This window comes from Setaria viridis, chromosome 3 (genome assembly GCF_005286985.2).
Source record: "Setaria viridis chromosome 3, Setaria_viridis_v4.0, whole genome shotgun sequence".
Classification (NCBI taxonomy): Eukaryota; Viridiplantae; Streptophyta; class Magnoliopsida; order Poales; family Poaceae; genus Setaria; species Setaria viridis.
Genome location: NC_048265.2, coordinates 49,513,597 through 49,654,671, shown reverse-complemented (window position 1 = coordinate 49,654,671; position 141,075 = coordinate 49,513,597). Strand labels below are relative to the sequence as shown.

Genomic DNA, 141,075 nt, shown 5'->3' with positions numbered 1-141,075 from the left:
AAAATTATCATCGGACTTCCGAATGCTATCAGTACCCTAACTTCTCCGAGAACTGAAGTTGTACACCACTGTTCCTTCACTCGTAGTACAAACTTGCTACTCTAGGTTTACCTGCTCCCTAAGCTCGAACGGAGGCCCGTCTAGAAACTGAGAGCAAGTAAAATGGTCAAAGTCAACGGCGTGTTGATGAGTTGGCGCAAATCTATTTGAAGGCAGGGTTCTCTTTGGAAATGTGCCATCTGCCACCAACTGATCCGACACGCCGACACGGTCATCGCAAAGACCTAATTTTTCTTCATTTCTCTGAGAAGGCATGTTCAACTTTTGCACACCGGCCCTGCCATTTGTGCCTCTCATTCATCAGAGTCGAGAGAAGGTGGTGGCAGCTGGTCAATCTGTTTGTCAGGAGTAGCTCGTTCTAGAATGCTCTCTGCTTTGTCAGCCAATTTGTTTAATCCATCTAGCTCTGACAATCTTGCCCTGCTGGCTCGGACTAACAAACATTTTTATGTGATCATCGTCAAAGTACAGGTACATACTACGTATTTGGAGATTGCTTAAGAGTTACTCCCGATAAGCCAACCAATTTTAAATTTAACAAAATTTATACAAATAGTACTAAATATATCATATAATATATTTTCATACTAAATCTATTTGGAAACGTGAATAGTGTTTGACTCATCGAGAAGCGAGGGTTGCATTTTTTTTTGTACGGAGGGGGTACTACCTTTATTATTTCTTTCTTATAATCTTTCAGAAACCCAGTTTGAGAGGGTTGCGAAAAAAAAAGAAGCATAAACATCCTCCTCACAACTCGTAGTAATGAACAAACATCCGGATAGAAAACTATTTTGGTCCAGTAAGGCCTACGGACATAGTAGAGGATAATCAGAATCCAGTAACAATCTGCTGGGAATTAATACGGGAGGTGGGCCGTGTTGCGTCCTGGGCCGCTCCGGAGCGCTTCTCGTCTTGCTGGGCCGCTGGCCTTTTTTCGCTTCTGGCGGAGAATCCCGGCGGGGAAGGAAAGGACTCGGGGTCTGTTTCATCTTTTATACCCGCGATCGAGAGGGAGGGAGAGAGGGACGGCCGCCTTCTGATATCCGCCTCGAGGGAAGGGAGAACATCCTATGGCGCTCCGCAGCCTGGCGAGGGGGACGTGGGGCCCTGCTGCTTGTGCCCTCCGCTGCCGTTCGGGCGCCGCCGGCATGCCGGCGGCAGCGCCCCCTCGGTTTCTCGCCACCATCCGCAATCGGGTTCGTCCCTCCCGTCTCCGGCCGGAATAAGAGGTTTGATGGGTCAGTTTTCCGTATGAGGTATCAAATCCGTGGAATGGGCTTGCTACTTTTGTGTTTCGGTTACTGCTGCAACTGCCGTGATGGTTGGCAAGCCATGAAGCACAGTTTGTTTAAGTTTATGGGTCACGAGGACACGAGCAACTGTATCTGTTTATGTATTGTGAGATCGATCTGCTTGTGTCTTGTGTGAGCACTCCGTGGTTATGGGGACAGAAGTTGTACCAATCTGTTTGTTCCATGCAACTCTTTGGTACCAGTAACAAGTACTCCCTTTGTTTTAAAATACAGATCGTTTTAACTTTTTCAGGTACATAGATTTTGCTATGTGCGTAGATATAACTCTATATTTAGATAAAAAATTCAAAGCGACCTACATTTTGGAACGGAGGGAGTACTGATTTAAGCGCACTTCACTTGAAACATTGCATCGCCAGGGTGTCCGTGTACACGCGTGTGGTTGAAGCATAGAACCCTTTAATGTCATCGTGTCACTAAAATAGTGGAAGCTTGGTTTGGTCAATAAAATATATGGATTCATCTTCAGCGGTACTCCTTCCATCCAAAATTACTATTCGTTTTTACTATGAATATGTCTAGATACGTAGCAAAAGATATGTATTTAGAAAAGCTAAAACGAATAGTAATTTAGGACGGATAGAGTACATATTGATTAAATATTTACGTTTAACCAAGCAAGCTCACCGCGTAATCAGAAGATGTTGCTATCTTTCCAACCTCCAACGGACACCAAAAATGGTAAATTCAAATTGAAACATGAGGAATGGATTGTCAGCAAAGTTTTCTCACAAAAGTCATCACGTTTATCTATCTTTTATCTATCTACAACTACTAAAACTGAAGTGGTGAAAAAACTTCATCCACACGTCCTTCGTCCACCTACTGGGAAACATGCGCCGTTCGATCATGCTCCCACTACTAGATAAATCACCTCTACTACAATACCGATACTAGCAATTCCGTAGAAGAGGGGGTATTAAAAAATTAAAAAAAAATCGAAATCACTCGCCGGGCCCGCACCCCCGCCGCCCCCTCCCGCCGCACTAAGTCCACTTCGGTGGTCCGTTCCGGCGGAAAGCCAACACCGGTCGCACTTAAGCCGACTCCGGTCGCGCTAAGTCCACTCCAGTAACCCGCTCCGGCGCGGCGGAAAGCCGACTCAGGTCGCAGTTGAGTCTACTCCGGCAGGTCGCTAAACCTGCATGGTTTAAACTGCTTAACGGGCTAACTAATCGGGACATTACGTGGGGTTCGTGGGTGGACAGGCCCATTTTGCCATGAGAAGTGCCCCGGTCTTTCGGTTTCTAGGCTAAAGGTTAAGCTTGTCCTGCGCCTTCACGGTGTCAGGGTCGCCTAGGTCTCGGGGACGTTGGTGCTCGATCGGCCTCTAGTCCCAGAACTCCGAGTCCTCGAGAGTTCCGGGCGGCGCATTAGCATAGACGCATAGTCGATCAGGAAAACCCAGCGCTACGGGGAAGGAAAGGAAACGGTCGTCTGTTTTATACCCGCGACCGAGAGGGAGAGACGGGCAGGAAGACGAGGGAAGGGAGAATCTAGGTCTCCGCCTATGGCGCTCCGCAGCCTGGCGAGGGGGACGTCTGTTTGTGCCCTCCGCTGCTGTTCGGGCGCCGGTATGCCCAATCTGCAATCTGCAGGTTCGATAAGATGCCTGCCGTGTGTATATCTGAAATTGACCAATCCATCAACCATATTATTGTGACCAACCTGCGCTGTTATCCCAAGTGCAGTCGAAAGAGAGATTCATTACATGTTTAGATGCTCCCTCCCTCCAGATTATTGGCTTGTCTCTTTGGCTAATTCGGGCTTTTTTGGTTGAGCCTGGAGAGGGAGCAGATAATTACTTGAGTTGAAATATCTGCTAACTTGTCGTTTGCTGTATTCATTACTTGGATTGAACTCTCTGCTGTATTGTGTTGCCTGTACTCTACATACCAGCGGTCACGTTTTTTTTGTTGGTAGAGCACATAGACAGAGGCAACAGAGCTTCATCACTGCAAACTTGCACATAGAGCCCTATTTTCCACTATGTACATGGTTATAAGATAACATTCGCATATGCTTGCATCCTAGGGTAGTAGTCTATAATCGTTGTGCCAGTGACTTCAGCCTGCATTTTGTGGTGGTGTCTCGTACACGCAGGGAACATTTTGTCCTGTGCGCACACTATCAGAGATCTCATCTTCCGGCAGAAATAGATCCACAAATTTGGTATATTTAGAAATATAGGCCTTTTTCAGCCTGTTAATGTCTGTGCAAGTTGTGCTGTTACATTTATCGCTACGATCTCAGGAATACCCTGATTGTTTACTAGCTTCCTAGAAACGTCCAAGCACCGACTCACAGTGCTCCACTTTAAATGTCCTCGAGTTGTTCTTGTCTTTGCTACATTTAATGGAAAGCATGGGTGGCATTTTGATTTATACTAACTAATATCAGTAGATACTTGATAGCAGTAGTTTCAATAAGCATGGTAGCTTCTATTAGCTTCGTTGTTATTTAAATTGTAGGTCAGACAGCACAGCAATGGAACTTGAAAGAAAGCCGAAGACGAAAGGGCCGTTCTAAGAAAAGAGCTGGACAAAGTGCTGGAGACTCTTAGGTGCATTGGCGTGCGATTCATTATTTACCTGATTTATTTGACTCTCGTGATTCCAGACAATTGATTCTTCTTCTCCTTTTTTCCTTTTTCCGTTTCCCTCTGAAAGCCAGCATAGCAAGGATTTTTTAAAGCTTTGAAGCCAGGGCAAGAGGGTTGCCAAGAGTTATGTAGTATCGTTGTTTGGGATATGTACTTACTTGAAATGGAGCAACGGAGACTTTACACAACCTGCTGTACAGGGCACTTCCCATCAATAACCTATATTACCCCTTAGCACTTTGTGTAACATACCCTGTGATGTTGTGCGACATCTTGTATCAGTCAGCTGTACTTTTGTGCCCTGGATAATGTTGGATCAGTGTAATATCTATGCATGTGCCGGATAACGATGCCTTGCTATGGGCTATTTGTGTGGTTGCAATTATATATTGTCGCTGTCATTTGCAAAGCTTAGTGTGTGATAATCCTGCATTTGCATGGCAGGAGCAGATTTGGATGGCTTTCTTGTACTCATGTAGTACAAGTATATGCTCAACTAGTTTTTGTTATGTACTTTTCTGGTTCTGTTTGTCTTATCAGCGCTGTGCTATGTTGCATATAAAGATTTTCTTGAGGCCTGAAAGGTGCTCAATGCCAACAGGTGCACCACCATGCCTGCTCCATTCCAGGGCCTCGAAGGACAGCTGTGGTATCCTGCCACTGACAAGAGTAAAATACTTGAGAACAGGGAAACCACTTCCACGGACAATGGTGCTATCTTTAGGATTTCCGCAAGTTGAGGGAAGGCAGCCCTGCAAGCATTCCAACATCATCCTCCAAGACCTCCTTAACAGATAGAAACAGGTCATCGAGGTTGCTGAGTTCGCCTAACCACTCGGGAAACCCTTGAAAACCATGAGCAGCAATATGAGTGGAATATCTGGAGATGGCAGAAAGAAACAGGTACTGAACCCAACACATCCAAGCAGGTTGATGTTTGAGGTTGCAAAGTTTCTCAAGGCAATTGCGTAAAACTCCTCTGAATTTAGCCACCACCTCATCACTAGATACCAAGTCATCATTATTGAAGTACCATCCGACTTGAAGATCTGTCAAATTGGTTTGTTCTGAAAGAACTTTGATATCATCTTCTGGGTTCTGGGCCAAATCCCATTAGGCACTCTTACCCACCACGGAACAATCAGATGCAATAAGTTTCTCAAATGAACAATATCTGATGGAAGCGCACAAAATGGTTGGCCTTGGCGTGGTAGTACTTGAGTTTCCGGTTGCTTCGGACCCACAATTTTACTAGGTAACACTATATTTTTTTTCATGAATACGCAGCGAAAGCTGCGCATCTTTGTATTAAGAAGAAAAAATTCATACAAAGCGGGCCTACCGGACATACGCACACGGTTTTGATGTTGCAAGTATTGATATTACATAAAAACGTTTATAATGAAAAAACCATCACTATAATGTGGCAGAACCACCCAAATTAACCTGACTAAAGTGTGCTCAACTTCACCTCATATGCGAACCAACACTTTAATCAAGTCAATCTGGTAGTCTGTTGGGTTATACCCGATAAACCACTTGTCTCGGATCGAAACGAAAAGTATGCTCACACGAAGGCGGGTCCAGAGATTACAACATTCCACTAGATTAATACATAGGTCCCACTTTAATTAGTACATCACAATTGTTCAAAAGTATATAAGGTAAATTGTTCAGAGTTTAAGCAGCAGAAAAAGTATGGCAACTAAACATCGAAGCAGACACATCATGGTGAAGCCGACCATGACGTCAGTTACCACGGTCCTCACCGATCGAGGAAGGGTCCCACTGGACCGTCCAACTCGGAGGGAGCTGGGTTGGCCAAGTCAAACTCGCAGCACACTCATTGACATCTACCTCGTTACTTGAAAATAAAGCCACAAGGAAGGCTAAGTATACTAATACTCAGCAAGACTTAACCGTCAGGTGGTAACTACTCCACCAACCTCTAGACCCACAAGACTTTTTGGCTGAGGGGTTTGTTTTGCCAAAAGCATCTAAAATAGATCCTTACTTTCAAGTTTTAGCAACAGGTTCTAGTAGATTAACCATTCTAGGTAAGCACCTGTTCTAAGCAAGCAAGTTGAGCAAATATTTTATTCCAAGCATCATCATTAAGTAATCATTCTCCGTTCCCCTTGTTACTCAGTGCAAAAGTGGGTCAAGCAGTCTCAAACTGTGAGAGGCAGACGATTCGTATTGAGTTTTTTAACTTTGCAAGGTAAACCTAACCCCACGACATTGCGTACCACGACGGGTTCTACACATGCTAGCCGTCCCCATCAATCCCGATGGACATGTTAGGCCCACTTCCCTTGGATACAATGCCCCACGGTCCCGAACGATGCCGTACCATGACTGCACTTGTACCCACATGATGCACCAGGGGAACTTCGTTCCAGAGACAGTGGGGCAGTCTGCTCACGTCCCGGTTCAATCAAGTAATAGGCTTCCCTATCCCATACTAGGTATGAGATTAGTACTTTCAAACACTTGAACACAGCTCTAAACACATTTCGACCTTAGCATCTTTTCCTAGACAGAAAGGGCAAATTCCACCGAATCAGAACTAAGCCCAACCCTGTCCGTCATCCTTATGGTTGTAGTATTAGTAAGCAAGCAACTCCTATAACTCACGAGTGACAGAAAATCACTCGACTTTTACCGAGTTCCTATCTAGCATAGAAACTACTCGGCCTATCATGCTAGTATTCAATCATAAGTACTTGAGATCATGCAACTAAGTTTTCAATCAACTCCTATAAACTTAAATGCACAAATATAAGTAGCATAGATATTGCATGAATCTTTAAAATAGGATTATGCTCCAGAGCTTGCCTTCATGTGCTACGTTAGTAAGGAGCTCGTTGGACGCTTCATTAGGTTCTTGCTCAGCATCGGTGTGGTGCAGTTCGGCAGATCCTTCTTTGGCAGTCGGCAGTAGCTCGTAAGTTCCATCTGTGAGGTTCGCTTCTACATGAGATGCATATGCAATATTCAAGTTTCATGATTTTTGCGAGCAAGATGCATTCATAATTTATTGCAACAGTAAGTAAAGTTGTAACGGCCATGTTCACCTAGATAAGGCATCAACCTAACTTTCTTCACAAGGTAAGTGTTTTCATGTTTTAAACCCTAGGTTGACTTGATGGTGACTGTGTACACTTATATTATTATTTCACTTACTTAACTATAAAAAAAAGGAGGGTGGGTTCAAAAGTGTGTTCGCAATTTAGCTTCTCGGGCTAGACTAATGGTGATTGTACACACCTATATTAAGTTTATCCTTTTTAAACTTCTAAAAAGAAAGATGGAGTCACTCTAGGGTTGATCAAGTTTATTTTGGAAAGTTATCCTGCTTCTCAATTCTTTAATGATCTAGATGTGTTTTTCCCATTTTACCCTTCTTATTAGATATTTATTTTTATTCCATTTTTCCTAGCCATAACTTCAATAATTTATTCTGGTTGCATTTACAAGATATGGTAATGAAAATTTTACAGAGGCTTCTTCACATCATGATTGAGCTACAGTAAAAGTTGTGGCCACATTTGATTTCCACAAAAATAACTAAAAATAAAACAACACCCTAAGGATGATTTCATTTAACTATTTTTAACTCAAGTTCCATTGAGATTTTGGCTCTGAAATGTTTACAGTGGGTTTTATAAGTTCCACCTAGGTTTCTTTAATTTTTTCCATGATTTAATATGAAGGACATCTATTTTCCATATTTTTCTTTTATTTAACTATGCACAAAAGTTTAAGCAAGTTTCACCATGTTTCAAACAGAGACCATTATTTTTCCTAGTGAGACATTTATATCAGGAACTCAACAAAAGTATTTTCACATTTTTCTATGTTTTCTTTCATTTATAATGCAAAAAGAAAGATCTAGCCTAACATTTCAATGTTTGACCTAAACCAGTGAGTTTTATATCTAAACTAGTGCCATAAAATTCATATCTAGAACAAACTCACCACAAGTAAAATAAAATATGTGGATTTATATTTTTATAATTTGTTTGTGATTTATGGGACATTTATTGGCTTAAACACAAAATAAATCCTAGAGAAAAATCTACAACAGTAATATGATCAAAACTATTTTTCAGTGAAACTAGTCATCAACCATAGTCTAACAAAGTTGGTTTTTAATTTTTATCATTTTTTCTACAAATTACTATGCATTTCCAAAATTTCAGCCTTTTTAAACAAAAGAAAAACAGAAAAAGGAAAAACGTTTCGCGCTTAGGCCCCTGGAACTTTTAAACTATCGCAGATCAGTCCTGGATATTTACGTGAGGTACCTTAGAAAGATTTGGGGCCACGCAATTGGGTCCGTGGGCCGGCCGGCGGCTTGCCGGTGAAATCCCCGGCGAGCGATGGCGCTAGAGGGGAAGGGAAAGGCACGGGCGCGATGTTCTGCTTACCTTGATGAGGTGCGCTGAAGGTGTCGGGGGCGGAGATGGCCAGACAGTGGCTGTCCGCAGCGGCCGTCCAAGCGCGGCGGCGGTGAAGCTTCTCCGGCGCCGGCAGGGATACGGGTGGACGAGGGGTGGCGCAGTGAGCTGTGATGGTGCATGAGTGGGGCTTATGTGGGCTCTGGAGGCGGCGGGGAGGCTCGGAGGGGTGTGCTCGACGGTGAGGGAGTGCGGCAACGCTCTGGCGGCGGTGAGGGTCGCGCGTGCGCGCCGGCAAGCTAGAGTTATGGCTTTGATAGCTGGGGGAGCGCTGTGGGGGTGTGAGGAGGGGGTCCTGGTGCTCAACGCTGACTGGAGGAGGAAAGGAGGGCGGCGCTTCACTGGCGCAAAGCTGCGCGAGAGCGGATAGGCGACGGTGGCGTGAGACGAGCACGGGCGATCTCCGGCGATTGGCCGTGGAGGATTGTGATGCCGGGAGGATTCCTTTTGTCTCCTTCAGCGAATGGCCGAGCGGAGGAGCTGAGTTGTCGCATCGCGGTGGCGAGTGGCCGGGCGGCGAGCGCCGGTGGAACGCGGCGACGTGGTGAGCGCGGGCTGCCGCGGCGCGTGGGCGTGGCGCGGCTACTGGGCGAAGAAGATGCGGCGCAGAGGGGTGACATGGCACTGGCGGGCGATTGGGCGAAGGCGCGCGCCGTGCTGTCCCGTCACCGGCCGTCATTGGCGTCCGTGCCTGCGCGATGTGGAGCGTTGCGATGTGGGCACGCGGTGACCGCGCGCTGGCCGTCGCGTGGGAACGCCGTGGCGTGCGAGGCAGCGAGGTTCAAACGGATTTTGCGCAAAATTTTTAAACCAAAGTTGAAAATTTTCAAATATGAAAGTTTCTGTAAATAGTTCAAAATTTATCTTATAGAAAGGCTTCAGTTTCAAATATGGTTTATAAAAGAAGATACGAGCAGGCAAAAATTGGAGGAACGCCGGTTTTAAGGACTTGGGGAATTCTGAAACTAAGTTTTGAAATTCCACTGAACTTAAATCTGATTTTTAAACCCTTTCCACTTCAAATCAGGAAAAACTCAAATAATAAAAGTTGTTTTTTGTGAAACTTTATACAACTTTTATATTGTAAAAAATCTAAGTTGTTATATAAAATTTGAAATTATTAACTGCCCCCCAATTAGTGCCTTTTAGGGTATTTTGGCAATTTAAGTGTTTGAGTTCAAATTCAAATTTACCCTTTGGGACTTTTGGTATGTTTGCTACAATTCCAACCTGGTTTGAGTGTTTTCCATACTTAGCCCTTTGTTTGACTTGGTTTGATTCAAATTAGCCCCTTTTGGCAACATTCCAAGTGTTCAAGTCAATTTGCAATTCAATCTAGGCAAGTTTAAACTTAGGTGCGAAAATTATACCCTTAAACACTCTAATTAGCCTTTTCAAAAGTCTACCAAAACTAGGGATGTTACATATAAGTCTCTAAAGGTGCATTGAGAGCAGCTGCGCCGTGCCTGGCGTCGCTAGTGTCCCAGGCCAACCGATAGCTGCTAGGTGCTTGGCACCTGTAGCACACCAGAGCTCCCCCTCTGTTGAAATCTCCTGAACCAGCGTAGCAACATTCTTGGCAGACGATCGGTTAAAAACGTCATTCCGCTCCTTCCAAAGCTTCCAGGAGATCAGCATAAAAGCTGAATCGAGACCTTTGCGTTTAGTGGCATTGAATCCAACTCGTTTTGGCATCCACCAGTCAAGCAGGGATTGATGCTGTGCCGGGGCAGCATTCTGAATGTTCATCGAAGCACTGATTTCGTGCCAGACTTGCAGCGTGTAGGAGCAACTGGAGAACAGGTGGTTGGCCGTCTGAAGTTCTTGATCACATAGAGCGCAGTTGGCCTGATCATGCAGACCGTGTCTTTGCCTCCTTGCTGCCATCCACAGCCTGTTCTTGATAGCAAGCCACATAAATAACAGACTAGAATCTTTATGTATCTCGACTGAAATAGATGACATATTCCAGTGATGTCAATTAACGCCGCTGATGACCAAGAGCCTCCTGAAATTTCAATTGTTAAAACTCGGAGATGCTTGAGCAGCAGAAAAGGGGATAATATTTGAGATAGCTGGATCGATCCCACCCCTTTGTCATCTTTTGCACCATCCAAGTGGAGGGAGAGTCGACCGATCTTGTCGCAGTGTCCAGCCATGCCCTGTATGTCATCTTCATCTATTACAGTGATAAAATTCTCTTTCCTTGACTTATGTAGGATGAGGTCAAGCATCATATCATGTACCTTGCAAGATCTCACCTCACCATTTTGGTCTATATCTGTGGGTTGAATCATACTCCTGTTGATGAGCTCATTGAAATAGCACTTTGCAACATGCTCTGGATCTGCCCCATGATCTTTACATATAAAGCCTTCAGCCACCCATTGTCTAGCCAAATCATTCTTGTGGATTGTATAGTCCTCTGGATAAACGCATAGATACAGCATGCAAGTCTTCAAATAATAAGGAAGGTTTATGTAGCTGAGGTTCAGTATTTGTCTCATGCCCTTCCAAGCTCGGCCTCACTTCAAAGTTAGAGCCAAAAGAGTTCCGTACATATTTCTATTGCTCCTTCAGTTTGTTCGGCTGACTGGCAAGAAGGCTAGACATTGTGATGATTGCAAGCGGTAAACCACCACATTTTTTCAAAATTTCAGCTGAAACTTGTTTCAAATTTGGAGGACAAGCATCCTCTGAACCAAATACTCTTTTAAAAAAATAACCTTCTTGAGTCCAGGTTACTAAGTGGCTTCATCTTATACACATATTTGTCATGATTTGCACAGCACACTCTGGCCACACTCTCAATTCGTGTAGTTGTTATTACTCTGCAACCCTTTTTATTCTCTGGAAGAGCACATCTAATAATATCCCAAGCAGAGTCTTGCCAAATGTCATCGATTACAATAAAGTACCTGTCAAACATACGCATATGGAAAATAATAACCATCATGACAAAGTACAGAGTACATGAAAGTATCCTAGCTGAAGGTAAAAAATATTCTGAAAACTAAATCAGTGAAACTTTAAAAGTGATTATGTTACCTGGCTAAATCTATAAAGATTGATTATTTATCTCAGTGGAGTTTACAGTGCTAAATTTAGCATAGCTCATACGCCTCGCTGTTTTTTTTAACTTATGAAGATACTATTGCAGCATTGTTCCTTTAGTGCTGCTGAGAACCAGTATGCTAAATTCAGGAACATTATGTGCAGAACGGAAATTCAGGAACATTATTTTTTTCATAGTTTGGTTCACATTGTTAATATGTCCGTACATAGTTTATCTGGTCTGTGTGATATAGAAAAGTATGAAATGATAAAATAAACGCATGTTACATAATTACACATGTTGTTTGTGTGTTAATTAGTTGTATCTACAGAAACAACAGGGATGCTGAAATCTAGTTGACCACAAGTAAACAAGGTCGAAAGAAGAAGCACAGACACATCAGAATGTTGCCTACAGAATATCTTCAAAAGAGAATGTACCTCTTATCCAAAAGGAAGCTTCGCAGTGCACTGATCAGTTCAGCCTCTTCCCATATTTCCATGTTGGCGTCCTTAGAAGCTACAAAGCCAGCTTGAGATAGTATAGTTCTCATGATCTTCCCTATGTTTGGTTTCTGGGACACAGAAACAAAAGCTCGACACTTAAACCGCCTGTCTTTCTTGCGATAAATCTCATTTGCAAGTGTAGTTTTTCCAAGGCCCCCAAATCCAACAATAGAGAGCACTTTCAGCTGATGCGCAGGCAGCCAGGTACAACCTCTTCATCCATCAACTGAATCAGTTCGTCCCTCGGGCCCTCAATACCCACAAGGCCCGCCGTCTCTGCATAGAGTCCCAACAAGCCAAGGTCGACAGTTGTGTTGTTGTTTGGTTTAGAGACAGCATCGTCAACCTTGTACCTCGTGCGACGCTCGCTCACCTCCATGACACGCCTTTTGAGGCCCTGGAACTCTATGGTGATCTTATGCCGAGCATTCATGGTTGTGACCAACTTCATGCTCCTTTCGATGAACCCCTGCTTGATGAGTCCGTGTGCCTTATTGGTACCGGACTCGCGATGAGGTTCAGTCTGTCAGAGATAAGGAATGACTAAATCAACGACCATTCATCTTTTCTCTTGGATTAAGCTGCATCGCCAATCTGAGTGAATTCATATTTACAGCTTACCCTCCAACAAAAAAAATGATGGCTGCTCTCTAAGTTGATGGTGTGTGGTTTTTCTTTTACTCCTAAATTAAACAAAAAAATTGATTCAGATGCTTTAAAAAAGATGGAATCGTCGATCTGGGGTAATACTACTTAGAGTTTGGGATGCAAACAGGAAAAACAGAGAGAGCGTTCGCTGAGGTCACTCACCACCGCAGAACCCATCGGGTCTCCTAGCTTGTGCTCGATCTGAGTTTGACGTGAGCAGTTTCCTTAGGAATGCTTTCGGAAGAGGTCAGTGATGAAACGATTGCAATTGTCAGTCAAACTGAGAGATCTATACGAACTCCGATCCAACAAAAGGACGGGGAAACCAACCTGGTTTTTTCTGAGAAGACGGAAACAAGGGGTGACGAACGAAGCCCCTTGACCTTGACGTGATCTCCCCACGACGTGCAAGCGAGCGAGACCAGAGCAGGAGGGAAGAGCAGTGCGTGGCCGTGGGGATGGAAGTTGGAAGACTTGGAATCGGGAGGAAGAAGATTGTGAGAGAAAAAGCGCGTGGAAAGATAGGCAAGCTGTCGTGAAGGAGGATTCTTCTCATGGGTTCTTCACTTTTCTTGTACGATGAAGGCCCCGCGCAAAGATTACTCTCCAACAATTATTGATACAGGCAATGTTTTTCCGCATTGACCAAGCAGACAGTTTTTTTTTGAAAAAGACAGGAAGAGGATTGCGGTGTTATATTAAATCACTAAAGTAAGGTTTTTATCTTTTTTTTCCGTCCATCCTGATAAGTGGGTCCCACTTGTCATAGAGTGTGCGTTTGCGCCACGTACGGCGGGTGCGCTGGCGGCAGCTGCGAGCTCCTCGCCGCATCGGGGTTCGGGTCGAGCACCGACATCAACGACGGAGGGGAGGAGTCCGCGTCCGCGAGCCGCGCCGCCATCGTCGGGGGTGTGGGCAAGCTGTGGCGGCGGCGGAGGGGGAGGGTGAGCAAGTACCTCGGTGTGTGGCGGTGGCCGTGGGGCAAGTGGGCGACGGAGATCCGTGACGCACACCTCGCTGTGTGCAAGTGGCTCAGCACCTTCAACACCGCTGAGGATACCGCGCGCCTACGACGTCGCCACCGCGCTAAGCTCAACTTCCCCAATGACGCGGCCCCCGCACCCGCACCTTCCTGGGTGCCAACCTTGATGTACCACCACCACCACCACCTGCCGCAGCCACTGCCTGAGAGCCTGCACAAGACCTGCGGGTCGAACGCGTCCTCGCCGGTGCACGTGGCTCTTGCGGCGGCGGTGCCGGCCGGGCAGCACGATGAGAGGCCGGTGCCGAAGGAGCAGGACATCTGGGATGGGCTGAACGAGATCATGATGATGGATGACAGCAGCTTCTAGTGGTCTATGCCATGATCGTCACATTTCCCTCTTGTTTTCACTTTCATTGCTTAGCGGATAATGGTGGTCAGCTGCCCTCTGGTCTGTCGTCAATCACCAGCCATCCATCGCTTTTGTACGATTTTACACTTGCTTTTGGGCTTTGACCACACCTCCACACCCATACGAAATGACTAGCTAGATGTTGATCTACTGCTGCACGCCCTGGTGGGCAGCTGCTCACTCGGGCTGCACGCCCTACCCGCCACCAGGACCTAAGGGTTGAAGGAGAGAGGAGGAAGGGACTGAGTGCCTCCTTGCAGTCAACCAAGTAGAGTCATGTGCCAACGAGGGCATGGCACCAGGGAGAGGGGGGGTGCAGCAGCAGTCAGCAGGCAACACAAATAGGGACGGAGGCCGGGACCTAACAACCCCTTCTCAATGGTCCATCCCCTTCAGATTCGGAACTAAGATCTCCACATAGCAATTTGGGGCTCGATTTTGCACTTGATTGGAACAATTTGGAGTGGATTATAGAAGGGAGGTGGATGGAAACGAGAAGAAGAGGAGAACACACTCCTGCTCATTGCAGCCAGAGGCGCTGTGGCCTAGCACTCGAAGCGGGAATAAGGCTAGGCACAGGGAGGACGAGCGCTTGCCTGGGCGATAGCGAGGACGGCAAGATGCGCAGTGCCTGGATGACGATGAGGATGGGGCAAGATGCGGGTGGCGGCGATGGACGAAGAGGCAACGATTGGCTGGACGACGATGAGTACGGGGGAAATCGAATGAATGGAAAGAGCGGATGTTAAGTGTTGATTTTTTTATTTCCATGTGTGGGTCCCATATAATAAACGATGACATCAAACCACCCACAAATAACTTCTACTACTATAATGGGATAACGCACCAACATATTGTGAAGCGAAGCCAAGATATTAGGAACAAGTGAATAATAACGTGAGGGTAAGTAAGGATCCGTAACAACGCACGAGCATTTCTGCTAGTCTCCACCTTTGTTAGATATTTTCAAACATTGTGTGCTAACCTAAGGGTTACCTAGGAAAGATATCTCAGATGACTGATGGCAATAGCATGGATTAATTAGGGGATGCAGGGATGTTTTGGGCAGATGGCGTTGATGGTTTGCTGTCATGGTGGTTGGGGTGAGGAAGGGATGGAAGGGTGAGGTATTTGTTTGACTTTGTTTCTTTGTCATGCGTTGGTAGGCCAGCAAAGGGAGAGAAAACAGAGGAGAGGGGAAACGTTTGCTTACATGTACCTGGATGTTAGTTAGAGTTTGTTGAAGGATTGTATGTCCTCAGAGTGGTTTGTTGGGGTATTTGGTGAGGATATAAAGACCAAATGGTCAATCCAGCCTCCTTGTTTATTGCATGATTAGACCTGCATGATTAGCATCCTGGTCTTGCTTTGGATCTTCTTATTGGGGGGTAGCTCTTATGATGATACTCTCATCCTTTTTTTTTTTTGCATAGACGACCCAACTGCCCCATTTGATATGCATACATGCCGAATGGATATGGGCACGCACCATGTGGGGAGGTAGCGATGCTTTGTTTATTGTTGCCATGACCGAGCTCTGTTGTTCTCTTCTGTTATCTTGTTGTCAAACATGTGGTGTCATGACACATGAGATGGATAAACGGATTGGCTGGACCATGGGGGGTGCAGGTGCATGAGCAAGTGGACATGAGCAAGTGGGTTGCTATTTCTACTCCATTGCACGAACAATGATTTCAGCAGGCTTGAAGCAACTGTCAATTTAAATGGAAGAAGAAACAGTAAACTCTTCGGTATGTTGACCAGTAAATCAGACTGTAAATTGTTCGATTGGATGAACGGGATCTGATTGGATAAACTTAAACCAAACAGACATTTCCAAGATAAGCAGGCAGCAGACGAAGGCGACCTGACCTCAGAAAAGGGCAAAGGCTTGGTGGCTTGGAGCCTGGAGCAGGTAGAGGCCTGACAGCGAAAGGGCCTGAATCCGCCTGATCGGTAGGAGGCGAATGCAGATGATAGATGAGATAAAAGAAATGGAAAGCGTCAAGTCTCTGATATCGAGGTAAACAAGTGGACCGATCGTAACAGACATGATCATGCAAAGGTTGACGGACACCCAGAAAGTCTCCCTCAGCTAGTATATATAGGGTTGCTTTTGTTCAGTAATTAAAGCTACAAACAGCGTATTAGAGATCAATGGTAGGGCAATTTACCAAAAGAAACATATGTAACTGTTCTCCAGAAAGAGAGAGGTTTTAAGTAGTAAAGATTAGACCCATGCTTCGAAAGAGCATTTGAAAACAAAATAATTCCAACACACAGTCACAGTTAGCAAAAGTTGTTATGATTTTACATAGATGACTTGTAGAGTTAGGCCACATCGTTTGGACGATATAAACTACTCATGAGATCAACACATAAAAAATACCCTCAACGTCCAGGTATGCAGGGCTTTCCCCAATTATTATTTTTTTGAAATTGTGGATCCGGCAAAGATTGCCGGGCTTGTATTAATTAATAGAGAAAAGAGTTACAATGACCTAAGTCTCGCAAAATACTACTGTTTCGTCCCCAGACTAAATCACACGTCAAAGCATAAACGACCATTCGTATTTACAGCTTACCCTCCAACTGGAGCAAGCCATCTACTGAATGAAAACCACCCACAAGAGGTGCTTCAGAGAAAGAAGATCATCGACTAATAATAACTGGTTCAAATTTTGGTGGGAACAAAAACGATCATAGGTGTTCAAATTTTGGTTCGGCATCCGTTATTATTACAACAAAATTAGCCCACAAGGCAAGATGCAAGAAGCAGGTGGTTCTAACTCAACAAACTCACAAGTACTACTGCTGATTCATAACCAACAGCTTGTACAGATTAAGTCTGAAATCAAGGCGCCAAAACATAACCAGGAGTCTTAAACAAACAGCTCGGCGATGCATAAGCCGGGAAGGTGGAGTCGAGATCATCGGTGGCGGATACATCTAGATGTCATCAGCGGCTGCAAACACAACAGCAGGTGGTGGCATGACTGCAGGCTGTTGATGCTCTTGACGCAGCAGAAATCCTAGCCATAACGACAGCAGCACAAGCAACGCCAGGTGCGCTAAGACTTTGTACCTGGCCTTGATCAGGTGCTGCTCTGCTACCCATCCATGCCATCAAATACCCACCGTGCACCTGTCCCACTTATGTTGGCTACAGGACGACCTGGGTGCATGTCCACCGCGTTCCTCAGCGCGGACTCTGCAGCACTCCTGTCGGAATCCTCGGCACCACCCGTACCAATGTGTACAGAGATTTCCTTGAGGCCTAATAAATGCTCGATGCCAGCAGGCGCAGCGCCATACCTGTCCCATTCCTGCGCATTGAGGCACAACTTGAGCCTTTCAAGCTTGGGCATTGCCCCTGCCTCGAAGCTCAGGTATGATATCCTGCGAACTGTAAAATACTTCAGAACTGAGAATAATCCAGTTCCTCCGCGGATGAGAATCTTATCTTTAGATGCTCCTGTGATGTGCAAGCATAGGCGGACAAGGGACTGCAGCTGTGCAAGAATCCCAACACCATCCTGCAGAACCTCCTGAACACAAAGATCCAGGTCATAGATGCTATGGAGTTTGCCAATCCAACCAGGAACCCTCAAAAAGCTGGATCCATGGAATCTTTGGAGATGGCGGAAAGAAGCAGGTATTGGACTGAATGCATCCATGTGGACTTCGGAGTGCCAAATACACAATTTTAGATATTTGAGGTTGCAAAGTTTTTCAATGCAAATGCGCAGAACTTCCCTACCTCGTTCCACCCACTCATGATCAAAACTGGAACCTCGTTCAGAATTGACGAAGCCGATTTCAAGGTCTGTCAGATTGGTCAATTCTCTCAGACTCTTGATACTGCGCAGTGACTTCTCCAAATTAAATTGGTGTAGAGTATGCAATGATCTCATGTTACCTATCCCATCAGGCAATATTGTCCTCGCTGGAACAATCAAATGCAATAACCGCCTCAAATAAATAATATCTGATGGTAATTTCAGAGATCGGGACCCTATAAATCCAAATTCTCCAAATTCTTTCTTCTCAATTTGTACTTCAAACGTTTCCAGTTGCTGCAAACCTCCAATTTTACTAGGTAACACCACAGCATAATCTTCCGCTACAATCTTTAAGCACCTCAACTGAAACAAATGGCATATTCCATCTAAGTCAAGTGATGATGGTGACCCATTTACTTCAATTATTAAAACTCGTAGATGCTTGAACAGCAGAAACGGCAGTAACTGTGAAGAAGTACCAAATCTTGCAAGGGTTCGTGTTTGGGATAGCTGGACAGATCCCATAAATCTAGAATCTATAACACTGTCCTGGTTGATAGAGAGTCTACGGATCTTGTCTATATGTCCTGTCATGTCTTGTATATCATCTATTACAGTTACAAAATTTTCTTCCCTTGATTTATGTAGGATAAGATCAAGCACCATATCATGTACCTTGCAGGATATCACCTCGCCATTATAATCTGTATCTGCAGGCTGAATCATACTCCTATTGATGAGCTCGTTGAAATAGTTCTTTGCAATATCCTCTGGATCTGTCGCGCTAGCTTTATATATAAAACCTTCAGCTACCCATTGTCTCGCCAAATCATTCTTGTTGATTGTGTAGTCCTCCGGATAAATACCTAAATACAGCATGCATGCCTTCAAATGGTAAGGAAGATTTGTGTAGCTAAGACTCAATATTTGTCTCATGCCTTCCAAGCTTGGTTCAAAGTTGGAGCCTAGAGAGTTCCGTACATAATCCCAATTTTCCTTTAATTTGTTTGATTGATTGGCTAAAAGGCTTGATATTGTGATGATTGCAAGAGGTAAACCACCACATTTTTTCAAAATTTCACCTGACACTTCTTTCAAATATGAAGGGCAAGCATCCTCCGAACCAAATATTCTTTTGAAGAACAACCTTTTTGAGTCTTGGTCACTAAGTGCCTTCATCTTGTAAACACACTCAATGTGATTAGTGCTGCATGCTCTAGCCACAGCCTCAATTCGAGTAGTTGTTATTATTCTACTACCATTCATGCTCTCTGGAAGAGCACATCTAATAACATACCATGCAGAAGCATCCCAAATGTCATCAATTACAATGAGGTACCTGCCGTGTAAATACATAGGGAATGTAGCAAGCATTAGGACAGAGTAAATGAACACAGGAATGTATCCTCATTGCACCCAAAAATAATTTATGCTGGTAATGACATGTTTTTGCGCTGGTGGGCCGCATAAGTAACCGCCAGCACAAATGACAATTCTACTTGCAGTTGCTTATGTGGCGCGCCAACACAAATAAAAGCAACCATTTTAAAGAAAAAAATCACAACTTTTTCATCAAAGTTGGATTAACACAAAATTTATATAAAAAATGTAGAATTGACAAAATCTAAAAACAAAACTTTATAGTTGACGCTTTTTTGTCAAGACTATTTACTAGCCCAAATATTAATTATAATTTCTCACATCTAATTCAAAAAATGATTTTTTGAATTTTGCAAATTACCACAGATGAAGATACAACAGGGACAAGCCATTTAGCCATGAGAAACTAAGATCTAGAGAAGAGATCTAGACACATCGTAATGTTGCCTACCAAATACTAGGATTCTAATTTCTAAACAATAATAGCTTCAAAATAGGAAATCAACTAAATATCATAAATGTTCTTACAGCACAATTATTTTCAGAGTACGTACCTCTTGTCCAATAAGAATTTTTTCACTGAACTAATCAGTTCAGTCTCTTCCCACATTTCAATGTTGGTGTACTTAGGAGGTACAAGGCCAACTTGAGATAGTATTGTTCTCAGAATCTTCCTGATGTTTGGTTTCTGGGACACTGAAACAAAAGCTTGACACTGGAACTTCTCCTCAAGCTTGCGATAAATCTCATTTGCAAGAGTAGTCTTTCCAAGACCTCCAAACCCCACAATAGAGAGCACCTTTAGCTGATGTGCAGGCACACCCTCTGCATCCATCAACTGAATCAGCTGGTCCCTTGGTCCCGTGACGCCAACAAGGCTCGCCGTCTCAGCATGGAGCGCCAGCAAGCGAAGATCGATGGCTGTGTTGTTTGACTTTGGGGCAACATCGATGGCTGTGTTGTTTGACTTTGGGGCAACATCATCCATTTTGTACCTCATACGCCGCTCACTCACCTCCTTGACACGGATCTTAAGGCCTTCAAACTCTTTGGCAATCTCATGCCTAGTGTTCATGGTTGTCAGCAATTTCATGCTCCTATTGATGAACCCTTTGAATCCGTGTGGCTTGCTGGAGTCGCGTTTCACGCGGAGCATGAACTCGCTGACACTGTCATCAATATCATAGGACAGCTCGCGTACCTCCTTGGCCCAGTGCTTGTCTTGCTCATCAGGCTCCTCTGTATCTGAGATCTTCTTCAGAAAGACATACATGGTCTCGAGTTCAGCCTTTAAGAACATGATCTGTCCCTTTGCTTCCTGGAGCAGCTTGTACTCGGCTGTGAGCAGTTCACCAAGCTTCCCTAGCAGGAAGCCCATTGCGCCGTGCGACGCGCTCACCACGGCAGCCTCCATCACCTCTGCTTTTATTTCTTGTGGTTGTTCTCTGAGTTGATGGTGTGTGCTTTTTCTTTTACTCCTAAATCAAACAAAAAAAATTGATTCAGATGCTTTAAAAAAGATGGAATCGTCGATCTGGAGTAATACTAGTTAGTAACTCTTTCTTTTTTAACAAGGTTCTTTAGAGTATGGTGATTCGCTGAGCTCACTCACCACCTCAGACCCCATCGGATCTCCTAGCTTGTGCTCGATCCTTAGGAATGCTTTCTGATGAGGTCACGGATCAGTCAAGCAAACGAGACACCAGGGAAGGAGGGGACCGTGGGAGGCGGCGACGGCGGAGACACAGATCTATACGAACTCCAACAAAAGGACGGGGAAACCAACCTGTTTTTTTTTTTTTGAGAAGATGGAGACAAGGGGTGACGAACGAAGCTACACGCTGTCGCCGATGGTGGAAAGCTTGGAATCGTTTGAACTCCCCACGACGCGCAAGCGAGCGAGACCAGAGCAGGAGGGAAGAGCAGTGCGTGGCCGTGGGGATGGAAGTTGGAAGACTTGGAATCGGCAGGAAGAAGATTGTGGCGACGCGAGAGGGGAGGCGATTATTGTATTTTAGTCGTCATAAAGTCCTACAAATGGAGAATATGATGCCCTTTGCACGATGCCAACCACATCTAAACAAAGTTTGCAGGTACGCGTAGCTGTCTTGTAAAGTTCATTTGCTTGACCTAGAGTGATGTGGGTCTCTCAACTTTCTCTTTATATATCATCTTGCCATTTACTACGTTTTCTTCCTCTCACTCTTTTCTTTATTTTGTTTTTGGGGAAACTCAGTGTTTGGTGGCGGTGGGGGATGCAGGGTCCAAGGAGAATGGTGGGAGGAGGAAGAACGAACTTGGAAGTTGCGAACCAAGGAGGCGAAGAACCTATGAAGATTTTTGCTTGCATGCGCGAGTAGATGCAATAACCCTGTGACCTGGGATTGATGAATGAACCCTAGTGAACTGAATGGAGCTTGGATGAGAGCGAAGCTCAGTTTGGGCATATCAATATAGCAAGGATGGCCTATGCTGGGGACTTTCATACAAGGTCGCTCGAAGCGTTCATTGTTCATAATGCATCCTCGTTGCGGGATGCCGTTGGGGCCTGTTTGGCTCCACCCTGTTAAAGTTTAACACCCGTCACATCGGATGTTTGATGCTAATTAGAAGTATTAAATATAGACTAATTATAAAACTAATTGCACAGTTGGAGTGTAATTCGCGAGACGAATCTATTAAGCCTAATTAGTCCATGATTTGACAATGTGGTGCTACAGTAACCATTTGCTAATGGTGGATTAATTAGGCTTAATAGATTTGTTTTGCGAATTAGCACAGGTTCTGCAATTAATTTTATAATTAGCTCATATTTAGTTTTTTCTAATTAGCATCCGAATATCACCCCCAGTGGCTGCTAAAAGTTTAACATTTGACTTGTGATTAATTCCTTCGACCATTTTCGGCGAGAAATGGATCAGAGATGAAGCTCTCGGGATGTCGGTTGCAGGAGCCATGTTTCTCGTCGATGCAGAGATCTCAGTTCCAATAATTCATTATCCGAGATGAAGCTTGGGATAGTCTCGTTCAAGGAATAAGAAAAAAAAATAAATGAGAAAAAATAGTTCCATTGCCGGGATTTGAACCCGGGTCGCCTGGGTGAAAGCCAGGTATCCTAACCGGGCTGGACGACAATGGATGTTGTGACAATTTTGCACAACTGGTAGTTTTCATATGTCGTCCGTCCGAAGAGTGAGTAGGAACGGCATCTGGAGCTCTGCTTATGGTTTGAAAGCAGAGTAGCAGACCGTTCTCTTTGTAGCTATAGTTTTGTTTTTTTTTCCAATTAAATTTTCCAAATAAGTCTACACTATCAGTTGCCGTTTTTGACTCCCACTGTTTAGCTGCAGTGCAGTTTGTATAGCATAATGGTATTAGGTCATCTTCTATTAAAGTTGAGTTACTGTTATGTTCCTATGGTTGATGGGATGCACTCACTATTGTCAGAGAGGAAGAAATGGAATCGGTGTACATTAATAGATAAATGGTATCGCTTTTTCCCTGTGAGCGCAACCTATGAAATGTAAAAAACTTGATGATTTCTTTGCTAGCCAGCAAAGGGCTGCTCCAGAATGCAGACTTAATCTAACATCTCATTTTCAACTCAAAAAACTTGTCCAGGTTACAAGTCAAAACATTTATATGGTCTTCGAACACACATGGCTACCTGAACTCTGTACAACTGTACACCGGTAAACACGTTTGTTTAGTGATCAATCCATCATTAGCATAACTACACCAGGATGTGACTATTAAGTAGGAGTATTACCTTAAGATGTGAACAGAAACACTGCAGCTTCACAAGCACAGCCAACAGCATCCACACCTATCATCATCAGCTTATAAAAATAGCTTGGACTTGTCTATCATCTTGTGATCCTTTGCTTATTTTATGGCTCCTGGTAGTGATAAGGTAGTGACAAGGCGACACATGCATATGCCAGCTCATTGGCTCGCACGCTGACAACGCAACACTGTTGTTAGTACTGCCATGGGACCTACTAGTGACAAGGCAGCACATGCATGTGGACCCGCTGTTGTTGACGGCTCCCTCAGCAAGGACGCTGGGAGCAATAATGGGCCACATCTGCTTCATCATGATCCTTCGCCGATTATTGTTTCAGTCCACATGACAGTGACTCGTGCAGCTGGTACAGAGAGTGACTGATTCCTGCATTCTATTATTGCCTCTTGAATATTCCGTGGCTGTTCAACTGTGTTGTGACGGTGAACATGAAAATTGCTTTTTATATGCATGTATTTTCGTTTGCAATTTGGGCTTTATTGAAGCTTTTCTATTTGTTATGTCCTCAAACTTAAAATCTTTTTTTTCTAACAGCGCACATGATATATCAATGATCTTACTGTCTTGCTTCGGATTAGCAACCTGATAATATGAATTAATTAGGTTTAATAGATTCGTCTCGCAAATTAGCTGCAATTGATTTTGTAATTAGTCTAAATGTTTAATACTCTTAATTAGTATCTAAACATTTGATGTGACAGGAATTAAAATTTAGCCCGTGAAACCATGCAAATCCTGCCATTTTGAAAGGTGAGGCATTAGTTAAATTTTAACACATTAATAATTTTATAAAATAAATTCAAGAGACCTTGTCGACGAAATAAAAGTGGTAGGTACACCGTACACATCATTATTGTCCAAGTCATCGGGCCTATTTGTTTCGCTAGTTCCGGGTTCGCCTACTGCAGCTTTTCCCATATATACATCACTCCACAGTCCATACTGCAACTCTCTGCATCCACTACTAGCTAGCTAGCCAGTGATACTAGTCACGAGAGACAAACTGAAGAGGGCCACCAAGCAAGAGAAAGCTGCTATCTTGGAAGAAGATCGAGCTGTTGTGACTTGCGAGGGCCCTCGGCTTGTTATGTTGCTCGTCCAGACAAGATCGAGTGCAAACACATTTTGGGAATGGCTGGCATCTGGGAAAATGCTCTCAGATATCCCAGATCAACTGGTGCCATGTCCCACATTCTGAGTGTAGCAAACTAGCAACTGCAGCTAGGTGACTGCTTAAGCAACAAAAGCATCCTCTGGATTATTCATGTACAAGCGTCGCGTCGCGTGATCTCTTTTTCGGACAACGCCGACGGTTATTTGGGTTTCAAATTAATAAGAGCATGGTGGGAAAATTGCGAGAATTTTAGAGGAAATTATGTCTTAATTTAATGTGCATGCTTGGATATGATTAAACTTGTGAATAAAAGCTATGTACCATCCTATTTGAACTAACTTACATGGGGAAATTTCAACAAAATTTACTCCCTTCATAACCACGGTGATCATTGGTCAGTAGAAATGTCCGTACGTGCACCACAGAGCAGCTACACCTTTTTAACTACTGCTAGTAGTAATATCAAACGTATGTCTCGGTGAAATCACACATGCCTATAAATATTCGAGAAATCCCATTCTAAGTAAAGTAGTGTCTTAGCGGCTCAGCCTTTTCTAGCTAGGTTTCCCTTCTCATTTCCCCATCTGCTGATCGAAAACTGATTCAGAAACAATCGGGGAAGAAAAACACACCAGAACCAACAAATGCAGGTCCAAAGTTCTTGCATTGTTGGCGTGCAAATAAGGAATAATGGAAATGGGATGCACCGAGAAAAGAATGGTCGCTGGTTGGTACTCCACTGGATTCACGCTGCTCAAGTCAGCTTCATGCGTGTGGTGTGAGAACTGCCAAGCGAAGCGCAGTGGAACTCTGGAACGCGGTGGCAGAGTTGAGAGTGGAGGCTATCGTACATGTTGCGCCGACCGGAGTACGGTGACGCGCCGAGGACGAGGTCATGGCGCAGGTGAGCAAGGATGGAACAAGATTCGCCGTAGCAACACTCGTCGATCCTGATGATGACACGTAAATCATCGATCGTCAACAGAATCAAGGCTTAGAATCCTTTCTTTGTTTTTTTTGGTCCGTCTTTCTCCAGAAACTTGTAATCTTGTAAACAACCCCGCACAACACATTATTAATTACTACACCAACTGTGTTTGTTTGGTTGTTTCTTGGCCAAAGTTAAAGTACGTATTCTTAACGCAACCCCGCATGCTCTTGGCCTCTGTCAGGCGATGAGGGGAGCATTGGAATAATCTGGTTTTCTTATATAGTATATATATACCACTGCAAACTGCAACTCTCTACATCAGCGCTGTTCAGTTGTTGGCTTGTTGCTCGTCCAGCCAAGATCGATTACAAAATACACTTTGAGAATGGTCCAGCCACACAGTATATAGCACTCCCATAGTCCATACTGCAACTATATATGTGCATCCACTAGCCAGTGATGTTAGTCACGAGACAAAGATGGCACCTCTAGCATGAGAGAGCTGGCTTGTTTTTATTTGCTCGTCCAAACAAGATCGAGTGCAAATGGATTTTGAGAATGGCTGGCATCTGGGAAAATGCTCTCAGATCCTACCGACAACAATGCGCCGATGTGGTTGCGAGTGTGTCCCTTGCAACGATGTTGACTTCGACAAAAATGCGCCGCCCTCCCGCTGTCGATTCTGGAGCAACTGTCAAAGATGCATGCCTATGGAGTTTCAGGTGATGAAGCCATGAACGCATGATCGCTGATGCCTGGTGCCAAGCCTTCCCTTCAATGTAATCACCAACTTTATAACGTTTTACCCCCTTTTGTTTTAAAATTGCTGGAAAACAACCAAAGATGTAAAGCTTTTGGCTTGCTCAAAGCCCTTTGAAATGAAAATCAGATGGGGATGCTCTCCCCCGTTGATCCTAAAAAAAAAGGACAAGATGGGAATTTCACCCCCACCAAATTGAGTGTAGCAACTGCAGCTAGGTGACAGCTTAAGCAGCAAAGGCATTGTTCAGATTCATGTGCATGCAGACCATGCATGCTGACGTTCCATGAATATATGCTGTGTGCTGTCGGTTATACTCCTAGCACAAAGAGCCACCACACCTTCTTTATACTCCTAACCCGTCTCGATGGAATCATTTTCCCGTCTACTGATCGAAAACTGATTCACAAACAATCAGGGAAGAAAAACACAAGAACCAACAAATGCAAATCAGAGTTCCTGTCGACATGATGCAAGGGAGAAGGGAATGGGTGGCACCGAGAAAAGAATGGTCGCATGACGCTCGTGTGGATTCGCACTGGCAAAATCAGCATCAAGCATGAGATTAGATAATTGTCAGGCAGGTCGGCCTGAAGATGACTACACAGTTGAGAGTGGAGGCTAACATACAGCGTTGCACCGACCGAAAGCACGACAACGGCGAGCGGAAGAGGAGGTTAGCAAACATACAAGTAACAAGATTCAATGATTCACATCATGGGCTTCTATTTTTGTAGCATTTTATATATAGTTTTGTGAGCCCTACAATTTTTCTCATCAATAATTAGTTAGTTTGATTTCAAGTAATTCGGCTTTGTTGTTCAGTTTCGCATTTGATCAACCCTTAAAATAGTAGCACACTGCAGTATATTGCAACTATGTGCATCATCAACTAGCGGTTCAGCTGTTGGCTTGTTTTATTTGCTCGTCAAAACAAGATCGAGGACAAATACATAGATTGTGCTATGAGAAATTCCTGACGAACCCGTGTGTTGTTGTGAGGGTGTCCAATAGGAAAATTGCGAGAATTTTACAGGGAATCCTGTATCAATTTAATGTGCCTGCTCAGATTATACAAATACATAAAAAAATTACCATCCTATATATTTGAACTAATCCACACGGGAAATTTCAACAAAGTTTACTCGCTTCATAACCATATGACGGTAAGTAGAAATGCAGCACAGAGCAGCTACACCTCCTTAATTTACTACCTATTAGGAGGAGTTAATATCCAACCTAACATGTCTCGATGAAATCACATGCCTATAAATATTCGAGAAAGGAACCCTATTGACCATCTACTTACCGTCATGCGCCCATCTACTAAACACAACAAAAGCAACAAATGAACTCCAAAGTTCTTATCGAGCATGCAAGGGAATGGGAATGGGTGGCACCGAGGAAAGAATTGTCGCTTGGAGCGAATTTAGTGCCGCAACAGCTTGGTGAACAAGAACATCCTTGACAATCCATCCTGTGAGCTGTGTGGCCAGGTGGAAGACTGCAACCATGTCATCTTTCGCTGCTCCTTTGCATCACAGGTTTGGGCGTCGCTTGGCTCTCACACGGCCAACTCCTCTGTCCAAGTTCTCTGGATTGTTCCCCATCCGACAACAGTCCCTGCACGGCACTACAATGGCTTCCTCCTGATCTCATGGATGCTATGGAAGCACCGCAACGACACCGTCTTCTCAAGAGCCCCACCATCTCACGCACGATTCTGGGCGTCCTGCAGGGATGAAGTGCGTCGAGCGATTGCTGAAGCCTTGTGCACTGTCTTTTGTTCAATGTAATGCCTAGTAACTGACTGAATGAGCCCCCTTCCCCTCTCGCTTGTTTTCCTTGCTGAAACCCAAGTTGTACAGACTTTTGGCCTTCAAAAGGCCCTATAATGAATTCAGGTGCGCAACCCCCCCCCCCCCCCCCCCCCCCCCCCCCCCCCCCCCCCCCCCCCACCCGGGTCCCCTGTTGACCCTAAAAAAAAGAATTGTCGCATGGTACTTCTGTCAATCCACACTGCGCCCACACGATTGTAAGGCAGCGTAGTGAGCATGGAACAAGATCCATCATGGGCGTGATTGATTGCACCTCATGACATGACAGAGCTCGTCATCTCAGGCAGTCAGGCTCTCAGCTGCTCTGTACCAGTAATTCCTTTCGAGCTAGAACACATTGAGAGGCTCCATCTCTTCTAGCGCAACCTCATGAGGGTTGTCAATTATTCTCATGAAAATGATGCTCCTCTCACAACATCTCCGTTTTGTGCTAGTGTATGTCTTTTCTTTGAGTCTACACGTTCTTGGCCAATTGCATACTTTTGTTTTGAAACGAGCCAACAGGAGGGCTACTGCTATATTAAAATAGAGGCCAATTGCATGCTTGACACCGCTTTGAACAGTTATGGTAGATATTCATTACCCAAAATAACTCGTCAGATTAGTTAATCCTTTGCTGTTACTGCTATGTGAAGCATGTTCAAGCTTAGCTCTTGTCTATGCTGCACTGATGCAAGATTTTGTAAACGCATACTGTGGTTGTACTGGTATGCATTCCTGCATGACTCTGATGCTGCTGCTCGTCAAACTTACCAGCTCTGTTGCGTTCCTCTGCTGTTGAACCCGTTCTCTGTTTGAGCAGGAGTTGTCGACTTCGAAAGGACACGAGGCAGCACCACGTTGGTTTGTCAGCATGAGTGATGAGGTTTGGGCACTTGCAAAACCTCATATATGCAAACAGGCCATTTCGTTTAAAATATCACTTTTCACATTTAATAATTACTAAATCATCCATAATCATGAACATTTAGATCTTATATATACTATATATACTAAGTAGTAGTATTATGTACCGTAAAAGGGCTTTGCAAACAGATAGAGCATTCATTCTGACGAATTTTGAGAGAGCGAAGAAAACCGATTCATTACTGCCACTACACTGAATCAGAATGAAGATATACCAGGGATGCAATAAAAGAACATACAGAGCCACAGTTCTTTCTGCTAAAAAAAATTGTAGACACTTAATGCAGACATACTCTCTCTTCATTAGAGGGCTCTGAATTTGACACTACCTTGCGTTGTCATTGACAATTTGACACTGCAGTGAGCAATGGCAGAAGTAAAGGAGATCGCTCCATTGAGTTGACCTGAGCAACATATCATTTCTGAATCGAAGTGGAATTATTCATCGCTTGTCTGGTATGAACAACCAGATTCACCATTTCTTTTGAAAAAGAACACGCAAGAGAGCTGTGTATCTTTGTATTAAGAAGAAAGAAGAGATAGTTTAAGGTTACAACGCGGGCCAACTGGGCGTACGCACACGAAACAACTTTGCATCAATGATTACGTAATGAAATGAACAACTAATCAACAGCAAACAGGAGGCAGGTCGACTAAGGATGTGGTCCTCCTGCTGATACTGGCCAACCCAGCAAGGATAGGTGTGTGGCACCTGCGCTGCACCAAAGCTGAGCCTGCTCGACGATTTCAGAAACCAGCCGGCTGGGCTGTTTAGCTTGTGCTCCGTTGAAAATTCGCCATTCCTAAGCCTGAACGATACTTCCCATAAGACGAAGATGGTTTCAGCCGCCAACGGAATTAGTCAACTCTTGCACAGGACCTGTCAATCAGATGTCTTACTGAAGCATCACATGCTCAATTTTACATCTGAACGACTGCCTCACTGCCTCACTGGTCTGCTGCCTAGCACACTGAAACCCCATGTTTCTGACAAAATTAGCTTCAGCTCAAAGATGAAGATTTCAGGCTATTATATTATACCGGGGACTTTTTTGAGTCGTTAACTAGTGTGCTCGTTGTGTGAAAATGTAGGTATGCATTTTGCAACCAGTGCCTGGGTGCGTAGGTCGTAGAGTCGGCATGTTCTTTTTTTCTTGAGATGGAGCCGCTTCTATTGACTTGCCATTATCTAAAGAAGATTGGTTTTCCAGTTCATTGTCAGCAGACTCCATTTTGCTGATGCCTGAACTCTGAAACACGCAGCATTTTCATCAACGCAACAGACAACTGAAAGCAGGAGAGCATCAACCGAAATTTCTCATCCAACTACTGTGAGCAGAATGAGAGCTCCCCCCTCCCCACCGCCAGCCCCCCTCGTTCCGCCGCCGCCGCGCCGCCCACCGCTGCCGGCGTCAACCCAAGCCCACCTCCGCGGAGCCCCAACGAAACTGAACCTCAACCAGAACCCACGACCCGACCCCCATTATCCCCACCCTCAAAGAGAGCCTGGGAGCAGTTCGCCTATGCCTCCCCACCGCCACCGCCGCGGATCCACCGGCGGCCGCCGCCCGAGGTCGATTGGGTGCCGGACTCGCCGGATCCGCAGGTCACCTCGCCGGATCTGAAGATCCCCCTACAAGATCTGCTACCTGCCGCCTCCAGGCTCTCTCCCATCGCGCGGGGCGGGACACGGTCCTATGCGGAGGTCGTCAGAGGAAGAACCTTCAATACTCCAACTGCCCGAGCACCTCTCCGCCACCACGGGGAAGACAGCTCTCCTACCCATGGGAGATGGAGTAAACCCGGCGACAAGACAACCACGCGGCGCATTCAAGACTCCACGCCAGTGACTCCGCCCCCCGGACCTCCGTACGGCGGAGTAATGGGAACATTGCAGCACAATCCGGATCTCCATGCCTGGCAAACTGTGAAGAGTCGACGGATGCGGCGGCAAGCGCGGCCCGAGAAGCTGCGACGCGACGGCGGACATGACCGGCGCTGCAGAGACAATTCAAGACGGCCATCAAGCCGGGCTTTGCTCGCCTTTAAGCGGGCGACCCAGGGCCGTTGCTTCCGCTGCCTCACCCCCAACCACCTCGCCTCTGCGTGCCGCGACCCGGTGCGCTGCTTCCGGTGCCGGCGCCTCGGGCACAGAGAGCGCGAGTGCAGAGCAGCGCGGCCGCAACCTCACCGGAGATCCGAGCTTCGGGAGCCTCCCCGCACACCCACACCACCTGCAAAGCCAAGCGACGCTACTTCTGGCCACCGCCCGCCGCCTAACAACACCAGCTCTCCCACACATCGCCGCTCCTCCAATCGCCGCCCCCACCACCCACTACAACCAAGTGCCACCACAACCAAAATGGCCATAGGTGATCCGAACACGCGGCCGGAAGTCGAGACTGTGTTCGTCTCCACAACTTTCCACCTTGAGCATGATGCGCGGGACTGGAAGCCTGTGCGCTTGTCCCGTGGGCATTACACTTGCCGCCGGACGCCGGCGCCAGGGACATTGCCGCCCTCCTCACCAGAGAGCTCCACCTGCGGCCTGGCGATGTTGCCGTCACACTCCACCAGCCCGAGCCGTACCTCATCAGGTTCGAGCAGGCTGAGCACGCGGCGGAGGCGCGACGGCGAGGAAGATTCACAGGCGCCGGCATCGACATCTGCCTCCGTACCTGGCGAAGCCTCACCCACGCCCTTGGATTCCGCATCTTCTACAGGGTTCGACTCTGCCTCGACGGAATCCCGTCGCACGCTTGGACACCGGAGATCGTCGAGCGCGTCATCGGCCACAAGTGCGCCCTGTAGCACATCGTCACCGATCTCCTTCAACCGGCGGACTCCAGACACATTGAGCTGTGGGCTTGGACAGTCGATCCGAGCGAAATCCCGAAGAAGGTAGGGCTTGCATTCACTCATAACCCAGCAGCAAGTTCATCCACCTTCGCAGTCTCGGCCGAGCCCTTGCAGCTGCCCTGGCAGCAAGGGACTCGGTATGAAGTCTTCATCCACCTGCCCCTTCTGGAGGATTACTCGGCGGCGGCACGAGATCTTCAGCAGGCCATCGACAATCCGCAGAGCATCGTCCCCATCAGGCGTCGCTATGAATGGCGGTACGGCCTTGTCGACGGTGCGCCCTCTGATGCAAGGTCGCGCTTCCCGACGCGACTTCCTTGACCGCCGCGTGAGCACTCCAGCGCGGACCCAAGCGGGGGACGGCGCGCTCCTGCGGCTGGCTACAGAACAGAGCCTGGTGACCGAGCTGTGGAGGATGCTGGGGAAGGCGGACGGCGGCGCGACACCTCCACCCATCAAGATCAACGCAACAGAGAAGACCGCTCCAGGCGTCGGCCGGCGCGGCAGCGCTGCGATGACCGGCCATTCATCTGGCCGTCCCGTCGTGGCGGCGATGACGACGACCAAGAAGGCGACTACGACCACCCAGGACAGGGGCGGCACGTCGACTCCGACTACTGGGGGTGTGCGGGAGCAATGCGCCATGACCACACACGCTCCCCCCCACGGCGCAACTATGCGCCTCCGCACGGACGGCGCCATGAAGCCGACGCACTGAGGCTAACCAACTTAGCTCCATCACAGCTTCAAGCACTCTTCGCGGCGCAGGCGGCAACCCTGAAGAACTACATCCACCACCAGGTAATCGAGGCACCCCCCTCCACTGACATCTCCACCTTGGATGCCAGGACGCGCTTCTGGCACGCCGGCGCCGACGAGTACATCCGCAAGGCATGCTGGCTCGCCGACCGGCTCGGCATCGAGGAGGCGGCGCCGGGGGAAAAGGCCTGGTCCGACCCAGTCCCACTGCCGCAAGTCTTCAACACGCTTCGCACGGCGCTGCTACAGGAACCGGCGACGGCGGCTTCTCCAACAGTCGAAGAGGTCAACTGTGCCCTTGATGCGCTGTGCGTCGAGGCCGGGCAGGACCAACAGCTTCAGCAGGCCGCGGCCCAACCGGGCAGCTCGCCTGGCAAGGCGGCCCAACAGGCAACGATCGGGATGACTGAAGCCCCAGCCCACTTCGGCGGCCCATCCCCGCCAGAACCAGAGCACACGGGCTCTCGCCTGAGGGATAGAGATAACCTGGCCCATCAAACACTGCAAGCACCAATCCTTTACCACCGCCGATCCAGACCGGCCCATACCATAACACCGGAGCGGCCCACACCAATTCAGCCACCCCCCACTGCGCCACCGATTACGCCAGAGCCACAAATTGACGACTTATTCGCAACACCGCCGCCACCAGCTCTACTGCAACCCCCACCGCAACGCACACGTAGAGGCCGCACCTTTGACATGACCAAAGTTCGGCGGAGTGCACGCCTAGCTAAAAAGCCAGCTATGCCAGCAGTAGAACGCGCGCAGCGAAACCTTTACAAAAAACTAGGTGTCGGCACTGATGAGATAATGCCAATTGAACAGGTTCTGCAGGACTTTCTTAACATGTTTCAGGGGCCACTGCTGGACTACATCATCTCTGCCATGACTGCCCTCTTCGACCTTGACGATGAAGCGGTGGACCAAGCAAATGAAGCACTTCTGCAGATGGCTGGCACTGATGTGGGTGAGCTCCAGCAGATGGAACATGCGGCTGCATGAGCTCCTGCCGCGGCAACTCCGTCAAGCGTCTCTTTACCAGTTTATGTATTGCTACCTTTATGTACCTTATCTTTATGCTCCTCACCCTGCTGGCTGCGACCTTCGGGGAGGAGTTCACCCTAGCCCTGCTGGCTGCGACCTTCGGGCAAAAACTCTGAACTATAAACTATGCCCAGCCCACGACAAACCTAAAATGGCGACGCCTTTCCTCATTACTACAAAATGCGCCGATGAACACGAGTCACCAACGACGGCAACTAAGAACACAGAGAAGCGCACCCACGGGATTACTACTCTACAAGCCGCAATGCCATGGCTGCAGCAACTGCAATTCGGCCACTCCACCTTCGTGCGCTACAAACATACCTTCCATGAGTAACAATTTTCAAATAATGAGCTGGAACGTGAGAGGGCTAAACTCTCCTGCAAGATGTCTCACAGTTCGTGAAACTATTGCGGCCACAACATGCCACATTGTATGCCTGCAGGAAACAAAGTTGCAAAATATCGATGCGGCACTAGCAAATCTACTAGGAGGACCTCGCTTAGCTAATTTCACATACCAAGCGGCTTCAGGCACAAAAGGCGGTATACTTCTACTCTGGGATGACGGAGTTTTTGACATACAGGATATCCAAACAAGTCGGTTTTTCATCTCCGCAACAGCAATAGTTAAGCACAGTAACACTCGGTTCCAATTCACGACGGTATACGGCCAGCACGGCACTCAGCCAAGCCTGCCTTCCTACGCCAACTGCGAGCAATGGCGCCTGACGACACCACTCAATGGTTAATACTGGGCGATTTCAACCTAATATACAGCGCAAGAGACGAGAACAATAACAACTTAAATCGGAGGCTTATGAGGAGATTCAGAGCAACACTGAACTATTGCGGACTTAAAGAAATTCACCTACAGAACAGGCGTTTTACCTGGAGCAACGCAAGACATCAGCCGACGCTAACGCGAATTGACAAAGTTTTCTGCAATGCATCTTGGGATGTACAATTTGATGATCACGTCCTTCACGCCCTATCTTCCTCGCACTCAGACCACTGCCCGTTAATACTTGCGCAACACTCGGGACCTCGTAAACCGACACCATTCAGATTCGAAAACTTTTGGACACGGCTACCAGGATTCTATGAAATTGTAAACAAGGAATGGTCAAAGCCGACTACCCATACTGAGCCGTTCCATAGACTGGGCTGCAAACTACATAACACTGCCCGCGCACTAAGGACATGGAGCCGAATGCACGTTTCCGACGCTCGCTTAAAACTGCATATGGCACAAGAAGTCATCCTACGCCTCGATGTAGCTGAGGAAGCAAGAACGCTCACGGAACCAGAACACAACATACGGAGCAAACTCAAAAAACGACTTTTGGGATGGGCGGCCATAGAGAAAGCGAGAAGGAAACAGTGCTCTAGGATAACCTACCTACGAGAAGGTGATGCGAATACAAAGTTTTTCCACCTCAAGGCAAACGGGAGGAGGCGGAAAAACTTCATCCAGCGACTGAAGAGGGGAAATGACTGGGCCGTGACGCACATACAAAAACAGCAAATAATCCAAAACCACTTCGAAAACGTGATGTCCGCTCCTCCTACCCGCACCAGAACCTTTAACTAGGACCAGCTACATTTCCCAGCGGTGGATTTAACCGGAATTGACAACCCTTTTTCAGATAAGGAAATACAAAATGCAATAATTGCCCTGCCCAAAGATAAAGCGCCAGGCCCAGATGGCTTCACTGGGTTGTTCTTCAAGTCTTGCTGGGGTATCATCAAAGGAGACGTCATTGCGGCAGTAAACGCTTTCCACGCCGGGAGATGCAACGACTTAAATTTACTTAACACAGCAGCCATTGTGTTGGTACCCAAAAAAGACGGAGCTGAAAGCATAAACGACTTTAGGCCGATCAGTCTTATACATGCAATAGCAAAGATCATTACCAAAGTGCTGGCAACTAGGCTTCAGCCCTACATGGACAAATTGATTTCGCCAAGCCAAAGTGCCTTCATCAAAGGACGAAGCATCCACGACAATTTCCTGTATGTTCGGAACATGGCAAGAAGGTTCCACAGGCACGGAATGCCGACACTGCTAATGAAACTGGACATCTCAAAGGCTTTCGATTCTGTCCGCTGGGACTACCTGCTTGAACTATTGCAACATAGAGGTTTTTCTGCAAGATGGCGTAACTGGATCATGGCATTACTAGTCACATCAACCTCCAAAGTCCTAATAAACGGAATTCCATCAGACACAATTGTGCATGGGCGAGGCCTATGGCAAGGAGACCCCCTCTCTCCCTTCCTTTTCATCCTGGCGATAGATCCACTGTACCAACTAATACACACGGCGACAGAATTGGGATTACTTCAAAAACTGGGCGGACGCACGCCGCGCACTAACATCTCTATGTACGCCGATGACGCGGCTATCTTCATAAAACCAACAAAGGAAGATGTCACGAATGTCACAAAACTCCTACATTTATTCGGAGAGGCCACAGGACTCCAAACAAATCTACAAAAGACAACAGTGGCTCCCATTAGCTGCAATAACGTAGACCTCGACGAAATCCTATCCGAATGGCCAATCACTCGCACCGGCTTCCCATTAAAATACCTCGGGCTACCACTTGCGATAAGGCTCCTAAGGAAAGTGGACTTCCAACCCCTAATAGACAAAGCAGCTAAGAAACTATCTGGGTGGCAAAATCGCAACATCACACAAGCAGGCCGAGTTTGCCTCGCCAAAGCTGTGCTTTATGCGCAACCTTTATATCTGCTAACTGTATTAAAACCAACATGCGAAGTCCTGGACGAACTAGACAAAATAAGGAAGAGGTTCATCTGGGCTGGAGACAATCTGCTAACAGGTGGCAAGTGCAAGGTCAACTGGATCAAATCCTGCTTACCAAAGGAAAACGGCGGACTAGGAGTACTGAACCTTCATAATTTTGCTAGAGCATTGCGACTCCGATGGCTTTGGCATGAATGGGAGTCCCCGGGGAAAACATGGATTGGAATGGACATTCCATGCGACGACTCTGATCGACGCTTATTCGCGGCTTGCACAGCTATCACAGTGGGAAATGGATGCAAAACAAGCTTCTGGCACTCAGCTTGGGGAAGGGGTACCCGACCAAAGGACATTGCGCCCAACATATATAAGCTATCTAGGGGGAAGCATAAAACTCTCGCAGAGGCATTACACAACAATAGATGGGTGACGGACATAAACATCCACGCCGGACTAACAACGCGACACTTACAAGAATTCGTCACACTATGGCGGCTAGTAGCGACAGTAAGCCTCCAAGCACAACACGAAGACACAATCCGCTGGAAATTCACGCAAAGTGGACAATACTCAACGGCATCAGCGTACAAGGCACAGTTTTTAGGATCCACTTATGCACCGCACAGTAAAACAATATGGAAATGCTGGGCACCACCGAAATGCAAATTTTTCGCGTTGCTGATACTACAGGACCGGGTTTGGACAGCTGATCGACTTGCGCGAAGGGGGTGGCCGCACTCGCCAAGTTGTCCCCTATGCCGAGTACAACAAGAGACAGCACATCATCTCCTGACACAATGCAGATACACCAAACGAATATGGAGTCTTGTTACCACCTGGGCCTCGCAACCCAGTCTACACCCTTCGGAGTGGCCACCATCTGCCAATGCTCTTGAGTGGTGGATAAATATGACTACAAGGACAGAAGCTCCTCGGAAAGGAACTTGCTCTATGGGCCTGCTGGTAATATGGGAAATTTGGAAGGAACGCAATCGACGAATCTTCGACCATCAAGGGATGGCCGCAACCTCCCTGCTGGCACAAATCAAAGCGGAAGCAGACACATGGATTTTAGCAGGGGCGAGAGCACTAGCGCAGTTCTTATCCAGAGAGTAATCGTGATAGGAAAGGGAAACTTTGTATCTCTCCCGTAAAAATCTGTAATTATCTACTTTCTCAATGAAATAGGCACTATCCCGTGCCCATTCATTCAAAAAAAAAATTTCTCATCCATTGAAGCTTATTATGCGAAATTTGCGGGAGGCCCAATGGCTGTTCTGATTTGGTTGCCGTCGGCAGATTAACCGGAGATTCCTCAGCATAAAAAATCAGTCTCAAGTTCCTGCTGTGATGGCAATTCAGCTTCGAATTCAGACAAGCGCGTTCAGTGTAGCAGAGAATTCAGAGTTGTTTTCCTGATCTTCTCCGAAGAGTCCATCGCTGATGTATGATCCATCCCCACATGTATGATCCATCCCCGAAGGACACGAGGGCAGCACCACGTTGGTTGGTCAGCTCGAGTGATAGGTTTGGGGACACTTGCAAAACCCCAATATGTGCAAACAGAGCATTCATTCTGATGAATTTTGAGAGAGCAAAGGAAATCCATTCATTAGCATCACTGCCACTACACTGAATCAGAATGAAGATATGCCAGGTTGTGTGGACAAAAAACACAAAATGGAAGTGGAATTGTTCATCGCTTTTTTTGGTATGAACAGCCAGATTCCTCATTCCTTAAGCCTGAACAATACTACTTCCCATAAGAAGATTGTTTCAGCAGCCAACGGATTTAGTCAACGCTTGGGAAGATTGCACAGGACTTGTCAATACTTTAAGGTCCAAAGAAAGTAACAGACCAACTGAGTCTATCAATGATACTGAGATGCATGCGTCTTCTCTCAGACTATTCCAAGTTATATTAGCAATAATGTTCTAGGGAAGAGTTTTTTTTATCTAATCTAGGAGACAAGGGGACATTGTTGTTTCTACCGGCAGCGATGTTTTACTGAAATATCAGGTGTTTTTTACACCTGAACGACTGCCTTCAAGGACACTGAAACCCCATGCTCTAAGATGAAGATTTCAGGCTACTGTATTATGCCGGGGGCGTTTTTGACTCTTGCAAGTTGCGGCAGCTTATTGTGGCTTTGTTGTATCCTGATCAAGTGCTCTGTTGTGCTTGTACTTGAGTATGTCATGTTCTCAGTTTCAAGTTTCAACGCAGTATGAACGCCATCACCGTCAAACACGAAAACTGATGGAGTTCAGTAACAAAACACTCTGCTGTGCTCACAGTTTTCTAGTCCCTGTACTGCACAGGCAGCAGCCAACATGGAGTCATGTAGACTTCTGAGAAACGACCTTTTGATTGTGTCTGAATGTTCGGTCGCTTCGGCAAGGTTGGAGATGGAAAAAAAATTTCACTCGACCTACTTTGATCTGGATTTCTTCTGCTAGAGCATGCAGCAGAATATGCTGACTTTGGAGGTGAAGCAGAGGAAGAAGAAGACGAGATCGATCACTTTGGTTAGCATGAGTGATCTTATCAGGTTTCATGACGCATGAAGTTAAACAGCCCTGCTTTCCTTAATTCAATAGTAAATTATCACGATGGATCTACTGCACGCATGCAGTGACATCAACTCTTTTGACAGCACCAAAATGTATCTGATTATATTTGCTCTGACCATCTTGCCTTTTTATCTTTGTTGACAACTTCATGGCATGCATCAGAGCTTCAGAAAGGTAGGACCTACGAGTTACTTATCTCTACAGTCTTCAGAGATGGAATGTGTGTTCAACAGAAAATCTTGGTTCCTTTTGGATCATCATTGTTGCTATTATGTGTCATCATTTGAATAGTTTGATCGAAAAAGACATCAAAGTTTGAATAAATTTGGTAGTTGAGCACTTCAACTACTTCATAAAAAAGAAGATATAGGGACCAAAATTTAGCATTGAATTGAATTTTAAACTCATCATTCTTAGCTGAAAATGGACTCTAGAGGCCATGATAACTTTCGCATCCAGTTATAGGACATGAAAAATGATTTTTCACCAGTTGCCATCAACTGAGAATTCATCTATTACTTGCATTGTAGTTTAGACAGTGCTACAGAAAAATAACAAAACAAAGGAAGTTAAAGAGACTCAACTAATTGGAAGATACCTTGTGAAAGAAACAGTTGCGATAGTCTGATTATAATCAGGATCAGGACGAATGCCTACTATTAAAAAATCTCTAAAAACTAAAGATTGGAAAAAAAAAAGTTCCAGAATTGTATGATTGCAGGATATAGAGCCAGCTTAGTTCAACTCGAATAGCCTAAATAATTGTTTCTAATTGTTTCAAAGAGAGCAGAATATATAAGTAAGATACTTCAAAAAGGAAATCATGTGCACTGCAAGATGTATACCCAAAAATAAGTGGAGATTACATGGCTTCCCATTACAAGAAGGATGAAAAATCAGTAGAATCCAGGACCAAAATAGAAACACCACCAACAAAGAGAACGAGAAAAAGCTTATGTTTGATGAAACTGAGTGACAGACAATAGAGGTGTTAGAACTTGTGGGAGCACATGAGAGTTTTATAAGGATATTTTTCTCGGAAATTCATAGTTTTTATTGCAGAAAATAGACCGGATCTTTTTTAACGGAATTATCTTAAACAAACAGGACAGTGTTACGCCGTAAAACATATGATGTACTCATTGTAAGAAAGTCGCGCCCTGCTATCCATACAAGCAACAATTCAGTCTAGATTCTGGAGAGGTCAATTTGTGGGTCCTAAATGTTTTCTTAACCATTATCAAACAAAAGAGGGACTCAGATTTTTCTTTATGCCAAAATTTCCTGGATAACTACGAGTGCCAAGTGTCAGGTTACAAAAATTGTTTCCCTCTTACAAATCCACAGCTGCTGACTGCATTTTTCATCCAGGCTGAAAATGGTGGACTCAACCATCACACTTTTCCAAACCTGGAAATATTTAGCATCTTTTTTCTTTGCTTGGATGGATATGGAGTTATTTTGAAGCAACATGTGTAGGTGTGTCACTTTCCTCGCAGTGACTAAAAATTTGATGGCCAGAGTTTTGTGTCGTATGAATGCTTTGAGATTCTTCAGCTCTAGCAGTACAAGTAGCAAAGGGGGACTGATTTTCTTACCTAATCCGAAGCTTCTCCAAGTTTTGTGGCTCAAAATGTAAGTTACACTTTAATATGAGACAAATCCGCACATCCCTTTCCACCCAACATAAACGGCATTAAAAATTTAACTGTCGACGAAATTTTGTGATCAACCCTTTTCTCAGTAGAAAAAAATATCTACGCACGGTTTAGCTTTTACACCCGGAGCTTTTCTTCCTGAAACTATTTTTTCCTGTTAATTTGAAGAGACAACCGCGGTCTCAAATCGCGACAACTACCGGACAGAGAGAAATTACAACAGTTAACAAAAATGTAGCAAATGTATTCCAAAATCTGATAGTAGTTACCATTCAGATCCAAAATTTAATTTGCAAACAAGCAAAAGGGTCCAATTTGAGGGGAAAAATACCACTCACCCTCGTTTGTGGTAATAAAAGAAAAAAGGATAGCAGATAATTCACCCTGCAAAATTAAAAGGGCTAGATTAAACAAATCAATCACACTCCTACCGAGTCAAAGGGCATGACGACCTCTGCCTTGACTTGGCACAACACAACATAGTATTGATATGCTTAACCATACTCCCTCCATTCCAAATTATAAGTTATTTTTAGAGAGTCAAAACATCTCAAGTTTGACCAAATTTATACAATAAAGTACTAACATTCATGATACCAAATAAGTACTATTAGTTTCTTCATTAAATATATTTTCATAGTATATATCTATTCGGTGCCATAAAATTTTGTGATCCTCTCTATAATTTTGGTCAAACGTAAAATTGTTTGACACTCCAAGAAAGTTAGAATGACTTATAATTTGGAACGGAAAGATTACAAAAGAAAAATCAAACCATCATCTGAAATAGATTCCTAGCTCAAAAAATCAGAACGAGTCCTCAACCATTAAAAAAGGCATCACTGTATGATGCGTTCTAAGTCAAAAATTTGAGTCTTTAGAAGTTTGTAAAGTAGATTAGGTTAAATAATTGCTTAATTACTTCCTCTAATTTGTGCAGGAAATGAAATGAGAAAGTTCAACGTATAAGGCCAAAGTTCCATTGACTTGGACCTGGGCAAAAATTTCTCACATCTTAATCTTTGGCTGTCTTCAATTCAACGTATGACCACTCATTTTACAATAAGGGCCAGGCCATCCAAACATATTAATACAGCGATTAACCAAGTCCGTACACAGCCTCCATTTGGCCACCATCATCACCATGTATGGCATGTAAAGCAGCTATCTTAGCCCTAGAAGCAAGAACAAGCTCCTGATGAAGCCAGCCATGGAGGAGGAGAAGCCATTGTTGGAAAGGATCAAGAAGACAGGCGGCGGAGCCGAAGAAGTCGAAAACGAAGAGGATGACTTGGTGTTCCCGGGGTTCCGGTTCCACCCGACGGACCAGGAGCTCGTGGGCTTCTACCTCGCGAGGAAGGTGGAGAAGAAGGGGTTCAGTATTGACATCATCAAGGAGATCGACATCTACAAGCATGACCCCTGGGATCTTCCAAGTATGTTCAATTCATGTCACAGTCACAGTGTGTTCTTCTTTGATTGCTCAAGATGGAAGCTAGCATGCATGGAGATCGATCGGAGCTGACTGTGTGGAGGTATGCATGAACATGCATGCAGATGAAGCTCGGCATGGGGTGGTGCAGGGTGCATCAGGAGACAAAGACAGGTACTTCTTCTGCCTGCGTGGACGCAAGTACAGGAACAGTATCCGGCCCAACCGCGTCACCAGCTCCGGCTTCTGGAAGGCCACCGGCATCGACAAGCCCATCCACGGCGGCGGCGGCGAGTGCCTCGGGCTCAAGAAGTCCCTCGTCTACTACCGCGGCAGCGCCGGCAGGGGCACCAAGACCGACTGGATGATGCACGAGTTCCGCCTCCCCTCGACGGCGGCGTCGGCGGCGGCGGCGGCGGCCGAGCTCCAAGATGCAGTCAGTGCTAATAATTCACAGATCAACCCTGTAACTCTCAAACACAATAATTCAGATAAACTGAAACACTATTTAATTCTTTTTGTTCATCTCTAATCACAGGAAATATGGACGATATGCCGGATCTTCAAGAGGAACATGTCGTCGTACAATAGGAGGTGCCAGCAACAGCAGCTGAAACAAGAACACAGCAGCGAACGAAGCCATCAGCAGCAGCAACAGCAGTTGCAATATTACTATGACTACCACTATCTCCATCAGCACAGGATTTCCGTGGCGATGGCGAGCAGCTTCGACTTCGATTCGTCAGAGACGAAGGAGGCTTATGGCGCCACTGACCACAACCAGCCGTTCCTGTTGCATGGTTTCCATGGCGTGTCATCGGCCATAACAACAGCAGCAGCAACATCAGGATTGATGATGGGAGCTCCTTCGTTGCCAGCATCGACGTCAGGGTGGAGCGAGCTGACGACCTTGAGAGAAAGTGGTAGCACCTGGGACGAGCTCGGAAGGATCATGGAGATCTAACAGATAGATGCAACCTACTTGGAATTAAATACGGATCACTATTCACTAGCTTTGCATGGCTTTGGCATTAGTAATAGCACTTAACTTTACCTACCCTCGTTGTAAATACGGCTCCTCGTCCTCAACCATGTGCGTGTGCATGGATGGTCCGTGTTGTAAAAATATTTTATCACTTAATTTCTTCTTAATACAAAGATATGCAGCTCTTCTACGTACCAACCCTATGTCGCTTGTACAGTGGTTTGACGTCTCACCATATTGGGTATATAGTTTGCTCTAGATCAGTCCTCCCTCAACTCCTCATTATGCTTCGAAATGTGTCCGATTCACTTTGGAACCCCAAATAACTGGAGTTAGTTTCTCCCTTGCTGAAATTGGCAATTCGGCATTTAATCCAAAATCACTTCACAAAATGAGGCCATAATTCCACGTGGCGAAATTGAGCATACCTCAGCTAATAAAACTCCTTTTTGATGGAACATTGCAGGTATTGTTTGTTTAATTACGGTCTACAGAAGTTGCCTGTGAATGGAGCCATTGCACGTGAATGTTGTCACAGTTTCAAACTTCTAACTTAAAACTAAACTTGTACAATTTTTTTTAATACATGTTGAACACGTTTTCATTAAGAAGAAGAGAATTACAAAGATGTAATTTTAGGAGAAACCCACCTAAAGTGCAAAGTTACAAGAACCACCACCCTGGCAACAAGCAAAACACAAACACAACAACAAAAAAAGAAAACTACACCACCACCACCACACTAATCACGACCTAAGATGGCTCGTACCTGCAAGAGAGAAAGACACCATGAAAACATGCACATCACGTATTGCCTAACAATAGAGAACCAACTGAGTTAGAGTGTGAATGTCATGCAAGATGATGCCTCCAAGGAGGAAGCAACGCCAATACCAACATCATCCATCTGTAGCAGACCAAGTCTTCACATGGCAAAAATCAAATAGATTTGATGGCCGCAACAACACCCAGTGTGGTAAGCTAGATAATAGATAATGTAAATCCATGCGTATTCGAGTGTAGCCTCGAATCTTCCTGTCCCATTCCCAAATATACATCTAGATATCCATGATATTGTTGTCTAGACAATCCAAATGTTCTTCCATATAAAAAAAATAGATACTTTTTCTCAAAAGCAAAATGAGACATGTGCTAAGCGCCCCACGTCGTCTCCCTGGAGGCGACACGGGTGGCTCCACCGCCACCACCGCCCCTCCTGACCTCCTCCCCACCTCACCACCCTCGGAGCAGTGCACCGGAAGCCCGAGTGCCTGCTAGGAAGGCGGCGACCAGCCGGGGACCCGCACAGACTTTGGGTGCGGCGGCGCGGGCTACAGAGGTGGCGGCGACGCCCTGGGCCGACGGATCTGGCGTTCCAGGGATCGGATCCGGCGCCCCCGGGGATGGATCTGCGCGTCATGACGGTGGGTAGGCGGCCGTCCTGGCCTCAAGTCCGGCATCTCGGTGGGCCCAGGACCTGGCGGCGGTGGCTCCTCTGCGGCGACAGCTGGGGGTGAGCGCGGGGTGTGGTGGCGCTCACACCCCCCTTGGGCAGCGGTGCTGGAACTCCACCACGAGTTGCAAACGTGACCGGTGCAAGTGGCCACCACTCGCTCGTGTCTGGCAGGAGCGATTGTGCGGCCAGCAATGGGCTGCGTGGGAGGGGATTTGTGGCGGGGGCGGCGAGATGCAGGTTGGGGTGACGGGTTGCGTGGGAGGGGATTTGAGGTAGGGGCGGTGAGCTGCGAGACCGAGGGTAGCAGCCACGTGGATGCAGGCGGCCCAGGGGATGGCATCCAATCCGCCGTGTGGTTGAACAGCTCGCGGAGGTCGGCCCCGAGCGCAGAGGCGAGGTGGCGCTGTGCGGGGAAAGGAGTGGATCGGCCAGCGGTGGCAGACGGAGTGCGACCAGTCCGGCGTGAGACTGTGCGAGGGCGGGCAAGTGGGGCGAGCAACAAGCCGGGGCACAACGGCTTCTATGCCTCAACAGTGGCAGCGTGGTGCCGCAGCCGGGGTGTCATGTGCGAGGTGTCCCAGTGATGCCATGGAGGCGTGGCAAGGACACCTGGCACAGGGGTGCGCTGGTGGCACCGAGGTGAGGCTGCAGGCGTCATCGGGCCACCTCTCCTCGGCTAAGGAGTTGCGGAGGTGGCAACTGGAGCGGAAGGCGGCTGAGCATTGATGGGGGCTCGCGCCACGTGGAGGAGGCTGCGAGGAGTGGATGTGGCGGCGAGCAAGCGGAGGTGGAGGCATGGCGGCGTGGTCACGTTGGTGTGCGGTGGCGACACCGCCCCGGTTTGGGCTGCTATGACTGTGGTTTGGGAATGTCAAACTATGAGCTTGTGGTGAGGGTTGGGATGCTCAAGGCGAAAGCCCTCGCTGGCGTTTGCTAGTGGAGTTGACTACGACGCCCTAGGGCGTTGTTCTCCCCGTTGGGGGCGTCACTTCGGAGCTACAACCCTACTGCACAGAGTTCTCTGGTTGGAAACCCTATCCAGACCCTGGACAAGCGCCGGCGGCGCCATTGGCATCATGCTCTCTTTGGAGGCATTGTTTACAGAGACCCATCTTGGTTAATGACATTGTTGGTCCATTGGTCATTGGCGGCCGCAGCTGGTGGCAGCATTTCGGTCGTGTGGAAAGCTAGACAGGTGTTGCTAAGGCCACGTGGAGGCGATCGTAGGTACGGCAGCGGTCAGGGGTTGTTACATGGTTGTCGGCTTTGGCTGCTTGCAGCGGACTGCGGCGGCTGGTATTGCTTGGCAACGGTCAGAGCGGTGTGGGACTACGTCGGAGGATGGCACTTGCGGCAACGACAGCGTGGGACAATTAGGCTTGCAGCGGACCTCAGCGGGTTGATCAGCTTGGCTAGGCTATCCGGTGCGGTACATCGTCAAAAAGTGATGCATGCGACTTCTCGGTTTGCTGTCTTGACCGCGGAGGCTTTTGCACGGGTGAAGCAACGAGGTGAAGTTGACCTGCGGCGGCGGTTTTGGTTGTTTGATGGAGATTTGGTGAAGCGGGGCAGCATTGCTCACCACTCTGACGGCAATAAAAGAAACGGATTCGTGACATGGAGTACCACGGTGGGTGAGGCGAGGCCCTCGCGCATGGTGTTTCTTCGAGACGATGAGAGCGAGGTGGAGTCCAACGATGGTTGTAGCGAGGCCCCCATGCGTCGTGTTATCGTGGTGGTGACTGCGAGGCAACCTGTGATATATTCGGATTCGGTGGTATCACTCCGTCAGTTGGAGTATGGTGTTGTAGCGGCACTACGACGGAGGGTCCCGCATGGCGGTGGCCTTCTCGGTGCGGTGCAGTCTACTCCTATCGGTTCCCTATCGACGTAGGGCCACGCTCGGAGATTTCGACAAATTGATGAGCATGATTGTTGCCTTGTTGGTGGATGCCGCCTTGGTGAGTGGAGTGGGGAGGCCGCGTTGACGTCCCAATCCAACCGATCGGGTGTGCCGGTTTTGAGTTGAGTGGTGACCCGCGTTGATATCCCAAACTAGCCAGATGAGTCTTTTTTTCCTTTTCTTTTCCTTTTCCTGTCTATAGCCTCTAATCTTATATTTTCTACTATATTAATAAAACACGCACTATCTTTTGCGTCGTTCTTTGAGAAAGCAAAATGAGACGGAGGAAGAAGGGATGTATCGGGCGAAAGAAATGGGCTGATACGGCGCCGCCCGTAAATAAGTGTTTCGAAAGCGATAAGAGATAACCCGTCACTCAAAGATGATCTTTTGTTAGCTTAGCCGCTGTGTGATTAGAACTGCCATCATCTGTGCCTGGGCCCACACGCCCACGTGGTGTACCGACCAATCATCAGTGTCCCTGTCCTCTCCCTGCGCCGGATAGCTCGCCGCCGCCGGTCCACTCGCCCACCTCGCCCGTCATGGCCGCCGCTGCAGCCGCAGCTGCCGCTCGGCGCGTCCCGCTCCGGGCGTCCCCGCCGGCACCAGCCTCGCCGGAGACAGCTAAGGCCCCTGCTTCCGTTCCGACCTCCTCGGCCGCCTCTGCATCTCCTCCGCTCCGCGCCGCCGTCGCTCCGAGTTCCGGCCGCCGGCTCCCGGCGCCGCCGCTCCGGTGCTCCTCCTCGTCATCGGAGACCTCGGTACCGCCGAGCATCGGCTTGCTTGTGGAGGTGGAGGGGTGAGGGGCCATAAAAATCCAGTCTTTCTACTCCTCAGTTCGTGAATTCCAATTTCCCCTTGTTTTTATCCCAAAAAAGGAGTGCCTTTTCTGCTTGTAGAGCATGGTAGTTGCTGAAGCTAGAGCGGTTACTGGGATTAGAAATGTTCAAATTTAGAATAACTGTGCAGATGTAGACAGTGGCAGGAATTAGTGAGAGTAACGTGTCCTCAGATAATTCGCTGAGACAAATGCCACAATTAAGTAATTTTGTATCTGATTATTTCTGTGAGAATCCATTCTCCATTTTGTATCGATCTAGCTGAACCATGCTTTGTTGTTGAACAAATACTACTGAGTTTTCTTTTGAGCTATTAGCCTATTACGGAGTAGTGAATAGTGATGCCTTTTCTTGCTTTCCTTTGCATTGCTGATATCAGAAGAATTACTGTTTCTGATTGAGCATTTCATGTTTCTGTTCCGCAGAGTTCTTGCAGATGTCTACCGTTTCGGCAATCGTCAGGCTTTCAATGTAGGTGCGAGACATATAAATCTTTCTATGCTTCATGTCCTTATCAAGTTCTATTACTCTTTGTAGCACTTTATTTTTCTTTAATCTATGCCATGCCATGCTGAGGTTGAAATACAAAATAGCAAATAAAGTAGATAAACAATGAAGGGATCTAGCAGAATAGAAGTCTAGCTGCACAATTGTGCATAGTTCTTGCCTGTCTTGATTCTAATACATATTAATATTTTATTCCACCAGCGTTTCAAAGTCTCGGGCTAGATTGTGCAAATTGGACAGAGCCAATATATACTGATTTGGTCAGGTGCGTATTAAGTTCTCTAGCGTCGTCAATCACATGTCCTGCCTCTCCTTCAACACTGGGTTAGCTCTTGGCATTACAGATTGGATCGTGTTCCCTTGCTGTGTTGTCCCCTTTTGTCTAACCTCTTAGTTTGGACTGGACTGGACGGAGGTGTTTCCTTTTCTCTTTATGTTGATTATTATTTTCCTAAAGCTACTTTGTTTTCTAGGAAAGCTCGTGGTGATGAGGAAAGGATGCTGGCATTATTCTTTGACAGGGTATGGTCTATTTCTTCCCCTAGTATGCTTTTTGGTCTTGTAGGAATTAGCAAATCTGGCTACACTACATCGCAAGTCAGCTACATTTGCTTAAAGACATTGGGGGAAAACAGAACATCTAAGCGAATTCTTTCAATTTCTGTAGCTTGTAGCCAAATTTCATTAAAAAATAATTGTTCCTCCCATGTGACAAAATACTTGTTGTGTAATATAGCTTTGTGGATCTGAGTAATTGCATCTGCTGATGCATTTCATTTTTGGAATTTAACCCCTTCCTCTGACTTGACACAGATTGGCTGGCCTACATCTTTGCCGACTAGTGAGAAAGGATCATTTATGAAAAGTGTTCTTCGTGAAAAGGTAAGCATATCAAGCATTACCTGGCCACTTTATGATATATCAGGCCTTGACAGAAGTTAGCTTGAGTTGTACCTTGTTGGTAGTGTTTTCTGATCCTTTTCCTCATCACTGGACTCCTGATTTCACCTAACTTTTATATATGCCAATTGCATTCAGCCAAGGATCTCAATTTCTTTTGTGCATATTATCCATGTATGATTCTACTAAGGAATGGAGAACAAACTAATTTTTATCCAGTGCAGCTGGCTGGCAGTTAGAAAACAGAATGTTTGGATATAACCTGAAAGCAGGGTTACTTCGCTTAATTCCTGTTCTATGCGCTAGTTTTTATCCACCATTTCCTGGCACTAATTTCTAAGTTTGAACCTGATTTCAATCAACCTGATTAATCAGGATCTTGAATTTGATATCAAAATGGACTAGTGTTCCTTCTCTTTCACCCATTTTCATTATAAATATTGTTATATTGACTTCTTTGAGCATCATTCTCTTGTTCTAGTTGAAAGCTTTGGAAGAGTTCTCAGCTTCTGGTAGCTTACCACTGCGGCCTGGAGTTGAAACGTAAGACTTCAATCTTTCTTTTTTTCGAGAATACGCAAGAGAGCTGCATATCTTTTTCATTAAGGGAAGCAGAATAAAAATTGTTACAACATGATCCGCCGAAGCGCTCACTGGCACATGGTTCAAACTACTGACTTATGCTAAGAAAAGAACTACCGGAAAAGAAGAGTAGTTGTGATCTAGACTGAAATAGCATCTCCTGATGTGGGAACTACAGCAGAGCTGAGTTCACCATGTCTTTTTGCTCTGTCTTGGGCCTATAGCCTGATCACCTCACCAATATCACAGACTACTTGAGCGACTGTTGCGTTCTTTGCTTTGGAAGATGCGAGCCTTCCTGATTTTCCATGCTATCAGCATGAACAAGGAGTTGAGGCCCTTAGAATGTTGCTTGTCCATATACCCTGCCTGAGCTGCAGACACCAGTCAATTACTTGTAAATTGTAATAAGCAGTCTCTATAGACGTATGCACTGTCGTTCATTTTTCTCATCCTTAAACTTTTGCAAGAATTACAGGACCATTTAACTAAGTGATCATGTGGGCCATTTGTTGATATCTAAAAGAAGGAACAGAAGTCATAGCATTTCAAATAAAAGTTTCTGTGTGTTCTGATACACATGCTGCATGCTTTGATTTCATCAATTCATGAGCATTTATAAGCAAATTATTTTTGTCCTTATTTTGATCTTATGTATTTTTCTGAACAGCGTTTGCCTCTCTTAAATACTCTGCGCTTGCCATAGGATATGAATGACTCTATCTTGAACTTTAAGTTGCCATGTGTCTGATTCTGTGTATGAAATCATTCGAAGGTTCATTGATGATGCACTTAGTCAGGGTATCCCTGTGGCCATATTGGCTGCATATGGGAGGAATGGAGAAAATATTTCAAGGTACAGTTTGTATAAAAAAATATCTACTGTCTACTCTTGTTATTTATCTCAAACTAATTGATGGAAATGCTGTAATTTGTCAAGATATTTTGTTCTCATTCCTTTTCTATTTGACTCTAGATCCATAGTTAAAAAATTGGGTCCTGAAAGAACATCAAAAATAAAGATTGTTGGAAAAGATGAGGTTGAAGGAAGCTTCTACGGGCAACTTGTTCTTGGTAAAGGAGTCACATCCAGTTTGGATGAGCAACTTATCAGGGAAGCCCAAAAGGCTGGTAAGTATTGCTGAATGAAAAAATTGCAGCCTCGTTCATTTTTGTTTCAGTTCAAGGACCATTTGAAGTTAATTCCAAATGTTCTGTTGCAACAGCTTCCGCAGAGAAGCAGAGGATTGCAGAAGAGGTTGCATCGATCCTAAAGCTTAGCGTTGACATCACAGTGTCTGAAAGGTTATTTCTAACACTGTACCTCCCTGGAAGAATATTATCTGATTTTCATTGCCTAGAATATTATCTAAATTTCACTGCCTAGTCACCATTGTCAGCTCTGAGAAGGTAATAGCGGCTCTGCGAGCTGGGTCTGAATACGTTGGATGCGACGTACGGAACTGCATTCTTGTTGCGGGCAGCCAACCTGGTGTCCTTGCAGCAGAGCGCATTGGCATGCCATGCGTAGTTGTTCGAAGCAGGTAAACTGCCTTTGCCTCTCATGTACATGGCTTATTTCAACCATGATTCGGGTTCATGTTATCTTACTAAAAATCTGTGTCTCCCAGCTTTACTGCCAGAGCAGAATTTCCCTCCGCGAAGGCTGTCATGGATGGATTTGGCGGTACAGACTTAACCGTATCAAAACTACTGAGCAAGAAGTGGTCTTAATAATGTGTCGATTATCAAAACTAAAGGATGGATTGGAGAATGCTATGAATTCGTAACTGATCGAGTCCTGGCCCATGAGAAGCCTTTTTGTAAACATGAGACACTTGCTGATGAAAGCTGTGAGAAGCGGAAACAGTAATTGTTTTAGCAATTGAGCAATAATATGAATCAGCAATTCAAGTATTCAATAAATTGTCAGATTTGTTCTGAGGTCTGTGATCTTTGGCTTTTACTCCTTAGAGTTGAGACACACGTAGAGACTAGAAAAATTAAGAGTTGGCCATTCATTACTAAAATCTTATGTTTCCCTCCCATATTGAATGATCAAGATACATTTCAGATAATCTCATCTACATGTCAAGTGTCAACAAGTTGCAATCCTGATGAATGGCCAACAGATGTTTATTTCCTGGCCCACTTTCATTGAATCCAGTGCTTTGCTGGCCTGACAAGGAGCCCCTAAATTACTCTTGTTCAGCAGTTGAGTCATGTCATTCTTCTTGAGTTCCTGTTCTAGATCTGGGTAAGCAAGAGAAAGAAAAGTGAATAATGCTATGTTCCGATCACAAATAGCAAAATCTATAAATCCAGAAAAGTCACGACTAATAATTTTGGGACCGAGGAAGTAGTACAAGTAAATTTTATTTTTTACAGCTATTGTTGTTTTTTTTATGAAGGCTAGCTAGATTATAATCGTGTGGAGCATATGCATAGAATCCAAAAGTTGCTTCGCATGGAAAATGAAGCTGATGGAAATAGATAGGCATATGAGGTATCAAGAACTTCTGTAAAACAGACTCGGTCACATTTCTAGCTGTAACTCTTGGGCAAGGGAGCCTCCGTGTGTTCCGTACGTCCCGGTGTATCAAAGAATGTAGCGAATATATGAAAAACCATCCAAATTAATTCCAGTTAATTATGTTATCATCTACTGATCAACTCCATTAAGTAAAACTAAATCGGGTAGTACGTGAGATGTGTCATGAGTAGTAGCAAGGATTTCAACACATCCCATAAGCACAAGTCAACTACACATAGCATAGCATGCATAGAGGTTCATCATTACACAACACACAAGGTACCCAGTAGTAATAGTCACTTTTCCAGTAGTGTTCTCGTGCTAGTAGGCCTCGAGGTAACGCCTATTCATGTTATTCCGAGTTTGTTTTCGTCATTGTTACTGTGTGCAAAATCTCAAATCTGTCTGTCATTTCAGTTTACACTTACATATATGGTGAATGTTCACATATGCGAATTACTCTAATATTCTTGACCTCGGAGATCCCCTCTCTACTAATAATGTGCTACATTATCAGTAGTTGTTTGCTGGCCCACTTTCATTGAATGGTGCATACATCCAGTGATTTGCCTCACAAGGAGCTTGTACAGCTAGCACTCAAAAGCTGTACTGCTCTACATCCCTATATATACTAGCACCGTAGTACACCAGAGGCATCGTTATGAGCAGTTAGAGTCTTGTCATTCTTGTTGTTCTAGTTTATTTCCATTCATATACAGTTCATTTCTTTTACACCTATTGTTGTTTTTTAGATGAAGGCCCTAGCTAGATTGTTATTGTGTGGCTGCGCATCATATAAGAGATGCATAGAATCCAAAAGTTGCTTCGCATGGAAAATGAAGTTGATGCATGGTAGCAACAGATAGGCATAGGAGGTATCAAGAACTTCTGTAAAACAGAGTCCCAACAAGATGGAAATGGGATAGATTTTCGCAGCCGTCCTCGGGGTTCCCCTCGACATCGCAGCCGCCCTCGCGTCCTCGTCCCTGTGCTCTCCTTCTGCTGGGCTGGCGTCGAGCGGAATTGGAACCCAATGGTCGATTTTGCCTTCCCCTTTCTCGATGCTAGTAATGGAAAGCACGACCTTCGTTTGGATTGATTGATTTCCTATGCTCTAGCTAGAGCTTCTCCCCTTGAATTCGGTATGGCTAGGAGCTGTCAATCCATCTCGAAACGTTCTTGCTGAGATGGGTGAGTCAGGCCCATAGATTTAGATCTGAATTTTCTGAAACTTCCATTTGAGCCTTGATATTTGTTCTGATGGTCATTCTGAGCAAAACTAGTGAGTAAGAAGTGGTCTTAATAATGTGTCGATTATCAAAACTAAAGGATGGATCGGAGAATGCTATGAATTTGTAACTGATCGAGTCCTGACCCATGAGAAGCCTTCTGTAAACATGAGATACTTAGTGATGAAAGATGTGAGAAGCACAAACAGTAATTGTTTTAGCAATTGAGCAATAATATGAATCAGCAATTCAAGTATTCAATAAATTGTCAGATTTGGTCTGAGGTCTGTGATCTTTGGCTTTTACTCCTTAGAGTTGAGACACACGTAGGAACTAGAAAAATTAAGAGTTGGCCATTCATTACTAAAATCTTATGTTTCCCTCCCATATTGAATGATCAAGATACATTTCAGATAATCTCGTCTACATGTCAAGTGTCAACGAGTTGCAATCCTGATGAATGGCCAACAGATGATGTTTATTTGCTGGCCTGACAAGGAGCTCCTACAGCACTGCTCTACTACCATAGGCACTGTTCAGCAGTTGAGTCATGCCATTCTTCCTGTGCTAGGCCTGGGTAAGCAAGAGAAAGAAAAGAGAACAATCCAAAATCCCAACCATAAATAGCTAGTAGTATATACTACCTCCGTTCGTTTTTATTTCACGTTCAGAAAGGGAAAGTTAGTTTATTTTGTTCTCACTTTCTTGTCTGAAATATATATATTCGACCGGAGCATATGCATAGAAAAGGACTGCTCTACATCCCCATATACACTACGGTAGGTATACCACCATGAGGCATTGTTCAGCAGTGAAAGTCTTGTCGTCCTTGTTGTGCTAGCTAGGAAGAAACAGATAGGCATAGGAGGTATCAAGAATTCTGTAAAATGCAAACAATCACGCTGAAGAGGAGAGGAAGAACCAGTTGGAGATTGAACATATGGTGAGGATGCTCTAGGAGAGGCGCCAGCCGCCGTATGGCTGCTCGAAGGTTGACAATGTCTGAGCGTCTGAAATAGGCAACTATATCAGAGCGTCTGTGTTAATCGTGGACTTCCAAAAGAAAAAAATAATAATAATGCACAGCTGAGAAAGGTCTAGTAGCATGATTCTCATTTTTTTTTTAAAAAAGTATGATTCGTCACATCTCAAATTAACCAAATTAGTGTCCACTTTATAGTAATTATTGTGGTTTGCAGAAGTAGTATACAACGTGTATGGTAAAATATACATGCTCCTAATAAGGCGGCGCTGTAAATATATATATAGAGTAACTTTACTTTTCCCGTAACAAACTACTAGTAACTAACACATACTAAGCGAGGCAGCAGGCACGCAAGTAATGAACAGGAATATACTTTCACTGGTGACGTAGATCGCCTGCTCGGCAGGCATAGCAATCTGCATAATAGCGTCATTTAAAAAAGTCGTTTCAAAAATATGCATAATAGCGAGACTTTTCATATGGACACCACCAGTCAATCTTCTAAGGGATCAGGCCAATTGTTAGCTAGTGATCTGTAAAGTCAATGGTTTCATTTTGAATTTGTGCTTTTCACTGTTACAGTGTGCAAATTAAAATCTCAATCTGTCCATCATTTCGTTTACACTTACATGGTAAATGTCCACATAGATGTGATCCACTTCCATTGAGTGGTGGTGTGCCAAGGGGTAGCAAGTAGGTGCTTGGACATTACTCAAAAAGCACTGCTGTACATCCCTTTCATATACCAATACCATAGGCATATAGAGAGAGAGAATTAGTAGCTAGCACGATTCATTTTCTACCGCTATTGTGGGTTTTTTAGATGGAGGTCTAGCTAGATTATTACTGCGGCTGATGAGTCGCTTGTCCTGGAATTTCAGTTTGAGCGATTGGCATGGAAAATTATTAAGTTAGTACACCATAGTATAGAAATAGATAGGCATAGGAGGTATCAAGAAATTCTGTCAAACACAGTCGAACTCGGAAGTAGCAAATCTGTAGATTAGTGCTAGATCCATGCTGGCTCGAAGTTCGCTGTGTCTCCGTCCCATCCTTGTGTTCGTCTAGCTAGCAGTGTTCCCGACCAAACTCCAAAGTAATAATTAATAAAAAAAGCAACTGATAAAGTTCTAGTAGTATTTTTTAGATAATGGAAGGCATGTATCATGCTTTAGACATTCTCTTATGAGAGTGCATCAGACCAAAATTTTTACAAGAAGTAGCTACTGCCACAAACTTGGACACTTTTTTAAGAGACATGTAACCGATAAGACACCAGAATTTCCTTATGTACACTAGAAAAACAACAAAAGGAAAAAGAAGAAAATAAAAAATCTCCAATTTCCGGCTCGAGTAATCTTTCTTTCACGGCTTAGTTTCATATAGTCGACTCCATTCCAACTTTGCCAAAACTGAGGTGAATGCAGAACGAGCTTGTGCCAAATCCAACATATATAGGTGAAGTCGTGAAGAACTAATTTACCAAAGCGTAGCATAAGTACAATACGTTGTATCATAGAATATACATGTCCTCCAATAGTTTCTATTTCTCCAATAGTTTCTATTTTTCCATCATAGTTGCCTTTTTTTTTGGAACACGGACTCATGTATGTATAGGAACATATCATATGAGAGATCTCCTCGCTACTAATGTGCTACATTATCAACAGATGTTTTCAGGCCCACTTTCATTTAACGGTGTGCCATGCAGTAGCAAGTAGTAGGTGCATCCCATCTAGTGCTTTCCAACCCTATCACAAGGATCTTGTACTACACAATACTCTAAAGCACTATTCTATATCCCTGTATATACCACTGTATGTACACCATAGGCATTGTTCAGCATGCAGTTGAGTCATATATAGAATCCTGCCCTACATCAGAAGATGCATCATGCAACAGCGTGCCTAAAATCAGCACAAGGCACCACCGTACCAGCCAGGACGGACTCATAGAATCCAAATTGCAAAAGCTGCTTGACATGAAAATTAAGTTGCATTATTGATCATAGAAATAGATAGGCATGGGAAGTATCGGGAAATTCTGTGAAACGAAATCGTGGAGCTGAGCCACAGTTTTGATGGTTCTTGTAAAATAGAAGATTAGGCTCGTTTTCTGCGTTAAGCGTGGACTTCCCAATTGTTTTTCCTACAACTGACAAATCTCTAACATACGTACTTCTACACCAATTTGTAAAATCAATGATTCCATTTTGCGTTTGTTTTTTATTGTTGGTGTGAAAAATCTCAATCGGTCCATCATTAATTATTTTAGTTTGAACTTATTACATGGTAAATAATGCTCACATGCCTATATTTGAATTCCTTTAGCATTCGTGACCTCATGAGATAATACCAAATCGGCATATGTTGCCGGTCGGTAGAGCACCTCTACCGTTAAGTTTTTTTTCGTGATCGTGCCTTAGCACCTCTAGCGTTAAGTCTTACTGATTTCAATCACACACCAACCTCTCTTTTAGCAAATTCAGAAGGAACCCTGCATATATAGTTTCTATTTTTCCATTGTAGTTTCATTTATTAGGATTGAGAACTTAGATGTTGAACTTGTGAATAAATATGTATAAGAACAACATGAGAGAGAGAGATCCCGTGCTTTAAAAATTATTCAGCACAAGCCACCACGGGCATTGCAGAATCCAAAAGTTGCTTGCCAGGGGAAATTAAAAGTTGATCATGCATAAAAAATAGATAGGCATAGGATGTATCGGGAAATTATGTAAAACAAGATGGAGGTATCTGGCAATTGCAATGATTATCATGTTCTCGTAAATGTAGTAGTAGTGTTTCCGTCCAAAGTAATTAAAACAGAAACACTGATGTCCTTCTCTATGACATGCACTGTCGCAGCCTTCTTGAATTCTACTACAAGGTTGGACCCGTGTTGTGTCAAGAGTGGAAGCCAAATAAAAAATAAAAATAAACACGCTGCCAAATTAGAGCTCAATTTAGGCCTTGTTTGACCGGGCTTATGGGCTCCAGCTCCAGCTACTGTAGCGCGCAGCTGGAGGAGTCCTCCTGGATGTGAGAGGGAGGGAGGGGAGGAAGAAAAGAAGCTCCGTGCTACAATACTGCTATAGTGATGCTGCAGTGAAATGTCAGGAGTCGGAGTTCCATGGAGCTACACCAAACTGACCTTTAGTATGATTCACATCTCAAATTTAACCACAGTGCCCACTTCATATTATTATTGTGGTTAGCATAAGTGCAAACGTGTACAAGGAAAATTATATGCTCGCGCAAAGGCGCGGTAAACATGTAGAGTAACCTTAATAATTCCCCTGTAAAAATTACAAGTAATTTATATACTGCATGCATGCTAATAAGCGAGGGCTGCAGAGACGCAAGCCACGACGAGCGGCACCACGACGTTGGCCGCGGCCACGCTCCCCCACCCTCCCGCCGGCGCCGCCCCCCAGTAGAGCGGGCCGGTGTACCCGTACGTTCCGGGGCCGTACCCGCCGGGCCCGCCGAACCAGCCGTACCCGCCGCCGCCGCAGCACACGTCGCCGGGCCCGCCGAACCCGAGGCCGTGGCCGTCGAACCCGAGGCTGGACGCGCTGGGCAGCTCGTCGGGCGTCGGCACCGGCAGCGCCGACGCCACCTCCGCCGCGGGATTGTACGGCTCGCCGCCACCGGGGTGAGGCAGCGGGAACTTCTTCGACGCCGTGTCCGCGGCGGTGGTGGCGGTGGCGGAAGACGCCGCGGGTGTCGCAGGCGGTGAGGAGGAGGATGGTAGCAGCGCCGCCGCGGCGGGTGTGGCAGTGACGACAGTGGACGTCGGGACTGCTGCGGGTGAGTCCACCGTCGGCGCCGGCGTACCTGCATGCATGTAGGCACCACATTTCAGTCGTCATCGGTGAACACTAGATGTCTAGACGCAGCGGCGCGGCGACACGTTACTTGCCTGTAGCTGCTGCGGTCGGCAGCGCCGACGACGACGACGACGCCGGCTGCGTGGCGGTGTCGGCTGCCATGGCCGCCGCCGGCAGAAGCGCGAAGGACGCCCATAGCGCCGCCGCTATGAGGAGGGCGACGAGGGTCGACGACGACCTTGCGAGCTCGGCAGCCATTAATACCGTACAGTGGAATAATGGATCAACAATCCGGCTGCATGCGCTGGACCTACACGTGTGGTGACGACGAGCGATGAGGAAGAACGAGGACTACGTGTGCTGTGGTATATATCGCCGGAAAAAGAATGATGGCAGGCCGGGTAGACGAGAAAGGAAGGGTTGGCTACGTAGTAGTAGTGGGTGGGTGGATCGGTAGCTCCATCCATCCATCACTTTGATCAGCAGGTCAGGTCAGGTCAGGTCAGATTCGGTTGATCTAGCAAGTCAAGTCCACTGGTTGGTGGACAAATCATCTCTTTCTGTCCCTGCTGATGTTTGGAATTGCTGGGCCGGCCGGCTGGAAATAAACTGATGGGCTTCTCTACATTGGGCTGGCTTGGCTGGAAACCTCGAGGTGGGCCGCAGCTCTTTCGCAATATTTTTTTTTAACCTTCCAATATTTGAGATTCGTGATGGGCCCCGCAATCCCCGCCGGGACGGTGTAACACCCAAAATTTTAAACAATTCAAATTCATTAAAATTTGCTCAAATTAGGGTGTCATTTAAATTCTAGGCATTTAAATTCATTTTTTTTAATTTAATTAAATTCATCATAGGAGTTAATTGTGCATTCATGCTGGTGCATTTATTTTGATTGCTTGAGTTTGAATCAAATTTTGAATTTCCAAATTTAAATTCAATTTCCAAAGCCATTTCCTTTTTCTTTTCCTTTTTCTTTTTCTTCTTCTCCTCCTGGGCCGCATCTTCCTTTCCTTCCCTTCCCCTTTCTTCTTTCGGCCCAGCCGCAGAATCTCCACCGGCCCGCGAAGCAGCTCCGCCGGCCCCTTCTCTTTCTCCGTTGCCAGCCCAGCTCCTTACTCCCGCGCAGCCCACCGTTTCCCCTCTCCCGCGCGGTCCGCCGCTCACCCGTCGCCTCGCGGCCCGCGAACGTGTGCCGGCCCACGACGCTGCGCCAGCCCGCCTATCGCCCGCTACCGCCGACAGGTGGGGCCCGCCCGTCATCTCCCACCTCCGGTCGGGACTCCGTCCCACAACCGCCGCGCCGCCATCTCCGGAGTCCCGTCGGCCCCCGCTCTGTTTTCCTCGCGCGATTCAAACCCGGGGCCGCTTTATCTCCAAGCCCTCCGCCCCTATATAAGCCGCCGCCCCTCCCGGTCTCCTCCGCCCGCACCCGCAACACCCAAACCCTAGAGCTCGAGCTTCAGCGCCGCCGCCTCCTCCCCGCCGTCAAGCGCCGCCTCCGGTGAGCTCCGGTCGCCAAGAACTCCCAAAACGAGTTCGCCGCGCCCTCCTCTCTCTTCTGGTGCAATCCGCCCGCCAAACCGTGCCCCGGAGCGCCGTTTCGGCCAACTCCGGCGACCCGCCGCCGCTCGCCGTCGCGCACCGCCGCTCGCCGCCGCCGGTCGTCTGTTTACCGCCGCCGCCGCGAGTCATCGATGACCGCGACCGTCCGATCTCGATCCGACAGTCGATCACGAGTCAATCCGGCCACGTACCGGTCAACCGAGCCGCGCCGCGCCGCTTTTTCTCTTAAGCCCCCATCTTTTCCGCAAATCAACCCGCGGTCCAGATCGCGTTGAAAAATATTTACAGATCTGCCCTCGCACTTTTCGGTTTAACCCTTGAACTTTCCAGAAATCAACCCGCCGTCCGGATTTGAGTTTTTGCGCGTTAGACCTTCGGTTTATACGCATAATTACGTATAAGCCCTCGGTTTTCGCGGTTTGGTCCTAAAAGTTTTGTTTTTCTCACAGAAAAGCCCCTGGATCTTGTTTTAATCATATCTTTTGCATCTTAACTCCGTTTTTCGCGTTCTTTTTATCCACGTGCTCGTTTTAAAACGTAGATCAACTTTTCAAGATTATTTTCTCTGTTTAACTATGATTGGTGTACTGTTTTCTTACTTTTGCCCATGTTTGCTTGTATGTGCTCGTGTGACGCGTGTAGACGTCCCGCAGTTCGAGGGAGTTGAAGATCAAGCCTTCGAGGAGTACGAACAGCAGGAGCAAGGCCAAGAAGGCAAGTCGTGTCCTTGATCACTACTTTTTCGTCCTATACACCTTTACTTTCTCGTACTCAACATTTATGCTATGCACATGTTAAGATTAAATTGATGGGACCCAATTAAGGCTCGCCTAGATTGATTTACCTTTGCCTTGACCAACCGGTTTACTTTATGTTGGGTAGCTCATGCTTAGTGCTTACTTGGTACATGGTGGTTTAACTAAACATAATGTTTAATCTTGCTTTACTTCTGTTATACCTTTCATTAATACAAGATCATGTATTGTTAATCGGAACATGGAGAACCACCCAGGAAAACAGTGCTACCACAAGACTAAATGGCTCTGGTCTTGGCTGAATAATTAGAAACCTTAGTCTGGGGTGACCTTACTCGTGATGAGGCAAGAGGGGGGACTGAGTCGTTGCATTTTTGCCTGGGATGGGTGGTGCACGCCAGACACCGAAACCTTAGCGGGTTACCACTGACTAATGAATCTTTGTAAAGGCCTCGTAGCGTCCCTATGAAATCACACCTCGGAAGTGTGGTATGGTGCCTTGCAAACACCACATGGTTGGGTCCAAAGTTCTTTTGAACTTTTACGCGACTTGTGGGTAAAGATGTGCCACCTCTGCAGAGTGTAAAACTGATCGATCAGCCGTGCTCACGGTTAAGAGCGGCCTGGACCCTCACATGATAATATTATCGGAAGATGGATTTAACTTGTTATCATTTCATGCATATGTTGCTTACTTTATTTATGATCATGTTTAATTTCGGGTGGTATGAACTTATACTTAGTTAATTGCTAATAAAACTTGACCAACTTAATTAAAAGCGAATGCTATTTATGCCTTAGCCATACCTTGGTTTGCCTTACACTACACTATTCCCCACGACTTGTTGAGTACCAACAATAAGTGTACTCACCCTTGCAAAACCGCTGATCAGACCAAGCTAATTGGGAAGAGGAGTATCTACACGACTTTGAGGAGTTCTAGGTGTACGTTTCTTCAGTCAGCTGCCTGTGGAGTCGTCATCGTCTTTGGAGTTCCGCTGCGTAATAATTAGACTTTGTGGTTTACTTGAGACTTTCGGTCATGTAATAATGGTTAATACTCTCTTTATTCGATTTAGCACTGTCTTTGTTATTCACTATTGTCGTACATGTGTGTAACTTGATCCTGGCGCACATGTATTTAATGCACTCGATTTTGTCCTTAAAATCGGGTGTGATAGACAGAGCACAGCGATGACGGCAGCGGCCAGCGGCGGCTGGCAACGCCAGGGAGGAGAAGCCGAACCAAATAAAGGGGGTTCTATGCAATCCGTTCATCGCCTCATCGGAGGCGTAGCGCGATCGTTGGTCGTTCTGGGAGCAAGGACATGTAGGCCGTACACACATCTGACTCGGTCGTCTCCGACCTCGGGAGCCACATGGCGGAGGTCACCGGCAGCCTGCGTGCCGCCGTATCGTCGCCGAGCCTTGCCGAAGAACGCGTCCGTCTGCGGGGAGGACGGTCCGGGGGCCGTCGTGAGCGCCCGCTGCTGGGCATCGTCGGCAGCAGGGCCGGCTCTAGGGGAGGGTAGGCCGTGCGACCACCCGGGGCCACGAAGCTGGGGGAGCCATGACCATTTAGTATATATAATTTGATTGGTGCATCTTTTTAAATGGTACGTGCAACTGCTGCCTGTTTTCCATCCGTGCTAATTTGGGTCTACCAAATTGATTGCCAGGCTGCCAAATACGCTTGGCCATGCTGTCGCGGATTCCGATTCGACCAAAGCATCACGCGATCAGAGCGAGCCAGGCCTGCCAAATTGCGTCCTGACGCCTGACGCCCTGACTTTGTGTCTCCAACTCTCCGTAGGCCTGCGTCGTATACGCTCCTGAGTCCTGACTCCATGCCGCCGCCCGCCACTGATCCGATCGTCGCCTCATCGCGCGGGTCAGTGCCTCAGTGGGTGCAGGAGGCGATCAGGCGAGCCCTGCGTCTCAGCGTTTGGACTCTGGAGTGCCCAGTGCTGCATCAGACCGTCAAGGCATCAGGGTTGGATTTCCGAGCGTTGCTTCTGCCTTCTGGAGCAGTGGAGCACGTTTTGATCGCTTGGAGCACCGAGCACGTCAAAGACGAGCGCTTCCATCTTTGTTTTCTTCTACGTCAATTTTGTTAAAAAGCAATTATCTAATTAATATTATTTTAGATCAACTATGTCATAAAAAAGATTGAATGGCTTGGCTATGTGCAGCATTGCGAATGATGTTTTGGACGACATTAATCTTGATACCGTTCTTGAAGATTTTGCATCAAGAAATGCCTGAAGTCAGTTTTTTACAAAGCACCGAAGCATTATATTTTTTATTTGAGATGATCATAATGGTTATTGTTTTTACTTTTTTGTTACACTATTTTTATGTTTTATGAGCTATATATATATTGCAAAGTAATTTTTAGTATTTGTACCGTATACTTAAGTTTTTATATTAAAAATTAGTTCAACGAGCCCTTATTTTCATCCTTGTTCCTTATTTTCTGTTTCTTTATTTTATATTCTCATTTCGTATTTGTTTCCTTTACGTATACTAGTTCTAATACGCTAATATATATTTATCTTTAATATAACATATGAGATACTAATATATATATATATATATATATATATATATATTGCTTGTACTTCATACATACATATTGTGCATACACATATCGTATTTATTATTCCGAAACCGACTCCTTAGGGTGCACCAGATTTGATCCGTCATTATGAAACTCCCTCGCAGGAATTGTGACCTCGTCCAGAAGAAATCCACATAGTTGTTCTTGTATTCCCCTGAAAACTTCGGTCTCGAGGAGTTTATCCTTCCTGATCATTATCTGTATCATTGGCAAATGAATTAGAAATACTTAATCTAAATTTTTTGAACAATTGAAACTTTTTTGAAGTATAAGCAAATGAATTGAAATACTTAATCTAATTGGTACCACACAGTAGGCTCCTGGGACCTTTTTATTTAGTCCGCATTTTGTCCTTTAGACAACAAAATTCAATTAAATTGACAAGTAAAAACCTTTGTTGGCAACTTGGCATCTCTATTTGGGGTGTAACATTAGGGAAATAGAAAAATATCAGTTCAATGCAAATTGAAAACAATCTATAGTCGTGTTCTTAATTGTCCAAGTGTGAGGGATCACTTGGGTTTTTTTTAATTTCGTATTGCGCAAGTGCTGAAACCAGCAAGCCACCACGACAACTGCATGAAAAGTAACTATGTGGGACACTCTTCATGCTTTTTTAGTGATTGCTGAGTTCTTTCCACTATCCCTTGTCAATAATTTCTGGGCACAGTTCACACCTAGCTATAGTCTATAGACGCAAATACTAGTAGCAGTTCACATAATAAAGATGAACTGAAGATAGAAGTGGAGGACCAAAGATACTCTATTTTGCCTTACATATCATTCTCGTTAAGCAGCTTCTTTAGTAGTCATATCTATTCAGAAATTCAAAATGGATAATTAAGTAATACAACTCGACGTGATTATACCAAGGCACCAAAATTCTGTGGTCGTGTGCTGCACCTTTCTCTATTGTAAAAATAATCACACCATATCATTCAAACTACTGCATGGATGCTTTAAGGCGAATGGTATATATATTTCTAGAATGCGGGGTCTCAGGTTGAAGAGGATATAATACACATGAGCAGATTTATGCATTTGATGGTGAAACGACAAATGAGTTTGGTGGGTACCTTCGTAACGAGCATCCAAATATTTATGAGTGAGGTTGTCCAGTCTCTTCTTCAGGGATGAAGGAAGCGACTGTATACCTGGACATGATGTAATTAGAAGATGACGGAGAGATGAGTATGCTTGTGGCCCATCGGGCAAGGATGCCAGGCTTTTGCATTCATTAAGAATGAGGCGTTCCAGGGTTGAAAACTCTCCCAAGCAAGATTCCAATGATCTCAACTCTGGGCATGCACAAATTTCTAGTCTTCGGAGTCCATCCAGCTGGCCTGATAGGAGTTGGAGCTTGCCACACTCCCAAATATCTATTCTCCTGAGGGATGGGGGAAGGTTGAGAACCTCTGACAAGCTTTCGCACCGCTGTATATCTAGAGATTCAAGGCATGGAAGTAGTAAGTGATCCTGGGCTGATGATGACAGCTTCGGTGCAGCGCTGGGCCCTTGATTGAATGTTAGCTCGTCCTGTTGCTCTCCGAATATGGACTTAAGCTTAGGGCAGACGCGCAACTCCATCGTCTTGAGAGATGCGGGGACGTTGAAGACCTCTACCAGACTTTCACAATCCCACATGTCTAGATCCTCGAGACGGGGCAAAACTTGGCTCCTTTCTGATATTGGTTGGCCAGGAGCAGCTTTCGCGTACCCAATCAGACCACTGCACTTCCGAATGGTAAGGTGCCTCAAGGATACCAAGCTCTGGAACTCTTTTTCTGGCCAGTAGACAAGCGCATGGTTGATCCTCTCAATTTTCAAATATTGGAGCTGGACAAAACATGTCCATAGTGCCAGTGGACTTGAGGGGAACAGAAAGTTGCAGCCCCTTAGGTCCAGATGTGTCAGAGGGTATTTATTATTGGCGTCCACCAGCTCAAAGGCGCTATGCACAGTTGGTAAAGTAGTTTCTGTGTCTTCGACTGATAACATCAGTTTGGACAATGAGTTAATAATTGTAGGCACTATTATTGCTGTCAGTTGGCTGCCATTTATTTGTAATACACGGAGCTTTGGTGCTTCTATCACCCCCGGTAGAGTTGTCAACTTGGGACATTTCTCAACACACAGAGTCTCAAGGTCAGGGAATCTCTGCTCTTCCGTCATCCCCAAGCTCTTAAAACTATCTAAGTAACGTAACCGGAGCCCCTTTAAGTTTGGAAATGCTGACCATGCTGTAACATCACTATGGTCAAATGATGGTAATGCTGCCAGTTCGGGGCACGTTTCGATTGATAACCCTTCAAGCTGAGGAAATATTATCTGCAGCCCTTGAGTTGCTTCAGCAGCGCCCCCCCACCTCTGAAACTTTGCTAACCATTTTAATTCGAGTACCTTCAGGACTGGAAATGCCGACCAAAGCTTCCACTCGTCTTGCTCCTTGTAATCTCCACAGCACGATCCTCCGAGAAGTGCTGGCCCTGGTAATGCTGGAACCTTTCCACAATTTGTAATAAACAACTTCTCAAGTTGAGGAAACATTATCTGTTCTCCTTGGACCCAGTTTACTTCACACCATCTATCAAATTCCGGCAGTTCGTCCAGCCTAAGCTCCTTCAGATTAGGAAAGTGAAAGAATGTACCACCACTGCACAAGCTTTCCAGTTTTTTCAATCTTTCCAGACGAAGAACTTGTAGAGCTGGTACACTCCCAAGTGGAGGAAGCTTATTGGACTTGTTACAGTCAGAAAGATGAAGCTCCACCATTTTTGTCAGCGTACCCATCCACGTTGGGAAACTGGTTCCTTGGTAATGCTCTATCCTCAGAGCCTCTAGTCCAGGAGGAGCTTCGATACCCTCCAGCACCTTATGACAATCTTGTTTCTCCTCCTCACTACGTGTCCACGTTAATGACAATTCCCTGAGCTCCTTTTTATTTCCAAGATTGGCCTGTTTTGCATCTGCTGCATTTGTCACATTTTCGAGTTGACTAAGCAGTAGTGGACCACCAAGGTTGTTTAAATGCTGTAGCTCTGCAATACTACTGCAATCAGGGCCTGTACCCACTACAAAATTTGTAAGTGTTTGCAGGGAAGTGAGATGTCCAACCTCTGGTGGCATGCGCTTCAACTCCCAACATCCGTGAGTGTAGAGGTGACGGAGGGCAGTCATGTACTTTATTCCCTTTGGAAGACGGCCAAGTTTCTGACAGTACGCAACATTCAGCGTTTGCAGATTGTACAAAATGCTGATATCTTCCGGAAGTGCCACTATATCACTAAACGAGATATCAAGATACCTCAAGAGATGTAGCTGGTTTGGTTTCAGTAGAATTGTGCTCTTATTCTGCCGAAGTCTCAATGCACGCAGAGAGCTGTATTTTGCGAGATGCTGCAGGGAAATTTCTATGTCCTCACCACATAGTAGTGTTTGCATAGCTGGAGACCTTATATTCAGAGAATCATTCAAAACAGCCTGTGGCTTGCGACATGATAACAATATATGACGACAAGTGTTCTGAAGAAACTCATCACTCTGCTTTGGCTTCTCAGTTATGGTAGCAACTTCTTTGCCCATGACAGATAGTGCCACATCGTGCATAAGATCATGGATTTTACATGTACTTGTAGAGAAATACCAATACACGGAATCATATCTTGTGTCCCCTTTGACTTGCTTCACATCTTCAAAGAATGACCTTGAGACCAGCTCACTGAAAATCTGTTTACCAATTGTTTCATGACGAACATCTTTTTGTTCGGGAATAAAGTCATTTGCCATCCATAGTTGGATCAGAATTTCCACATCAATCTTATGGTTCTTGGGAAACACAGCACAGAAAGCAAAGCACTGCTTCATGTGTGATGGCAGGTCATCGTAACTGAGCTTGAGAATAGGCAGGATTTGATCATCCTTGTTATGGGCGATGCTTTTGCTAAGCACAGCCTTCCATTCTTCCGTTGTCTTGCCACATAGTACAGATCCTAGTGCCTTGGCTGCCAATGGAGACCCTGCACATCTCTCAACAACGTCATCAACCAAGCCAGCTAAATCAGCTGGTTTTCTCTCTTGCGAAATGAATGCTTTAGCCTCAATAATTTCCTTGATGAATTTATTGTCCAAACGTGCAATGTCATGTCCTTTAACTGTACCCATGAGTTGAGCTATTTTTTTATCACGGGTTGTCGTTAGTATGGCGCTACCAACATCACCATGTTTAAGACAGGCATTTAGCTTGTGCCACTTGTTATCATCCTTATTCCAGACGTCATCCAATACAAGAAGGTACCTGTTACAAATAATCATGCCATTAGTGCGTTTCTATTTGAGTACGTCTTTTTCTTAAGTTATGTGAATGCCACCAGAGGAAGCGTAAATGGTATTTTGAGCGTGTGTGAGGGAAAAAAAACCAATGTGCGTGTTTGAGATGAGTGAATCAACATCAAATTAAATTCTAAAAGTACCTCTTGCCAGCGAGTTCTCTCTGAAGCTTCTGCAAGGCATTCTCCAGGTTGCTCTCAGAAGCGTTGCAGATCTTGTTGGCAAGGTTACAAACATCGAAATCATCCGACACGCAGACCCACTTCAGCAGTTGGTGGAAATGCTTCTTCACTTCAGGGTCATTATAGATGAGCTGAGCTAGGGTGGTCTTACCCAACCGACCCATTCCAACAATGGGAACGACCATCGGATCCTTATTGTTAGCTTGTTCTTTGACCAACATTCTAACAATCTTTTGCTTCTCTTCATCTCTGGATCTGCTGACAATCTCTGGATCAACCATGGTGGAGTCATTCTCACGCAGATAATTTATCTGAACCTGCGCTTGTGGCTGTTTGTCGAACCGAAAGTCGCGCATCTGCTTGACAAGGGCCTCAATATTGCGCACAATCTTGCAAAGCTTGTTGCCCATCCTGTAACGGAACTTGATGCGGTTGCCCATCCCGAGCTTGATGTAGCACCCCTCTTTCTTGGCTTGACGATGGAGGGCCTCATAGTTGAATTCATCAAAGACTTGGATGGCCTCGTACGCCGCCACCTTAAGCTCCTGAAGCCAGGGTCTGATTGCTTCTTTGGAGGTTGCCTGCTTCTCTGCGTCAGTGATCCTTTCCAGGATGGCCGGCAGCATGACCTTGAGCTTCTTGTGCTGCTCCTCCATGCCCTCCATCACCTTGTACTGGTCCAGGAGGTAGCTGGACGCCTTCTCCATCACCAGGGACAGCAGTGGCCTGACCACCATGCTGCCCACAAGCTCGGCCATTGGAGCAGTCGATCAGAGCTCACGAGAACGCACGCTGAGAAATGAGAACACACTTTGGAGTGGAGAAGAGGATGGTGGTCTGCGGAAGCGCTTTGGAGGTAAATGGAGACCAACACCAAGCACTGACCTTCTTGGGACGCGCTTAATTTTTATTGGTTGCATCGAAAGCCGTAATACAAAATAATATAATCACGGTCTTCCATGTGCATTCTACAATCACAAATCAAGCCACTTGAGCCGACCTCGAGAGAGCCGTCAACAACAGCCGAACAGCGGTTCTACGTGCATGTGCTGCCAGTGTACAGCCTGGGTCCATTTCCATCGATGTCGACTTGCTTTCCGCTCATGTAGCAGCCACGGAATATTCAAGAGGCAATAATAGAATGCAGGAATCAGTCACTCTCTGTGCCAGCTGCACGAGTCACAGTCATGTCACAAAGGCTCCAAATTTCATCATCATGCATGGATGTTACGGATGAATTTCGTTGATCTCGTCAAATGGCGAAAGCGAAACAGGAGGGGAAAAAACATCGTCGTGTAGGCTTTACACATGTGCTGCTTTACAGAAGATTAACGAAGGGATTAGGTCTCAAATCATGATTCAGTCCAGCATTACTGGCCAAGCACTGACCTTCTTGGGGCGCTTAATTTATTGGTTGCATCGAAAGCCGTGATGATATTATTTTGTATTACGGCTTTCCAGGTGAACTATTATATACCAATCGTCTTAAAGCATCATCGAAAGCATCATTACGGCTAGGTCCCATGGCAGTACTAATTAGGGCGCCACTTCTGTGGACGGTAGTGCCTGATTAGGGCGAGCCAATGGCATATGCATGTGTCGCCTTGTCACGTACCTACGTGTTGCACGGTTACTGTCACGTACTATCAGTCATGATAACAAATAAAATAGAAAGCTAAGGATCTCTTTGAAAGAAATCTCAAAACATAGGAATAGGAAAAACGTAGGAACGAAGTTACATGACATTTCCAATTCTACAGGGATTGAGAATGTAGGAAAGTTTGCAATTGTGTATTTAGATGCAACGTAGGAAAAACAAACAAATGAGAAGGAAGAGATAGACACAAAGAAAAGTTTCCAAGAGGTTTGACACAAAGAAAGAGAAATATGCAGGCTCTTGCCGTGCATATGGATGCAAGCGAAACTCTACGTTGTTGTCCATGGAGTTTCCATGTTCCAATTTGTGTTCCCTAGTTGTCTCTTTAGCCTGTACCCAGAATCCACCAAAAGCAACTTGCCTGCATGCTTCTCTGATGTTGCAACTTGAAGGTGTTGAATGTTGATCTGCTCATTCACGAGTGATGACCAAGGACCATGAGACCGAACAGAATTTTCAGACATGGACACATTCTGAAACGGGCTTGGCATTTAGCCCGGTTTGTCTTTACAAGGAACTGAAGCTGATTATGCACACATCCGACATCCGGAATAGAAGCAGGAAGATTTTCTTCAGAACAAAAGCTGGTGGTAACATAACATCTGAAGCAGACGCACCCCTGACGAGCCATGTCCATCAGTATCCTGCACCTGCACATTATCAGGCACAATGCTTGGCTACGTGCCTGCAGAGCAACCTGGGAGGAGGGAGACCAATGCGAGGTCCGTACCATGTCCGCCATGCCCATCCGGCGCGCGAGCACAAGCGCGTGGCCTCCGGCCGGCGTCCGGTCGTAGCTCCGGGAGCAGAGGGAGTGGAGATAATGCCGGCGCAAGAAAGCTGATGAGGCAGGGATTGGTGCGCAATCCTGATGGGGGCTCGCGATCCCCGGCGGCACAGAGGGCGGCGAAGACGGCAGCGCCCGGCGGCGGCGGGGAGAGGAGAAAGCCGAGACGAACCCGGGGGGCTATCTGCAAAATTCCGGATCGCGATTATTAATTGCGATCCAAATAAGGAGGTATTACGTAAATATTTGGACCAAATTGGGGGCTATATGACAAAACCAAGGGGCTATGTTGCAAATATTTGGATCCTATTGAGGGACCTTTATGCGAATATTTGTTCGGAGCCGGGAGGCCAACAGCTCCCATGGCCGCCGCCGCCGTCCCGGCCGCCTGGTATATAGATCGAGGCCCCGTCTACTCAATGGTAACTGGAACAGCCGTGGCGGGGGTCTCCCCCGGCCACGGCCGTATCTCGCCATCCCGCGGCGACCGGCGTGACGGGAAACCCCTCGTCCCTGTTCTGCTCCGTTGCCGCAGCTCGCCGTCGCCGGTGCGCCGCCGCACACCGGCTGGCCGGCCTCACAACGCACCCCCTATCCTTCCCCGTGGCCGGGCTCGCGGCTCTCACGGGCCCAAGTCCACGCGCCGCTGCGAGTCGATCTGCAAGCTGCAATGCGTCGCGCAACGTTGAGGAAGAGGGTTCAGATTGTTGAGAAAGCAGCAGCCAGCAACGGCACCAATTCAGATCGTTCCGCGCCATGCTTCTGAAACAAGAATGAGACCGGCACATAGCATCCAGGATTCGACACATTTTGAACCGGACTTGGCATTTAATTTTGCACGGTTTATGTGTACAAGGAATTGAACCTGTTGGTTGTGCACACATCCACATCCGGAGCAACAAGATCGAAGCAGGAAGGGTTCTTGGGACAAGAGAAGCAGACGCACTGACGAACCATGTCACATCCTGCAGGTGCAAACGATCGCTGGCAACCACGCTAGCGTTCGTACCCGAGCAACAAGATGGCCGGGCCGAGCAACGCCTTGACGCCTGCGCACCTCGTGTCGCCTCCGCCGCCGCCTTGAGCCGAGCCTTGCCGACGAACGCGTTCCCAGGACTTTGGACCGCCATGCCGGCGAGGACGGTCTCAGGCGTACATGGTCCATCCGGCTGACATTTAGCCCGGTAATGCTCGCATTCGTACCTGAGTCGCAGCAATGCGAGGTGCGTACAATGTCCGCCATGGCCAGCCGATGCGAGCACAAGCGCGGCGTGTCCTGGGCATGGCGAGCGGCGCACGGTGTCCGGTCGTGGCTGCGAGAGCAGGGGAGATTCTGCTGATGCAAGCTGTTGAGGCAGGGATTCGTGCTCCATCGAGACAGAGGGCGGCTCGCCGGAGCGCCGCCACAAACCGGCGGCTGCCCTCACAACGCATCCCTGTTCTGTTCTTCCCCGTGGTGGCCTCGCGGCTCTCATAGGCCCAAGTCCGAAGCAGCAATACGTTTGCAACTGTTGAGAAAACAGCAGCCAGCGACGGCCCAATTCAGATTGTTCCGCACCATGCATGCTTCTGAAACAATGGGTGCCGACTGCCGTGCCGTCGTGCCGACCACCGGGAGCGGCGGGAACGCGCGGCGCTCCGGGGAGCTGATGCGCCAAGCAGAGGGAAAGAATCGCAGGTGGAGGGAGGCCGTAGCCAGGTCGGGGGTGGACGGCATTTCATTTACCGTCCACCCCTTGAGTCCCTGTAGCCGTTGGATCGAGCATGAGCGGTCCGGATGCGGTGCAGATGGAGTCTAACTCGGTCGCCTTCGATCCAGGGAGTCTGATGGCGGAGGTCGGAGGTCGGGTGGCGCGCTACGGCCGCTGCTCAGGCCGGGACGCCGGCAGTCCCGCCGCCGCTACCCTCAAGCTCAAGAGCTTCCTGCGCCGTCAGTGCATCCGTGCTCTCGCGGGGAAACGAGATGGCCAGGCCGCCGCCCGAGCAACGAGTTGACGCCTGCGTGCCGGCATGCCATCGCCGCCCTGAGCGCCGAGCCTTGCCGACGAACGCGTCAGCACCATGTCGGCGGCGAGGAAGGTTTCGGGCGTCGTCGTTGATAGAGAGCCGATGCAATTAAACGGTCGTCAAGGTCGTGGCTCCATTGATTCCTCCTGTGCTGAGGACGACAAGGGAAAGTGCAGCAGTCAACGTTGCCGCGGCGTCCGCAAAGGCCACTATGGCGCGCGCGACCTTGCCTGGTTTCCCGGCAAGAGACTCCAACGGCTGGGCCGCGTCGGCACAGAGCTCCGTCCAATGCCAACTGAAGAATGAAACTGTAGGGGACGAAGCTGTCATGTCTTTTTCTGCAGATATCCGGCATGCCCAGCCGGCGCGAGCACAAAGCGCGGCGTGGCCCGGACACGGCGAGCGGCGCATGCCTCCGGTCGTAGTTTCGGGAGCAGAGTAGCGGAGATATTTCTGGAGGAAGCTGTTGAGCCAGGGACAGAGAGCGCGATCGAGATGGGGCCTCGCGATCCCCGCCGCCGCCGGGACGGAGCAAGGAGATGACGGCAGCTGCCGAGGAGCACAAGCCGAGTCGAATCAGGGGGCTCTATGCATTCCGCTCATCGGCGGGCGTAGCGCGGTCGTCGATCGTTCTGGGAGCAAGGATACGGAGGCGTGTAGCGGCTGGAACGCGGCGGCGCTCCGGCGAGCTGGGCACCAAGCAGAGGAATACCCAGGTCGGGGCCTCGGGGGTGGACGGCATTTCATTTACCGTCCACGCCTGAGTCCCTGGGAGCCGTTCGATCGGGCATGTGCGGCCCGGATGCGGCTCAGTCGCAGTCTGACTCGGTCGTCTCCGATTCCTGGAGCTCCTACGACCCGCCGCTGCTCGAGGTCGCCGGCAGCCTGCGTGCCGCTGTGTCGTCGCCGAGCCTTGCCGACGAAAGCGTTCGCCTGCGGCGAGTACGGTTTGGGCCCCGCCGCAGGTCATCGTCAACAGCCGATCCAAACAGTAGCAAGAGAGAGAGAGAGCAGGCCATTGCTGTGCATACGGAGGGAACTGAAACTTTGTTGTCCATGGAGTTTCCATGTTCCAATCTGTGCACATTTCTTTGTATTCCCTGTAGCCTCTTTAGACTGTACCTAGAATCTTAAAATGCAACTTGCTTGCTTCTCTGAAGTCTGAAGTTGCAACTTGAAGGTATTGATTTGCTCATTCTTGAGTCATGACCATGGAGAGTTGGAGACCGAACAGGATATTCAGGCTTTGATGGAATGCATGTTAGGTACTGCCGTCGAATGAAACAATCTTGTTATTTTTGGTTGTCTGTTCAGATAGCTTACTTTGGTTAGTTGTAATTATTTCATTGAGATCCATGCTTTGTATTTGCTCATATGCTGTGGTCCTTTTGCTGCCTTTTCCTGTTGGTTTTTGTTAGGCTTACTGTTACCTTATTTATTGTTATGTTAGGAGCGGAACTGGGCATTGGCAAAATTTTGGAAATAGTCCTGCAATTTCACTGCTGTTGATGAATTTCAGTATATTAGTATGCTAGTTTTTTTGGTTGGTTTGATGCGTGTGCATTGTTGCACCTCTGAATTGGTTTGTGTTGTTCTCTGTATTTCTCTTGCTCCTGTTATGCAAATGATACTAATGCGTACCTGCTCCTTTCTAGTTTTGTTACACTGCTGTTGACAAAAACAACATGATTTCATATATATATTTTTCCTTTTCTTATGCTGCTAATTTGATCTATTCAGAGGATTGTATTGTTTGGCTTTAACTGGTAATTGATTAGCTTTCATTCACATGCTGTGCTCCTTTTGGTAGGCTTTTATTAAATATTCTCTTTTGGTTTTTACTATTACCCCTGTTGTTAAAATGAGGGGGAGAGTTACAATTTGTCTTGTATTTTGGTCTAGTTAACCAGTCTAGTAAAACAACAAACTTGTCTGCAGTGCACAAGTAGAGTGTCTTAACAACTCTTATACGGGCCAGCCGAGCACACGCACACGATTTTAAGCGCACTAACACTTATATGACTAACTATTACAACCCAAGAACAGAGATGACCTTCTAACAGACCTACTGTCCTATTAGCCGGCCATCCCAGAGCCGCCAAATGCTTGGCTCCGGCCTGAATTCACAGCTGACCTTCCTTGACGATGATGTCCATCAGTTGACTCTCGTTGATGCTAGATTGGTATGGTCCAGGTGATCAACATGACAACCAAGTCCAGGCCCTTCTAATTCAGATTGTTGAGCCCATGCCTTATCTGCAGCCACCAGTCAAGCATGGACGGCTCGGTTGGGAACTGGATTGTTGCTCTCATCAGCATTAGGATGGCATGCCAGACCTGCCTTGTGTAGCAGCAACCAACGAAGAGATGATCTGTTGTTTCAAGCTCCTGATCACACAGAGGGCAGTTTGCCTGGTCCAAATGTGGTGCCGAACGACGAGCCAAGTGAAGAATTTTACCTTTAGTGGCGCCCAAGCTTTCCAAATTGGGCGAACTGCTCTGAGCCAACGAAGAACATGCAATACGCCGAGCGTGCCGAGTATGTCAGCGAGCAAAGCTCATTTGCAATCACGCATGGGGATGCGTCTCCCTTCCAGCGATCGGAGGGCCATGGAGCCGTTGCCCAGGTGAAACATCCCTTATCATTGCCGAGATGCGAGGGCCACGAGGTTTACATGCGCCGAGATGACGACCGTGGCGGCGCGAGGTTGCCGGAGGCCGCAAGAAGATGGCGGCGCTGTAAGGCTGCCATGCGCCAAGATGACAACGGCGCTGCGACGATCTGGAGGCGTCAGATGTCTAACTCAAGACGGTGGCCAAGAACGCACGTCCGTGCTGGACAAGAAGAATCGGCGTACGTATCACGACATGCAAAGCAAGAAAGAACGTTCATGCAGGTCATGCATGCACGTTCGTGCACACGTGCTGTATGAACTGAAGATAGCAACACGAAAGCCTTTGGCAGACGGCGCTTCCCCGGCCTGGCGGCCTCCCTCTAGCAGATGGTGCTTCCCTGCAGTCCGCTTGAGGACCTTGTGACGACCAAGCCGCTGTGACGTCCACTCGGCTCCAGCGACACGGTCATGTATCCTCGACGAACCACTACCACGACACCGACGAGGCTGGACGACGCGGGCGGGGGCAAAAGAGAAGTTCCGAAATTAACGTCTATCGACTTGCCCCAGCGTCCTGGAGCGAGCTGCTTGGACTCGGTCGGAGGGCCTCAATCGATGATGCTGACAGCCGCGCTGACACATGCAGGCTGCCCTGCCAAAGTGGGGGTTGTTAGAATTACGGTTGTAATCAAGGTAGCTTGCCTACCATGCGCCGGCATAGGAGGTCTTGGAGATAGACTCATGTTCGTACGTAATAATTGTGATCTTAAAGATAGACTCGGATTACTTAGAGATATTGCTAGAGATAAATTCTTTTGTAATTCAGATTGTAAAGCAAACCGAGTCCTAGGTGATCACGATTGTATTCATATGTAAAGCTCTTGGTGTTATTCACCACGTATAAGCGTGCAACCGTGACGAGCTAAGATAGGCAACCACGTTTTCTCCTTTTCTTACAAGCGTGTCATATCGTGCCTGCAGGCTGCAAGTTCACCATCCATCGCAACATCATCAACAATGTGGCAGTAACAATCCGCTGCTGTCAAAACATCCTATCGGAACAATCGCGGCAATCTAAGGATGAACAGAAATTTCTGTACAAGGACACCAGCAGCAGGAGTAAACTCTCATCGCTTCTCCCTGCAGGAGCTCATACAAGACAAGGCCGTCGATACTCGATAGAGAATAATGCTGCTGTTGCAGCAGCAGGAAGCTGCACAAACAGGTGAGAAAATGCCGCTCAACAAGTGGCGCGAGGGAACATGATCTTAAACGTAACAGTTATCCACATTTCAGAGGCGTGCCAGCCAAAACTCACATTGCCAAATTGTTGAAATATGCAATGCAAACTTAGAACATACTAAAAGATTATGGAGATCTCAAGAGACTAACTTTGCCATGTATAAGGATAAGATCATGGCAAGATAGGTTCTAGAAAATTGTAGAGAATGCATGAGTCATAGTTGACATGATTAATGGTGAAGTGTAAAATACTCTAGAACTAGATATTTTAGTATGGTAGAAATATAAAAAACTAGATAAGCATGAGGAGAGTTCTAGAGTTAGGATATTTTGTATGGAAGAGTATGGAAGTTGGCACATGGCAACACCACAATGATCATGAGCACATATAAATAGTGGTGCTCCCCTCCCTCGTAGTCATATCATGGCATAGAGTGTCATGTGAGCTATAGGTGAAGAGATGGCAATATTGCCATGTAGTATAGTGATGTCATGGTAGGGTAGCCACATAAAAAGTGTAAGAGTGAGTGTTGTATCAAGTTGTGAGTAGGTGAATAAAAGATTTGAGTTTCTTTGGAGAGAGTTGGTCTCCCGTGAAGATTTCCTAAAAGTAGTGTGGGTATAAGCGTGTTGGTGTTAGTGTGAAGATTTTCTAAAAGTAGTGTGGGTATAAGGTCCTATGAATAAGTGGTGTCATACCACTTTTGTACCACTTCTAAGTTCGGGGCGTCGATTTCTCAACACAGACCATCCTCACAGCCACTACTAGAAAACTCCTGTGCTAGAGGGATTACAGTCTCAGTGTAGTCTGCAAAATCTCCCTCCAACTGAACCCATTGGAGCGCCTTGCCTGTCATTCTACTACTACTGCTTCTAAAACACTCTCTGTAGACAAGTCTCTTACAGGTAGATAAAATAACAAGTTTGTTTCTGTAGGGTTGTTCCACAATGATGCTTTTCTATCTGTAAATTTTACTTCTGAAGTGTGAACCTTGCACTCATGCAAGTGTTCACTAATATTCAGCTTTAACTGTGCAAGTTTTTTTTATGTGCACCTGTGGCTGTTTCGTATGATTTGCCATCTTTTATTTTCTAATGATACCTGCCAAGTGCATTCTGAACATATGAGACATAATTTTAGCTTTGCTTACCGCTGAATCCCACATCTCTCCAAAGAAGAGAGAGAGAGAGACAGAGAGAATGAGCAGGCCATTGCTGTGCATATGGAGGGAACTGAAACTTTGTTGTCCGTGGAGTTTCCATGTTCCAATCTGTGCACATTTCTTTGTATTCCCTGTTGCCTCTTTAGACTGTACCTAGAATCTTAAAATGCAACTTGCTTGCTTCTCTGAAGTCTGAAGTTGCAACTTGTAGGTATTGATTTGCTCATTCTTGAGTCATGACCATGGAGAGTTGGAGACCGAACAGGATATTCAGGCTTTGATGCATTCTGACATGGGCTTGGCGTTTTGCCCCGTTTGTCTGTACAAAGAACTGAAGCTGATTATGCACACGTCCGGGGGGAATAGAAGCCCGAAGATTTCTTCAGACAAAAACTGGTGCTGAAGATCTGATCATCTGAATCAGACGGCACCGACGAACCATGTGCTCACGAGTCATGTCCATCAGCATCCTGCATTCCTGCAGTAGCAGACGATTACCGGCCAGGCGGCCACAATGCTCGCCTTCGTCCCTGAGGCGCAAACTGGGAGGATACCAATGCGAGGTGCCAAAACATGCCCAGCTTGCCCAGCTGGTGCCACGCGCCGGCGAGCGGCGCGCGCCTCCGGCCGGCGTCGGGTCGTTGCTGAGGGATCATTGCTGGTGCTACCTCTTTCCGAGATGAGGCCTCGAGATCATTGCGGGGACAGAGGGCGGCGATGACGGCAGCGGGCAGCGCCGGGGAGGAGGAAGCCGAGACAAACCTGGGGGCTATCTGCAAAAATCCGGATCGCGATTAATATTGATCGCGATCCAGATTAGGGGCTATATGAAACTTACGAGGGGCTATTTTGAAAATATTTGGATCGAGAGTAATAATCGCGATCCAATTGACGAACCTTTATGTGAATATTTGTTCCGAGCCAGGAGGCCAACAGCTAGCTCCCATGGCCGGCCGCACCGCACACACATCGGCTGGCCGGCCGGCCTCAGGACGCGGCCCTTATCCTTCCGCGCGGCGGCCTCGCGGCTCTCACGGGCCGAATTCCACTCGGCGCTGCTGCAAGTCCATTGCAAGCTGCAATGCGCTAATGCGTCGCGAACGTTGAGGAAGCAGAGGGTTCAGATTGTTCAGAAAGCAGCAGCCAGCAACGGCACCAATTCAGATTGTTGCGTACATTGCTTCTGAAACCATGGGTGCCGACCACCGGGAACGGCCGGGCCGCGGCGGCGCTCCGGCAAGCCGAGGCACCAAGCAGAGGAAAAAAAATGATGCAAGAAATGATGCCACCGTTAGTTGTGTTCTCTGCCATCGAGCGTGACCAGCGGAGCTCGAGGCCGAACGCAATGTTCAGGCTCTGACGCATTACTGAAATGGTGATGCATCGGTCCGGGGGGCAATAGAAAGCAGGAAGATTTATTCTTGAGAACAGAAGCTGGTGGTAAGATAAGATCTGAAGCAGACGCACTGGCGAAGCGTGTTTTTTTTTTTACGGTCAACCGGGGGGGCGGGGGGTGTGGAAGCGCCCCCACCTGATTCATTTTCATTCAGGGCCTGTTGCACGCCAAACATCTTACAAGTAGCTTTTCAGCAGATCAAAAGAAAGAAAAAGGCAGAAAACATCTGATGTTGGGGATTGGTTTACATTGAAGCGAAGACAGTGCACCAGGAGTCAGTTACTGCACGATCTTCCATCCAAAACCGTTCGCGTCAGAGTCGGGCTTTCTCTCGACATGCTGACCAGAAATGTTGTCACTACGCCAGAATTGATTTCCGGTGGCGGTCAAAACACCACTGGTCAAAACACCACTGGGCTGGCGGGTGGAGCGCCCGCCACTAACTTGGAGCCAGCACTAATAATATCACCCGCCAGCACAGTGCCCACGGTGCTGGCGGTTGGCTTAACCAACTGCCAGCATAATGCCCACCGTGCTGGCGGGCGGCTTAACCAATTGCCATCACATGTTTCAATTTCTAATTCAACATGAACTTGCTGCAGTGTATCTGAACTTCTGTGTTTATTATGGTTAGCTTGTATTTGTGCTTACTGTTCTCTGGTGGCTCATATGTTTTTATGGTTATTGATTGATCGTTGGCACATGTTTCAATTTCTAATTCAGCATTTTATTCTTTCAGCACGCAGGTTTGGATTCATCCTCTGCCCAGATTCAACTCTCGCCAATTTCCTTCGGGCTCGCTATGTTCAAGTTGGGACGGAGAGGATTTTCTTTGACCTTGTGAGGAGTGTGCGGTATCTGCCCTACTTGGAGGATACCAATCAGCACCTTAGGGTTTTTAAGTGGATTTGAAGATCCTCTCCCACAAGAATGTGACTAAGCTTTTGAACAAATTTAACTATGGCTGAGAACTTAAGAAGTACTGAAACTATTGTAATATAATGTTGCCTTTAGGATTGTCTCTTCTCTAAATTTTCTTTTGTTCCTTCAAGTTTGTGTGATTATACAATATACCAGTTAGCCGGCCAATAAGAGAGAATTTGTATTGCTGGCGGTGGGCTTATGTAGCCCGCTAGCAGAGTGAAGTACTGTGCTCGCGTGTAGTTATGTCACCCGCCAGCACAGATGGGGTGACATGTGCTGGCGGTGTGCTTATGTAATCCGCTAGCACAGTGGATATGTCACCCGCCAGCACAGTTGATATGTCACCCGCCAGCAAAGCTTCGGCCTCGCATAGCCGATGCAAAAGGCATCGCCTTTAGACCAAAAGAAAGAAGGGAAAAGCCAATTACAATTTGAGACATCGTGGCTACTGTACATGTGCCCAACACAACACGAGTTGCCCTTAGAAAAAAAATACTTGCAAATATTTGGATTACAAATAGTTAATGACGTCCTAGCCGAGCCTTGGTTGCATCAATCTCCTTCTGGATCCGGTCCAGTTCGGCTAGAAGTCGGGTACTTTTCTCTTCTACATCTGCCATTTGATCTTCAAGAGTTATGTGAGGAGGAAGTTGATGGCTTCGACCAACCGGTTGCTGCACTCGCCGGCTTGAAGATGCAGTGTCCATCTCATCTAAGATGGACTTGACGTTCGCGGGAACATGTGTTGGCGGTGTGCTTATGTCACCCGCCAGCAGAGTGAACCACTTTGCTCGCGGGTAATTATGTCACCCGCCAGCAGAGTGAACCACTCTGCTCGCGGGTAGTTATGTCACCCGCCAGCATAGATGGGTGCCACGTGCTGGCGGATGCTTATGTAGCCCGTCAGCATAGTAGATCTTTTTGCTGGCCAGCACACCCTGGTGACCTGTGCTGCCAGTAGGCTTCAGATCCTTGCGCATCCTAATCTACCTCATCAATCGGTACTTTTACCTATACATACCAGTTAGCTAGCCAAGATGAGAGAATTTGTATTGCTTGCGGTAGACTTATGTCGCCCGCCAGCACAATGGATTTCTTTGCTGGCTGGTGGTTATGTCACCCGCCAACACATATTGCTGACATGTGCTGGTGGGTGACTACTGTGCTGGCGGTTGGTAACCCGGCACCCCGATCTGTTCTCTATGCTGGCGGGTGCCAATTTCGACGTGCCACTATAAATCGATTTTGGCGTAGTGTGTCGAGAGGGAGCGCATTGCTGGAACACCAGGTCATTCCTATGTTTCCATAACATCCATCCTATGTTTCCATAACATCCAAGGCAGAAGGAGCAAGAAACTGTTATAATGTAGCGCAGGGATACTTGCCGGATGGGGAACAGTCCAAAGGAGTTCAACAGAGGAGTTTGTTGTGTCAGTGTCCAGTGACCTCCAGATGCTTGCCGCGAAAGGACATCGAAACACGATGTGGTCACTGTCCTCGACCTCGCCGCAGAGTTCACATGAGGCATCCCATAGGATGTTCTTCTTCAGCAAATTGGCACGACACTGTATCCTGCCCTGAACCAGGAGCCAAGCGAAGAACTGTACCTTCGGCGGCGCACGGTTCTTCCAGACAAATTTGGCGGAGGGGGATGGAGGTGATCCTGCAGCCAGCATTAGCTTTGCGTAGACTGTCTTGGAGCGCAGGTGGTAGGCATCGTCGATGGCGTCGGACGGCCGCCGGTCTTGGCCATCTCTTGAGTTGTACTCGATTCAGAATGGCAGTTAACTGGTGCAGTTCTTCGCCAGCTCGACGCGTCAGGCGTGGTACCAGGTGCATGCCTAGGCCATCAGCTAGCATTTTCTGGACTGAGAGCTCTGTATTGGCGGCATGGGAGAAGAGTAGGGGGAACATATCACAGTCTTCCATCCGAGATCCATCTATCAAACCAGAAGCTTGTGGATGCGCCATCAGCCACCGCAGAGCAGGTGAGAGCTTGGTAGAGTGGAAGCAAGTCTTGCAGGGCGCGTCAGTGAGCCCCCTCGACATCGCCCTGCAGGTTTGCAGCGTCGACGCGAGTGCTCACCCAATTGGCCCCGGAAGAGTTGTTCGAGTGGTGTAGGCGATGCAGATTCTTGAGTTGAAGGCTCTTATTCTGTAGGGATAGGTCTTTGAGGCCGACACCACCTTGTTCTTTTGGTTGGCATGTCGTTTCCCACGCAACTAGGCATTGGGCACCACTGACGGTTTCTTCACCAGACCAGAGGAATCGTCGACGGCGCTGATCCAGAGCATCTAAAATCCCTGGCGGCAGTAGGAAAGCACACATAGCATACGTAACTTGGCTGTCAACCACGCTGTTTATCAGAACCGCTCGGCCGGTCGTGTTTAACAGCGATGCACTCCACCCATTTAGGCGTTTATCCACCTTGGCGATCAGCGGGCTGAATGCGGAGAGTCTGAGTTTTTCACTGCACTACGGCATACAGTACCTTTGCCGAGTGTCAGGAGCACTCAGCAAAGCCCCAAAAACACTCGACAAAACTTTCACCGAGTGTACACTCGGCAAACAGTACACGACATCGATTTTAACGGCAAAGGACTCTTTGCCGAGTGTTTTCTATCGGATACTCGGCAAAGGCAAAAATAAACTCTCAGCAAAAAAAATTAACGGGACGGCACGGTGACGGCGACTTTGCCGAGTGCCCGACGGAAAAACACTCGGCAAAGCTTTTGAACACTCAACATATCTACTATTTCCGGTAGTGCTGGACAGACACTGGTAGAGAATTGGCCTTTAGTCCCGGTTGGTAGGGTGCATATCTCTCAAAAATCCATCTAGGATAAACCAACCGGGACAAAAGGGGGGGTCTTTAGTCCCGGGTCTTTTAACCGGGAGTAAAGGTCCCCCTTTAGTCCCGGTTGGTCACACCAACCGGGACTAAAGGAAGGACCCTTTAGTCCCGGTTGGATTTCCCTTTAGTCCTGGCTGGATTCCAACCGGGACAAAATGGCGCCTGCATGGCACTGCCGTGGTGCCTGAATTTTTCATGCATGCATCACGTATACATAGTACCGCGGCCCTTTTAATTTGTTAACCTTTAGTAGTTGAGATTTTTTTAGAATGAAATCAACTAGTATTTAAACGAATGAGATTTGTAATTATACAATTACTATATATATACACAATCCTTATACACAATTCATATACACAATTCAACTAGCTTAGTACAAATCGATCATAATTAGCGCGTATTATATATACAAATAAATCAAAGTATCTGTCTACAATCTTCCCGTCGTGGTGTTGCTGATCGGAGTGTCTAATTGTCGTCCATCGTAATAAAATTCTCCTTTTGGATTTACCACCTCGTCCATTATGAATCCAATGAGACCTTCACATATTGCCGCTACTCTTTCTTCCTTAAAGAGTCCTTGTTGAATATTTAACATCTATAATTTGGAAATTTGTGAATGTTACACGAACAAATACATATAAGGAGCTAGAAAATAATTAACTAGTAATAGTTTTATTTTACGTACTTTAAAGTTGTGCGGCGTCATCTTCGGTCCCTTGGGTCCCATAAAACTGTGCATGTGCTCACAGATGTAGTAGCCACATAGATTATTCCCGGGTTCCTGTCTTAAGCACTTCAGTGCGGAAAAAAATAAGTTATGAAATATTTGTGTTATACAATGTAATAAATGTGCAGACTTCATACGTACTGGGAAGTCTGTGTTCCATGTAAGTTTTTCTTTGAATGGACCTTTGTGTGTCCTTATGAATTGTTTCCATGCGCTGCAGATTAGAATAATGAATGATATAGTGTAACAGGGATAAAATTTAGGAAATAAACTTTTGCATAGAGATAAAGGTCCAGAATTATTACAAGCCTAGCATGTCTTGCACTTCTTGGTAGTCCACCGGATCTTTCCTTAACGAATCGAAGACAGTGACGTGGCTTCTTTCAGGCTCAATTATAATAAGGATCCAGTGGAAGCTGCGTGCATAAAATATTCATGCATATTAGAGCTAACTAACATGTAGAGATAAGGAAAAAGACATCGAAAGTAGACGGTATACACACACTTACTTGAAGTTGTATGGAAGTAGTATGAAATCCTTGAATGTTTGTTTGTCTAGGAAATTGTATACTTCCGCAAAGGTTTTTTCCGGCGCTAATTGTATCTGTTGTTGGTTAACTACAGATGGATCCATGAAGCCTACATGTAGGTACGCCTCTCGACGGCATGTCTGAATTAGCATCCTACATGAAATGGAAGATGAAGTTAGTACGGTGACGCACGCCAAAATTTACATGTAGAGATAAACGGACACTTACAGAACCCAAGCGCTGATCAGAGAGACGTCCAGGGCATCATGATGGTACACTTCGTATATATCCTTGAAGTCTAGCCACAACACTTTCTCCCCTTCACCGTGAAAATGTACCATTGATGGAATGCGTACATCTTTGTTGATAGCTTCCGTACCAATGAAGGCTTTACTAGAGGTTTGCCTAGCTCATAAGGCCATCTCGGCTCAGGGGGTGGTGTAGTTGGCGTCTCAACTTGCCCTATGCATTCATCAAGTCCCAGACCTGTTTCTTCCATGAACTTCAATACATTTGCTTGTTGATCCAAGGGCATTGCTTTTACCCGTTGAGCATCTTTTTTTGATAAATAGCTGAGGTCGGGGACAGGATCGCTGGAAGATGACTTTCCTTTCCTTTTATCCTTTTCATCAGTCTTTACTAAAGCCCATTCATAGTTTGACAAGAGCGGTATCCTTTTCTTGGCTCCTTCTTCCATCCTGATAAAAAAGTTTAAATCTCGCCGACTTACTGGCGGTGGCTCCATCTCCCTTGCTTTTTTTTCTTCGGCTTGTTTCTTGAACCACTCACTGGCCTCTCGTTGGATTTCTGCCCACTGTTCCGCATGAGACATTGCCTCTCAGCGTTCCTTACGAGTCACTTCAGGCTCCTTTGTTTTCTTCTTTCTCTGTCTTTGCTTGGGAGGCGGTGCTCGTAACTTCTTTAGTGGTGGTGCAGGTTCCTTCAAGGGGGCCGCTCTTGGTGCCGGCGACGGTGATCGGGGAGAGGTGTTGTTATTGTCGTCGTCACTCCCAGCACCAGGATGTGGTGGAGATGGAGACCTTGATATAGATGGAAGGGACGGTCCTGGAGTAGGGAGATGACGGTCTCGAGGTATGAGGAGAAGGTCGCTGCTGGGGATCTACGGGGAGCGGTCTTGAGCTCTGAGGAGATGGCTCCGTGCCGGGAATAATGATGTAGCGTTTTTGCCATAGAATGATCCCATGAAGTGCATCTGCCAATGTCTTTTCCCCATCGCCTCCCGGGAAGTCGAGCTCTAGACCTTCATACTGGCTATCAACTGTTTGCTCTACGCAGACGCTGGCGTAGCCTGGTGGAATTTCCATGCCATGACTGCTCTGCCCCGCCAGGGTTGCTAACGCACTCCCGTACGCTACCTGTACATATAGCAGAAGTAAACAAGTTGAACTCCGATCTTGAGGCCTAGATCAATTGACAAGATTGCATAAATATTATGTATAAGTATACCTTAATAGTGAGGTTGCCGACCGGTGCATGCAGCTCACATGAGGTCCGTTGTGTGATGGCATCCACGGGGAACCGTTGCTCCTCCACGGGTAACTTGGGCGTCTGCGCATCGGGGACCCCTGTAGAAGCACAACTGCTCAAGAGGCGTTGAGAAGGGCTGGCGGTGTTAGGAATCGGCAATGCTCCAGATTAGGCCAACTCCGCAACTGTGTGGGCCACCCGCCGATTGATTTCATCCATCATTCTTTGTTCTTGTGCCTGCACTTTAGATTCTAGCATCTGCCGCCAGCTCTCCTCGATCTGTTCCTTTCTTCGCTTCCGGCTTCTGTACGAGGTGCTGTCGCCTCGGAAAGCAAACTTCCACGGAACCACCCCGAACCCTCGGCAACGTCCTGGGTGCTCTGGATTACCGAGGGCCAATGTGAGCTCATCATTTTCTCGGTCCACCTTCAACCTCCCAGCCTTAGAATCTTCAATGTTCTTCACAAGATGTTCGGCCTTCTCACGTATTGTGTCATTAAAAATCAACGTCCCATCCTCTTGGCTTAGGGAGCCTCCATGAGCGTAGTACCAATTTTTTGATCGTTCGGGCCATTCAATAGTTGCAGGTACGATTCCCCGTTCGATCAGATCTTGTTCCATCTTCCTCCACTTGGGAATTGCTGAGCCATACCCACCTCACCCCAAATGATGGTGGTAGCCCTTCTGACTAGCATTTGATGTGTTGGTCGTGATCTTTTTCACACCATCTTCACTCCTCTTATATTCAACAAATGCATCCCAGTGGTCCCTCAACTTTGGCCACGCGTTGAAGTCTGGAGTTCGGCCCTTCTTAATGTAGTGGGTATCCAGCATCTTCTTGAATGTCTGGAATTGAGTAGCCATCTTCTTAAGCGTCCACGCTTTGACATCCTTCTTACTATATCCTTCGGGGAATATGAAATGTCTCTTCACGTCTTCCCACAGCATATTCTTTTCTGTCTCCGGGAGGGCGTACGGATTAGTGCTTCTGCCCTTCCATTCTCTGATGCTGATAGGCACGTTGTCCCGGACGATTGCCCCGATTTGACTCACGTACTTCTTTGCTACTTTCTCGGGAGCAACCGGCCTGCCCTCTTCTGTCACTTCCGTGATGACAAGCCTCCCTTCCATCACCTTTGTACGACCTCGGGTATTCTGCCCTTGCGTCGATCCAGAGGGCTAACAGTTCAAGATTCGTTAATTAGTACGTAGTAGTAACGGTGGCGTGAAACAATACAAGAATGGTTATATATACCTCGCCGGAACCTTCCGCCACAGCAAGTTGTTGCTGCGGCTGTTGCTCTTCATTCCCATCGGCGGACATGTTGAGGAACATGTCCGCCTGGGTGCCCTCTTCATCCGTGTATGATAGTGGAACGTTGTCGCCACTACCATCACCAGCGATTATCTGCTCCATGATATACCTTGCGGTCTCATCGTCTGCCATTTCAACTATTGATTGAAACATACATGGAATCATACATGACAGTCATAGAAATCGTCTTACTACAAATTTCTACAAAGTTCTACAAAGTCCGGAATCATACATGTATATAATGAAATCATAAAATAACATGAATCCTACAAAGTCCGGAATATTTATACAAACTTCTACGAATTTCTACGAATTTCTAGCAATAACCACATGCGGTGCCTAGGTTGTGACGGCGGCGGTCAGGGCGGCGGAGGCGGGGACGGTTCCTTGGAACCACGGGTGGTGCCTAGGTTGTGACGACGGCGGTCAGGGCGGCGGTACGGCGTAGGCGGGGACGGTTCCCCGGAACCACGGGCGGTGCCTACTAGGTTGTGACGGCGGCGGTCACGGCGGCGGGACGGCGGAGGGGACACATATTCAAAAATCTAACTTAAAAAAAATCTAACTTAAAAATATAACTTAAAAATCTAACTTAACAATCTAACTAAAAAATCTAACTTAAAAATATAACTTAATTTTCTAACTTAACAATCATACTTAAAAATCTATCATAAAAATATAACTTAATTTTCTAACTTAAAAAAAAGGCCCTCCCGACGCTAGTGCTGGCCGGCGCGGCGGCGGACCTCTCGCGCGCGGTCGTCGACGGTGGCCGGGGCGACGAGGTGGCCGGGTCGGCGGGACGGCGGCGGCCGGGCGGCGGGACGGCGGCGGCCGGTGCGGCGAGGACGGCGGCCGAGGCGACGACGACGAGCCACCAAGGTGCGCAGGACGGCGGGACGGCGTAGGCGGGACGGCGATGAGGCGGCGACGAGGGGCGACGAGGGGCGACGAGGCGGCGACGAGGATGGAGCCGGTGGCCGGAGGCGACGAGGTGGGGGCCGGGCGCGATGGACGAGGAGGATCGAGGCGGGCCGGCTGGGGCGATGGAGGACGACGATGTCTGGGCGCGGTCGGCGGCGGGACGACGACAACCGGCGCAATGGGGGACGACGACGGCGGTGGCCGGCGAGGGAGGCGGACGGGTGGCGACGGCGGAGCAGAACGCGCGGGACTTGGCGAAAATTTTGCTAAGTGTAACTGGCGGGGGGTAGAAGGGAGTACAGTGCCTTTTAACCCCCCCTTTTATCCCGGTTGGTGACGGGACCCGGGACAAAAGGGTGCGTCCGCCAGGTTGGGCTGGGAGCGTACCCTTTTATCCCGGGTGCCACCACCAACCGGGATAAAAGGGGGGGGCCTTTTATCCCGGTTACAGTTGGCAACCGGGATAAAAGGGGGGCCTTTTATCCCGGTTGCTGTTAGCACCTGAGACAAAAGGTCTTTTTTCCTAGTTTTCTTCTCCCACCTGTTTTTTGGAAATGGATTTTATTTTATCTTTTCACTGCATTTCAGGATGAAAAACAAAACCTTCACAGATTTTGTACAAGTAAAAATATATTTAATTAACGAGTAAATTGACAATAAGTATGAATTAATCATTAATTCTATACCAGTTCATTTAGCCTCTAAAATATTTATTTTACTGCATTGCTGTGATCAAGAAATTATTCAATTAAATAATTTCAATGCGCAGAAAAATCCATGTTTGTATGTGGTTAACATTGTTCATGTTTATCTAAAAAATATTCACCTAACAAATTTAAGAACACATGAAATCATACATAGGGTAAATTACAAATTGTATCAATTAATACACAAAGGTCATGTACATTTAACGCATTACAATACAACGTTGTAAAATTTCTTCTTCACAAAAGTTCCTTGATCATGATCGCGGCGTAAGTACAGAGCCTCTTCTTTGGATAGCAGGATGCTTGGATCAACTTCAACGGCGAATGGAGGCATGCCATCAAACTGATCATAATCATCTGATTGGTTTGTTTTATCCTCGACTCCCACGATTTTTCTTTTACCTGGAAGAACTATGTGGCACTTTGGCTCCCATGTCTCTTCTGGATTCCTCTTGGGTTTGCTACACATGTCTTTCACATAGAACACCTGATGCACATCATTGGCAACTACGAATGGGTCATCACTGTATCCAGTCTTGCTCAGTCTATTGTCATTCCGTACTGATCTTTGGTGACGGCAGTTAGCTTCACCCAATTGCAAAGAAATAGAGGGATGTACAGCGGTCCGTATTCGAGTTCCCATATCTCCTGTATGAAACCATAATACGACTCCTTGCTATTATTTCTGTCCATGGCATCTATGCGGATACCACTATTCTGGTTCGTGCTTTTCTGGTCCTGGGCTCTCGTGTAAAATGTGTAACCATTTATCTTATAGCCTTGGAATTTGACGATTGTGCTAGCAGGTCCCCTGGCTAACCAGGCAAGCTGTGGGTGAATCTCAGAGTTACCCATAAGTTGTTAGCGCAACCAGGAGGGAAAAGTTTCCATGTGATGACGGGTAAGCCAAGCATCGGATTTGGTCGGGTTTTTGGAAGCTACCATCTGCCTGTGCTGCTCGATATACGGAGACACAAAGGATGACTGTTGTAGAACAGTGTAGTGTGCCTTGTCGAACAAATCAGTATCATTGCTCAAACTTGATTTCCTTCCAAGGGTGCCCATTCCTCGGAGCCTCCCCTCGTGGCGTGAAGTTGGAACCCCAATCGAGTCAATTGAATCAATAAAATCAATACAAAACTCGATCACCTCCTCTGTTCCATATCCCTTGGCGATGCTGTCTTCTGGACGGGCACGATTAAGAACATAGTTTTTTAGGACTGCCATGAACCTCTCAAAAGGCCACATATTGTGCAGGTATACAGGTCCGAGAATACCAATCTCTTTTACTAGGTGAACCAGTAAGTGCGTCATAATATTGAAGAAGGATGGTGGAAATAACAACTCAAAACTGACAAGACATTGCACCACATCGTTCTGTAGCTTTGATAGCTTGGATGGATCGATTGCCTTCTGCGAAATCGTATTGAGAAACGCGCATAGGTTTACGAGCGGCAACCGGACATTTTCTGGTAGAACACCCCTCAGTGCAACCGGAAGCAACTAGGTCATCAACATGTGGCAGTCATGAGCCTTGAGATTTGTAAACTTCTTTTGTTTCATATTTATTATTCCCTTTATATTCGAGGAGTACCCAGACGGGACCTTCATACTATTCAAGCATTCAAACATGCTACCATTCTCTTCCTTGCTGAGAGTGTAACTGGCAGGACGTAAGTAGTGCTGTCCATTATCTCTCTTTTCCGGATGTAGGTCATCTCATTGCCTCATGGCTTTCAAGTCCTGTCGTGCTTCCAATGTATCTTTTGAGGTTCCATAAACACCCATGAAGCCTAGCACGTTCACGCAAAGATTCTTCGTCAGGTGCATCACGTCTATTGCGTTGCGAACCTCTAGGATTTCCCAATAAGGTAGCTCCCAAAATATTGACTTTTTCTTCCACATGGGTGCATGTCCGTTATCGTCGTTCGGGACAGGTTGGCTACCAAGTCCCTTTCCAAAGACTACATTTACATCCTTCATCATCTCGAACACACGCTTTCCATTACGGTGTGCAGGTTTTTTACGATGGTCTGGCGCCCCTTTGAAATGCATCCCGCTCTTTCTCAGCTGGTGTTGAGCAGGGAGAAATCGACGATGACCCATATAGACGACCTTCTTACAGTGCTTCAAGTACATGCTGTCTGTGTCGTCTAAACAGTGGGTGCATGCCCGATATCCCTTATTTGTCTGTCCTGAAAGGTTACTCAATGCAGGCCAATCGTTGATGGTTACGAACAACAATGCTCGCAGATTAAAGATCTCTTGTCTATCCTCATCCCACACACGTACACCTTCTTCCTTCCAGAGCTGTAAAAGGTCATCAACCAACGGCCTTAGGTACACGTCAATGTCGTTGACGGGTTGTTTTGGGCCTTGGATAAGCGCTGGCATCATAATGAACTTCCGCTTCATGCACAGCCAAGGAGGAAGGTTGAACATACAAAGGGTCACAGGCCAAGTACTATGGCCACTACTCAACTCACCGAATGGATTGAATCCATCAGTGCTTAAACCAAACCTTATGTTCCTTGCTTCACTTTCAAAGTCTGGGAATGTTCTATCAATTTATCTCCACTGTGCCCCATCTACGGGGTGTCTCAGCATCTCATCTTCCTTACGGTCTTCTTTGTGCCATCCCATCAACTTAGCATTCGCCTTGTTCCTGAACAAGCGCTTCAAGCGTGGTATTATAGGGAAATACCACATCACCTTCGCGGGAACTCTCTTCTTGGGAGACTGCCCCTCGACATCACCAGGATCATCTCGTCTGATCTTATACCGCAGGGCTTCGCAGACGGGACAAGCATCCAATTTCTCATATTCATCACCACGATAGAGGATACAGTCATTAGGGCATGCGTGTATCTTCTGAACATCCAATCCGAGAGGGCAAATAATCTGTTTAGCTTCATATGTTGTGGACGGTAATTCATTATTCTCGGGGAGAATCTTCTTGACAATGTTCAACATCCCCTGAAATGCCTTATCGGACACACCATTTTTTACCTTCCATTGCACAAATTCTAGTGTCGTACCTAGTTTTTTATGGCCCTGCTGGCAACCTGGGTACAACAATTTTTGGTGATCATCTATCATGCGCTGCAACTTTGCTGCTTCCTTCTCAGTTTCGCAATCTCTGTATGCATCTCGTATCACCTGACCAAGGTCATCAGTAGGGCCATTTTCTGCAAACTCATCTTCATCAGCCTCGCCCATTGTAGTACCTGCAAAAGCTTGGCCTGCAACCCATCCGGAATGGTGTCATCTTCCTCCTCCTCCTCGCCATCTTCCATTACAACCCCTAGTTCACCGTGCTTGGTCCAAACCAAATAGTTATGCATGAAACCGTATTTAAACAAGTGGCTGTGAATAGTCCCCCAGGAATCCTTTGAATACTCCTTCTTGTTATTGCATTGGAAGCATGGACAACATACGAACCCATTCTCTGGCTTGTTCGCTTTTGCCACTTCGAGAAAATAATGCAAGCCATCAATAAACGCCTTGCTCCGCCTGTCTGCATTATACATCCATTGCCGGTCCATCTGCATCGTATTACGCATGAAAATGGATTACACTTGACAATGGATTACGCGTGAAAATCGATTAAAGATCCAAACAACATGGTACAACACAACAACATGAAGATCCAAATACACATATTTAAATTAAAGTCCCAAACAACATGATACAATACAACAAGCCATCCACTGGTTATTATCAAGGAGGACTTTAAGCATCCTTGGACGGTGAAGATGAAGGTTCCGCTGACCCAACCTCATCCTTAGGTTTATTTGTGCTGCCTGAAACGGTAGTACTAAGTGGACGTGAAACACCCAGGACTGAGGGTGGAGCATAACGACCACCAAAAGGAGGTTCCTGACCCGCGGCAACAGCTTCTTCATGACGTTGCTGCAAATAACGAAGCATTGCTTTTTCCAGCGTGCTCTTTTTCTTCGGCTTATGCTGAGGGCCAACTATGATTGGAACCTTGCCGAAATAGGAACCACGATCGCCCCCACCATCGCCACTTCCTCCAGTAGCAGAAGCTATCTATGTACAAAAATTATTACCTTAACACTGCATAAGTTGTTGAACTTGAAGACCGTGATCATCTCGCGAGGATGTCCTCAACTGGGCGGCACCGCACTTCGTCATGAAAGAGGTTAGATGCTACGGAAAAGGGGACACGGTCATGATGTCTGTATCCACTCTTTCTCGTAGAATCGACCCTCCTTCGTGACATACGTTGCTGCTCGGCGGAGAACATCCTTCGCGAGATGACCACGGTATGCAAGTTCAACAAGTATGGATTTGAAAAACCTTATTGAATTTGATAAGTTCAACAAGTAGCAGAAGTCATCTATGTACAAAAATTCTTTCCTTACCACTACAGAAGTTGTTGAACTTGAAGACCGTGATCATTTCGCAAGGATGTCCTCAACTGGGCGGCACCGCACTTCGTCATGAAAGAGGTTAGATGCTACGGAAAAGGGAACACGGTCACGATGTCCGTATCCACTCTTTCTTGTAGAATCGAACCTCCTTCTTGACATACGTTGCTGCTTGGCGGAGAACATCGTAGCAGAAATGAACACGGTATGCAAGTTCAACAAGTATGGATTTAAAAAACCATATTGAATTTGATAAGATAAACCGTCTAGACAAGGTAGCATCATTTTTAAACCACTGCAATAATGCATACTATATATGACACATCAATCTCCCTCACATTCTAGCTCAAAATACCTCTCCATTTTTCTACTTCATCATCACATTCTAGCAAATAATCTTTCCATCTCCAAAGCATAAATCAAAGCATAACATGAGGATGAAGTAGCAAACCTTCGCAACACTTGTGTTGGCCGAGTGAAATTCCCACGAAAATGAGGGAAAAAACTTCGGGCAGCACCTCCCTTGCTTGCTTCGGCACCACCGGAGAGTAGGTGAAGCTCAGCTCTCTCTGTCAATGTGCTGGACTGGCTCGGGCTGGAGGAGGAAGAAAGTCCTCTATCTTGGCCGTATATAATGGGGATGAGTTTTTATCCCGGTTAAAAACTCCAACCGAGACAAAAAGGAACACCTTTTGTCCCGGTTGAAAGTTTAGTCCCGGTTGGAGCCTCCAACCGGGATAAAAGGGTACCGCCACCGACAGCCCCCCACTAGCCGTTGCAACCGGGACTAAAGGGGGGCCTTTAGTCCCGGTTGCAATTACCAACCGGGAGTAAATCTCCCCTCCATTTTTGCCTACCGTGGCGCACCCCCTTTTGTCCCGTGCCAACTTTAAACCGGGACAAAAGGGGGCGGATCGAAAGCCAATTCTCTACTAGTGAGAGGCAGCCCGAGGTATGTTTGAGGAAACTCCCGAGCTGACACCCAAGTATCTGCTGCAGCTGAGTGGTCATCTGGGGCAGCACAACCATTGGTACCATTGTGCTCTTCTGATAGTTGATGTGTAAGCCAGTGGTCGAGGAGAACAGATCAAGTACTTCCTTTAGCGCTATCAGTGCAGCCACATCCGCTTTTAGCAGAATCAGTGTGTCGTCTGCGTACTGTAACACTGGGCAGGGTTGATCTGTGGTGGCGGGGTGGGGGATGCGGCTATCCTGCTTGATCGTCTGCGAAGGGTGTTGATCAGCATCCTGCAGCTGCAGACGATTACCACCAGCCGCCATGGTCGCCTTCGTACCTGAGACGAAGCCTGGGAGGAGGCAGACAAGTTCAAGGCGCGTACCATGCCCAGCCGGCGTGAGCAGCCGAGCACAAGCGCGGCGTGGCCCGGACACGGCGAGCGGCGCGGGCCCTCTCCGGCCGGCGCCTGCCGTAGCTGCGGGAGCAGAGGAGCGCGCTTCGTCAGAGCTCGGCTACCCAGGGACCTAGTCCTTGGCCGGAGCAAGCGGGCATACACCATGGCTGCAGAGTACCGACCACGTACTGGGAGCAAGGATACACCGCGGCGCTCCGGCGAGATGACGCACCAAGCCGGCGGGCCCGTACCCAGCCCGGGGTGGACGGTATTTCATTTACCGTCCACCCTTGAGTCCCTGTGGTCCATTCGATCGCACATGTGCGGTCCGGATTCGTCTCAGTGGCAGCCTGACTCGGTCGCCTTCGATCTCGGGAACCTGATGGCGTAGGCTGGAGGTCGGGTGGCGCCCCTACGGCCGCTGCTCGGGGACGCCGCCGGCACTCCAGCCGCCGCCCGCAGCCTGCCCCTTCCCTCAAGCTCAGGAGCTGCTCGCTCCGGCAGCCGCTGCCTTGAGCCTAGCCTTGCCGACGAGAGACGAAAGCGTGTCCAAGGACCTACGTCCTCCATGCCGTCGTGAACGCCCTTCTAGAGCATCGTCGGTAGTAGATGCAATGCCTACAAATATGTCTTGATACCAACAACAAATCTCCAGTTTTCCTTGCACACAAACAATTTGGAACCTAGAAAAGTTTCATAGATCGTTTTAACTTTTTTATTTTATAGATATTATTATACATCTAGATATAGTATGTCTAGATGCATAATAATATATCTATGAATCTAGAAAAATCAAAACGGACTATAATTTGGAACGGAAGGAGTATTTGATTTTCCAATCACATTGCTACGACACGTACGAGGACGAATGCAGAATAATGAGGGCTGGGAAAATTGGCCTCCAAGCAACTACTCCTCCGTCCCAAATTGTAAGTCATTCCAAGAATCTTGGAGAGTCAAAGTATCTCAAGTTTGACCAAAATTATAGAGAAAATTATAAAAAATTATGACATCAAATAGGTATAGTATGAAAATAAAATTGATGAAGAATCTAATGGTACTTAGATGACATTATAAATGTTATTATATTATGATATAAATTTGGTCAAACTTGAGATATTTTGACTCTCCAAGATTCTTGGAATGACTTACAATTTAGGATGGATGAGTACTACCATAAGCTGCCTAGCAAACTGCAACCTTATTCCAGACTATATATATAGCAAATACAAAATTTACAGAAACCCTCTTCAACTAATGGCATAAGTTTTGACACTCTTCAACTAAAGTTTTTTGTCTGTAAATTTACCGACGGCCAGAAGTTTTTGGAACCCTCGACTTTCTAGAACATAACTTCTGATTTTTTTGGGGAATTATAATTTTTTGGATCCGATTAGATATTTGAATTGAAAGACGCATCAATATAATGTGTTGATGGAGAAGAACGGTTTACTTGTTCAAAAAATAGCACTAGGTCTATAGTAGCTTTCTTCAATGAATTGGAAAACACTAGCGCTCTCGTGTCCTTTCTTCAATGGAGAGTAACAGGCTACGGAAGAGACCACTGGTGGCTCAATCAAACCAGCTCCACCAGAGTATCAGACAGATACGTGCATTCATGCATTGTGAGGAAACGACTTCCAATTCTTGGAGACTTGGAAGAAGGGACTACAAGACAGAAAACTAGCGGCTACAGGCTGATTGATGGATGGCCTCTCAATTCCACAAGGCACCACATGAGCGTGGATATATAGAAAAGGAATCCAAATCCACCGAATTGTCTGTTCTAGGCGCAAGATGTATTTAAGAAAAATATTCGAGATGGTGGATTGAATATATGCCTGCAGGATATACCGACGCAAGGATCGTTCGAGTATCTAATATATAATTACATATCCCGTTAGCTTCATCCCAAAATAAGTAGTCTTTTAGCAAATTTTAGACATATAGAGTAGTTTGCGAGAAATGACTATATTGCTCCTAATTACTTAGACCCTCATGTCTTTATTATGTGTACAAATCCGGCACTCAAAGCGGTACTCCCTCCCCAGGGAATGAAGGCACGTCCAGTTAGAAACTCCCCTCCCTGACCATTTATTGTGCAGTGGAGTACTTGTATCTATGTCAATTAAAGGGACTAAAAAAGAAAAAAAGTATTCTAAAATTGGACTTAGTAAATGTCAGGATAATGATATAGATTGTGAGTGACTTACTGAAGGACCAGAAAGGTGACCAGAGGAGGGTTGAATGGGAGCCGGTTCAAATTTTCTTCAAGAATTTGGGCTAAAATCCCTCCAACCTCTCTTCCAGCAAAATCAAGTCCACTTAGCTGTGAACGAGCTAATGGACCTAGGAATGATGCTAGGAACCCAATTTGATATAAGCGGAAGCAAGAAAGAGTCCAAACACGTGTCGAAAGAAGATCTTTGAAAAACAACACCATAGTTCAGAAAAATCCGAACAAACCTTTGAAAAATTCTAGATTTTCAGAATTTCCAGAAAAACCTTCAGAAACTTTCGGACCTCCGGAAAAAATTTCCAGAATAACTTCCGGAATATTCCAGAACCTCAAAAAACAACCTTCGTGAGGAGAGAAGAAAAATCCGAAACTTGACCAAACAACCTCCAAAAATCATGAAATTTGAACCATAGACTCACAACAACATACCAAAGGTATTCCCAAAATTTCAAGTTGAAAAAACTCACAAATTGGTCACAAGATTCCATGGATTTGGAGAAGGGCACAAGAAGGGGATTTTTGAGAAATCTCAAAATCTAAGGTGCTCATGCATGGATTTGCTAGAGGATCATTCTAGATGTTCTTGCACATGTCCTAGCACTGATTTGCCCAAAGAAAAACACCCCAAAACGCTGCCAATCGTGAGATCCAAAAATTCACCCAAAAATGCTTCGAAAATAGGGAAAAAGATAAATTTCAGATCTTGAGAAGGAGAAGCAATTGAGCACGAAATTGATCTTTAGATTACTCCACCATGTTCGGTTACAAGCTACTCCTAAGCACAATCAAAGCTAGGATGGCAAAAAGATCAACACAAAGATCTCTCCTCTCTCCCTCTACCAAAGGCTCTCACAAACAAATGAGGAACTCACTACCAAAACAACCAAAAGATGGCTGCCCCAACCAGCCATCTCTCATATACATATATATACATATACATATATATATATATACATATATATATATATATATATAGACACACTTGGCTATTTCCCAAGTTGCCCTTACATGAAGCATACAATTTCAAACCCCCTAGGGGCAAAACTGTCCAACTTTTTCTTCATTCATTGGACGGACTCGACCCCTTCACGACTTAGCTTCGCCTCGACGCAAGCTTTGCGATGGTGCCACACATCCTCCGACTCGACGCCGTCCAGCTGCACCAGACTCATCCCTTGGTTTTGAGGTCAAATCGGTCAAACCCTCTTGCACACCCTGCAGGTGTGGCTCATCCCCGGTTTTGAGGCCAAACCGGACATACCCTCTTGCACGCCGCACCCAACGTGACTGACCGATGTCGACGCGTGTCCGGCCTCCGCTAAGCCTTTGACGCCTCCAAGTCTTTCACTCCCGGCTCCCGGGCCGCCTACTCGACTTGCCTCCATCCCCCGTCTCCATCCCATCCGTGTACTCTTGCTCTTCCGTGCACCATGTGGATCGCCCATGACTCCGCCCGGACTCCTCGGGTCCCTCAGTCCAAACCTACTCGTGTCCACCCTTCACAGCCCTAGTACATCGGCATGAACCTTTCGCTTGACCTTCACCTAATACCGTCAACCGCCATGTCGCATCCTACACCTACACATCACAAGCCAAGAGACACAACACGCAACATACGGTATACTCAAACACCACAACACAACTCACACAACGCAACACATCCAGTTAGCCGTTAGTATAATCATGCACATATGAAATATGAACTCAACCGGTAAAGCCTCTAAAGCCTCAAATCATCTAGTCAATCACTCATCACAAATAGACCAACACACATCTCAACTTGGTCTCTCACTTACTTAATAATAGGGATTACTTGCCTACTATAATATGTTCATTTGTATGAATGGGATAAGATCCAAAGAAGTAAGTTCGGATCCGTTTGTGAAAGAATAGAATAAGAAAGATAGTGAATCTTGTTTGAACCATTAATGAAAAATAGAGGTTGGTACAATAGTTAGAAAAGTAAAATGGGCTTTTTATTGGGGATAGAGGGACTTGACTTGAACCCTCACAATTTATAAAGTCAACGGATCAACCTAAATGTGATTGAAAGGCGTGTTGTCTATTTGGTTTTTCTGGATCCTGAATAAATGCATGTGCATTGGAATCAGAAAAACAACATCAATTTGATTGTTTGATTGGCTTCTCCATGTACTTCTTTTTATTATTGTATCGTGTTGCTTTAATTACATGAGGTTCACTGGGAGTTTAAAATACCACTTTGTGTGGGATAAAATTTGAAGGCTAAAATAACACTTATTTATTTAGAAATGTAGGAAGTAGTCTAGAAACAATGTGATTGGGTACATATGCGATGTACTTGAACCAAAAAAAAAGGGGAAATTGACATGATGCATACATGTGCGGTGACCAGCTTTTGGTCTCCGGAGGGTGGACTGCTGACTTGTGGATTTGTCCTCAAGCCACATGGTGTCCACAGATCTTTATCATGATACAATTCAGCCCGCGGTGGAAATGGAAGGCTATTTTGGATTAGCGTACTATGCATAAAGACAAACATAGCGCGATCTACAGCTGGCTAGCTGATTACTCACTCTGTTCAAATTACTATTCGTTTTAATTTTTTTAGATACAAATTTTTTATATGGATCTAAATGTATGTATATCTAGATACGTAGCAAATGCTATGTATCTAGAACTCAAAACGAATAGTAATTTGGGATGGAGGGAGTACTTCTCTATAAGGAAGATGTAGCTGGAACCTTTAATTACTTCCACGGCTACTACGCGATATTCTTTATACATTTCTAAGAAAATATGTCGATTACTCCTCGTATATATACCATATTTTCGGAAATGGCATGGCATATATAAATCTGTTGAGGAAAAAATTTCAGCACGTCTAGATGAACCATCTCACACATGACACATCGGATTAAATTGGATTAGATGTTATTCTGTACATCTAGATGAAAAAACACTACCATGCATATTTGAGGCTGTGACAAATTATATATAACACACACAATGTAATACGGCAATGAGTCTACTAGATGCAAGGATTATTTTTGGTTTGAGTGAGTTGTGGCGGTGCGAGTGTGCGACCTAGCACTGACAGTCTCGCGGTTTTGTTTGCGGGTTTGTGAAGTGGCTCGTCGGCAGAGTTAAGTCTCGAAAGTCGACACCATATGTCAATTTCCAATTGGCACCATCTTCTCAGTCTCGATCGGCCAACAGTCGGGGGCAACTTTGTTATTTTACACTAGCCTTTACTTTTCTAACCCGTCGTCCTTCCCGGCCGGCCACCTATAAATACGCATGCTAGCTCCCTCTCCCAAGCACACTCCACAAACCATCTCATCACCACCTAAACAACCCATCGACAAGAAAGCAGCATCTTCTACCATCAATGGCTGCCACCTCGGTCCTCTTCCTTCTCCTCGCCACCTTCGCGGCCGGCGCCAGCGCTGCCACCTTCACCGTCACCAACAACTGCGGCTCCACGGTGTGGCCAGCGGCCACCCCCGTCGGCGGCGGCAGGCAGCTCAACCCTGGCCAGACGTGGACCTTCGGCGTGCCCGCCGGCACCAGCTCCGGCAGGGTCTGGGGCCGCACGGGGTGCTCCTTCAACGGCAACAGCGGGAGGTGCGCGACCGGCGACTGCGGCGGCGCGCTCTCCTGCACCCTCTCCGGGCAGCCTCCCATGACGCTGGCCGAGTTCACCCTCGGCGGCGCCCAGGACTTCTACGACATCTCGGTGATCGACGGCTACAACCTCGCCATGGCCTTCTCCTGCAGCTCCGGCGACCGCATCGTGTGCACGAGCTCCAGGTGCCCCCAGGCCTACCTCTTCCCGGAGGACAACAAGAAGCTCCATGCCTGCGCCGGGAACAGCAACTACCAGGTCACCTTCTGCCCATGATGGTGAGGCAGTTTCAATGGTCGTACGTCGTCGAACACAGCTCGACATGAGCAACGTATACCCGTGTGACATCACAATAATAAGTATATCGCATTGTACGAGTGGAGAAATATAATTATATTGATGAATAAGACGACGACGTGAAAACTCGTACATGTGTGCGTCCATGAGCACGCACCGATATGTACCTGGAATTACTTGGATACCTTCAAAAAATAAATATAATGTCTTACACTTTTCAGTAGTATATATATTTTATTTTTAAGTATATAAAACCTTCTCTCTTTTTTTTAAAAAAAATAGATTATCAAAGCTGCTACATAAATCATTGGTGACGAGTAAATAAGAATGGAGGTAACTTTTTTCATGCTTGGTGTAGTCATAAATAAAAATAAATAAATTTTTCTTGCACTCGTATATATAGTCGTATGTCCATATATATTTTTAGGAGCACCCGCTTCGCACAAGCACAACTGACATAACTACATGGAATGCCAAATGTACCTATCACAAAGTTAACATAAAATACCTCCAATGGCTTTGATATGACTCACCTATATATGCTATTATTAAAAATAAAACAAAGTACCGGTAAGAGGAAGAAGAATATATTGTATTAATGCATATGTTAGTTGCACCTAGTATGCATTTTAATTAGAAACCGAAGCTGTAATTAGGGGTGGTAAAGAGTCCTCTAATTTAGCTTCCTAAATTTAAGGATCGAGCTCAATAAGGACCAGGTCATAGAATTATATGATTTTGGACTAAAATAGATAAGGCTAGATTGGATTGTGAAGGAGGCATGAGGACCATGATCCATTACCACCTCTAACTGTATACATAAGCTTTTATCTAAAATGTAAGGAAGTAAGGAAAATAGGAACATAGCTATTAGCTTAACACACTTGATGAGGTGCAAAAAGAAAGGAAAGGAGATACTACCCGCTACAAGATAGGGTGTGTGATTTAAAACTAGAGTCTGCTCAAAGGAAAGACGATATACATACTTATATCGTATTTCCTTTGAGCTTATGTACACATTATATACTTATATCACAAATTTGTGCGTCATATATAACACTTACAAATTTGTGAGAAAATATCTTAATTAATTACAAGTATGCCATATATGTTCTGATGTGATGGCATGAAAATGATTGTTCCTAGCAGTACTTAGGATCGAAGCAAGGCTTTTCAGGGCTTACTCATTGAACAAGCAACATGATTATACCATTGTGTTGTCCTTGTAAAATTGGATCAAGTTTTCAGCACATCTAGATGAACCGTACCATCAGACATGTTCTAACCAATGTGACACGTCAAACAATAAAACCATTTCTACAAAGTTTCAAATTGGCTGACGTAGGCCTATTGACATCCCCTATAGGAACTCAAGGCTTCACACAAGAGAGATGCTACTGTTTCTCGCAAGCAACTAACATGAGCTAAATGCTAATAAGCTTTTGGGTGAATTGACTTTTGATTCAATAATCTACCTATAAATATGTATGCTCCCACCCACGCTTCTCAGCAACTCACCACGTACACAATCAGCACCAATGTGGCTAACCTCGTCGACCATCCTCTTCCTGCTCCTAGCTCGCCGCCTTTGCGGCCGGCGCCAGCGCCAGCGCCGCCACCTTCACCGTCACACAACAACTGCGGCTTCACGGTGTGGCCAGCGGCCACCCCCGTCGGCGGCGGCACGCACACAGCTCAACCGTACCCTGGCCAGACGTGGACCTTCGGCGCGGCTGCCGGCACCAGCCTGCCGGCGTGGTCTGGGGCCGCACGGGCTGCTTCTTCAACAACAACGGAAGAGGGAGGTGCCAGTCTCCAGACCGGCGACTGCGCGGGCGCCTCTCCTGCGCGCTCTCCGGGCAGCCTCCGCTGACGCTGGCCGAGTTCACCCTCGGCGGCGCCCAGGACTTCTACGACATCTCGGTGATCGACGGCTACAACCTCGCCATGGCCTTCTCCTGCTGCTCCGGCGACCGCATCGTGTGCACGAGCTCCAGGTGCCCCCAGGCCTACCTCTTCCCGGAGGACAACAGCAAGGTCCATGCCTGCGCCGGGAACAGCAACTACCAGGTCACCTTCTGCCCATGATGGGGCGGCCAGGGTTATCACTAATCAGGCTCGTAAGTATTGCGTAGCAAGCCTCGCGCTGTACGCGTATACATGCACGTATAATGTTGCTGAATAAGATATGATGACCGTAGTACTCCTCCGATACAATTTGAGATCCGTACGTGCAGGGATAGAAGGATGACTGACTTATGTCATGTCAAAGTATAATGTACGCGGAACCGCGGTACGTGTACAGATACACGCAATACCATTGAAACAGTCCCTAAAACGATCTCCGTCACGGGAGTTTGGCCGGTGTATTTAGCGTTCCGGGAGATTTATACAGTCGTGCGGTGCGGTTAGCCTAACCACGCTTGCCGCGCGGTGCTCACCATCTCCGGAATCCAGCTTATTAACAGGTCAGATCTACTTTGCGTAACCGGTATGGTAAATAAAAGGAGACTTCATAAAAACTCCTGTAACTTTTTCCTTCTTTTTTTTTTGCAAAAGTAACTACCGTATTCTGAAAAGGCCGTACTTTAATTTGTCAAAGTATTTTTTTAGGTCGCATGAACATATGGGCCACCATGCTATGAATTTGCTACATAGACTACTGGCCCCTGGGCTTGGCTAGAAATGGCCCACAAAACTCCTGTATGCATGCGAGGACATACTGCTGACGAGGGCAGTAGCACAGCAGCACATACTCACCTTAGCCCTTTACAAACCGAGATTAAAAGATTCTTCATGAACTACGATATTAGATCGGGAACTAAAACCTTTAATCGTAAATCCAATTCATTTCGAGATTTTCGTTAAGAATCGAAGTTCAGTTTTCTACTTAGTTTTTTACTTAGTGTACGCTAGCCAGTACTAGCATACTATTATTTTTTCTTCTAAACCTAGTTTAGATTCCGATATATGTTCGTACATACAGAATCACACTGATCTTTACAAAAACATGCACGATGCTTAATTTAACAAGAAGATTATTAGCAGTGCAAAGTCATGAAAACATGACTAGCAGAGACAATATATAATTATATATCTGGATTGATCACATCGATATGTGGTCAGGTCAGTACATCCTACACGCGCTAGTGCAAAATTTGGGTACATTTGCATGTACGTGGACAAAGATACGAAATCCTGATGCGTGCACGCGCGCATGCGTACTGTGACAACAAGTCTCCAAAGGCTGACTGCTGACTTTGCTTGACCATTTCCATTCATCCATCTCTTGCCGGTTAGGTCCGCCACCTGCATACTTTCCACGAGTCATTCAGTTTTTCCTCCGCAACTTCCGCAGAAATAAGAAACTTTACAAGCCGGCCAAGCTGAAATTGAAGGCTATTTTGTACACCAGCACAACATACAAATAGCATATATAGTTATATATATACTCCCTCCGTTTCGAAAAAATATCCTGATACTATTTTTATGAAATTTGTGAGCAGCTATTTTTCTATGTGTAGTGTTCATGTGTAAATAATTTAAGTAACGCATGCATATATATCAAATAATGCTAGGCAAAAGGCAAGCAAAGTATGTTCTCTTGTCCATTTATTTCAACAAGCAAACAGTAGTATATTGCACGTGCCGTCCTTGTCACGTAGGATTAGATTTCCAGCGCATCTAGACGGACTACTGACATTTTCTGACCAATGTTACACGGCAATGCAAGAAACTTCTAACAAGTAACAATAGTATATACTCTCTTCATTCTAAATTATAGATTATTTTTAACTTTTCTAGATGCATAGATATTATTATGCATCTAGACATATATAAGGTATATCTAAGTGCATAACAAAGTCTATGAATCTAATAAAGTCAAAACGACCTATAATTTGGAACGGACGAAGGGAGTAGCTAGTATATATAGCGGCTCCTGCAGTTGCGTATTTGCCTAACTTAATTTGGGTGAGATGGTTCATGCACTAAACTTATTTAAAATGCTATTAGAGATAAATGTTATAAGTTAGGTTCAACACTAACTACTGTAATATGATAAAATCACTCCTAGTATTATCTGAACATAAATTAAGGAACATGCTCGACTAAAGGATTTTTAGATGAACTTAAGTCTGCTAGTGCATGAAACTGAAACCGAGATCTCTCTATGTATGGGTCCACGCAGGAAATTTCCAACTGTGCAACATCTCAATCTCGCTGGCTGAAATGAAACAGAGAGGAAAGAAACAAGCAGCTCTCTTTTTCCGCGAAAAAGAAAAAAACAAGCTCTCAATCTCACTGTCAGCCGATATTTGCGACCCAAGGGCATTTTTGTCATTCCACCAGGCGGCCAGGCCTGACTTTTAAGCCCCTTGCCATCTATAAATACGCATGCATCGTCCCTAACTCATCCCACACTACAAGTAAAGCTCTAGCTAAACACATAGACAGCCAAGTAGCAAGCATCATCAGATTCAGGGATCAATGGCGCCCCGTGCTGCCTCCTCGTCGGTACTCCTCCTCATCCTCGCCGCCTTGGCCGCCGGCGCGAGCGCGGCCACCTTCACCATCACCAACAGGTGCGGCTACACGGTGTGGCCGGCGGGCATCCCGGTGGGCGGCGGCACGCAGCTCAATCCAGGCGAGACGTGGACCGTGGACGTGCCCGCCGGCACCAGCGGCAGGTTCTGGGGCCGCACCGGTTGCTCCTTCAACGGCGGGAGCGGCCACTGCGACAGCGCCGACTGCGCCGGCGCGCTCTCCTGCACCGTCTCCGGCCAGACGCCGGCGACGCTGGCCGAGTACAGCATCGGCGGCTCGCAGGACTTCTACGACATCTCGCTGGTGGACGGGTTCAACCAGCCCATGGACTTCTCCTGCAGCACCGGCGTGAACCTCCACTGCCCCGGCGCCGGCTGCCCCGACGCCTACCTCTTCCCGAAAGATGACACCAAGACCCACGCCTGCGCCGGCAACAGCAACTACCAGGTCACCTTCTGCCCATGATCAGGCATGGCATGGTCGAACGACGACGGCGAGAATTAGTGGAGAATAATTAAATAAAGTTGATAAATAAGACGATGTCGTGAAAAGTCGTCCACGTATGCATGTTTACGCATTGTAACTGGATTTACGTACTACGTCCTTCAAATTTTAAAATATGGATGATGATGTATGCCTTTCAAATATCAAATACGTAATATTTTTAGACAGACACGTAAATTGTCATGAGCTCTCTGTTATTACCTTTTGAATGACGACTAATAAGTGTTGTCCCAAATGATGGTTTGGATTCAGTCAATAGGAAACATGTCATCAGGCTATGCTTGATGCTACTGTGATGGTTGATAACACGAAATTAGGTCAATATTCATGAAAACAATGATGGAGGAAGGCCAAAGACTGAGGTGCGTGGGATGCATGACCAAATGGTCGACTGGCTATAGCGTAGAACTGGTCTGATGACGCACCTATAAAGGCTTCAAAGCTTAACAATTCAGTCTCCTATATCTCCAGCCGACTCCTCAAACTTTGACCACTCGATCGGCATGAAGAAGAAACCGAGTCAGTTTTGTCATGGATGCAATGATGCAAACGACCCAAGACCTGATCCTCCTTCCATGCACTACGTTAACTCCATGATCTACGATCAGGCACTTCACTTTGGAAACGTGCCAACCTGGCTAGAAAGTCATGACGTACGACACACAAGTTTTGTTGGGATGCATATATAGAGAGACCTTTCAGTCTTGGATGTTGGATAGCATCAGCCATCATTTAGCTTGGCAGTATTTGAGTTTAATTTCCAGCTCGCTTCTCAGTTTCTAGATCGATCGTCAAAGCCGACAGGAACGGCATTTCGCTCGAGGCTCCAAGAAAGAAAAGGTCAGCACAACAAAATTAACAAAAAAAATTAATTCAACGAGATCCCGTGCGATTGATCAACACAACAATTTAATTCAACGAGAAAAACTGATCGAGTTCTTCAGAAAGTTGAACGAAACTGCACCGATCGATGCGTACACGGCCGGAGATCACGTGCCATACGATCAACACAACAAAACTTATCAATGACATTAAGATGATTAAGATAGGCTGAGGTGACAACAAACAACATACGTATATCATATCATAAACTGAAATCTACTTATTAATTAATTAGGTGGGCACATCAACATCCGTATGTAGCATGCAAAAAGGAGGCAATCTGTTCATTATTAGCAAGGCCTGCTGGGCTTTTAGTATCCTTTTTTTTTTCCTGCAACTCATGGAGAGCCTAGCCCAATCATATAGCTAGTACTCTCTCCGTTCCAAATAATAAGTCATTTCAACTTTTGGAGAGTCAAACCATTTTATGTTTGATCAAAATTATAGAGGATCACAAAAATTTATGGCACAAAATATATATATTATAAAAATATATTTAATGAAGAAACTAATAGTACTTATTTGATATCATGAACATTAGTATTTTATTGTAGAATTAAATTTGATCAAACTTGAGATACTTTGACTCAAAGTTGGAATGACTTATAATTAAAATAGAGCGACTACGTACCTACGCCAGATGGTGGGCTTGCAGCTAGCTATACGGCCGAACCAGGCTCTCGGTATGCAACTACAGCAGCAAGCGAGTCTGTCTCGTGCCGTGCAAAATTTCCTTCTCGCCAGTCGCCTCCCCTCTCCCTCGGCCACCTCCCCTCCTCCTCTCCCTCTCCTCCTCCTCTCCCTCCCTCCCTCGGCTGCCTCCCCTCTCTCTCCTTCTCCTCAAGATCTCGCCGTCCCTCTCCTCCCCCCTCTGCGTGCCCCTCACAGCTCATGACGGTAGTGAGGAGCGGCGGAGGTGGCCAGTGAGTTGAGGAGCAGCTGCGCCCACGACAGCCCGACTCGCGGCGGTGAGATCCAGGCGGGCTCAACTTCGAGGAGCGGCAGGCAGCGAGATCCAGGCGGGCTTGACTTCAAGGAGTGGCGGGCGACTCGCCGGTCGGTGAGTCTCTCTCTCTCTCTCTCTCTCTCTCTCTCTCTCTCTTCCACTCCTCCTTCTTCCCTCTGATGCCCCTCTCCTAGCCCCGCATCCCGCCGGCCGCTGTGACGGCCGCGCCTCCCTTGCCACCCGCTAGCCGGGATGAGGGGTAGCCGACAGGTCCCGGTGGAGGCGTGGCCGGCGCGGCGGCGGAGTGGCCGAGCACGGTCGGCGTGACGCGGGGCTAGGAATTTTTTTATTTTTTTATCCAGCATCACCGTCCGTTCCAGAACCAGCGGTGATGGGGGTGATGGGGTATCCCCATCACCGCCGAATTGGATACAACGTGTTGGGATTTGAAGTCCCAAACAAGTTGTAGAGAGGACAAAGCAAGCTAAGTGAAAAAAGTGTACCAAGTGAACAAATGGCTAAGTGTCCGTTCCTCCAAGCCCTATGACTCTATTTATAGGGATGAGGTGGTGGTTATTTACATTAATTCTATTGGTGGGGTTGTATATTATAGATAGGTCCCTGGATTTTACAAAGAGATCCCTGAATGTTACAACTGAATCCATAACCCTTACAAACAATTCCCTAGACCCCATTTCAGGCCTCTTTTACACAAAGAGAGTCCTTAGCCTTAGGCCTCCTAAGGTGCACCCCCACGGTAGCCCCTCAACTATTTGATCTTAGTGGGCACAACAAGACCTAATAGTTGCTCCTGTTAAAAGAGGCCGACAACTCAAACTCCGGTTGCGAGGAATGCCCTTTGCAACCAACCCGTGTGCGCCTCGTTAAAAACTCCATCCCAAAAATCCAATGGGAAAAAAAGGCAGGGAGAAAAGAGCACGCACACTCTTGGGATTACACGTGCCAACTCTATATATATCCAAGTGCCTGGAATGATGAGCTTCGATCTGCATAGGGCTTTACTTCTAAGCCTCGATCAGTGGGCCTCGCTTCAAGAGATGATGTAGTCGTAGGCAAAGGTAGCTCCAACATATTCAAGCCTTCTCTCACGAGCACCAGGCATCTAGGATGGACTGGTCTTCCAGTACACCCCCTAGCCCCTCTTGGTTGGTGTTCGTGAGAGAAGCTCTTCATGTAGTGGAAGTAGTTGAAGTAGTTGATGTAGTAGCGGTGACCGAGGTTGAATCGCACATGAACACGGTTGCGACGTTGAAGTTGACAATGAGCCCCTCAAGGCAAAGTAGTGATGGCGATGCCGAGGGTGAGTCCCTCAAGCTGATGTACCGGAGGAAAAGTCAAGGGTGATGCAAGGTTGAGCCCCTTGAGCCGATGGAGCGGGAGATGCGAAGTTGAGGATGATGTCAAGGTTCGAGCCTGACACATCGCGGAGGATCGTGTTTGTCGTGGGAGTTCGTTGCCTAGCTTGTCGCCGAGGACCGGAGAAGCTTGCGGGCAACCTCGATGCCATGATATAGTAGTAGATGCTCGTCTTGGTAGCTTAGATGACTTGTTTGCTGACGGATGCGTCCATGTAGACTGCTTGTGGTAAGCTGCATGTTTATATTTTCCTAGCGTAGAGAGGATTTAAATGGAAGCGTCGAAGCTAAACTGCTTGTTCTTGATCATTAACCTTTTTGGAAACTAAGTGTCGTAGCTCTGCACTCTGTTCCCAAATAACTATCATCATTTTTGTGAGTAGAGTAATCTCAATCAGGTTTGGCCAATATAATTTCATTTTGCCACAATAATCTGGCTGGAAAATAACCAATGAAATTGAAAAGGTGCAAAAACTGGTGAAGAAAAATATTAAGTAAATGATTTGAAAGGATACAACCTGCAATACACGGATGTAAATTGACATGATGCAAATATGGTAAGGATGAGTAGTAATTAAAGTGCTTTACAGATACGCAAAGATGCAAAGGACGCAAAGGTTAAGAGCCTATTGGTTAACCTCTCTGTTACTTGTTGCACTTTGCCTTACCTTCGGATGTGCTAACTTCCTACTTCATGGGATTGAGAGACCAGGCCGGAACAGCTTCGATCCGTGATGCCTAGCTTCCTTATGCCTGCATGCATGGGAGGGTAATGCATGCCGGGGTAACAATACTTGTGCGGTTGTGCCTGCATGTGAGGGTAACGCATGCGAGGCTAACAATACTTGTGCCTGCATTCGAGGGTAATGCATGTGAGGGCAACAATACTTGTGCCTGCATGCGAGGGCAATACTTGCGCCTGCTTGGCTTGGCAGCACATGTTAATATACTTAGTTGCCCAAGAGAGTAATTACCTTTTGTGTGTTTAGCCCATGAGGTTAGTTAGCTTTAGTTGCCCACGAGGTTAACCAAGTTGTTTTTATCTTGGAGGTTAGCTGAGCTTTTTAGCTTCGACTACAAGAAATATGACCTCTCATCCCGAGGTTTTGTACCGGTTCAATTTGGATCCGGTACTAAAGGTAGCATTAGTACCGGATCTAAATTTGAGGTTCCCCGGACTGGTACTAGAGGTCTCTAGTACCGGATGGAGCCCCCATCCGGTACTAGAGGGTTTTTTCCCACGCGAGCGCGAGCCCCCTGTCTCCTTTTTTTTTCGATTCCCACACCGCCCGTCTCTCCCATCCTTATCTCCTGCCCAACCACTCCTGACACCCAACACTCTCCTCTCTCCTCCTCCTTCTCCTCTCCTCCTCCTTCCTCCTCTCTCAATGGTGTAGGAGGCCAGGGCGTGGCGGAACGGTGGCCGGAGGGGCGGCAGCGGCGGTGGAGGGGAAGGGAGGGGAGGGGAGCTGCAGCGGGGAGGGGGAGGGGAGGGGTGATGGTGGGGGTGGTGGAGGGAAGGGGGGAGGGAGGGGCGGTGGAGGAGAAGGGAGGGGAGGGGCGGTGGTGCTGCGTCGGGGGCTGGTGGCGGTGGTGCGGGGTTGGCGGCGGCAGCGGTAGGGGAGAAGGAGGCGGCTAGGGTGGAGGGGCCGCCGGCATGGAGGGGTGGTGGGGGCTGCCGGCAAGGAGGGCCGGCGGGGGTGGGAGGTGGGGCTAGCGGGCGATTCGATTTTTTTTATTTTTTAATACCCTCTACCGGTTCCAACCGGTATACTAGAGGGACCTCCCTTTAGTACTGGATGACCAGTACCGGTTGTTAGCTGAGTTGTTTGGCTTTGGGTTTCGTGTTGCGAAGCTTGGCGCTTGCCGGCTGGGTTGTTGTTGCCTAAATAGAATGAACAACCGAGGTGGCTAAACAGTGAAACACGAGGGCTCTTGACAACCTCAAGGGTGTTCAGCTCGTCTTGGAGGTTGATGAGGTTTGGACAGAGACTTGTGTCTTGTTGCGAAGGTAGTAACAAGCCGATATGATCGAGGGTAACCAGCACTTCGCCTGGTGTTTTGGCATGCAATTGATGGGAGGTAGAGCTGTAAGCGATTAGGCAACAACAACACGGTGCCTAAACGGCTGGTCTGCAACCTCACGTCAGGTGTGCAGAGTCAGAACTGCGTGGTGTGCTTGGATGCGAGGGTAATGCATGCGAGGGTAGTGCGTGCAAGGGTAACAAGCCGAGGGTGATGAGCCTCGCTGTAAGCAGCAGGTTTGACAGGGACGCAGCTCATCTCGCAGCTTTTCGCTGCTGAGATCCTTCGCCTTGGTGCCGTAGACTTCCTCGTGTGAAATCCTTGCATGCACCTACGCTGGTTCAACGTTCGAAGGTGCAGCCTAACTCCGTGTTCGGATTGTGTACGGCCACATGAATTTCGTTGGTTACCTGAGCACTCTCAACTGCAGATTATGTATGGGGCTTTGTGCTGGTACCTCGCACCATGACTTGGATATATGATACACTAACTTTTATCTGTGTGGTGGTGGAGCCTCGAGGCAGGCCCAGGTCTCCTGGCTACTTCGGTGCCATGATGGACTGCAGCTTGGGCGCCGAGCATATCATTAGAGCAAGTTCATAACCTCGTCGTACGTATTACTTAACCTCAGGGTCTTGAGCATGCACTCGCAAGTAACTTGCGGCACTTGCGAGTGTAATAATACATGTGCCTGCATGCATGCGAGGTGCTTGCTGCGAGGTTCTTGGCAACCTCGAGGGTTGCTGCTACGAGGCGCTTGCTGTTTCGAGGGTTTAGCTCTTGCTGCGAGGGTTGGCTTCTGGCCGGAGTTTCCGAGCATGATTTGATTTGCGATTTTGCGAGGTTAACTGGTTTTGAGTTGCATGCAGCGTATGGTGATGAGTGCGGCTTGGATCGATGGTCTGCACTCTTGCTTTGCCTTGGTGCCTGGCAACCTCGCATGCATGCAGGACTGACAGTAACCTCGCATGCATGCGTGTGCCTTGGTTGACTGTAATGAGGTTGCCGTGAGGGTAGAGCAACTTGCTGCGAGGGTGGAGCTCGCTGCGAAGCAGCTTGGTGGTATCGAGGGTTCAACACTTGTTGCCAAAGTTCGAGCTTGCCGCAAGGGTTCTTGGCAACCTCGAGGGTTGTGCTTGTTGCGAGCTAGGGTTCTTGCAGTTTGGCACTCGATCGGAGGTTCCTCTGAGGTTAAGTGCTTGTTTACCACTGTTGGCTAAGCACAACAGTGCTACTGCGCGAGGTTACGTGCTTGTTTATCACTGTTGGCTAGGCAGTTTTACATGAGCGAGGTTTCTGGTGTGCCGAGGGCCGCGGGTAGAGGTTGCTGCGAAGTGGCTTGTTGCTGCGAGGTTGCGAGGTTGTCGCGAGGTTACGAGTTTGCGAGGTTGCCGCTGAAAGAAATTTGATGAGCGGCTATTAGCTCTGGGAGGGCTGGCAGGGTTGCACAGCTTGGTTCACGTAAGGTCGAAATTGCAACTCTTGGTTGCTTCAATCGTGAAATTTTAAAGCCTGCAAGGTTAGATGGAAAACAAATATACATTAAAATACTGCAACTTGTTGTTGCCTTTGGCTCTGAATGCTTGAACGAAAAGTAAACTGATGTCGCAACTTGCTGTTGCTTTTGGCTCAGAGCTTATGCTGCAACTTGTTGTTGCCTTTGGCTCTGAATGCTTGAACGAAAAGTAAATTGATGTCGCAACTTGCTGTTGCTTTGGCTCAGAGCTTGCACGGAAATGCAAGTCTTTACTTACGTCAGAAACGTTCAGAGGACAAAAGGAGATGCATGCGGGGGTTAATACATGCACGTGCGTGCATATGGGCTTGTGATAGCTTCGAGCCTTGGACAAAAGACAGCTAGCTTCGAGCCTTGTGATAGCCTCGGGGATGCAATTGAGGAGTACTTGACCTCGGGGAGCATGCACCGAGGGTAACCAACCAGGACTTGACCTCGAGGATGCTTATAATCTCTTTGTCTCATGGTGATCGTGAATTTTATTTCGTGCGAAACCACGATGGGCACTATTGTTAGGATTTGGAATCCCAAACAAGTTGCAGAGAGGAGAGAGCAAGCTAATGGTGCATTTGGTTCCAGGGATGAAGGGATGGGACAGGACGATCCCACTTTGTCCTGTGTTTGGTTTGAGGACGGGTGGGACGGGGACATCCCCAGGAGGGAATATACCCTCCAGATGCGGGACATCCCCGTCCCACCAAAACTGGCGGATGGGGTCATGCCCTGTGCACGCCGTTGCCTCCCATCTCCACGTCTGACAGAGGGGCGAGCTCCGGGTGAGCGTGAATGGCGGCGGCGAGCGTGAACGGCCGGCGGCGAGCGAGCTCCGCGGCGCCCTCCGCGGCCGGCGATGAGTGAGCTCCGCGGGGGCCCATGGCCGGCGGGGGCGAGTCCGCGGGGCGCATCTTCGCATCCCTCCATGGTCGGCGGGGACGGCGCTGCGGCCCTCCATGGCCGGCGGGGCGGGTAGAGCAGGGGCAGCCGCGGCGCCCTATGGCCGGCGGGGGCGAGCAGAGGCGGCGGCGGGGTGGATCAGGGGGTGGGGTTGGAGCAGGGGCAGCGGCGCGGTGGATCAAGGGCGGCGGCGGCGGGTGGATCAGGGGGGCGGGGTTGGAGCAGGGGCGGCGGTGGGGTGGATCAGGGGCGGCGGTGGGGTGGAGAGGGGCGGCACGGCGGGTGGAGCAGGGGCGGTCGCGGCGCCCCATGGCCGGCGGGGGGCGAGCAGGGGCGGCGGCGGGTGTATCGGGGGCGGCAGGGTGGCGTGGCCCAGGAGGAGGAAGAAGATGCTTAGTATGACAGGTGGGCCCCACAAACAGTGTCTGACGGAAGGAGAAAATGGTGCTCGTCCCGTCTGTTGCAATCTCTCCAACCAAACAAAAAAATTAGGACCGATCCATCCTATTCAACCAAATATGAAATGGGATCATCCCATCCCGAAAAACTAGGACGGAACCGTCCCATCCTACATTGTCTCCCATCCAAATACATACTAAGTGAACAAGTGTACCAAGTGAACAAATAGCCAAGTGTTCCCTCCTCCAAGCCCTATGGCTCTATTTATAGAAAGAAGGAGGTGGTTGTTTACATTAATTCCATTGGTGGGGTCTTATATTACAGATAGGTCCCTGGATTTTACAAAGAGATCCCTGAATGTTACAACTGAGTCCATGACCCTTACAAACAAGTCCCTAGACCCTATTTTAGACCTCTTTTACACAAATAAGGTCCTTAGCCTTAGGCCTCCTAAGACGCACCCCCAACACAAGGGATCCCAAACTGGTGGTGAAGGCCGGTTTGGGGCCGGCGTTGATACCACTTTTCTGTAGTAGTGTTAATTATTAAATCAGTAGGAATAAAATTATCGTAGCTTCTGCATCATTACTTAGTTAGAGTTACTTAGTTCTACACAACTAGAGAAAACGCCTCTACTACTGGTTGGGAACTCCCTTTAGTACCGGTTGTGCAACCGGTATTGGCAATTCGATACTAGAGAGAGTCCTTTAGTACCGGTTGAAATAACCGGTACTAAAGGGTATTAAAAAATTAAAAAAAACAAAAATCCACCTGGCCCCATCCCCCGTCGCCCCACTGCTAGCCTCCTCCGCCGCTGCCCCCGGCCTCCCACCACCCTCCGCCATCCCGCCCGCCTCCGCCAGCCGCCTGCCTCCGGCACCATCCGCCCTCCACCCACTGCTCTGCCCTGTCGTCACCGCCGCTCCACCCCGTCGCTCTGCCCTGCCGCTGCCGCCACCCCGTCCCACCTCGCCGCCTGCCTTCGCCGCCGCTCTGCCCACCCCGCCGCCCGCCGTCGCCGCCACCACCTCACCTCGCCCCGCCGCTGCTCCTCACCGCTGGTGAGGGGCGAGCAGAGGGGGAGGGGAAGGGAGGTAGTAGAGGAGGAGGAGGAGCAGGAGGAGACTGTGTGAGGAGGAGGAGACTGTGAGAGGAGGAGACAATGTAGTGGAGGAGGAGGAGGGAGGAGGAAGGGATAAGGATCCGGAGCAGCGCGAGGGGAGGGGGTCTCTAGACGGGAGATTTAGTTCCCACCTGATACTAAAGGGGGTCACAGGGACTTCCTCGCGGACTATCCCTTGGGATGAGAGGTTATTTTTCTAGTAGTGGTAGAACGAATAAAATTATCGTAACCGCTTGCATCAATATGTGCATTCTTTACACTTGAGCGCATATAAGTCAGTTACCAGACCTGAGATGTTGAGCATTAGCATCGTCCTTAGCTTGGACACCCTCGTCCCTAGATGGAATCGAATCGAATCTGTATAGCACTTTTTATCACATTTCAAGTCGAATATGAATACGAATGTGGATGTTCTCGAATACGAATACAAAACGAATATCTTGGATTCGGATATTTATTGAATATTTACTCTGTTTGAAGATAACATTTACCTGTTTTGTTTTTGATGTTTTTTAATAACAAAATCTTTATACAAGTAGAGACTAAAGTATACGTACCTAACTAGTGCAAACAAAAATCGCTCATGAAAATATTACATTAATTAATAATTATTTGAAATAGTGCACTTTATGAAAAAATAATAAATGTATAAATATATATTTTAATAAATATAAATATTTATCAATGAATAATAAACATTGTATAAAAATGTTTTTATTAATAAATAGATAAACTAGAGTATTTAAAATTAAATTTAATATTCACATATATTTATTATTAAATTTAATGACATTGGTCACTAAAATTAGAGATAAAATTTAAATAGTTTGATGGGTACAATATTAGTAATAATAAAACTAATAGTTTCAATGATATACTGTCATTATTAATATTCAAAGTAACATCATTTAACATTAGTTATAGAGATAACTAATAGTTTCATATGGTCGGATACGAATAGTGTCATATATGGTCGGATATGAAAGTGGAATCGGATAGAGAAAATTAAGATAAACGAATTCGTATGTATCCATTTTGGTACCACATTAAATTCAGATATGAATACGGATATCCATATTTGTCGTTTTAGCGAATACCGATTTGGATAATTCGAATATCCATTTCCACATTTCCATCCCTACTCCTCCTGGCCTGCCCCGAGTCCGAGGGCGCCATTCTAGGACAGCTAATGAATTCTAGGCCTCCCCTGGGTCTGAGGGCGCGCTGAGTCACATGCTACCGATAGAAAAATGATGGAATTCTAGGACAGCTAACGAATTCTCTGCCTTCAAACCGTATGTAGCTGATTGCTGACTTGTGGGCGCAAATTTCCATGGAAACGTTGTGCAACCAGCTGTACATACGCGAAATCTTTTGGAAATTTGACCTCTTTACCTTATCCATGTGCCAGTGCGCTCCCGTGTCAAACAGGATCTTTATTTCCACACATCTCTTGACAGAGCATGCCGCCACAAATTCCAGCTGATCTAACACGGAAGTGTGCATGCACAGATTGATTAGCTAGTGGACCAAGTTTTTCCAAACTTTTTAAACAAAGAAACGTATTTCCCTAATTTTCCAACTCAAGCTTTTCAAAAAATTAAATTGAATATAGTAGATGCGCAAACCAAATCTTAAGATGATATACTATTTCATCTATGTTTGAACCTGCTTGGTGTATTTTTAGGGAAAAGTTACTTCGGGGGTGTTTGGTTCCTCCCCCTAAATTTTAGCTCCTGTCACATCAAATGTTTAGATACTAATTAGAAGTATTAAATATAGACTATTTACAAAACCTATTACACAGATGGAGGCTAAACGGCGAGACGAATCTATTAAGCCTAATTAGTCTATGATTTGACAATGTGCTGCTACAGTAACCATTTGCTAATTATGGATTAATTAGGCTTAATAGATTTGTCTCGCCGTTTAACCTCCATTTGTGCAATTAGTTTTATAATTAACTCATATTTAGTCCTCCTAATTAGTCTCCGAATATTCGATGTGACACGGACTAAACTTTAGCTCAAGGAACCAAACACCCCGAAGTCTCGTGAGCAACTTCTCCATGCTGCATCTCAATTATTCCAGCCAATATTCCAGGAAATTGGCATGCTGCATCTCAATTATTCCAGCCAATATTGACTACCCGGCCTCAATTCTCAACTGTACCTAGGTACTATATTATATTGTTGCATTATCGATCTCCCAAGTCCCAACAATGCTGATGACTTTTCGACCCATCCCCTTCGCTCAGCAAGCCTATAAATACTCATGGCAACTTCTCCATGCTTCCTGCAAACACAGCTCACTTGTAGCAGACCAACCAGTAGTTGTCCAGTACCAATGGCGGCCTCCTCTGTCGTCGTCTTCCTCCTCCTCGCGGCCTTCGTCGCCGGCGCCAGCGCGGCCACCTTCACCATCAAGAACAACTGCCCCTACACGGTGTGGCCGGCGGCGACCCCCGTCGGCGGCGGCAGGCAGCTCAACTCAGGCCAGACGTGGACCCTCGACGTGCCCGCTGGCACCAGTTCCGGCAGGATCTGGGGCCGCACCGGCTGCTCCTTCACCAACGGCCGCGGCCGGTGCGCTTCGGGTGACTGCGGCGGCGCGCTCTCCTGCACGCTCTCCGGGCAGCCGCCGCTGACTCTGGCCGAGTTCACCATCGGGAGCGGCGACAAGCAGGACTTCTACGACATCTCGGTGATCGACGGGTACAACCTGCCCATGGACTTCTCCTGCAGCAACGGCAGGAACCTGCAGTGCCGTGCCCCTCGCTGCCCCGACGCGTACCTGTTCCCCAGCGACAATTCCAAGAACCACCCGTGCCGTGGCAACAGCAACTACAGGGTCACCTTCTGCCCATGAACGGTGGTCGAACGATGGTGCAGTAATGCATCATCATGGCCACGTACGGGAAAGAAATAATAAGTTAATGAATGAATAAGACGACCTTTGGGTCGTGCATGCGTGCATGCATCCGATCTATACTATGTACTTTCATGGAACTTCAGTTAATAATTTGCACGTCTTCTACTATCGCTACCCGAAACGGTAGATATGCCGAGTGTTAAATCTTTACCGAGTATTTTATGTCGGGCACTCGGCAAATGCGTCATTTGCCGAGTGTCTCCGTGTATACACTCGGCATACATAATACACTCGGCATACATCCTAGTTGCTGAGTTTTACAGAGAAAACACTCGGCAAAAATTCAGACGACACTCGACAAAGATTTGACACTCGGTAACTCTCCAGCATGTGACTGGCACGTGCGCCGTCCATCAGGGGCTGTGTTGGTCGTTAGAACTTTGCCGAGTGTCCGTTATCAATACTTGGCAAACTAATAGTTTGCCGAGTGTTTTCTCTCGACACTCGGTAAAAGTACTAGTTTGCTGAGTGTTTTCTCATGACACTCGGCAAAGTACTAGTTTGCCGAGTGTTTTTGGAGGCACTTGGCAAAGATAACTTTTTTTTTTCTCCTCTGCCCTCCACACTTTTTCAACTCCCCACATACGACATTTGGTACGACAACGCCGTCACCGTGACAGTCCGTTAATATTTTTTTGCCGAGGGTTTAACTTTGCCGAGTATTTTTTTGACACTCGGCAAAGGCTTTGCCGAGTGTCCGATATTTGACACTCGGCAAACATCTGTTTGCCGATGGAAAATTCACCAAGTGCTGGTTGCCGAGTGTTACACTCGGCAAAGCATTTATCGAGTATTTTTAGGGCTTCGCTGAGTGGCTGGAGTACTCGGCAAAGCTACTGTCGTTTCCCGTAGCGAATACTATGTGTCCATGCCCTGTGGATCGGATGACGAGGACTTAAAAGTCCCAGATGCAACTACCAGGTCACCTTCTGCCCATGAGGGGCGGCCGGTGTTGGTGGTCACGTTGAACGATGCATCCATGCACACAGTACCACGATGGTGTGGTGTATTATATTATCGAATAAGATGAAACATAATAATTAAGTGATCTGAACTAGACAAATAAGACGATGTATGTGAATCGTCCGTGCTTGCATCGTTTGTACTTGGATATATAGTTGGATGTGGACCTTCTAAATTCTAATAAAAACATGTTTACAGAAGCCAAATTTTGTTGCATGACATTGACATCGTGAGACTTCGTGATATTAGGCGTAGGAAGGACATGGCAAAAGTTACATCGTGAGACTTTCGGGCAAGACATGGTTGGAATGTAGAAGATGACAGACGGTAGTGCTATCGTTAGAGTTGGCCGCTCCTTAGATTGAGAGATGGCGTTGCGGGAGATCGACGGCGTGCTCCGGCGTTCGGGGAGATGACAGACATAAGGCACCTTGGACATTCACTGGGAAAAACTGACCTTCCATCCAATCTTTTTTTCAAGTTGACTTTGGATTCGAGACTAAAGGCATTTAGTCCCAGGTCAAAATGAGATACCGAAAAGACACTAATGGGAGGGGCTTTATTTAGTCCCGGTTGTAAAGATCTAGCACCGACCCTCCCCCCTTGTCCTGGTTGGAAATTACCAACCGGGAGGGGAGGCACGTGGCCCTTGAGGTAGTGCTCTCCACCTTATCTCCCTCCCAGGCAGTGCTCTCCACTCTACGCTGGTCTTCTTCACCCTCCCTCTCCTCTTCTCTCCACAGGTGTTTCCTCTCCTCATCCCCACCTCCCTCTTCTCTTCTCCACCAGCACTCCCCTCCTCCCCATCTCTATGCCACCGCCGCCCCCTCACCTCTCGCTGCCACCGCCCCCTCCCCTTGCTGCCCGTCACCTTCCCCTCTGCTCGCCCCTCATTGGCAGTGAGGAGTGGCAGTGGTGCGAGGGCGGGCAGCGACACGGAGCGGGCGGCACGAGGGGGAGCGGCGCTGACGGAGCGGAGGAGGGTGGCGGTGGATGGCGGCAGGTGGAGGCGGGTGGGCGCGAGGGCGGGTGGAGGCGTACGGTGGTGGCAGGCTGATGCGTGCTGCGGTGGCGGGCAGAGGCGGCCGGGCGTGGGCGGAGGCGGAGGCGGAGGTGGGCAGGCGGTGTGGGTGGCCGGGCCTTTTTTTATTTTTTTTCAAAATTGTTTAGTCCCGGTTAGTAACACCAACCGGAACTAAAGTGGGTCTTTAGTCCCACGTGAATGACCCGGGACTAAAGGACTCCTTTTGTCTCGAATAATTAATCCTATTTAGGCATTGGAGAGATATGGCCCTTACCAACTGGGACTAATGCTCAGTTTTCTATCAGTGATCATAGTCGTATATGCCTCCACTCCAACCACCTCTGATATGAAACTGGCAGCGACAAGGCAATGTCTGAAGCACCAACTAATCGTCCAAACATGTTGGGGATAGATCACATACCAATGTAAAGAGAAATGTATATATATGCAACGGCACAGAGATTAAATACATGTAGGTATAGCATATTAACATGTGACACTGGTGCAAAAGTGAGCATTAGTTCCGGTTGGAGAGACACATAGGTCTCAAAAATCTAACCGGGATTAAAAAGGTTCAAAAAAAAGATAGGCCACCCCTGCCATCCTGCCTGCTCCTGCCGTTGCCCCTCCACCGCCGCACCACCTCCTCGATCTCGCCCGCCAAGCCTGAGTCCGTCGGCGCCATGCCAGCCGTCGTAGCCACACTAACTTGCTTGCTGGAGGCCAGGCCTCGTTGGCCGTCAGATCGCCCGCCGAAGGCTGGCCCGTGCCGGCTGCCGGGAGCCGCACGAGCTCGCCCGCCCGTGCCCGTGCCCACGCCGCCTTGCCCACGCCGCCTTGAAGAAAGGGAGAGGAGGAGGAGAGAAGATAAGGAAGTAGAGCGTTGCCTACACGAGATATAGGAGAAAGGGAGAGGGAGGAGATAAGGTGGAGAGAGAGGGGGGCCACGTGAAAAGGGCCTTTTAGTTCTGGTTGGAGCCACCAACCAGGACTAAAAGCCTAGGTTGTTAATTCCAACCGGGACTGAAGGGAGACTTTTAGTCCCAGTTGGTGTTTGCAACCGAGACTAAACACCCCACCAGATTCCCTCGTCCCACTAGTCGTTACAACTGGGACTAAAGGTGGCTCTTTAGTTCCAGTTGATATTACCAATCGGGGCTAAAGCTCCCGTCGTCGGTGGTGGCCGTTTGACCCGAGACTAATGGCCATTTAGTCCCGGGACTAAAAACGCTGGATAGAAGGTCTCTTCTCCACTAGTGTGATTAGCATGAAATTTCAATTGCTTCGGGCAGAAAATGTTTAGAAGATATATACGAAGTACTTGGAGAAAATAAGAAATCCTGGTGCATCTAATGAATTAAAGTGCCTAATTATTTGAGCGGCAGATTTTGAGCTTTTCTGAAAAGTTACTGCTGACTTTTTTCTAAAAAGCCAACACTAGCCTTTAGAAGATGTGTTTAGTTTTCTGAGCTCAAAAAGCTACGAAAAGCTCAAAAATCTAAGAGCTTCTCATATAAACTTAGCTTTTTCGAGCACTTAGCTTTTCGGAAGCTGCACAGGAAGTTGGCTGTTTATTTGAGCTTTTAGCTTTTCACACTAAGAAGCTGCCAGGAAGCTCAAACAAATAGGGTATAAGTCTGCAAACTGTAGCTGATTGCTGACTTGTTGATGTAAATTTCCATAAAAACATTGTGTAGTCTGTTGTACATATATACACGAAAAAACTTGTTGGAAATTTGACCAAATACAGAAAATCTTCACCTTATTGGCGCGTGTCAATGGTCGCTTCCGGGTACGGTTGAAACCAAGGCCTTCATTGTATTTCCACATCTCGATCAAGAAGATCATGCCACAAATTCCAGCTGATCTAACACAGTAATACGGGACTGGACATAAATAGTCGACCAAGGTTTTCCAATTTCTTTTAGACAAAGAAACATTGCCCAACTTTTTCAACTCAAGATTTTCAGTAAATTGAATATAGTTAATGCATGAAAGTTAAGAAGGTACGTTTCTTCTATTTTTGAGGCATGTGTAGTTTTTAGGGGAAAAAAATACTTCATGTCTCTTGAGCCTCTAGATATGATGCTTTGCTTGAGGGGTAATTATTAATGTTCAAGTTTAACCGAAGACACGGTTAAAGTTTAAGCTTTTTGGGTTAGTTTTCTTTTCCTAAGAGTGCCTGGCAATGTTTTTCATTATGAGAAATTACTTGTTTACGACATATATGTATACTAGCTAGTATCTTAACTGGTTGGTGTTGTCGTTGCAATATGTCTTAATCTCCCACCGATGCTGACTTTTCGACCCAGATCGGTCTCTCTGCTAAGTCTATAAATACTCATGCATGCTTAGCACAGTGTCCACACACCTGATCAGCGACCAGCAATGGCGTCCCCAGCTGCCTCCACGGTCTTCTTCCTCCTCATATCGCCGCCTTCACCGCCAGTGCCAACGCAGCCACCTTCAATCTTTTTGCTTTGCTGATTGTTTAGCCAAGATGAAGAGGACAAGAACCATTGATAGTTGGTTTAAGCCGGTTATTGCTAGAGAAAATCCCAATGTCAACAATGATCAAGCTGTCGAACCGGATGAAATGCAAGCTCCAGAACAAAATGCATCTGCACCTTTAGAAACTGAACAAGCTAGAGTTTTAACTACACCATTTGAGAGGGACCCGGGTAAATGCAAACAAATTTGGGAACAAGATGAAGCTCTACGATTCTATATATCAGAGGGTCCATATCAACCTATTTTAACAGAATATCCATTTAAAGGCCCAGAGAGTCTGTAGCAATTGGTTTACAGATTTTTGGTGGCTAGAGTATTCACCCCACACTGATCGTGCATATTGCTGTCCTTGCTTTCTATTTTCAAGAAAACCAGTTGGGAAGTCCGGCTCGGATACATTCACTGTGAAGGGATTTCAAAGCTGGAAAAACGTTAATGATGGAAATAACTGTGCTTTTCTAACTCATATGGGTCAAGATTCTAGCTCAGCTCATAATTGTTCAATCCAGTGCTATAACAATTTCAAAAGTAGATTGGCTCATATCGATCAAATGGTCAATAAACGGCATGAGAAAGTAGTAGCTGATGCAAGACTTCGACTTACGACTACAATTGATGCCCTTAGGTAATAAAAATTTATTTTTTTATATATCATTGCAAATTAGAATCATGCATGTACTGTCAACTAACAATTTGCACTGGTTTGATATTATTAGGTGGTTAACCTTTGTAGCTGTGTTTTACTATTTTATCTAAGATATGAAACTGATTGCTCTTTTTAATGCATTTTTGTAGATATGTTGATGTGACCAAGTCTAGGAACAAGCATGATAACACCACAAGTCTTCACCACTAGAAAGTAGATGTGTTTAATGTGGCAATTGATCAACAGCTAATCGAGTTGGAAGATCGATTCAGCTCTCAAGTGACACAGCTTCTATCTCTTTGTGCCTCTTTGGATCCAAGACTTGACTCCTTTGATATATCAAAGATATGCACCTTGGTAGAAAAATACTATCCTGCTGATTTTTGTAATCAACAAAGAGCCCAATTAGAAGTCAACTTCCACATTTTCAACTTGATGTATGCAACCATCCAGAGCTAAGTACTGTGTCATCTCTTGCTGATATGATAAAAGGACTTTTTAAAGTGGGTAAAAGTTCCCTGTATCCAGTGGTTGACAGATTGTTAAGATTAGTTGTCACTCTTCCAGTTTCAACTGCAACCACTGAGAGAGTTTTTTCAGCTTTGAAACTTTGCAAGACACGTGCACGGAATAAAATGGAAGATGATTATCTGCAAAGTTATACCATCATTTATATTGAGAAGGAATTGGCAGAAAAGATTAGTTCTCTTGATATAATGGAAGCTTTTGATCTAGGTGGTCCTCGTAGAGGTAAATTCAAGTTCAAGTTAATAGAGATGTAACCATGTAAGTCTCATCTGCTCCAACATATCACATATGGTACCTTATTTTGTTATCTTTTGGATCTAATTAGTAGACAATTGTATGGTGCAACTCACGTTGATTTACTTAGTATCAATATAATGCTCGATTCGAGTTAGTATATGTGCGTGTTTATATATCGTGTCGTATATTTGTCACTTGTATTATTGGCGGCTCGGCCCCCTACGTTGAAATCCTTGCTACGCCCCTACCAAAATACTATTCATTTTAGGTTTTCTAGATATATAACTTTTGCTTCATATCTAGATATATGCATATCTAGATATATGCATATCTAGGTCCATAGCAAAAATCTATGTATCTAGAAAAGCCATAACGAATAGTAATTTGGGACGGAGGGAGTAGTACCGTAGGTATTTTGCACAACCTCCTTAACTCAATCTGTCTAGTGAGCTAATTTGATGGTGCAAGAAACTTAAGATAAGCGCTCATATCCACAGTATGTCACTGCTCGTTTTCGTTCCCTAGTACGATTGAAATCAAACCCTTGGGAAATGCATGCATGTCCCAGTCAAAAATAGTATTGATGCATGTATCCACTAAACTAACAGTTTGCATGACTTGAGCAATGCATGTCCCAGTCAAATAGGATTTATCTGGACCTCATCTAGAGATGAACCATGCCACAAATTCCAGCCGGGAGGTTAAAGAATTCCATGCAGGAGCCAGTGGAGACCGCACTTTTGCTTGCACCGTCCACGTCTACTATAGTTGAGTTAGGGAGGAGTTGTGATCCGGCTAGTGGCGCACGTTCGTACGTAGTGGTGGAATGGCACGGTAGATAATGCACATGTGGTTTAAATGGATAACTCTATTTTACTATTTCAAACAATCCTATGTTTAACCCTTAAAAATATTTATCATTTTATTCCATTTGAAAAATGTATTTCAATATAATTGGTCTAATCTGCCTCTAATAGTTGGTACTAGATTAGCACTGAGACAAATAAAAATGCATGCACGAAAATGAAGAACATTATGAGGTCTTTATATGGCAACGACATAAAATGGTTCCTCAGTAATCTCATGCATCAATTAATCGTTCCTCTCTCATCCCTTGTCACTCATCTACATCACCTAAAATCTTATGTGGCAGTGCATTAGATGGCCCATATATACAATGACCATTGTACCACCCCTTAGCGTAATCTAGATATTTTGTAGCTTTAACTTCATCACTACTGACGTGTCGATCTCCTCCTGGCCATCTATAAATACGGATGCTGCGTGCCACACTACTCATCACACACTCTTCCTAATAACCAGCTCACTTGCTAGGTAAACAACAATCGGATCAGCATGGTACCATCCTGGATCTTCTTCCTCCTCGTCGTCGCTTCCTTCGCCACACGCACCAGCGCCGCAACCTTCACCGTCAGGAACAACTGCGGGTTCACGGTGTGGCCGGCGGCCATCCCGGTGGGCGGCGGCACGCAGCTCAACCCGGGGTGGACGTGGACATTCGACGCGCCGCCCGGCACCAGCGGCCGGGTCTGGGGCCGCTCCGGCTGCTCCTTCAACGGCTGGTGGGGCCACTGCGACAGCGGCGACTGCGGGGGTGCCTACTCCTGCTCCCTCTCCGGGCAGCCGCCCGCGACGCTGGCCGAGTTCACCATCGTCGGCGGCGACGGCCACGACTACTACGACATCTCGGTAGTCGACGGCTACAACCTGCCCATGGACTTCTCCTGCAGCTCGGGCGTCGGCCTGCAGTGCAGGGGCTCCGGCTGCCGCGACGCCTACTTGTACCCGACTGATGACTCCAAGACCCATGCGTGCGACGGCAACAGCAACTACCAGGTCACCTTCTGCCCATGATGGTGGCAGTGGTCGAAGAATATGATGCGTGCAGCTTAATTGCCATGCATGAGCCCATGCATGACATAGGCTATGTGTACTGTCCACTCTACGTACACGTGGAATGCAGCTGATGATAAAATAAGACGACATATATGTAGTAAATCGTCTATGCGTGCATGCGTGCTGATGACCTTTGTACTTAACTAGCAAGAATGCCCATGTGTTGCTATGGGTCCTTACTTGCTCTCACGTTATTATTCACTTATTCCTAATATGTTAGTTTTGCTTCCCAATATGTTGGTGCGTTATTCCTAGTAGTCCTCTCTTTGCAAGTACAGAAGTAGAAGACATTTGTGGGTGGTTTGATGCCATCTGTTCATTACATGGGACCCACACATGGAAATAAAAAAATTACCGCTTAACCTCCGCTCTATCCATTCATTCGATTTTCCCCGTACTCATCGTCATCCATCCTCGCCATCGCCCAAGCGCTGTGCATCTTGCCGTCCTTGCCGTTGCCCAGGCAAGCGCTTGTCCTCCCGTGACTAACCTCATTCTTGCTTCGAGCGCTAGGCCACACAGCGCCTCTGGCCGCCATGAACAGGAGTGTGTCCTTCTCTTCTTCTCATTTCCATCCATCTCCCTTCTATAATTTACTCCAAATCGTTCTAATCAAGTGCAAAATCGAGCCCCCAATTGCTATATGTGGAGGTCTTAGTTCCGGATCTGAAGGGGATGGACGTCATTGAGAGGGGTTGTGAGGTCTCAGCCTCCACCCCTGTTTGCGTTGCTTGCTGACTGCCGCTGCGCCCCCCCTTCCGTGGCACCATGCCCTCGCTGGCACGTGGCTCTACTTGGTTGACTAAAAGGAGGCACTCGGCTCCTTGTTTCCTTTCCCCTTCTCCTCTCTCCTTCACCCCTTAGGTCTAGGTGGCAGGTAGGGCGTGCAGCTCGAGGGAGCAGCTGCCCACCAAGGCGAGCGGCAGTAGTCCGTGGTGAGCGTGGGAGGGGTGGCCGCCGACAGGTGCGTTCTGTTGGTAGGACTACAAAAGAACAGGAGCGAAGGCTGGACCTCGGGTCAATTGAAGTAAAGTTTGGAGACCTTTTTGCAAAGTCGTCAAGAACTATTTCAAAGACTGCGGGTTGATTATGAAAAAGTTGAGGGAGTCTTTTGCAAAACAACCATGATGGTATTAGGTAGAGATATGATGTATGCTTATCAACAAGGACTAAGTAATTAAATATTTTTTTCTAAAGTCATGTTGAACAATTATTGGAGAGGCCTATTTCAACAGTTTGCAACAACACACGGGGTTGCTAATCAGCGCGCGCCAGGAGGGCCACCAGCGCTCGATCCCCGATAGCCCGCGACTTTCCTTTTTGGAAAAGTTTAAAATCTCACAACTTTCCATTTTCAGAATATCATAACCTATACACATAACTTTAATACATAACTTCATGATATAACTTTTATGAGATAATTTTTTAGCACAACTTCAATAGTGTGCAGAACTTATGTGTACAACCATGATATACATAACTTATACACGTAACATTTGTCATAACTTTTGAGAGAATGTTGTTAAAAAAAATTTATGCACGTAACTTATACGTAATTTACTTGGTATAGAAAAAATAATTGAAAAGAAAAAAAGAAAAAAAAGGCGCGGGCCAGCAGATGAGGGCCGCGTGGGACCCACCGTCCGCGTCGCGCGCCACAGCGCGCGCGCAGATTCAACATCGCGCAACACATGCCTAATATTGATATATATTTGGATCTGCTGAACTATATTTTCGATTGTGGTAATAATAGTAAATTCGAAATACAAATTTGCAAATAATTCAAAGTATACCTAGGCTACGTTAGATCTTATTTTGTTAAACAATTGTGGACAACGCGCACCGTGCAAGTGATTTTCAAAATGGACATATCAGAATGAGATAAAATGCACTTGCTGTTTGCAAAACACATAAACCTCACGCGCCAACTGATTTGATTATAAGAACAAACGGTTACATATATAACTTAAAGAGTTTATCTCATCACTTAAGTATGCCTATTAGGCCCATTGGGACACTAACAGACTCGGCGAGGGAACAATACTAAACATGAAGCATAGTGCAATAATGTATGTGAAAGCGTGGTGGAACCGTGGAAGGCACGAGATGGCGATTTCATTTCACATGAATTTAATTTGTACTGATAAGATTTAAGGGACTTTTTTCTTGTATTGGCTGAATGGTGCATGCATGTGTAACACAGGTCTTATTCGTATATACATTTGAGTGGAGAACCTCACGATCATCTTATTCATCTCAACTTCTTTTTTGCGAAACACAGGTCTTATTCATCATCTTACTTGCTGCTCCCTCCGTCCCAAATTACTATTTGATTTATGCATTAATATATATTATGTATAGATATGTAGCAAGTGCTATATATCTAGAAAAATTAAAATAAAAAATAATTTGGGATGGAGGTAGTAGCTCCTCTCACGCGGCTTCATGGGCCAGAACGTCACCTGGTAGTTGCTGTTGCCAGGGCACCGAGTGACCCTCCCGCCGTCGGGATTGTTGGGGAACGCGTCGAGGCACACGTGGGGTCCCTGCACACCAGGCCGACGCCGACGCTGCAGGAGCAGGCCATGGCCAGGTTGTAGCCATCGATCAGCGCGATGTCGTAGAAGTCCTGGTCGCCGTCGATGCTGAACTCGGCCAGCGGGCACGTTGAGGGTCCACGTCTGGCTCGGGTCGAGCTGCGAGCCGCCGCCGACAGGAAGAACTGCCGGCCACACAGTGAAGCTGCAGTTGTTGGTGGACCGTGAAGGTGGCCGCGTTGGCGCCGCCTGTGAATAGGGACACGATGAGGAAGAGGACCGTGGAGGCGGCCGGGGATGTCATTGATGCTACCGAGCTCGTAGATTGTCCTAAGAGAATAGACATTCCATGTAGCGTTTTTAGTTCCTGTTGTTTTTATCCAGGATTAGAGGAGTTTTAGTCCCGGGTCTAAATTTATAGTCTCTCGGAGTCCTTTTAATTTCGGTCAGTGGTTCCAACGGAGACAAAAGTGGAGCTTTTAGTCCCGGTTGGAGCCTAAAATTAGTCCCGACTGGAGGCTTCAATTGGGAATAAAAGGTCTTTTTTAGTCCTGGTTGGATGATCCTCCAACCAGGACTAAACATTTTCACGCAGCTCCCCTCTCCCACCTCCTCTCCCTTTCTCCCTTATCTCGCGCAGGCAACACTCTTTCCCTTCTTCCTTATCTTCCCTCCTCATCCTCTCCCTTTCTTCTAGGCGGAGCGGCGGGGAAGGGAGAGGGGGGGGGCACGAGCGGCGCGGGCTGGCTGGCCTTCGGCGGCCGGCGTAGGCGGGCCGGCTGGCCGGCGCGGGTGAGCTGGAGCGGGCAGGGCACGCGGTGGCCGGCCTGCTATGTTTGGCGGGGCGCCGACAGCCGTGGTGAAGGCCATGGAGCGATGCACGGCTTGGGGGCACGGTGGCCGGTGCAACGCGGCCTCTAGCGGGGGGCGCAACTGCCTATGGTGCGCGACTGGTGGCAGGAGCGCAGTGGTTGGGGGGGGCACGAGCGGCCGGGGCCGCGCGGCTGGTGCGGTAGCGCACGGGCCAGCGGGGCACGCGGAGGCCGGGATCACCTTCCGGGGCCGCCATGCTTGGGGCGGCGGGGCACCAGCGGCCGTGGCCAAGGCCATGGAGCGGCGTGCAGCTTGACTCAGGAGCGTGGCTGTGGGGGCCAAGAGCGGCCAGGGCCGTGTGGCCCACTTTTTTAAGTTTTTGAACTTTTTAGTCCCGGTTGTTGTGTTACCAACGGGATTAAAGATGAGAATCTTTAGTCCCGAATGATTAGTTTTGGTTGGATTTTTGAGACCTATGTGTCTCTCCAACCGGGACTAAAGCCTAGTTTTCCACTAGTGTATTTGAACGTCCGGAGATAGAAACAAGGCTAAGAAAAGTAAATTGTTGTGGAAACTGTATCAGTACGCTAGAAACGATTTGTGCGGCACGTCAAAATTAGCATCCTAGCGGGCGGAATCGGCACCCGTCAGCACAAAGGTGACCAGGATCGCCGGGCTAGTGCCCGCCAGCACGGATGGCTCTGTGCTAGCGGGTGATCTAAGCACCCGACAGCATAGATGGGATGCATATGTGCTGACGGGGGCGTTAGGTGGTCGTTAGCACAAATGCAGTCCAAAGTAAGTGCAAGGGAAGCTTTTGATTGGACATTGGAAGCTTTGCATGATCTCCTCTAGGTTCAGGTTATCACAATGAGAAGCTGCTGTTGTTGGTGACCGTGAAGGTGGCCGCGTTGGCGCCCCCAGTGACTAGGGACACGACGAGGAAGAGGACTGTGGAGGCGGCTGGGGATGCCATTGATGCTACTGAGCTTGTAGATTGTTTACGTGCCTAATAAGCAAATGAAATGAGCGTACGTATCAGTAGTAGAGAATAGACCTTCATCTAGCGTTGTTAGTTTGTGTTGTTTTTGGATCCAGGACTAATTGAGCTTTAGTACCGGGTTTAAACCTTATAGTTTCTTGGAGTCCTTTTAATCCTAGTTGGTGGTTCTAACCGAGATAAAAGTGGAGCTTTAGTTCCGGTTGGAGCCACCAGCCACGACTAAATATTTTCACGCACCCCCCTCTTCTCCACCTTATCTTCTCCCATCCTCTCCCTTTCTCCCTTATCTTGTGCAGGCAGCACTCTTTCTCTTCTTCCTTATCTTTTCTCCTCCTCCTCTCCCTTTCTACCAGGCGGAGAGGCGGGAGGCATGAGCGGCGTAGGCCGGCCTCTGGCATCCGGCGTGGGCAGGCAGCCGGCGCAGACGAGCTGGGGCAGGCGACCAGCGCGGGTGAGCTGGCACGAGCGCGGCACGCGGCAGCCGGGACCACCTCCTGCGGCCGGCTTGCTAGGGTTTGCGGGGCGCCGGCAGGCATGGCCATGGCCACGGAGTGGCACGGCACAGTGCAGCCTCCAGCGGGGGCATGGCTCCCCGCGGCATGCTATCTGACTAGCGAGGGCGCGGCTGCCAGCGGCGTGTGACCAGTGGCTGGAGCGAGGCGGAAGTGGGGGGGGGGCATGAGCGGCCGGGGTTGCGTGGTTGGTGCAGTAGCGCATGGGCCGACGGGGCACGTGGAGGTGAGGACCTATATGTCTCTCGAACCGGGACTAAAGTCCAGTTTTCCACTGTATATGAACGACAGGATATAGAAACGAGACTAAGAAAAGTCAATTGTTGTGGAAAGTGTATCACTACGCCAGAATTGATATTTGCTGACACGTCGAAATTAGCCTGTTGATCGGCACTCGTCAGCACAAAGGTGACCGGGACCGCCGGGCTAGTGCCCGCCAGTACGGATGGCGCTGTGCTAGCGGGTGATCTAAGCGCCCGGCAGCATAGATGGGATGCATATGTGCTGACGGGTGCGTTAGGTGGTCGTTAGCACAAATGCCGCCCAGATAAAGCCACCAAAGTGAGATAAGCCTCAACCTAAACACCTTAAAACGGCTGAGCACAGTAGTCGACTTCCATAGTGCATGCCAACAGAAAAATAATGCAGCCACTATCCTTGCTTCCCCTCATCTAAAACCTCGCGCAAGCGCATATGAGATCGATGGGACTGGTAAAACAAATTGTGCACTAATTACACGGAATAAAGATCATTTCATAGAGAGTGAATTGGCTACTTGAGAGGATTATTTACAAATTGTGCACCAAGCATTCAGTTTAGCTAACACAAGGTAATACAACAAGCCGCTGCTCGAGGGGTGCCCCGGCGAGGGCCGGCGGCCGCAGGAGATGCTGAGGTGCATCCATGTCGGCGGTTCAGGGCTCAAGTGTCCGGTAAATTTCACACACAAACAGCAGTACGTACTTCATCTGGATTAGACTGTGTATATTACAAATTTTACGTGCTACAGATCAACAGGACTGCCTACTGCAAGCACGCTTCATCGTCGTACAGACAAAAGAAACTAGAGACAGAGCCTCACACGTACTCCTTGCGCTCATTTTTTATCCTTTCAAAGATAATCAATCAATCAGAAGCATCGGTAGAGGATAATTAAGAGTCCAAACTTATTACAGAAAATGTTTGAATTCTTTATCTCGAACGCCGTCAGCAGTATAAATTGAAGGCGAAACACCCATGTCGCCATCCACAACAATCAGGCAAAGCGCCATAGCATAGCATCCTCCTAGCTCCAACTTCCGAGGCCTCCAATCCCACCACCAAGAGATGGCGTCGCCCAAGCTCGTCGCCCTGTTCCTCGCCTTCGCCGTAGCGGCGGCGGCGCTGCAGCCCTCGGAAGCGGCGAGGGTCCAAGCCCAGCAAGGGTTCAAGCCGGCGGTCAGCCAGGAAGCAGAGAAGGTGGCCGCCCAAGCTGACGGCGGCGTGCCGAGTGCGCCGACCCTTCCCGGCCTCCCCGCCGGCCAGCTCCCCCCGGGGCTACTGCCCGCCATCCTCGGCCTGCTCTTCCCGCCGTTGGGCAGCATCATCAGCATGATCCAACCGCTGCTCCCGCCGCCGGGGTCTCCATCGCAACAAGGCGGCGTCCTAGGTGGCATCTTGCCGGGGACCTCGCCTTCGCCGCCGGCACCGGCGGAGTGCATGACGCCGCTATCGGCCATGATGCCGTGCACGGACTACCTCACCAACATGACCGTGCTGACACCCCCCGGCCAGTGCTGCGACGGGCTCAAGACCATCATCAGGGACGCGCCCATCTGCCTCTGCCACGGCATGACCGGCGGCTTGAACCAGTTCCTGCCCAAGCCCGTCGACCACCTCCGCATGACCGCCCTCCCGCTCGCCTGCGGCACCGTGCTGCCGATCCAAACCCTCTTCATGTGCAACTGTGAGTGTCTTGCATTGTTATTTTCAGCAGATTTTATATGTCCTTGCAAGGAGATCGATCAATTGATGAGATGATGCATGTGTATTTGACAGCGAACCAGGTGCCGCCGATAATGCTGCCCACCCCTGCAGAGCCGCTGATGACGCCTGCTACACCGTAGATAGTTCTGTCGATCGAGATTATCTGTTGATACTGCACCTAGTTTATCCTCTAATTAGTTTTAAGATGGTTTTAGGATAGTTTAGAAACTGAAGTCATCGTAAAGACTAGAGAGTAAGTAGATGGTATGAGTTCATATTAGTGCAGAGTTGCAGTCATGTACAATATAATGATGACTCATCAGTGGATTGGATGGTAAAGGAATTTCTGCCTTAACGTTACATCGATGTCATGATTTGCTTTTCGAGTCTGATCATGTATAGTAACTGCATATGGTAATTATTTCCGCCCAGAGAACCAATACAATGATACCAAGCCATCATATAGGACAGCGTTTTCAGAAGAAAATACGAAATTAGTTCTTTGATCTTATTCCTTACTTTCCAAATAAGATTTCTTACAAAGTTAGTTTTGACAAGCTGAAATATTAACTTGCCTTACAATTTGGAAACGAAATATGAAAATATTTTCTTACAATGATACCAAGCTGCGTGCAGATACAATGAAACGTTATCCTTTGATCTTATTCCTTACTTTCCAAATTGTAAGATATTTTATTAGTTTTGACATAAATCAAACTTCTCTAATTTAAACCAACTAAATTAGTTGCATGTTACATCCATTATATGGGATATGTGTTGGTATTTGTTATTGACTAGGATCGTGCACGTGCGTTGCTACATGCAATTCACATTCTATCTTACCAGAAAGAAACAAATTCAGTATATATGTTTAATTACACTTCAATATGTTACTGATATATGGCGGTCCAAAACATATATATCAAACACCAATCCATCTATCCTATTTCTCTGCCTGTGATGCGCCAAAGAAAATGTTTTACAATGCCCGCTAGTCTTGTCCTCCAGGCAATATTCTTTTATTGCCCATAGCAACACACGGGCACGATCCTAGTCTGAAGTAAATGTTATAGATGCGAAGACAATGTCTGCTGATCCAGCTGCTGTGGTTGAGCTTCCTAACAGAGTTCCTTATGGATTCCATGCCTTCCTTATGGATTCCATGCCTTGTTATTAACTGAGGTAACAATCATCTTTGGCGCTTGTGTTGAGTTGCAACAAATTTCCCGGCCATGTGGATGCCCGCCTGCTTGTAGTCAGCAGGATCGGCGCCATCAGACGGCCGCCATATAAGAGATGACGTGGCCCGGCCCAGAGGTCGCGGAAGGACCCCGGAATAGGGGGTCTTGATTTCCCGCATTCTATAGTCGTCAACTATTAGGTATGGCCCAATTAATATATAATATCCTTGCTTTGGTCCAATTCATCGAAACCCTACATAGACAAGATGGTGTTGTGCGCCTAGGCAGAAGCCGGGCTGCCTGAGGTATTATATATTAATTGCCGTAGTTGCCGTTGCCGTTGGTCCAATCCATTCTATAGCATGCTGTAGTTGCCGTTGGCGACAGGAGGAGCGTCGTCGGCGTCCATCTTTACCAGCGCCGCCACCGCCGGCGGCATTCATGATACCTAGACCTAGATCGATTAAAAGGTTATTGGCACATGATCCAACCGGACTATACGTTTTGGTCCTATATAGCTTCATCCAACCTACAGTCGGCCATATGGCCATATGCCCCGTGGGCCGGCCCAGAGCATGGGATTTTAATTTGGCCCGGTCCAGGCACGCCCTATTGGAAATAGTGGATACGCCGAGTGCTAGGGGTTTTGCCGAGTGCATTCCTTCGGGCACTTGGCAAACTACCTCTTTGCCGAGTGCTGCCAGAGAAGCACTCGGCAAAACAACTCTTTGCCGAGTGCTAAAAAAAAACACTCGGCAAACCAGAACAAAACACTCGGCAAAGAATAGGCACTCGGCAAAAGACCGCCACGTCGACTTCCGTGACGGATTGTGCCACCTGTTTGCACTTTTCCGAGTGTCCGTTAGTGGCACTCGGCAAACAAATAGGTTTGCCGAGTGTTTTCCCTCGGCACTCGGCAAATAGATAGGTTTACCGAGTGTTTTTTATTAGCACTTGACAAATCAATAAGTTTTTTGCTCTTTTGGCCTCAAAACTTTCTCTTCTCTCCACGTACAACATATGGTACTCCATGTTAAAATTTAGTATGTTTCTTGATCTGTTTGCTATATCTAATTAATTTATTGCATTTCAAGGAATTTTTTCCTACTAGTCAAATTTGAACTGCAAGTGATTCAAATAATAGAATAAAATGAGTAGAAAAATGATATTCATATTATAGAGTCCAGTTTGAGGCCTTACCGGAAAATGAAGAGAAATTTCAAACATCTTGTTCAGGAAACATGACCACAAACGTGTGGCCCAATGGTTTTCAAATTCTAAAAAAAGCAAAGGAAGTCCGAAAATCATGAGATTTGTCAGGATCTCATAATAATATACATGGAGGCGGTGGTAAAAAACTGAGAAGGTTTCGTACAATTTGTTACTTACAATGCTTATAAACCGAAGCATCTCCGAAGAACAATCGTAGCATTGAGAAGGATTCGGTAAGATTTGGAGTCAAAGTGACAGTCGAATTGGGGTTTGACTTGAAAACTTTTTTATAGGTGTTGACGCCAGATTTCGACACGAGTAAAATCGGCGTCAGGAGAAGAAGAAATTGGAAGATGCGGCGAGATACAGGGGTGACAGTTGGAAATCGGCCGAATGGCGCTACAATTAAAGATCGGTTGGTTGGTGCTACAGTCAAGGATCGGCCGATGCTACAGTCCAGGATCGGCCGATTGATCTTTAGAATTCCGCCTCGCTTGACCCCTGAAGGTTTAGGATCGGACGCGCCCGGTTCCTGATTGGTTACCCCTTGCCGATGAGGAAATCGGCCGATTAGGAGGTTGGGATAGTTGGGCCGGTATGGGCTTAGAAAGGATTATAAAGATGAAGAGGGAATCAGCCCATGAAGTGCGTAATAATCGACCTAGTACGCATCGTACTTGTAAATATTCGTTTTCCGTTTGAATTAGGGATAGAGTTCTAGTCAGATAAGGAGTCGTCTGTACGGGGCTATAAATAGCCACCTTTGTAGATCTGTAATCATCAACAACTCAATACAACAAACTACTATTTCCTCGTACTTACTTTCAAGCAGGCGACTTCGCCAAATACTTTTCTTCTTTTTCACGAGTTCATACGGGTTGGCGGGGCTGCATCAACTTGACCTGCAGCCGATCTTGTAAGTTCCGTTTACCGAGTAAATTCTAAGCTTTAACTTCGGGCGCATCGCTGTTGTTTCGTTTAGATTTATTCACTAGTTATCGATATTTACTAGAATTATAGGTTTTACCTGTTGTTCTAGTTTTATCACCAGTTATCCAGCTAGGAATAGGCAATATTGGCTTTTCTCATATTTTGTCACTTAATTTACTTATTTTACGCATAGCCAACTAGATCTGTTCCTAGTGTTGCTACTGTAGCATTGTATTGATTGCTCCAGCAGTTTTCATTCACGCTGTCCGGTAATCGGCTGCTTCATAGCCGATTTCTTTATTACGGCAAATCGGCCGATTCGCTGATAAGCTTTCTCGAGATCGGAAACTTAGCCGATCGCGACCTCTGGGATCTGACACGTCTTTTTCCTTGCCAATCAACAGGTCAGATTAGCTGGCACGCCGCGCGAACCACACCAGGGCGATCACCCGAACAGGAGTTAAGCAGATTCTCCCGGGTCGTGTGTTAGACGCTGGGGATTCGGTCAGCCGGTTTCTAGCGCCAACAATAGGAAATAGAGAACACATATTGTTTCATTTAAAATTTTGGTAATTTTTTGGATCCATTTGTTAATTTTAATTTATTAAGTGCAATTATAGAATTTTAATTGATATAAATTAAATTTGAGCTATAACTGCACGAAATAATGGAATAATATTCGTAGAAAAATCAAATATATATTCTTGAGTGAATTTGACAAGGTATTTTCAAAGTGCATCGTAACGAATTGAGAAAAACACGTTATGGAAAAGAAGGAGGAGGAAATGAAAAAAAACGCCTGGTTTGCCGAGTGCCCCTGATCTGGCACTTGACAAAGCTGGGGTTTGCCGAGTGTCAGATCAGGGGCACTTGGCAAACCGCCACACCTGGCCGCACAGTGGTTTAGGGTTTGAAAATAGAATAAAAAGGGTTTGCCGAGTGCCTGTGATCTAGCACTCGGCAAACCTAGCCTTTATCGAGTGCTAGATCATGGGCACTCGGCAAACTATGCCTTTGCCGAGTGCCCGATGGAATGCACTCGGCAAACCAAAAGACACTCGGCATATCTACTGTTTCCGGTAGTGATTCAACCATGACGAACTCAAGAATTCAGCCTTGAGACCATTGCCAATGTTCACTATTGTGCTGGCTCGAGAATGCTAGAGATCTAGCTCATTTACAGGTGCCTCAGTGCCCACCCAGGGACGGTTTGGTTCCTTCCATCGGTACCAAAACCATCTCAGCCTCAGAGCTCGGCTAAACCTTTCCAGATCAAGCATACCCAAACCTCCGTGCTCCTTTGGCCTCTTAACATTAGCCCATTTGATGAGACAATGTCCCCCATTGGCTTCCACTTCCCCCTTTCCAAAGGAAATTCCTTCTGATCTTGTCTTTTTTTATTGCCCATTTTTTCAGCGAAAAACAGATGCGAAGTACACTGGTATTGCTGAAAGCACAGTAAGCACCAATCTTCGTGCCTTGTTCATCAACCTGCCTTTCCATGATGGCAGCCTTGCTGCCACCTTATCAATATTGATAAGGGGCTGAACATCAATCTTTCTCAAAGCTATGGTGTGGAGGGGCAGTCCAAAGTAAGTGCAAGGGAAGCTTTTGATTGGACATTGGAAGCTTTGCATGATCTCCTCTAGGTTCAGGTTATCACAATGAGAAGCTGCTGTTGTTGGTGACCGTGAAGGTGGCCGCGTTGGCGCCCCAGCTGAAGAGGACCGTGGAGGCGGCCGGGGATGCCATTGATGCTACTGAGCTTGTAGATTGTTTACGTGCCTAATAAGCAAATGAAACGAGCGTGCGTGTCACTAATAGAGAATAGACCTTCATCTAGCGTTGTTAGTTTGGGTTCTTTTTGGATCCGAGACTAATGGAGCTTTAGTACCGGGTTTAAACTTTATAGTTTCTTGGAGTCCTTTTAATCCCAGTTGGTGGTTCTAACCGAGATAAAAGTGGAGCTTTAGTTCCGATTGGAGCCACCAGCCACGACTAAATATTTTCACGCACCCCCGTCTTCTCCACCTTATCTTCTCCCATCCTCTCCCTTTCTCCCTTATCTCGTGCAGGCAGCGCTCTTTCTCTTCTTCCTTATCTTTTCTCCTCCTCCTCTCCCTTTCTACCAGGCGAAGAGGAGGGAGGCATGAGCAGCGCAGGCCAGCCTCTGGCATCTGGCGTGGGCGGGCAGCCGGTGCAGACGAGCTGGGGCGGGCGACCAGCGCGGGTGAGCTGGCACGAGCGCGGCACGTGGCAGCCGGGACCACCTCCTACGGCTGGCTTGCTAGGGTTTGCGGGGCGCCGGCAGGCATGGCCATGGCCACGGAGTGGCACGGCACAGTGCAGCCTCCAGCGGGGGCATGGCTCCCCGCGGCATGCTATCCGACCAGCGAGGGCGCGGCAGCCAGCGGCGCGCGACCAGTGGCTGGAGCGTGGCGGAAGTAGGGGGGGCATGAGCGGCCGAGGTTGCGTGGTTGGTGCAGTAGCGCATGGGCCGACGGGGCACGTGGAGGTCAGGACCTATATGTCTCTCGAACCGGGACTAAAGGCCAGTTTTCCACTGTATATGAACAACAGGATATAGAAACGAGACTAAGAAAAGTCAATTGTTGTGGAAAGTGTATCACTACGCCAGAAACGATTTGTGCTGACACGTCAAAATTAGCCTGCTGATCGGCACCCGTTGGCACAAAGGTGACCGGGACCGCCGGGCTAGTGCCCGCCAACACGGATGGCTCTGTGCTAGCGGGTGATCTAAGCGCCCGGCAGCATAGATGGGATGCATATGTGCTGACGGGTGCGTTAGGTGGTTGTGAGCACAAATGCTGCCCAGATAAAGCCACCAAAGTGAGATAAGCCTCAACCTAAACACCTTAAAACGGCTGAGTACAGTAGTCGACTTCCATAGTGCATGCCAACAGAAAAATAATGCAGCTACTATTCTTGCTTCCCCTCATCTAAAACTGCACGCAAGCGCATATGAGATCGATGGGACTCACTACCGGAAACAGTTCTTTTGCCGAGTGCCCCAGGCACTCGGCGAAGGCCCCATTACACTCGGCAAATGGTTTGCCGAGTGTAACACTCGGTGAAGTCTACTCTGCAAAGTTTTTCTCGGCAAACAGGCTGTTTGCCGAGTGTCGATCGTCGGGCACTCGGCAAACCTTTTGCCGAGTGCCAAAATACACTCGGCAAAATTAAACACTCGGCACAAAGACGTTAATGGTCTGTGACGGCAACGGAAGCTTTGCTGAGTGTCTGACGGCCAACACTCGGCGAAGTCTACTCGTTTGCCGAGTGTACTCTTAAAGGCACTCGGCGAAGTCTACTCGTTTGCCGAGTGTATTTTGGCCAAACACTCGGCAAAAATCCATGGTTCGCCGAGTGCCTGCCCCATGGCACTTGGCGAAGAAGCCCCACCCGCCATTTTTATTTTATCATTTGCCGAGTGCATTTTTTGCCAGACACTCGGCAAAAATCCATGGTTTGCCGAGTGCCACGGGGCAGGCACTCGGCGAAGAAGCCCGGCCCGCCATTTTTTATGACCCCTTTGCCGAGAGCTTTTTTCCAACCTGGTAACGGACGACAAAGGTCTAACGGCAAAGGTCTAACGGCCGGCCCAACCTGGTAACGGATGACGCACGTGCGACCCACGCGCTGTTGATTTACCGAGTGTGTCTTCTTTGCCGAGTGTCCAGGAGTTGTTTGCCGAGTGCCTGTTTTTTGGCACTCGGCAAACCTCCTTTTTGCCGAGTGTATTATGTTTGCCGAGTGCCTCATTGTATACACTCGGCAAAGACGGTGTTTGCCGAGTGCCCGAAAAAATGCACTCGGCACACGTTTTACACTCGGCGAATTTACTGTTTCCGGTAGTGACTGGTACAACAAATTGTGCACTAATTACACGGAATAAAGATCATTTCATAAAGAGTGAATTGGCTACTTGAGGATTATTTACAAATTGTGCACCAAGCATTCAGTTCAGCTAACACAAGGTAATTCATATGGGAGTGAGTGGAGCCGCGGGAGCGTGCAGACGCTGCTCGAGGGGTGCCCCGGCGAGGGCCGGCGGCCGCAGGAGATGCTGAGGTGCATCCATGTCGGGCTACTCTGCGTCCAGGAGGATCCGCAGCTCCAGCCCAGCATGGCGTCCGTCGTCGTCATGCTCAACAGCCGCTCCATCACGCTGCCGGCGCCCGACGCGCCGGCGTACGCGGTGCCGGCCTCAGCACTCAGCAGCATGGACGAAGTGGATCGATCAACGAACTTGCGCAGCATGAAGAACTTGCGCAGAAATTGATTTTGCAGTTCAGGGCTCAAGAGTCCGGTAAATTTCACACACAAACAGCAGTACGTACATCATCTGGATTAGACCGTGTATATTACAAATTTTACGTGCTACAGATCAACAGGACTGCCTACTGCAAGTACAGACAAAAGCAACTAGAGACAGAGCCTCACACGTACTCCTTGCGCTCATTTTTTATCCTTTCAAAGATAATCAATCAATCAGAAGCATCGGTAGAGGATAATTAAGAGTCCAATCTTATTACAGAAAATGTTTGAATTCTTTATCTCGAACGTCGTCAGCAGTATAAATTGAAGGCGAAACCCATGTCGCCATCCACAACAATCAGGCAAAGCGCCATAGCATAGCATCCTCCTAGCTCCAACTTCCAAGGCCTCCAATCCCACCACCAAGAGATGGCGTCGCCCAAGCTCGTCGCCCTGTTCCTCGCCTTCGCCGTAGCGGCAGCGGCGCTGCAGCCCTCGGAAGCGGCGAGGGTCCAAGCCCAGCAAGGGTTCAAGCCGGCGGTCGCAAGCCAGGAAGCAGAGAAGGTGGCCACCCAAGCTGACGGCGGCGTGCCGAGTGCGCCGACCCTTCCCGGCCTCCCCGCCGGCCAGCTCCCCCCGGGGCTACTGCCCGCCATCCTCGGCCTGCTCTTCCCGCCGCTGGGCGGCATCATCAGCATGATCCAACCGCTGCTCCCGCCGCCGGGGTCTCCGTCGCAACAAGGCGGCGTCCTAGGTGGCATCTTGCCGGGGACCTCGCCTTCGCCGCCGGCACCGGCGGAGTGCATGACGCCGCTATCGGCCATGATGCCGTGCACGGACTACCTCACCAACATGACCGTGCTGACACCCCCCGGCCAGTGCTGCGACGGGCTCAAGACCATCATCAGGGACGCGCCCATCTGCCTCTGCCACGGCATGACCGGCGGCTTGAACCAGTTCCTGCCCAAGCCCGTCGACCACCTCCGCATGACCGCCCTCCCGCTCGCCTGCGGCACCGTGCTGCCGATCCAAACCCTCTTCATGTGCAACTGTGAGTGTCTTGCATTGTTATTTTCAGCAGATTTTATATGTCCTTGCTAGGGAGATCGATCAATTGATGAGATGATGCATGTGTATTTGACAGCGAACCAGGTGCCGCCGATAATGCCGCCCACCCCTGCAGAGCCGCTGATGACGCCTGCTACACCGTAGATAGTTTTGTCGATCGAGATTATCTGTTGATACTGCACCTAGTGTATCCTCTAATTAGTTTTAAGATGGTTTTATGATAGTTTAGAAATTGAAGTCATCGTAAAGACTAGAGAGGAAGTAGATGGTATGAGGTCATATTAGTGCAGAGTTGCAGTCATGTACAATATAATGATGACTCATCAGTGGATTGGATGTTAAAGGAATTTCTGCCTTAACGTTACATCGATGTCATGATTTGCTTTTCGAGTCTGATCATGTATAGTAACTGCATATGGTAATTATTTCCGCCAGAGAACCAATACAATGATACCAAGCCATCATATTGGACAGTGTTTTCAAAAGAAAATATGAAATTAGTTCTTTGATCTTATTCCTTACTTTCCAAATAAGATTTCTTACAAAGTTAGTTTTGACAAGCTGAAATATTAACTTGCCTTACAATTTGGAAACCAAATATGAAAATATTTTCTTACAATGATACCAAGCTGACGTGCAGATACAATGAAACGTTATCCTTTGATCTTATTCCTTACTTTCCAAATTGGAAGATATTTTATTAGTTTTGACATAAATCAAACTTCTCTAATTTAAACCAACTAAATTAGTTGCATATTACATCCATTATAATATGTGTTGGTATTTGTTATTGACTAAGATCGTGCACGTGCCTTGCTACATGCAATTCACATTCTATCTTACCAGAAAGAAACAAATTCAATATATATGTTTAATTACACTTCAATATGTTACTGATATATGGCGGTCCAAAACATATATATCAAACACCAATCCATCTATCCTATTTCTTTGCCTGTGATGCGCCAAAGAAAATGTTTTACAATGCCCGCTAGTCTTGTCCTCCAGGCAATATTCTTTTATTGCCCATAGCAACACACCGGCACGATCCTAGTCTGAAGTAAATGTTATAGATGCGAAGACAATGTCTGCTGATCCAGCTGCTGTGGTTGAGCTTCCTAACAGAGTTCCTTATGGATTCCATGCCTTGTTATTAACTGAGGTAACAATCATCTTTGGCGCTTGTGTTGAGTTGCAACAAATTTCCTGGCCATGTGGATGCCCGCCTGCTTGTAGTCAGTAGGATCGGCGCCATCAGACGGCCGCCATATATGAGATGACGTGGCCCGGCCCAGAGGTCGCGGAAGGACCCCGGAATAGGGGGTCTTGATTTTCCGCATTCTATAGTCGTCAACTATTAGGTATGGCCCAATTAATATATAATATCCTTGCTTTGGTCCAATTCATCGAAACCCTACGTGTGGCCGCATGTGGGCGTGGGTGTACCCAACATAGACAAGATGGTGCTGTGCGCCTAGGCAGAAGCCGGGCTGCCTGAGGTGTAACCACTTGACAACG

General features: G+C 47.0%; 11 protein-coding genes, 1 non-coding gene and 4 pseudogenes across 16 annotated transcripts; 10 read left to right on the top strand and 6 right to left on the bottom strand.

Annotated features, from left to right (window-relative positions):
• Positions 1–10,382: 10,382 nt before the first annotated feature.
• On the bottom strand, positions 10,383–13,270 carry LOC117850095 (disease resistance protein RGA5-like; annotated as a pseudogene).
• On the top strand, positions 13,230–14,017 carry LOC117849411 (uncharacterized; annotated as a pseudogene).
• Positions 14,018–16,704: 2,687 nt separating this feature from the next.
• LOC117848356 (disease resistance protein RGA5) lies at positions 16,705–21,337 on the bottom strand. 2 transcript variants are annotated; one of them, XM_034729718.2, is made up of 3 exons: positions 20,819–21,337; positions 19,761–20,684; positions 16,705–19,165 (listed from the first exon to the last, which is right to left on the bottom strand). In XM_034729718.2, the coding sequence occupies exons 2-3, from the start codon at positions 20,618–20,620 to the stop codon at positions 17,155–17,157; spliced, it is 2,871 nt and encodes a 956-aa protein (XP_034585609.1). In that variant the 5' UTR covers positions 20,621–20,684; positions 20,819–21,337; the 3' UTR covers positions 16,705–17,154. The 2 variants fall into 2 exon arrangements, with proteins under 2 accessions (XP_034585609.1, XP_034585610.1); XM_034729719.2 differs by having other exon boundaries at positions 20,993–21,337.
• A 934-nt stretch (positions 21,338–22,271) lies between these two features.
• Positions 22,272–22,345, bottom strand: TRNAE-UUC (transfer RNA glutamic acid (anticodon UUC)). The gene has a single exon. It is a non-coding gene; the product is annotated as a tRNA-Glu (tRNA).
• An 18,977-nt stretch (positions 22,346–41,322) lies between these two features.
• Positions 41,323–42,867, top strand: LOC117850710 (transcription factor JUNGBRUNNEN 1). The gene is made up of 2 exons (XM_072292333.1): positions 41,323–41,666; positions 41,788–42,867. Exons 1-2 carry the CDS (start codon positions 41,429–41,431, stop codon positions 42,192–42,194), a joined length of 645 nt encoding a protein of 214 aa, XP_072148434.1. The 5' UTR covers positions 41,323–41,428; the 3' UTR covers positions 42,195–42,867.
• A 3,597-nt stretch (positions 42,868–46,464) lies between these two features.
• On the top strand, positions 46,465–50,782 carry LOC117850405 (CBBY-like protein). Of its 3 annotated transcripts, none has more exons than XM_034732231.2 (11): positions 46,483–46,805; positions 47,271–47,320; positions 47,554–47,676; positions 47,831–47,874; positions 48,166–48,234; positions 48,734–48,795; positions 49,610–49,690; positions 49,811–49,965; positions 50,061–50,139; positions 50,235–50,378; positions 50,466–50,782. In XM_034732231.2, the coding sequence occupies exons 1-11, from the start codon at positions 46,549–46,551 to the stop codon at positions 50,566–50,568; spliced, it is 1,167 nt and encodes a 388-aa protein (XP_034588122.1). In that variant the 5' UTR covers positions 46,483–46,548; the 3' UTR covers positions 50,569–50,782. The 3 variants fall into 3 exon arrangements, with proteins under 3 accessions (XP_034588124.1, XP_034588122.1, XP_034588123.2); XM_034732232.2 differs by having other exon boundaries at positions 46,488–46,805; positions 47,554–47,617; positions 47,826–47,874; XM_034732233.2 differs by lacking the exon at positions 50,466–50,782 and having other exon boundaries at positions 46,465–46,805; positions 50,222–50,372.
• Positions 50,783–56,758: 5,976 nt separating this feature from the next.
• Positions 56,759–57,770, bottom strand: LOC117850093 (uncharacterized). Its single transcript, XM_034731884.2, has 2 exons — positions 57,506–57,770; positions 56,759–57,420 (listed from the first exon to the last, which is right to left on the bottom strand). Exons 1-2 carry the CDS (start codon positions 57,669–57,671, stop codon positions 56,918–56,920), a joined length of 669 nt encoding a protein of 222 aa, XP_034587775.1. The 5' UTR covers positions 57,672–57,770; the 3' UTR covers positions 56,759–56,917.
• Positions 57,771–62,367: 4,597 nt separating this feature from the next.
• On the bottom strand, positions 62,368–67,848 carry LOC117847124 (disease resistance protein RGA2). 2 transcript variants are annotated; one of them, XM_034728286.2, is made up of 3 exons: positions 66,824–67,824; positions 63,431–66,648; positions 62,368–62,552 (listed from the first exon to the last, which is right to left on the bottom strand). In XM_034728286.2, the coding sequence occupies exons 1-3, from the start codon at positions 67,618–67,620 to the stop codon at positions 62,533–62,535; spliced, it is 4,035 nt and encodes a 1,344-aa protein (XP_034584177.1). In that variant the 5' UTR covers positions 67,621–67,824; the 3' UTR covers positions 62,368–62,532. The 2 variants fall into 2 exon arrangements, with proteins under 2 accessions (XP_034584177.1, XP_034584178.1); XM_034728287.2 differs by lacking the exon at positions 62,368–62,552 and having other exon boundaries at positions 65,226–65,392; positions 65,469–66,648; positions 66,824–67,848.
• A 30,629-nt stretch (positions 67,849–98,477) lies between these two features.
• On the top strand, positions 98,478–99,317 carry LOC117847685 (thaumatin-like protein). The gene has a single exon (XM_034728933.2). The coding sequence runs from the start codon at positions 98,558–98,560 to the stop codon at positions 99,068–99,070; it is 513 nt and encodes a 170-aa protein (XP_034584824.1). The 5' UTR covers positions 98,478–98,557; the 3' UTR covers positions 99,071–99,317.
• Positions 99,318–100,629: 1,312 nt separating this feature from the next.
• On the top strand, positions 100,630–101,182 carry LOC117849410 (thaumatin-like protein; annotated as a pseudogene).
• A 2,318-nt stretch (positions 101,183–103,500) lies between these two features.
• LOC117849917 (thaumatin-like pathogenesis-related protein 1) lies at positions 103,501–104,309 on the top strand. The gene has a single exon (XM_034731657.2). The coding sequence runs from the start codon at positions 103,580–103,582 to the stop codon at positions 104,099–104,101; it is 522 nt and encodes a 173-aa protein (XP_034587548.1). The 5' UTR covers positions 103,501–103,579; the 3' UTR covers positions 104,102–104,309.
• An 11,275-nt stretch (positions 104,310–115,584) lies between these two features.
• Positions 115,585–116,340, top strand: LOC117847723 (thaumatin-like protein). The gene has a single exon (XM_034728995.2). The coding sequence runs from the start codon at positions 115,648–115,650 to the stop codon at positions 116,167–116,169; it is 522 nt and encodes a 173-aa protein (XP_034584886.1). The 5' UTR covers positions 115,585–115,647; the 3' UTR covers positions 116,170–116,340.
• A 6,859-nt stretch (positions 116,341–123,199) lies between these two features.
• Positions 123,200–124,231, top strand: LOC117850513 (thaumatin-like pathogenesis-related protein 4). Its single transcript, XM_034732350.2, has one exon. It carries the CDS (start codon positions 123,498–123,500, stop codon positions 124,014–124,016), a length of 519 nt encoding a protein of 172 aa, XP_034588241.1. The 5' UTR covers positions 123,200–123,497; the 3' UTR covers positions 124,017–124,231.
• Positions 124,232–126,433: 2,202 nt separating this feature from the next.
• On the bottom strand, positions 126,434–128,524 carry LOC117849409 (thaumatin-like protein; annotated as a pseudogene).
• A 1,651-nt stretch (positions 128,525–130,175) lies between these two features.
• Positions 130,176–131,233, top strand: LOC117850886 (uncharacterized). The gene is made up of 2 exons (XM_034732773.2): positions 130,176–130,868; positions 130,961–131,233. Exons 1-2 carry the CDS (start codon positions 130,250–130,252, stop codon positions 131,026–131,028), a joined length of 687 nt encoding a protein of 228 aa, XP_034588664.1. The 5' UTR covers positions 130,176–130,249; the 3' UTR covers positions 131,029–131,233.
• Positions 131,234–138,858: 7,625 nt separating this feature from the next.
• On the top strand, positions 138,859–139,921 carry LOC117850936 (uncharacterized). The gene is made up of 2 exons (XM_034732822.2): positions 138,859–139,540; positions 139,634–139,921. The coding sequence occupies exons 1-2, from the start codon at positions 138,919–138,921 to the stop codon at positions 139,699–139,701; spliced, it is 690 nt and encodes a 229-aa protein (XP_034588713.1). The 5' UTR covers positions 138,859–138,918; the 3' UTR covers positions 139,702–139,921.
• The last annotated feature ends 1,154 nt before the right edge of the window (positions 139,922–141,075 follow it).

Excerpts from the sequence above, each read along its gene's own strand:
- LOC117847685 (XM_034728933.2), top strand. The coding sequence starts at position 98,558 with ATGGCTGCCACCTCGGTCCTCTTCCTTCTCCTCGCCACCTTCGCGGCC.
- LOC117850936 (XM_034732822.2), top strand. The coding sequence starts at position 138,919 with ATGGCGTCGCCCAAGCTCGTCGCCCTGTTCCTCGCCTTCGCCGTAGCG. Across the intron at positions 139,541-139,633 it reads AACCCTCTTCATGTGCAACT|CGAACCAGGTGCCGCCGATA; the intron begins GTGAGTGTCTTG and ends TGTATTTGACAG.
- LOC117850886 (XM_034732773.2), top strand. The coding sequence starts at position 130,250 with ATGGCGTCGCCCAAGCTCGTCGCCCTGTTCCTCGCCTTCGCCGTAGCG. Across the intron at positions 130,869-130,960 it reads AACCCTCTTCATGTGCAACT|CGAACCAGGTGCCGCCGATA; the intron begins GTGAGTGTCTTG and ends TGTATTTGACAG.
- LOC117850513 (XM_034732350.2), top strand. The coding sequence starts at position 123,498 with ATGGTACCATCCTGGATCTTCTTCCTCCTCGTCGTCGCTTCCTTCGCC.
- LOC117850710 (XM_072292333.1), top strand. The coding sequence starts at position 41,429 with ATGAAGCCAGCCATGGAGGAGGAGAAGCCATTGTTGGAAAGGATCAAG. Across the intron at positions 41,667-41,787 it reads TGACCCCTGGGATCTTCCAA|ATGAAGCTCGGCATGGGGTG; the intron begins GTATGTTCAATT and ends ACATGCATGCAG.
- LOC117850093 (XM_034731884.2), bottom strand. The coding sequence starts at position 57,671 with ATGGCTGCCGAGCTCGCAAGGTCGTCGTCGACCCTCGTCGCCCTCCTC. Across the intron at positions 57,421-57,505 it reads GCCGACCGCAGCAGCTACAG|GTACGCCGGCGCCGACGGTG; the intron begins GCAAGTAACGTG and ends ACATGCATGCAG.
- LOC117847723 (XM_034728995.2), top strand. The coding sequence starts at position 115,648 with ATGGCGGCCTCCTCTGTCGTCGTCTTCCTCCTCCTCGCGGCCTTCGTC.
- LOC117848356 (XM_034729718.2), bottom strand. The coding sequence starts at position 20,620 with ATGGAGGCTGCCGTGGTGAGCGCGTCGCACGGCGCAATGGGCTTCCTG. Across the intron at positions 19,166-19,760 it reads AAATTCTTATTGGACAAGAG|GTACCTCATTGTAATTGATG; the intron begins GTACGTACTCTG and ends TTTACACGGCAG.
- LOC117850405 (XM_034732231.2), top strand. The coding sequence starts at position 46,549 with ATGGCCGCCGCTGCAGCCGCAGCTGCCGCTCGGCGCGTCCCGCTCCGG. Across the intron at positions 47,875-48,165 it reads TGGCATTATTCTTTGACAGG|ATTGGCTGGCCTACATCTTT; the intron begins GTATGGTCTATT and ends GACTTGACACAG. Across the intron at positions 48,796-49,609 it reads CTGCGGCCTGGAGTTGAAAC|GTTCATTGATGATGCACTTA; the intron begins GTAAGACTTCAA and ends AATCATTCGAAG.
- LOC117847124 (XM_034728286.2), bottom strand. The coding sequence starts at position 67,620 with ATGGCCGAGCTTGTGGGCAGCATGGTGGTCAGGCCACTGCTGTCCCTG. Across the intron at positions 66,649-66,823 it reads AGAGAACTCGCTGGCAAGAG|GTACCTTCTTGTATTGGATG; the intron begins GTACTTTTAGAA and ends TATTTGTAACAG. Across the intron at positions 62,553-63,430 it reads TTTGGATGCTCGTTACGAAG|ATAATGATCAGGAAGGATAA; the intron begins GTACCCACCAAA and ends CCAATGATACAG.
- LOC117849917 (XM_034731657.2), top strand. The coding sequence starts at position 103,580 with ATGGCGCCCCGTGCTGCCTCCTCGTCGGTACTCCTCCTCATCCTCGCC.